The sequence below is a fragment of the Cornus florida genome, unplaced genomic scaffold (assembly GCF_030987335.1).
Source record: "Cornus florida cultivar Cherokee Brave unplaced genomic scaffold, ASM3098733v1 CherokeeBrave_3.0.0_Hap2_Chr08, whole genome shotgun sequence".
NCBI lineage: Eukaryota > Viridiplantae > Streptophyta > Magnoliopsida > Cornales > Cornaceae > Cornus > Cornus florida.
Window position 1 is genome coordinate 4243401 of NW_026775578.1, and position 126431 is coordinate 4369831.

The following is a 126431-nucleotide window of genomic DNA, read 5'->3' on the forward strand; positions in this document are numbered from 1 at the left end:
ATTTTTATCCAAGTAGTATTGTAATGAATTGAGACAATCAAGACTTGACAAGAAGCGATAGCAATAAGAAAGGGTAAAAACTGACAAGTCTAAAAAAGTACCTTCCATAGCATCTAAGAATGAACAGTAATAAAAACTCTCAATTTGCTTTAATATATTAAAAATGAACCATGACTGTGCATTGAATCTCAAAATAATTGTTTTGACCATATTTCATTTCTAATATTATACCAATTGAATTACATATGTATAGATAATGATGAGTAATGAGCAGGGAATGGTTACGGTTTAGTTTGAGGAAAGGGAAGATGTGACAAGTATTGAAGTATCTAGCAAGAAGCGAGACCCCTAGCTTTTTTACCTTAAAGGTGAATCAATGAAGCATATATAAATCTCACCTTATCATAAAAGAAAAAGAACCATGAATCTCTCTAAAAAGCTAGCCACCCCAGCTGATCAATTCAAAAGATTAATAACATCTAAAGACACATAGGATTCCGATATTTTTAATATGAGCAAAATTATTTATATTTTGGATTTGGAATTAGAAATTTGGATTTGGAATTGGATTAGTTCAAATTGAACTAAATTCACTAAATATAGCTAGCTTAAATATAGATGCATCCTGTTTTTATTTTTATTTTATTTATTTTTAGATTAATTTTGCATGTTATGATTTAAAAGGGCTTGCTAAGTGCCATGTTAAAGGTCACGCATGCCCTCAAAAGAAAGGGAATTTCTTGCTCATAGTGACACTTTTTATTCATTATTTTATAAAAAAAAATATTCAGTAAATGTTATTTTCATTTTTGATAAATGAAAGGGATGAATGTTCAACATATATATATCTTTGATCCCTATGGCTTTGCATTTGGGTTTGGAATAAGAAAAGTTAAAGGTGAAAAAGAAACCTTCTAAATTCCCTTGGTGGGGTGGCTTGAGAACTTTCACTGCACACTAGGCTATGAGAATAATTACAGAAAAAAGAGAGACAGAAAGGGTTGGAAATCCTCATGAAAATATGGAATTCATTGATTTCTGTTTGAATACATGAATATCAAATGTAGGGATTTCGAATTCTTTAACTATTCTAATACCCATTTACTCACACATAAACCTATCATAATATCAATTTATTTAATTTTTAGTTGAAATTAGTCAAAATCCTATTTATTCAATTTCGTCCATCTAAATAGAGTCTAATAAGATGAACAACATAAAAAAGAAAGTGGAAGGCTTGATGAATAATTTAAAAAGAAAAAAAATCTTTTTAAAAATTAAGTAAAATAAATTCAAAAGGCACCCTTTAGAAATTAATTGGCCAATATTTTTTTTTCTTCCTTTTTCCCTTTTTCATTGAGAGGGATACAAAGTGATGGGATTAGAAACTAGTAAAGATTACATTATTCACGAATCAATTATGTTGTATGAGAGATTTAGAAAAGGTGGGAAGACCTCATCTCTAGGCTTTATCACCTCCCAAACTTTTTAAGCATCTCATTCTCTAAGCCTTCTTATTACAATCACTCCTTTTAATATCATTCCATTCCATTCAAATGAAGGTACTTTTAGGATTTGGGTGTTTTATAACAGGAGCAAAGGAAAAGACAGAAAGTGCCAACGTCATATTCAAAGAAAATATTAAAAAATTAAAGAGAAAAAAATGATGAATCATGAGAAGAGTTGGGCTGCGATTCTTCCTGGTCTTTGCTTGCCTTGGCCTCATCCACCTATCTCTCTCTCTCTCTCACACACACACACAATTAATCTTAGCTTTTCCTGGGGTTTCTTGCCTTTTCCGAACCTGAATTTCTTTTACTTTTATTATTCACATATATACTGTAATTTGCCACCCCGTTCCTCTTTGGTCTGCCACTATAATCATCACCTTCTGTACTATCATCTCCACCTACTGATATTTTTTCTTTGTATCCACTGTCTCTCTTTTTTTTAATCACATATATAGATATATTGATAGCTACAAAAGGAGAGGGTTATTGGGTAGTGGGAAGGTTTGAAGAGAAAACAAAACCATCTTATTATTGTCTGTCTGTTCTTTCCATATATATATATATATATATATATTGAAATATTGCATGGTGTGTTTGATGGATTCAAGAGAGATTGGAAAGATATATATGAATTGTGTTACAGAGTTGCTCAGACAAGCAAAGCAACATTTTCATGGTTAGATAGCGACTTTGTGATGATTAATCACCCATCGTATATATATATATATATATATATATATATATATATGATTCCTAGCCAGCCTTCACGAGATTAATTTGCTTTTACCACTCATTGAATTATGCCTTATCTGTGTCTACATGTCACTGCCACATGTTCATCAACTTAGGACTGGCTTTAGTCTGGCTTAGTTGTATGATTCTCCCTTAATTAATTTCCGTGTTTTTTTCTTCAGAGGATCCAAAGTGGGTTGTTACAAGTCTAGTAGGGCTTGACTTGGCTTGCTTATCCAAGAAATCAAACCAAATTAATATATATAAAAAAGAGAGAGAGATCAGAGTAGTAGTGGGTTGGGTTTTGTTTTGTTTTGTATTTGTTTTGTTGGAGTCTTCTTTACAGACAATGTTTTCTGCTACTGTTATGTCTAACTCAACAACTTCTTTGTCAACTGAGGAAGCAGCTAGTACTGTTTCTTCTGGTACCAGAGTTCAAGACTTTGGTACCAGTTTAAATCCAATGCTTTCAACCATTTCTTCTACACAGGAGCAGCCACAGAAGATCAAGAAGAAGAGAAACCTCCCCGGAAACCCAGGTCAGATTCATCTATATATCTTCAAATTTCCTTTAGATTTTAATTTCATGTTTATTTTTCTTTCTGGTAATTAACGAAGAATCAACCCACCAGTTGGTCACTTTGCAAACTCCGGTCCCAGATACAGATTAATTTTTATTTAATAATGATCGATATGCAGATCCAGATGCTGAAGTAATTGCGCTGTCCCCTAAGACCCTCTTGGCAACCAACAGATTTGTGTGTGAGATCTGCAACAAGGGGTTTCAGAGAGATCAGAACCTTCAGCTTCACAGGAGAGGCCACAATCTTCCATGGAAGCTGAAGCAAAGAAACAGCAAAGAGAACAGAAAGAGAGTCTATGTTTGCCCTGAGCCCACTTGCATTCACCACCACCCTTCAAGGGCTCTTGGTGATCTTACAGGAATCAAGAAACACTTCTGCAGAAAACATGGGGAAAAGAAATGGAAGTGTGAGAAATGTTCTAAGATCTATGCTGTTCAATCAGATTGGAAGGCTCACTCTAAAACCTGTGGAACAAGAGAGTATAGATGTGACTGTGGAACCCTTTTCTCCAGGTATGTATGTAACTACTAGCTACATATATCTTTAAATTTTCTTTTCTTAAAAATTAATTACTACTAGTATATATTTTTCTTGGGGTCTGTATATCTGTCTTTTTGTCTCAAATGTCCTCTAATTATATTTTCTTTTATTAGTTCTGGTTTTGTTATTTATCACTTTGGACTCTAATTTTGGTCTTTTGTTTAAAATGGGAAGTCTTGTGTCCTTATGAGGAGTCAGGAGGGTCTTTGTTTTGTTTGAGTAAGCTTTGTTTTGTGGTTGTTCTTACATCACTGTAGTATATAAGCTTCGGATGGAATATATCTGTAGCTTAAATGCATTGCATGGAAACGAACACCATTAATAGAAGTGTCTGTTACAGATGACATTGTTAATAATGAAACTGAAAGCAAAAGCTCTGAACTTAATTTGAATCTGCAAATTTCGATTCATATTTTCAGAATAAAGCAAAAATAAATAAAAATAAAAAATAAAAGTAGGATAGTATATTTTTCCGTTTGTCTCATTCGATTACTATACCTGCCCTTTATCACATCCTTACTCTAAATGCAATTTTTTTTTTTATTTTTTTTTTCTCTCTCTCTCTCTTTAACTCTCAACCTTTTCGCTGAGAGTAACTCATACACTCACTTTGCAACTTAAATCCTCAAAATTTCACTTTAAAAGATAGATTAGATACTACTTTAACACAGGTAACTGTTCCGATATAATTAAAATTATAGATTAGGAGAACTTGAAAAGTATTTAATTGAATTAGCTAGGATTCAAAGAAGAAAAAAGGATTAAATAATCATTCTATTATGAAAATAGAATAACCATCTATATATTTTGTGTTGTGTGTTCTCTAAATGAAAAAACGAATGGGTTGGATTTCAATGGAATGTTAGGAGGTCTGGAGGGATAGGGATAGCAATGGAAAAAGAAAATGTCACTTTTGAGAATGTAACACTTGAAATAATGGGTGTCACGTTAGTAGCATTATTATTAATTACATTCTAGATGTACCGAGTAATATTGCATTATCAACTTAATGCGTTTTTTAATTTTTTTTTTTTTTTAAAATTTAAAATTGAATTGAAAGTAATGTCACATATTTTGAAAGTAATATGTTACATTCGTATCAAGATAGTAACTAGTTTTGATGAAAAAAATAAATAAATAAAAAAAAACCTTAAAATTAAGAGGATCAGGAGTTGTCCATGTCCATGAGAACTGAGAAGCATGATAAGTATCATCAGTTCCAATGGTATATCGATCAGCATCGAAATAGGCAAACATAATTTGCTGCAAGGGTTCTCTTCTTTTTTCACTTTAAGTACTTGCATGATTGTAATGGACTTATTGCAGTCTAAAAACAATGATGAATTTCTGGTCTTGTGTCTAAGGAAAAGGTAAGAGAGAAGCTTAATTACTACTCTTTTTGGGTGTCCATGGTTGAGTGATATATATATATATATATATATATATATCCGTGATATATGGTTCTTTGATCACCGAGCATGCATGCCATTATTTACTTGCAGACTTGTCTGAAACTCTGAACAATTCATCATGATGAATACTGATAATATCTGCAAAAATATCTGATACGGTAATGAGTCGTTTCTTTTTATTGGGTTTCAATTGCATATACATATATGTTTACTTCACTCTAATTTCAAAGAATTGTTGGGGAATCATCTATCTAGGTTTCCAATATCTTGAATTTTGAATTTTGAGGCAAGTATATATGTGTATGAATATGTGTATGTATCTGTATATGTATATTCTTCTATGCCCACTTTTGCATGCATAAACATCAATCGACCGTCATGCATATCCCCCACTTCCCTTTATCATTATACTTTAATTTTGACCCAAAAAAGGGAATTCCTGCTTTGTGTAATACTATCGTAATGTGCAGCTTTATCACTTCACTGTCTCTATCCATTACGCAAGCCTCGGCTCTTTTCTTTTAATCACACAAGGGAAAATAACAAACACATTTATACACGATATATATACCATTTTGAGTTTATATAGAGTACAATAATATATTAAAATTGATTATTATATAGCTTGTTTTATAATTGCATTTTGCTTTGCTCAGATCATCTTATAGCGTATGAATCCTCTGTCGTAATTATGTTTTTCAACACATTTATTTCAGTTTTCAACATATTAAATTTAGTTGAAATAGATAGATTTAATGTGTTCAAAAATATATTTAATCAAAGGATTCAGGGTCCATGTTACATGTTGATCTAAATCACATAATTTCAAACTATCTAATAATTTCTCCTTGTCCGCAGACAAACAGTAAATAAAACATTTTTTGTAGTATCCCAAAAACACTCCCATGCTTAAGTCATTCCCTCATCGATTAGTCATCGCACATATATATATTTGCTTATTATTATTATTATTTGGACGTAACTGATTACTACTATTTCTGTATTGGCATGTAAAAATATTATTATAATCAGGAAGGATAGCTTTATCACCCACAGAGCATTCTGTGATGCTCTAGCTGAAGAAAGTGCAAGACATGTACTAGTCTCATCAGCTGCAAACCCAACTGCCCAACCCTTCAATCTACAGCTACAAAACCCACCTCTCTTTCCTTTCTCAACCCAACAACACTTCCCAAACCCACAAATGCACATCTCCCTCACCTCTTGGGACCACCCACCTCAAAACCCTAACCCTAACCCTAACCCTAATCCTAATCCACTTCATATCAAGCCTGAATTCATCCACCTCTCTATCCCACCACCACCAATACCCATGTCTTCACCATTTCTCCAACAATCTACTAAGCCCCTTCAGATATCCTTCCAAAACCTCAATGCCACTACACAACCACCCACCTCAAACGCTGCCACCTCAGCTCACCTCTCAGCCACTGCACTCCTCCAAAAGGCTGCCACAGTTGGCCACGTGGCATCCACAATGACTCATCCGTTGGGCCACATGGGCGGCACCGGAATGGCGCCGGAGTACCTGGGCTACACGTCTGGAGATCTTGCCACGTGGCAAAAGACTGATCGCCTGACCAGGGACTTTCTGGGTTTGACAGCTGAGAGTGGTGGAAGTGGTGGAGTTGGTAATGGAAATACTATTGATGCCAATGCTAATGCTAACCTGAACCTGAGGAATATGCTATCATTCACAGGAGGCGTAGAGTTCCCAGCATATGACCCTGACAATGACCACTCACTGTTGAAGCCGCAAGGCTTTGGTTTTGCTGAGGCTGCCTCGGAGACCTGGGGGAATTGTTAAGTGTGTAATCCGTGCAGACAGAGACAACCCAAATCCAGAGAGAGAGAGAGAGAGAGAGACTTTTGCCATAGCATTTCTGTTTTTCCTTCTTGTTTCTTAAATTAAAATGCTTATTAACTAGAAGGGTTTTATTGGGATTTGCAGCATTATATGTTTCTTTTTGTTTAAAAATTCGTATTTACATGTTTCTCTAGTTAATTTTGACAAACCATGCAATCAGTTGATCGAGGAGGATGGTGGCAGTTCTTTTAGTGGGAAAAATGTCATGCAAAACATGGATTATGTTTTCCTCCCTTTGCCCCTCCCCCTCTCTCTCCATGAGTCCATACATACATATATATACACACACACACACACATATATATATATATATACATGTTCGTGTATGTAACTGTGTATTAGTGATTTGTTTATATATATGTATATATATGTATGTATGTTCGTGTATGTAACTGTGTATTAGTGATTTGTTTGGTGACCTTGTCTTATTTTTTAAAAAATTGCTTAAATAATTAGATAGTATATAACTGACTTTGTACTATTCACGCTAGTGATAGTGTGACGCTGTGCATGGTGGCCCTTAGGGTTTCCTTGTTAGTTTGGAATAGACGTGCATAATTCACTTATTGGTCAGAATACTAATGATATCAAAGCCATTGTTTTCCTTTCCTGTCTTTTTTTACCCTCACTTTTCTTTGACATTATTAATTGAGTGATGCTTGTATTTTTTGAGTTTATTAATAAAACAAAACTAATAAGGAATTGGATTAGAAACAATTCTTGAATGAGGTAGTCTATCTTCAGGAATGAATTGAAAAGAAAATATATATATATTCTTTATTGATTTTAGCACATAATTTTTTAAGAAAAGAGTTATTTTTGTTATAAAAAAAAAATTATTTATCAAATGATCAACCAGGAACAAGAATTTAGATTCTCTGATTGTGGGCGGATCAACGGTCCACAAGCATCACTTGTGGGCCATTCAATGTAATACAATGCCTGTATTGCACAGGATCCACTCCAAAAGCGCAGCATTTGAAGGACAAATAAGAAAAAATAGTAGACCATTATATTACTTGAATGATACTTTATTTTTAGCATGAACTTCATGGGATTATTAAGAGTTTTGAATCTTTATTTACCATTTTATGATTTTCTGAAAAAGTAGAGTTATGAAAAAAAAATAAAAAATAAAACATAGAGTTGATCAACATAAACATGAAAAATACTGTTCATTTGCCAAAACTATCTTACCGTTTACAAGTACAAGTGCACAAAAATACTACTTTAGTACATGTAAAAATCGCTCAAAGTAGGCAAAGGTATCAATGCACAAAAAAAATGTAAATTTAAAGTTATTTTTTATGAAATGTGCCTTGTACCCCAGGTGTGGGCAAGATTGCGAGTGTTGGAGCCATCCATGCCATTAACTCCTAACTCCTCCCCTTCCCCATTTAACTCCTAACCCAATTAATCATTGTCAGGTGAAAAAAACAAAAAAGAAAAGAGTATTTTTTTTATTTATGTTCATATCACTATTTTAGTCAATTTTATATTTTTAAAATATAATGACTTTGACTCCTGAATAAGGATTCAAAATGATTTCAAATCCGTTAACGTGTCTGCTTCATTTGTGAGCTGTCTACACACTTGGAGGAAATGACAAAATGAAAAGAAAAGTATATTCGAGGAGTGACAACGAAGCAAAAGCTATAATGAGGTGACCAATGTCGGTGGAGAGGCATACCTTTGTACTTTTCAAGATTGACAAACGTGCCCTTCAATCCAACCTAGTCGACCAAATTTAGACCCTTCGGAAACAAAATACTAATCCAAATTTGCATGTGTTTGTTCTGAACAATACCAATAAGCTTCAAATTCTGGATCTTACACGGGGTATTAATTATTCAATTCACGCTTCAACCTTTTTTTTCACTTGCACTCTTTTTCAGTACTTGAAATTACAGAACTAGCCTTCAAAGGTGCTGTTTATAAATACTTTTTCAAATAATTGCATGACAATATGTCATTTCATTTTCATTTTTCACAGGTAAAGAACACGGGAAAAAATAAAAAATAAAAATTACCTATTAAACTTTAAGATGATATCATGTGCAATCCAAAATGAAAACATATATATTGCTTTTTCTTTTCTTTTCTTTTTTTCTTTTTTTGTTAAGTAAATACTCGGCCAACTCAAAAACACCCCTAAATTGTATTTAAATAGGACATCATTAATATTCATTTGTTAAGTAGGCTAATTATATTGAATTTTCCACTAGCTTTTTATATCCCAATTTAAGATTAAAGTGTAATCAGTCCCAATAAATTATTTTTCTCATCACTCTTTTGGGACACTAAGGAAATGTATTTTTTTTAGAGGAATTCAAAGACGTAACCTTTTCCGAAGAGTAGAGATGCTGTAAAACCTGTTGTAAGCGTGAGGATAAAGGTGACTAAGGGGTGTTTATGTGTGTGTGTGAGTTTGTGCAAGTGTAGTGGTGGTCCTGGACTTGGTGATACTAGATCAAAAAGAAAAAAGAAAAGAAAAACAAAGAGAAAGAGGAGAGGATAAGAAAATAAACAAGGGAAAATGTCAACGGTAATGCAAAAGATGCTCAATGAAAGTTTGAAGGATAATAAATCCTAGTCCTAGGTCTTCTTTTCTTGATTACTTCTCAAATTTTGTGCATTCTACAGCCTTTGGTTAGAATGGAGCTCAAGTGCAAAACTATCACAACCTTCTCATACCTGACATGGCCCACCTAATTTAATCCACCAAATAATCGTCAAGGTTCACCATTAAAATGACATGGATTAAGGAATTTAATACTCAGCATTAATGTGATAAGAATGCTCATCCCAATGATACATATTCTCCTTGAATATAGAAAATTTTCAAATAAATATGGAAGTTCAAATTTTTTTTTTTTGAAAATGTTGAACAAATTTACACATCCATAATTTCACTGAGACTTGAAAAGGTGGGTTTATACCAAATGCTTGGCTATTGCCCATTTGGCGAAGTTCATTTTCTAACCAGAGCAATTTCAACAAAAAAAAAAAAATTAAACAAATTTCTAAAAAGTAGCCTATTTTCATATTCCCTAAGAGAAAATAAAACCAAACAAAATTTTTATTTCCTCTTCTGCTTAATTAAAATGAAAAACTAAATAAGAAAAATAAAATTATCTCCTACTTTTTCTCAAATTTTTTTTTTTTGACCCTATTTTTCATGACGACTTAATAAAAGGGGGAGAAATGACTTTCCTTGCACCAACCCCTCCGCTATATTTTCTTGACAAATACGGCCTTGATTTCTACTACTACTGTACATAATAAGATAAGTAATACTCCATTCCATACACTATACTATATTTCAACTATGCAGTCTTGGAAAAAGTATACTCAACATCAGAGTGTGAGACACAGAACCTAGGGATTAATGAAAGGAGGGAATGGTGTGTGTTATGGTATATCCAATCTTTTACAGAACCTAGGGATTAATGAAAGGAGGGAATGGTGTGTGTTATGGTATATCCAATCTTTTAGAAAGAAGTATAAGTGGCAGGGTTGTGGTGGTACTCTTACATATCATTTGCCTCCTAAAAGAGACTGCTGCTTTTTATTTACACAACCAGACAAACAAAAAGCCCCTCTTCCATTCCTTTCCCTTCCTCTCTCTAACAGACTTGGAATCTTGGATATGTAATCTTTAATCAGGGAATCTCATCTCCCCAAATCTACCTTTTCTTCTTTCCATATTCCTTCCAGTACCAATAATTACTGAACCCTTCTTTACAATGTTTCTTTCTCTTTTCCCTTCTGCTGCAAGCAAATCCCCAAGCAACCCATAAACCTATTTTGAGTACCATGCCCATCGATAGATAGCTAGCTTGTGAGACGAGATATTATATTACATGGCTTGGTACGGGATAACATGGTCTCGGCCAGTCACAACTCGACAAGTAAATAAAAATCTGAATATATATTATTCACATCCAAAAGACGTAAACCTCTCCCTCTTACCATGCAAGTAGAAAATACAGCCTGATTTACGTAAATTCTTGTTCTGTGGATCAGCAAGTTGTACAGCACACAACTTATACAAGCATGAACAAATTGACAAATACTACTAATTTTAAACCATACATTAACGGCATACAAAAATCATGATGACGTAGCCTGAACAAATAAAAGCAATTTTAAAAGTTAACAAGACAGTGAAAGACACATGTATGAATACCAATCAGGAAAAAGGGTCTGCTGTGAATCTGAACTGATTCGCACTCTGAAGCTACTGGGGGACCAACAACTTTGGAGAAGTCTATGTCAATCAATGTCTCATCTAAGTGACGGTCTAGGCCCATCAATATTAATTCCCAAATACTGATCCAACACATTTTTGAACGCCTGTAACAGGTATACTGCAAATCAAAATCTGTTCCTATGTAACAAAAGGATGTGTAACAGTTCACATAAATTTTTCTTTATCCTGGGCAACAAAATGAGTTCTCTTAAATTGGCAACTTAATGAAGATATTCATTCATGGACAAGCTTTGGAAAACTTGCATACATTTTCACTGGTGCTGAACTATGTAAACAGGCGTCGACATATGGACGCAAGTCTGGATAACAACATATGTGCATCCAATGCCAAAGGAATTGCCATAATAGGATTAAAAAGTCAAAAAGCAAAAAAAAAGAAAAGATAAAGGACATATGAAAGGGAAGTTAGAAGAGAGTGCTTATCTGAGAACAAAAAGTAAAACATAATAATATTATTTTGGAAGTCGAACAGGATCATAAATTTATGCAGAAGATCCGATTAAATCAGAATTTGTGTAAGCCAATAAGTGGGGGGGGGGGGGGGGGGGGGAAGAAGGTACAATTTACATGTTTATGGAAGCATCTGTCATAAGAACAAGGTATTGAGCCCTTTCCTTTGTCCATTGTTCCTTACACAGCTCTTATCACTTCAAACAACCTAAACTAACCGACCGCCCATTCCCTGCCCTAAGGTGTTCCTTGCACTGGGTAATCTATGTGAACCATTGTCTGCCATCATGTTCTAATTTATCACCTTATGTTGACTCTAATATGCCGTGTTGAACTAATATTATGTTCCTTAAGGCAAGCCTGTCATGTGGTGTGAGATCTCGAAGGAAATCAAATGATGACATCATCAAATGAGATACCACTGAGACAAAAGATTTTGATAGCACCATATTCAAAACTGAATACGACCATAAAGTTTGCAATGAGGGGCCAATCATGGTTGAGAAAACCTAGGGAAGAACATGATCAATGAATAAGACCATGTCTTTATTGGTTTTTGCAGTTCTGATAGGCTCATCATTGCTGAGTGTACACTACAATATAAAATGCCATGTTGAGGAGTTTAAGAAAAATATTATTGAAAAGCAATGGGTTGCTCATATGTGTCATGCACCTTAGTGATAATCAGATATGTGGTTTCTTAAGTCTCAGAAGCATTTTTAACACGAGTGAACCATTACCTGAAGCGCAAATGACTCTTTCCGATTCAAAATTGCATCCATTGCAGTAAATTGGTCATCAAACACACCATAAAAGGCCTGGTAAAATTCATTCCTGAAACCAAGATAACAAAGAGGATCCAAATATAACATCCTGCATTCTCTTCTGAACACAAAATCAAACGACTACTCTGCTTGAAATTAACATATACCTATCTTGTTCATCAGTAAGTTGATCCATCTCCTCAAATTTCCGCGTAAGAACTTCTGCCCCCACTGGTGAAAGCAAGTGCGATATTAAAGCCTCCAAAGTTCTCGGGAAGTTGTGCTGAAAAAGAGAATAATAATTCAACATACTTGAAGAAGAAAAGGAAAGATTATCATCATCAAGTGGCTGACAATAGGACGAGTTTATCAACAAGAATATATGAATGACTAGAACAGCTTCGGCACCTACGGTTCATAATTGCAAACCTTCTAAATGATCCAGCATTTAAAAGTAAATAAAGAGTTCTCCAATGAAAAATGGGAGCAAAAGGACAAACAAAAGCAAAAACAATAAAAAAACTGGCTTATAACTGACAGACAGAGACAAAAATTTATCTGGGGTCTTCTATTTTTTTCAAACAATGGATATTTACAAAAATGAGAGGCAAATTAGATAAATGGTCTGAATGGAATTTTTATCAGGGCAATTATGTCTATTCACAAGAGGCATTTTTTTTTTTCAATAAAAAAGCATTTAGGTCCTTGAGAACCGATTTATAATATGAAAAATATTATCACAGAAACACGCTTTGAAGTCTATAAAAAAATCAACCTAGTGATCGAAAAAAAAATCAAAGGTAGTCTTTCAAGGGAGAGTACAAACTCACCACCATGGCAAGAAAAACATTCTGAAGGGTAAGTGGCCTGAGGGTCCAAAGGATGTTAGCAACCGGATCATCTTCCAAGTGCAATAAATTCTCTTTTATATTTTGCCTGTTCTGACCTGCACCTCCAACTACTAATTCATTAGAATCGACCGCTCGACTTTGATCAGCAATATCAACATGTTCATGGACTGCAGCAACAAGTTGATGGAGAGCCTGAAGTGCAAGAGGTTCCATTTCATTTAACATGATTCTCTGCTTTAGCTTACACCCATCTGGACCATCACTACTACAGTTCTGATCAAAATTATGCCCATGATCTGGGAAAAAACAAATCATTGGAGTAAACCCAAAAAAAAAAAAAAAAAAAAAAGCATCTATTAAGATGACAAGCAACATGTTTTCTTTCGTCCCCACTGTAACTGTAAAAGATAAGATGATGCATATATATATATACTCTCAGATCCCCCACCACACAAATAAATTAGTAAATAGAAACATGTGATGAGAAAAAGATGGACCTGTTTTTCCATTGCTGGGCTGCTCTAATGCATGCTTTTCCAATTTCCCAAAACGAATAGTAGTCTCAGGCAGCATGTGGTTCTGTCCTGATTCATAAATAAAATTATGCCTCATAGTGCTTAAATTCAAACTTCAGGATAGGAAAAAAGAAATATATAGAACATTTACTCCATATTTTTAAGTGGATAACAAATCAATATTAAGTATGAATTCTGACATTAATTCATCACTGGCTCATGTTTAAATGTATTAAGTCTTAACTATTTTACTCCAGTGTGCAAGTTTGCAAATGCAAAAAGTCAGTAGTCAGGATAAAATGTCATATCACCAAAAAAAAGTTCAAAACTATTTTTAGTACACACAGATTTATGAAATGACATCTGGAAATTGCCCAGTTTCCTCAAGTTTTGGAACACTATCCATCTAAAACGACTTCTCAACCATTCAACCAATATAATCAGTGAAAACTTGGTATTTTTCCACAGCCATCAGAGTGCCACACAGGAGCAGAAGTGTTTGCAAATCCAATTAAGAAACCTCAAAAGGCAGTAAATCGGAATTCTAGGAAATTCATGATAATATGTCAGGAAATTTTGACAATGATTTATGAAATGACATCTGGAAATTGCCCAGTTTCCTCAAGTTTTGGAACACTATCCATCTAAAACGACTTCTCAACCATTCAACCAATATAATCAGTGAAAACTTGGTATTTTTCCACGGCCATCAGAGTGCCACACAGGAGCAGAAGAGTTTGCAAATCCAATTAAGAAACCTCAAAAGGCAGTAAATCGGAATTCTAGGAAATTCATGATAATATGTCAGGAAATTTTGACAATGATTTGACAAATATTCCCCCCCCCCCCCCCCCACCTCTTCCTTCTTTTAAAGTGAGGCTGCACACCAATGTTGCAATCTTAAAAGGGTACAACGTGCAAAATGTATTGACAAAAATCATGAATGAAAGAGCGGTTGAGGTGAGCTGAAGTTTTCCATACACAAAAAAAATATTATGTTAATATTTGTTAAAATACTAAAATGTATCCATTTCTACCCAACATTATCAGCTTTATTTGTAATAAATGAAAGACTAAGAGCGAAATGACGTACCATCTCTTTATCGATCAATCTTTGTTTTTAAACAATTTGATGAACGAACAGAACATGGAGAGGAAGTAGAAAAGGAAACAATTAGTTTGTTTAATAATGCTTGCACAAACAGAAAGAAGAACAGAATATTTTGAAAGATAATGAACCATGAATACCTTCTCAATATTCTGCGCAAATAATAAGCATCCATGTGTTCTGACATTCCAGACATCATGTTAGACCGCCACCAGAAGTTAACAGCAATGGTCAAATCATCACTATCCACTTGGTGGAACCTGTAGTAACAATTAAGAACAATAATATTTACAAAAATTTACTAAGCCTGGTGATATAGCAGGAACAACTAGAAAAGTGAAGGTCGTGATGAAGAAGTATTATCACATGTTACTATATTATAACCTTAAGGCATAAAAGATAATAATGAAAGAAATTGCCAGGCTACAACACTAAGATTCCAACCAATGGTGATAGATGAAATTATAAACCATGTATGTTTAGAAGACAAATGATGCAGCAATTGTCACTGGACTACCTTCATTCATTACAACACCAAACAAGCACATAAGAGACATTTGCAATCTAAGTGGTCTATCTCAAGTGTTCTAATATTCTTAAGGCTGCATCCTGTGCTTGCCCTGGAACAAATTCATGGTTTTCGGTGAAAGCATTCAGTGGACAAATCAAATATCAGACAAAATGAATATTTTAGCTATATAGTCTCAACCAAATAACTTCATCACAATATGTTTTGTTCTTCATGAATAAACTATGGAAGTACAGATCTACTGACTAAAAAAATTAAAAAATAATTCTCAGTTTGAAAAGATGCAACACTAGATAAAGGCCTTTCCTTGTGGACAAGACATTTGTCAACACAGCACACATGTTGTATACCCGACTAGGAATGCTACTGTTGTTCACAATAAATTCAATAATAGATCATGCACAAGCCCACTACATCACAGAGTTGTACAAGAATTTCTATTATTGCACCGTATTATGATCAAGGAAAATTTACTTTGAGCGATGACGTGACAGATTCCCAGAAACTATTTTCTCCTAAAAAACAACAGTATAAACTGAAATGCTGTGGATACCAATAAGAAATAAAAATTACAGTCACATTCTTTGAGTTTTGGAGCTCCCCCTCTCTCCTGAGATTCATAAAAGACTACTAACCAGTTCGCTGTCAATGTTATCAAGAACATATTTGTTTATTTAGCCTGGTTGATATATTATTATTTAAATGAACTACAGAACTATTTAAATGATTTTCAAGATTAATTTCAACTCAAGCATATTGACGATGAGACGATTATATTTAAATCCTTACACTAACAATAGATATTTCATTTTCTACTTTATTTATTTATTTATTTGTATTAGAAGTCCATGTCTGCTTTGTAATCAATATTTTTTCACCAGAAGTACGCAAGATGCAAAAGATATCCTCAACTATAACAAAGAAGATGAAAAAAAAAAAAAAAAAAAGATTATCTCATTAACTTATGTACACAGGTGAAAATTGAAATAGCAATTAATATAAGAGCAGGTGATGAACAGTCAAAATAAAACTTTAAGTTAGGTGTGTTATTTCAAAATGAGTGGCATTATGTTATAAACCTAATGAGACCTTAAAAGATGAAATGAAAAATAATAATAATAATATACTCTCCAAGTCATTTGGAACACAATTTTTTTAGTCTTACCAGCCTTCAGGAATGAAGAGTGCATCACCTGCACAAAGAATAACCTTCTGGGAGTACTCCATTGATCGTTCTGCTCTTGGATGGATAGAAAAATCAGGGTTTTCTAAAGCGACAGAACTGCAGAAGAATAAACAAGAATCTAAGAAACAGAACTTGATGATATTAGCACACTGAAAATCTCCCTGAACCTCATATAACGCTATCTTCTCCAGTGGTAGAAAAGAAACCAGATTTTACTTTGTACAACAAATATAAAAATTAGCATACCTATGGTTTGAAGCCTCCCCATATAAAGGCATTGGATACAAGAAGGAACTTGCAGAAGGTGGCCATAAAACAACTGAAAATCACAGTGAAAGAGAAAGATGGGGAGGGGATTAGTTTGATACAATGGTTTGAAAACACATTATAGTCCTGGCAACTGACAACAATGATATAGAACACTTAATCATTAACATGTGATACAATGGCTTGAAAAATCTATCGCTTTTTTAATTATTGGAATGGAAATGTTCATATTGATATAAACATTCACATGAAAGAAAACGTCATAGTTTTTTTTTTCCTCCCTGTGTCGAACAACTAACCCTTTAACCAACCAAATACATAGATTAATTTGTCAATCTCACCAACTTGTATTCTCAATAATTTAGTTTAATGAATATTATATATCTATATATATTAAGTAAAGCTACTGGGCATAAGACACATAATTCTCTCAAAAACATATGTGGCATTTTCTTTTTAGCATGTGTGATGTTAAAAAATAACTTACTATTGTTGAAAATAACATACTCAACAATGCTATTAGTTATTAATGTTACCCACGATTGTTAATTAGCAGAAAGTTGACCATAGATGTCTAGATAACATATATTTCAATTACAAAATTGTAATACATGATAACATTCAGGGGTCATTTGCTTGGTCCAAGCCTCCAAGGGTAAAATGTTGGGGTTCACAAGCATAAGAACGCAGTTAAAAACCTGAGCGCAGCTGCTTTGGGCAAAACCTTAGATCGATATCCAGTCCACTCCTCCCAACACTCGATATTAATAAGGACCATACTAGGTAATGACCCTTTATGAGCATGAAATACAAAAGTAGTTGAGCACTTGAGGCAGTCTCTAATTACAATGAGAATAAATGACATATTAGATCGACCAAGTAAAGAAGTTCAGCTTTCATGTTTTTGTGAGAGATAAAGATGAAATAGATCCTAAAACACAATTAAAACAAATTAGACTTATAGCCATTTGACCAGCTGCGAAGGCACTTATAAGCCTTATTTCCAACATCTGACCATAAATCTGAAAACCATCTAGATATATTCCAGATTCTGACTTGCCTCCTCTGCATTGAAAAGGCCCCCAAAGAAGAACACCACCCCCCCCCCCCCCCCCCCCCCCCTGTTTCTCTTCTCAGTGATCCTAAGCATTTGCAACACACACACACACTTTATGTTCAATCAATTGATCAGAGAGTTCTAACAACGATATCAGTGTAGTAATTTTTATTTTTTTTAGTGACATCAGTGTAGTAATTCAATGTCATAAAAATGCTAATAAACATATTTAAATTCTTGTTGATATTAACATAGTTGCGCTTAATGAAATTTGTGGCTGCTTGAGCATGTACACTGAGTATTCTAATGCCATCTAAAAGCAAACAGAGAACCATTGTATTTTATTTTAATGTAGTTATTTATTTTGCAGGTAACAAATTAGACTAATGCCCAGAGATCAAATCTGTTTTGTTAACAAATCCCTCTTTGCACTCGTATAATGTCAAATCCTAATTTCCAAAATAAACTACACAAGCAAGATGAAATTATCACCAGGCCATATGAACCAATTATTAATCCATTCCATTTTTATATAAGGAAATATAAGAGCACAGCCCAGTGAAAGGGAAGAAGGGCTAAGCAAAACAAAAAGAAACATAGACATGTCTAATCAATAACAATCATGTATAGGGTACTTTAATAATGCAGGGGGAAGATCTAAACCCAAATGGTGACAAACCTTGTTTGCGGCCAGAAACTATACATAAAATGTTATGGTGTGGATCATAGTGGGTGCTTGATCTAGTCTGACCATTGTTCATCCACAAATTAATAGAAGCCAGATCTTTTGCCTCCAAAAATGCAGGCTGCGCAACTTAATCCAAGATAATTGGAGAATTGAACTTTTGTCAGATAAAAACTCATTGTGGATGAAAATAAGAAACAAAAACACTAAACACTAAACACTACATAAATATACAGACCGTTTGGGTATCTTCTCTCAGAGTTCCCAATTGAACCATTTCTTCATTCTCAATACTCATAATTGGTACCTGAATTACAAATAATCAAAACTTAACCCAAATTTGTAGTAAGGCACCCCTAAAAGTAATTAACTAGATAGAGTGCATCCGTACTGACACAATGTTACTTCAATACAGAAGGCAAAACAATTTAATGCATCTACTTGCATGATCAAACAAAATCAAAGAAATCATTTTCATAAATCAACCAAATTACCACCTGTGCTAGATAAATTTGTTGAGGACCATCTCCAATGTGCAGATGACCTTGATTTGTTTCACACCCTGCCAGTGCATCGCTTTCGGATTCAAAAGGAAGGCCATGACCCCCTTCTGTGTTTTGGAAGTGTTCCTTACAATGACCAATAAACGTAGAAAATGGCAATGGAACCTATACAAAGAATTAGACATAGAATTATTAGGGTAGATGCCAAACATGGTAAGAAGCAATTCGGAACTCTATCAATAGAACAAAGTGTATATATAAAAGTACCCTCTCATGGCTTCTAATATCACCATAGAAGACAGGTGCAGATCTGGACAGCATAGCTTCCACGATTGATGAACCTACTCGTTCCTAAATGTCCACTCGTAAAATATGTGAAATACTGAAATCAATATTTCATCGAGCAATAATTGTAGAAATAATTATTCACTCTCCCAGAATTTTCAAAAGGAAGCATTTACAAAGTGGCAAGCTATCAAATCATTTGAGCATTCAAGGCAGGCACACATTGATCTCAGTATTAAGTAACTAGTTAAAAACTTCAAAAATGAAAGCTTCTGTTTGAGGCTCACCTGGCATGAAAAACATATCATACATTTCTTGTAGAAGTACACATGTAAGGGAACAATGCCCTTACAGGAAATAAAAATAAAAACAGAAAACATAAAATTATACTGTCCAAAATATTTGGCATGATTAAGGGCGTGTTTTCTTGTCATTGAACTTTAAACATTTATCTAAACATGAACTGGTAAGTAAAGTGATTTCTGTTTCAACATGAACTGGGTATAATCCTAGATAATGCCGCCTCTCTCAAACCTATCTTCTGCTTTGATCAGGTAATATCAACAATATGTGTACACATATATATCACAATACTAAATGCATCCATAAAGTTTTATGCATGAATTTAGTTTAACCATCCATTACTTATTCAAATAATTCTCTAGATTTTCTCGGCTTATTTCTTTCAATCATAGAAATTAGAAACAACAAAACTTTAACCACACACCTTATATGAGTCATAATTTAATTATTCGAGATATAAAAGATATGCAAACACAATTTAGGCCAAGAAACATGGATGAATTCCAAACTTAGAATATTTCACCTATGCTATGAAGTAATTATCTGTGTAATCCTCTGCAGCTTAATGTCAAATAATATCAGGCAGACAACCAAAATGCACCACCAATTTTATTTTCTTACTTTTCCTTTTTCTTTCTTGAACTACACACCAAAGCAGTTGCCACCATATGAAATCACATGAAATAGGAAATGAATTAAGAAGGATAAAGCAAAAGATAAACTAAAATAAAATGATACTTACTGCAACATCACTAAAATTAAATTTCTACCTTCAATTAACAAAATCACTTTTACAGTTTATCTCCTATATTATTTTGTTCTGATTCCTTTTCTTGAAAAAAGATATATGTGTGTGTGTGTGATACATGTATACATAGAGAGGATATTATTTTGTTCTGATAACGAGAATATATATGTATATAAAGAGAGAGTAAGATAGTTTTGCGTTCTAGAGCGATTATATATATAAGACCAGAATAGACCTGCAGATAGTCGAGGCCGCCATTAGAAGGATTCCAATTGGAGAAAGCTTTCCAGTTCTTGATGCATCCAGTAAAGACCTTCCCCAAAGAAAACACAAACGATAAATAAGAAACAAGAAACAAATAAATTTTGATTAAAAATATCAAGAGTAATCAAGAAAAGGAAAACAACAAAACGATTTGGGAATTTCGTTGAATTGATTACAGCGGGGACGTTTTGAGATTCAATCCGTGCAAACTCTTCGATTGATGGAAGCTTTTCGTATCTACGATTTCGCAGAGACTCTTCCATTTTGGCGTTTCGAAATGAATCTTCAAGCAACGAATCGAAATGAATCTCGCGTGTTTGAATGAGCCTGAGAGCAGAGATACTGAAACTGTGTTTTGTACTTACACTTGGGAGGCAGTGACACCCAAACAGCTTTCAAACGGGACGAGTGATCGGCCTGTATCCCACAAGGCTTTCAGAAGGCCATCAACCGACTTTAAGAGCGTAAAAATTAAGCCACAAACCGACTTAATAGCGTGAAAGTCACAAACCGACTTAACAGCCTACACCTTAAGCAACAAACCGACTTAAATTTCTTGAGAAATTTTATCTTCTTTATTAGAATAGAGTGTTGCTATTCTGCCTGACTAGAAAACAACCCACAAAAACCGACTCATAAAATTTACTCATTTTTTTTTTTTCAACAGATCCTACTCCCAAAAGAGTCATTGAAAGCGCCGAGACAGAGGACGGGCTTATATCCCACCCCTCCCTATAGTATTAGTTTCTGGTATTTTATGTCAAGCTAATTGCGCGATGGGATTGAAAAAAGGAGACTCGGCTGAGAATTGCTTATATTAAATATAAGTCAGAAAGTTTCTCCAGAGCAGGTGCATTGACTATGCCCCAACCTTAATAGTGAAGACTCTACTCGGAAGCGGGTGACGGAGATTCACCGGGAGCGAAAGAGATTGAGGGAATGTCAGTCACGGATCCGAGCTAGTTTCTGGTTGGAATCCGATGATATCACAGGAGTTTAGTTCGTCGCCGGCCTCGTCATAGTTTAGTTGCGCCGTTTCAACCGTTTCAATCGGTGACGGAGATTCACCGGGAGCAGAAGAGATTGACGGAATGTCAGCCACGAATCCGGTTTCTAGTTGGAATCCGGTTACGAATCCGGCGATATCGAAGTTCAGTTCGTCCTCGGCCTCGTCATAGTTTAGTAGTGCCGTTTCAGTCCACTGCCGTCGCCGGTAAATACGTGAAGAAAGAGAGGAAAGGGTTTTGCAGAGGGGTTGTGCGCAGAGGAAGAGAGAGTATTGTGCGCAAATAATTTGTTGCCACGTGGAAGTCAATTTTTTGTCGATATATACTTGTAGTCAAAAATAACATTATCCAAATAAATACTTATAATTACAAATTTTAATGTCATGATTTTTTAATATAATAACTATAACTCTATTCATTTTAGATGACCTTCAACCAAACAATTAAATAATTAATTTACACTTTTTCACCAAAAAAATAAAAAAATTATTATTCCTACCTATTTGATCAAATTTACCCTTTTAATTTGACAAATTTTGATTGTAAAGACACATGGCAACATTTCACGCATCTAAATCTAAAACAGTTTAAATTTAATGTTGATTTTTTTTTAAATTCACTTGGTCGACTTAAATATTCACTACAACTTTATTTTAATTTTTTCAATGAAGTATATCCATTGTCTCTTTTTTGTTTCATGATTCCAACTAAACAACTTCTCAATCGATTTTATTTTTCCACTAGTTTTGGTTGTGATTTGGGATACTCTTGTCTTGTGGCCTTGGTTTTCTTGTCAATGTATTAGTGCATTCAATTATCCAGACTAAACATAATGGCAGGGGAGAAAAGGCGAAAAACAAAATTCCGTTGCCGGGAATCGAACCCGGGTCTCCTGGGTGAAAGCCAGATATCCTAACCGCTGGACGACAACGGATTAGTTGTGAAATGATGCTTTGGCAACATAATGAAACAAAGATAACGACGACAGGAAATGGAAGAACTAGTATTATGGACGACAACGGATTAGTTGTATCTGTGTCATTTAATGGGCATGCAAGTAATATTATGGTGTCAAAAAAAAAAACAGAACTAATATTATGTTAATTGAGTCTGACCTTAATTTGCTGTGTTGAACTAATATTATGTTACTAAAGGCAAGAGAATGTTATGTGATGTGAAATCTCTAAGGAAATCAAATGATAGATATCATCAAAACTGAATATGACGAGCTTACCCTTTTAACCAAAAAAAAGAAAATTGAATATGACGAGGATAAAGATTTTTAAAGAAATTATAAGCACGATCTGATCAAGTCGTGAATTGTTTGATCGATGAACCTAGAGTATCGATCCGACCAAGTTACGAATTATCGATCGATGAACTTAGAGCATTGATCCGATCAAGTCACGAATTATTGATCGATAAACTTAGGGTCTCGATCTGAACAAGTCATGAAATGTCGATTAATGAACCTAAAGCCTCGATCTGACCAAGTTACGAATTGTCGATCAATGGACCTAGAGCATCAATCCGACCAAGCCATTGTCGATCGATGGACCTAGAGTCTCGATCGAACCAAGTCATGAACTGTCGATCGATGGACCTAGAGCTTCAATCGGACCAAGCCATGAACCATCGATCGATGGACCTAAAGCTTCAATCGGACCAAGTCATGAACCATCGATCGGTGTACCTAGAGCCTCAATCCGACTCAAGCCACGATTGTAATTAATGACTCTTTATGAGCATGAAGTACAAAACTAGTTGAGCACTCAAAGCAGTCTCCAAATCAACCAAGTAAAGAAGTTCAGCTTCTAGGAAGATCGAGATCTTAAAACACAATACGAACAAATTAGTGTTATTGTCAGCACCGTTTGTGTATCTTCTCTCAGAGTTCCAAATTGAACCATTTCTTCATTCTCTATACTCATAATTGGTACCTGAATTACAAATAATCCAAACTTATAAACAAAAAAGAAAACAATATACACAATTATAACATCCAAAATATTTCGCACCATTAAGGGTGTGTCTTAATTACTTGTCATTGAACTTTAAACATTTAGCTCTGAACATGAACTAGTAAGTAATAAGTTATTTTTCTGTTCCAATATGCTCAGCATGCAGGTATAATCTGAAATAATGTTGCTCAAACTTATATTCTGTTGTGATCAGGTAATACCCACAATCTTTGTACACATGGAAGGATGTATATATAGTATATACTTAATGCATCATAAAGTTTTATGTATGAATTTACATTAAACTTCCACTGCTTCCTCAAGTAATATATTCTCTAGTTTTTCGATCTCGGTATATTTCTTTTAAGGGTAACGTGTAAAAAACTCCTTTCTATTATTGATATAATGCAAAATAATCCATGTGTAGTGTAAAACATCCCTATACTATTGATTGGGTGCAAATAGCTCCCTAGAAACTTAAAATGACGATAATATCCTCATTTCAGTAAAATAAATTAGTAAGTATAAATACAAGTCAGGTAAAACGACCATTTTATCCAATTTGTGTTGGATTTTGTTTGTTTGAGACAAAAATAAAATAATGCTTGATTTTGGTAAAAATTTCAATTAAATTTTAGTAAAATTCTCGTTGTAAAAGGCATGATAAGAAAAACATTAAACATATATGAAATCTAATATATGTATTATAACAAAGTGTGGCTTAAAAAATTATTATAACAAAAGAATAGAGTCCACCCATACTTGGTGGAAAAAGTACTTATTTTTATATTTCTTAACAAATATTATTAGTAGTATAATTTTTCTTTTGTCGTTGTAAAGTTCGATCATATATACCATTATTATATCATCATAAATGTCAAGTATGAGTTAATCAGATTTTATCTTTGTAATTATCAGAACAAAACACCAAGTCAAAATGTGATATTGATTGATGAGATAGTTATAAATTTCCAATTTTCTTAATCTTTGACATACATAATATTATGTGAAGGGCAATTTTTTTTTTTGCTTTTTTGAATGGTTAGAAGGGCCTGTTGTTATCCAATTGCATGCATAAATTTCCTAATTATCTTTTTAAAAAAATTTGAGCAATTTAAATTTTTGGTAAGTACTAAAAAGAGAATTTTGAGATAAAATTATTTTCCATAACCATCTAACTTTTTAGAAAAAATAATATTCGACAAAAAATACGGAAAAAAAAAAAATGAATTTCTTTTCATGTACATCACTTTCTTTCACTCTTACTTTTCACAATTAATTTTTGTCTAACCAAACGAACCTAATATTTTGGAGTTAATTTGATTAGGTAATCGAACATGTTTTACTAAATCAATATTTAAGGTAAAATGAAGTAGAAAACAAATATATGGATATGAATATAGTGAATACTATGAATGAGAATGCTTATAGCTCTGAAACATATATTATTTGTGTAACATATGTAATGACAAGCAACTCATGCATAGAACTACGGTGACAGTTAGCAAATTTGATAATTAATCACATAGCCTATCAATGAAACATTAATAAACTTTCTTGAGGTGGCCATGGTGGGGGAAGAGTGAGAGAAGCAATGAGTCTTCTTTAGGGGCAAAATGGGAACAATAAGGGTAAAATCGAGTTTTCATGTTTACTTTTAGGTAAAGTACAGTCACATCCCCTGAGGTTTGGCAAAATGACACTCAGAAGAAACTTACCTTATTTTTGGACAAAAACACTCCCTGAAGGTTCAAAAATGAACAAAAATACCCCTTTACATGAAAAATTGACCAAATTACCCTTTGACCATTTAGGAGACTTTTTTAACTTTACAATTTAATAAATTGGACCAATCTACCTTCATGAATAATTTATGCATAAAAAAAAGTTTAAAAAAAAAAAAAAATTATACTGTTCACTTCTTTTTTTTATATAAATGTCCCAACTTCTTAAAATGTGGACGTCTAAAATGATTTTTTTGATTCAATACATATATTTCAAATAAATTATATTTTGTTATTACTCCTTTTCTTTTTATTTTTTATTTTTAAATTAAGATGCTTCATTCTTTCATCTAAAAAAATTAAACCAATCTCTTTTCCTTAGAAATAAAAAATATGGTACCGGTATAACTTTATGTATCTTAAATTATATATCAAATATTATGCATTTCCCAACATAAAAGAAAATAGGTATCTTAAATTATATATCAAATATTGTATAACTTTATGTATCTTAACTTTATGCATGCCTTCGTGTTTTTTTTTTTCCCCTTTGTTTTATTATTATTTTTTTTCCCTTTTATGTTGGGAAATGCATAATATTTAATATATAATTTAAGATACATAAAGTTATACTGGTACCATATTTTTTATTTTTAAGGAAAAGTGATTAGTTTAATTTTTTTTGATGAAAAATTAAGCATCTTAATTTAAAAATAAAAAAAGAAAAAGAAAAGAAGTAATAACAAAATATAATTTCTTTGAAATATATGTATTGGATTAAAAAATCATTTTAGACTTCTACATTTTTAGAAGTAGGGACATTAATAAAGTAAAAAAAAAAAAAAAAAAAAAAAAAAAAAGAAAAAAGTGAACAATATAATTTTTTTTTTTTTTACTTTTTACTTCTTTTTTTTTTTTATGCATAAATTGTTCGTGAGGGTAAACTGGTACAATTTATTAAATTGTAAAGTTAAAAAAGTCTCATAAACGGTCAAAGGGTAATTTGGTCATTTTTTCATGTAAAGAGGTGTCTTTGTCTATTTTTGAACCTTTAGTGGGTGTCTTTGTCCAAAAAACAGATAAGTTTTCTATTAGTATCCTTTTGCCAAACCTCAGGGGGTGTAACTGTACTTTACCCTTTACTTTTTGTCAAAAAGTAGTTAGAAGGACTTATTTGCACTTTTTTTAATTTTATAGACTGAAATGCACATTTTCAAAAAAGAGACTATTTGTGCACAAAATTTATATTACAGGGAGTTTGCATCACTTAACCTTTCTATAAATTTGAAACAACAAAACTTAATTCTTTGAAATTGAGAAATTTTGATTCTAAGACACATGTAATATGGTGTAATACCCCTAGTTTTCAAAAGGATAAAATTGAAATTTAAATTTGGTGCTATGTGCATTTATAAATTGATTTTTGTGGATATGTGCTTATGTGTCAAATTGTTTATTTGAGTTGTGGTATTTTAATTAATTGTTTTGTTTAAATGAATTATTTTCTTTAATTGTGTTTATTTGAATTAAATTGTTATTCGGGACATTTGCATTAATTGAATTTTTCTTACTTGAATAATTAAACCTATTTGTAATTTTTGGGTCTAAATTATTGTCATTAAGTTTAGTGAGTTTTTAGACGTCACCTAAGTGTAGCCGACATAGATTTTAAACGTAGGCTTTGTTTATGGGCCGACTAGGATTTAGATTAAGGCTCTGTTTTAATCTTACAAGGAGTAGGGTTTCAGTTAAGTATATATATATACTAGGAAAAGGCACGTGCGATGCACGTGATGAATATTTTGTAATTTATAAAAAAAATTTCTTCATATTGATTAATAAAAATTTAATTTATATTAATAAATAAATACTGAAAAATTTTGAAATTGGTGATAAAGTTTAAGTTTCGTAAATTAATAAATTCTTTTATGTTTTTATATTAATATTGAAATATGTATATTTTATTTTTTATTAAATAATAATTTTTTATTTTAATAGTGAAATATTTGAGTTTTGCAAAGTAACAAATTATTTTAGGTAATTTGAATTTTATTATGTAATTTGTAATTTGAATTTTATTAGATAATTTGAAATTTAGTATAATTTTTAATTTACAATAGAAATTCAATTATATTAATTTTTAATTAAATTTTAAAATAGAAATTCAATTATACTAATTATACATTAGATTGAAATTGATATAAAAATTTATTATGTGGAGTTTGTGGTTTTTGGAAGACCCTAGGTTATATTTTATTTTCTTTAAATATGTAATTTGTGGTAGAATTTTATAAAAATTATTTTATTTTATTAAGATATATCTTTGTAAAATTAGATTTTCTTTTATTAAAAAACTCATAAAAAATAGATAAATACAAGGGTTATATACTTATATGTGATAGAGTTCTCTTTTTGTGTTAATTAATAAATATTTTTTATATTAAAAAATAAATACTAAAATGTTCAAATTCTTTAACATTTATATTTTATTTATATGTATTATTATATTATTTTATATTTTCTTTAAATATATCCTTATCTAATGTGATACAGTTATAGAAATTGTTTTATTTTCTTTAAATATATCCTTATTTAATTAGATTTTATTTTATTAAAAAATTTATAATAAATAGATAAATACATGTTATATGTGATAGAGTTTTAAAGAAAATAAAATACTTAAATTGTGGTAAAGTTTTGGTAATTTGTGTTAGAGTTTTATAAAAACTATTTAAATATATCCTTATCTAATATGATAGAGTTTCATTGCAAATAAAATAGGTAATTTGTAGTAGAATTTTATATAAATTATTTATTTTCTTTAAATATATATATCCTGTTTAATTATATTTTTTTTATTAAAAAACTCAAAATAAAAGATAATTTGTGATGGAGTTTTAGAAAAATTATTTTATTTTTTATACCAATTATTAAATATATTTTATATTAATAATTCTTGTCTAGTTATATTATATTTTATTAAAAAATTCATAATAAATACATAAATAGGTAATTTTTATTAGAATTTTATATAAACCCTTTTAAAAAAATATTTTATTTTCTTTAAATATATCATTGTCTAATTAGATTTCCTTCATCAAAACACGCACAATAAATAGATAAAAACAAGTTATATCTGATAGAGTTTTAAAGAAAATAAAATAAATAATTTGTGGTAGAATTTATAGAAATTATTATATTTTCTGGAAATCTATTTATAATAAATAAATAAATAGATAATTTGTGTTACAGTTTAATAGAAATTCTTTAAAAAACACTTTTTATATTAATTAATAAATATTTTTTTATATTAATAACTCTTATCTAATTAGATTTCCTTTTATTAAAAAGCTCATAATAAATAGATAAATAAGTAATTTGTGTTAGATTTTTATAGAAACTATTTTCAAACCACTTTTTATATTAATTAATAAATATTTTTTTATCTTGATAATGCTTGTCTAATTAGATTTTATTTTATTAAAAAAACACATAATAAATAGATAAATAGGTAATTTGTGATATAGTTTTATAGAAACTCTTTTTAAAACTCTTTTTAGATCAATTAATAAATAATTATTTATATTAATAATACTTGTCATATTAGATCTCCTTTTATTAAAAAAAAAACTTAATAAATATATAAATAGAAAATTTGAGATAAAATTTTATAGAAACTCTTTAAATATCTGAAAATTAGATTTTCTTTTATTAAAAAATTGTAATTTGTAATACGTGTTAGAGTATTATAGAAAATATTTTTAAACACTTTTTACAAGAATTAATAAATATTTTTATATTTTAATAATTCCTATCTAATTAGATTAACTTTTATTAAAAAAAAAAAAAACTCATAATAAAAGGTAATTTGTGGTAGAATTTTAGAAAAATTATTTTATTGTTTATATCAATTAAAAATATTTTTATATTAATAATTCTTGTCTACTTAGATTTTCTTTTATTAAAAAAACTTATAATAATTAAATAGGTAATTTGTATTAGAGTTTAATATAAACTCTTTTTATATCAATTAATAAATATTTTTTATTTTAATAATTATTGTCTAATTACATTTAGTTTCATTAAAAAACTAATAATAAATTGATAAATAGGTAATTTGTCTTAGAGTTTTTTAAAAACTCTTTTAAAACCTCTTTTTGTATCAGTTAATAAATAATTTTTTATATTAATAATACTTGTTTAATTAGGTTTCTTTTTATTAAAAAAAACTCATAATAAATAGATAAACAGGTAATTTGTGTTAGAGTTTTATAGAAACTCTGTTGATAGAATTTTATGGAAAATAAAATAGGTAATTTGTAATAGAGTTTTATAGAAATTATTTTATTTTCTTTAAATATATACTTGTCTAATTAGATTTAATTTATTAAGAAACTCATATCAGACTTATATAAAAATTATTTTCTTTTACATATCAATTAATAAATATTTTTTATATTAATAATTCTGTCCAATTAGATTTATTTTATTAAAAAAATGATAATAATAAATAGATAAATAGGTTAATTTAAATTTTATTATATAGATTTTAGTGTTTTATCATATTATTTAATAAATATTTTTTTACATAAATAAATAAATACTGAAACTCTTTACACATCTAATAATAGTATAAATAAAAACTCTTTTTAAATTAATTAATAAATATTTTTTTATATAAATAAATAAATATTGAAATACTTAAACTCTTTGACAGAGCTTCTGTATTTTACTCTGGAATTCTAAATTTTTAGAATTCTCAATTTCGGTACCCCTTCCTCCTTCCTCCATGCCTCTATTTATAGGCTTCTTAGATGAGTATGATAATGACATGTGTCCTTTCTGATAATGACATAATCATAACTGGGTCGGGCCGGTTATATTGTGATAATTATTCATAAAAAATAACTAAAAATAAGAGTTTTATATAGATTATGATTGATTTTATTAGGTAAGTTTTAGATTTTCATAAAAACTATAATTATCCATAAAACAAAAAAAACTAAAAATAAGAGTTTTATATATAATGTGATTAGTTTTATTAGGTAAATTAGATTTTCTTTTATTAAAAAACTTGTAATAAATAAATAAATAGGTAATTTGTGTTAGAGTTTAATATAAACTCTTTTAAAAACTCTTTTTATATCAATTAATAAATATTTTTTGTTTTAATAATTCTTGTCTAATTAGATTTACTTTTAGTAAAAAAAAACTCAAAATAAATAGATAAATAGGTAATTTGTGTTTAAAACTCTTTAAAAACCTCCTTTTATTATCGGTTAATAAATATTTTTTTATATTAATAATATTTGTCTAATTTGGTTTCCTTTTATTAAAAAACTCATGATAAATTAATAAATTGGTAATTTGTGTTAGAGTTTTATACAATCTCTTTAAATATATCTTTGTTGGTAGAATTTTATTGATAATAAAATAGGTAATTTGTAATAGAGTTTTATTGAAATTATTTTATTTTCTTTAAATATATACTTGTCTAATTAGTTTTAATTTTATTAAGATACTTATAATAAAAGCTAATTTGTGGTAGAGTTTTATAAAAATTATTTTATTTTATATATCAATTATTAAATATTTTTTATATTAATAAATCTTGTCTAATTATATTTTTTTATTAAAAATGGATACTAATAAATAAATAAATAGGTTAATTTAAATTTTATTACGTAGATTTTACTGTTTTATAGTTTTTTTTTTTTTAGTAAAAACTTTTTTTATATCATTTAATAAATATTTTTTTATATACTGAAAACTCTTGATAGAGCTTTTATATTTTACTCTGAAATTCAACTCAATTAATAAATATTTTTTATATAAATAAATAAATACTGAAATACTGAAACTCTTTGGCAGAGCTTCTGTATTTTATTTTGGAATTCTGGATTTTTATAATTCTCAATTTTTGTACCCCTTCCTCCTTCCTCCATGCCTCTATTTATAGGCTTCTTGAATGAATAGGATGATGACATGTGTTTTTTTTCTGATAATGACATAATCATAATTGGACCGGGCCGGTTATATTGTGATAATTATCTATAAAAAATAACTAAAAATAAGAGTTTTATATAGAATGTGATTGATTTTATTAGGTAATTTTTAAAGTTTTATAGAAACTATTTTTACAAAAACTATTTTGAGTTTGATATAAAATGTGATTGGTTTTATTAGGTAAATTAGATTTTCTTTTATTAAAAAACTTGTAATAAATAAATAAATAGATAATTTGTGTTAGAGTTTAATATAAACTCTTTTAAAAACTCTTTTTATATCAATTAATAAATATTTTTTATTTTAATAATTCTTGTCTAATTAAATTTACTTTTAGTAAAAAAAAACTCAAAATAAATAGATAAATAGGTAATTTGTGTTTTAAAAACTCTTTAAAAACCTCATTTTATATCAGTTAATAAATAATTTTTTAAATTAATAATATTTGTCTAATTAGGTTTCCTTTTATTAAAAAACTCATGATAAATTAATAAATTGGTAATTTATGTTTGAGTTTTATACAGGCTATTTAAATATATTTTATTGATAATAAAATAGGTAATTTGTAATAGAGTTTTATTGAAATTATTTTATTTTCTTTAAATATATATACTTGTCTAATTAGTTTTAATTTTATTAAGATACTCATAATAAAGGCTAATTTGTGGTAGAGTTTTATAAAAATTATTTTATTTTATATATCAATTAATAAATATTTTTTATATTAATAAATCTTGTCTAATTAGATTTTCTTTTATTAAAAATGGATAATAATAAATAGATAAATAGGTTAATTTAAATTTTATTATGTAGATTTTACTGTTTTATAGTTTTTTTTTTTTTTTTTTTTTTAGTAAAAACTCTTTTCATATCATTTAATAAATATTTTTTTATATAATAAATAATGAAACTCTTTACACATCTAATAATAATATAGATAAAAAATCTTTTTATATCAATTAATAAATATTTTTTATATAAATAAATAAATACTGAAAACTCTTGACGGAACATTTGTATTTTACTCTGAAATTCAACTCAATTAATAAATATTTTTTATATAAATAAATAAATTCTGAAATACTGAAACTCTTTGGCAGAGCTTCTGTATTTTATTCTGGAATTCTGGATTTCTAGAATTCTCAATTTATGTACCCCTTCCTCCTTCCTCCTTCCTCCATGCCTCTATTTATAGGCTTTTTGGATGAATAGGATGATGACATGTGTCTTTTTCTGATAATGACATAATCATAATTGGGTCGGGCCGGTTATATTGTGATAATTATCTATAAAAAATAACTAAAAATAAGAGTTTTATATAGAATATGATTGATTTTATTAGGTAATTTTTAAAGTTTTATAGAAATTATTTTTACAAAAATTATTTTTATATCAATTAATAAATATTTTTTTTTTATAAATAAATAAATAATAAAATACTGAAACACTGAAACACTTTGCACATTTAATAATAGTATAGATATAGAGCAGTATGTCACCTTAGGGTTTTAGCAAACACAGACCCTACTTACGTTCAGAATTATAGAGAGAAAACGGAGAGGAACAGAGAGAGATTTTAAGAAACAAACAAAGCCACTTTGGTGAGGACTTGGCCGTGGCTTGAAGAACAGACATAGGAGAAGGGAAGATTGAGCCATAGGAGATTGAACAGTAAATTGGACGTCGTCGGAAAGCTTTGGCAGACAGCGACATGGTTTTGAATCCAAAACTGTAAAGGCAAGTTCTTTCCTTTCTCTCTCCCGTTGCCTGTGTTCTGTGCATCCTTAGAGAGTCTCTAGGGTTTTAATTGGTTATTAAATTGAATCTTAGATTCTTATTATATGCTATATCAATTTTCTGTATGCATGAATTTACTTTGTTACAGTCCATGCAAGTTTGGTTTGGTTTGATTACAATGTTTGTTCTTCCTAAGCATGTTTGATCGGGGAATGTTCTAAGGTTTTATTTAATGAAAACTGAATTAAGTAAGAGTATGGGATGGTTTTGGACTCACGTAGGACTCCTAGTAACAGTTTTAAAAATAAATAGAGGGAGTGGAAGTGGCCAGTGTTGAAGCAGATGGTCGGAAAACGGGGCTAGAGGAGAACAAAGGCTCAGAGGAATAAAGAGCCGGCTCTTGGAATTGAAGAGCCGGCTCCCATCATTCAAGAGACGGCTCCAAGAAGGCATGGAGCCGGCTCCATGCTTGCAAGAGCCTGCTCTTGTATTCTAAGAGCAGGCTCTCTCCTATTTTCTCCTATTTTGACGTATACTGGGTTTTTTGGGTGCACTATGTGGACGATTCTTGAATCTGGAACTGTGTAGGAAGTAAACTAAAATGATTAACATGCAACCTAGGTATTATTATAAGCTCTCAGTGCATAAGAGATGCAATTATGCAAGTGGAATAGGAAGCAAAGGAGAATGCTAAAAGGAAGAAAGAGAAGGCTCTAGAATGTAGGAGCCTGCTCTAGGTGTATATGTCACTATCTAGTGATCCAAATAAATAAGCTGTAACCACATCCATCAGACGCATATCCAGTGCTTCTGAGACTGTCAAATTGATCAAAAAGTGAAATGTGATTGCATCCATCACAGGAAAGTATGTCTCTTCAGAATCAATACCAGGTCTCTGTGAGAAACCTTGGGCTACAAGTCGGGCTTTATATCTCACAATTTCATTTTTCTCATTAAATTTCCTTACAAATACCCATTTGTACCCTACAGGTATGACATTTTCAGGTGTCTGGACTACAGGTCCAAATACTTTATGTTTTGCTAATGAGTTTAGCTCTGCCTGTATTGCTTCTTTCCATTTTGGCCAATCATTTCTACATCGACACTATTCGATGTTTTGAGGTTCAGGGTCCTCATTAGCACTTGCAATATCAAGAGCAACTGCAAAGGAGAATATATCGTTAATAATAATTGTATTTCTATCCCAAAATTCTCTATAATTTATTGAGATCTCATTATTTTCATGTACCAGTGCCTCTTCAAGGGCTTGTGCCACTTTCGGGGCATGTATATCTTTCGGGGCTACTTGCTTATAAAATTTAGATTGATCAATCATTTTCGTTGTTCCTTTTGCAAGTGTGTGACAGCCCTGCTTTTAAGCCAGTGCGTTAGTGATGAACCGAAAGGATGATCCGATAATTGATTCGAAATGCGAAACCGATAACGGATCCGAAATGCGAAAGCGAAAACGGAAAACAAGACTCTAAGGGCCCGTTTACTAACGCTTTCACTTTCTTACTTTTACTTTCTCTAAAAGTAAAATCATGCTTTTGATTTCTTGAACTAAAATAGAAAGTAAAATATTGTTCAATAATTTCTTTTACTTTCAATATTTTGAAAGCAAAAAATAGAAAGTAAGTTTAATAACTTTAATTTTAATTTTAATTTAATTTTTTTTTTTTCAGAAAATAAAGTTATTGTTGACAAGAGGGCTTCTTGACATCGTCGGCGGGGTAGAACTTCGGCGGCTTCTCGGCGGGCTTAGCCTCAACGGGCTTCTTGTCGTGGCGAAGGAAAGTGCCGCCGTTTTTGGCCTTGATGGCCCAGAGACCTCTCTTGTGGTACATTTGGGAGCGAGAGTACTTGCCGATGCCCCGAATCAAATCTGGGTTTCAGCTCACCTTAGGAGTCTTCTACTTCGTCGGCGCCATTGATGCTCTCACCCTTTTCTCGCTCTAGAAATGGTAGTAGTATCGAAATTATTTTAATTTTAATTTTGCTTTCCTAATCTTGTGTGTAAGAGATGGGTCATAAATGATTACAAACATATATATATATATATATATATATATGTATGTATATATGTATACAAGCTCTGTATATAGGTGTGATTCTAGTTGAATTCACATTTGTATCTCTCTCTTCCGATGCCGGAATCGTGGACCTCAGCCTCGTCAAAGAAATTGAAGATTCCACTGTGGGTGTTATAGAAGTGGCTTGCTTTGATCTGGGTTCGATTATGGTGATTAGTAATAGAGACGCAAAGGCTTAAATTTGATGGGTAGAAGAGTTTGGTCAAATGGAGTTATGGTGGATTCAGGGATAATATATGGTTGGAAGAGAGTGTAGTGAAGATAAAAGTGGCGAGCATAGAGAGAAGAGAGAAGATGTTATAAACGAGACGGCAAATCACGCACAACTTATTTGGGATGAACAGTGGCCCATGTGGTAACAGTGCAGGAATCAATTTCCCACTACAGTGCAAAAAGTATAGAAAGCATCAAAAAGTCACTTTTCACTTTCTTCATTAAAATTGATTTTAGTTTCTCTTTTTAGAAATCAGAAACAATTTTATTAAACATAATTTTACTTTTATTTCTGCTTTTTCAGAATTGACAGTAGAAAACAGAAATTACTTCCTGTTAGTAAATAGGCCCTAAGAAGTCAAAGTAACCTTCCATGAGGTCGTGGAACTCAATGAGAACGGATGCGGAATCAAAAGGTCAAAAATATGACAAATAAGCCCTTGGGGGCAAAATAGTCATTTTACATAGAAATGACGTCCCTAGAATGTAAATTATTCTCGAGACACATCCATAACTTCCCGTGAAGTCACAGAACTCAAAAGAAAATAGCGGAAGCGAATTACAAGAAAATCGGACAAAAATAGCCCTAAGGGCAAAATGGTCATTTTTGAAAAAATATAAAATCGGGTGCTACTGAACACACCACTGGGAAGACAGCGAACAATTAATCAAGTTAGACTCAAGAATCACTTGATTCAGAGTCCGGATGGAAAAGAAAAGTCAAAACAAAGTTTTGACGTCACCACGACCATGAATAGTAACCTGGGCAAAATGCTAAAATCGTGTGCCGTTTTGAGGAACTAAACGATATTTTCTAGAAAAACACGAAGAAGAAACCCCCCTTAAAATAATTTTTCCAAGCTGATCATGTCGAAAGAAAATTTTATTTTTGACGTGAAATCCCCGAAATGCCCTTACAACAGACTTTTTTAAATAGTGCAAACGCACACAGGAAATTAGATTTGACGCGGGATTTTTCGGGTCCGAGATGACATTTTCTGGAAAAATGTTGTGAAGAAACCCTTCTTAAAATCACGTTTTCTATGTGACCATGTCAAGAACGGAATTTATTTCTCAAAGAAAATTCCCGAAATGCCCCTAGATCAGTCTAGACCAAGAGGGTAAAAAGCTGCTACAGGATCTGAGATCGGAAACGGGCTACCAAACGAATTTTTCTGGAAAAACACAAAGAAGAAACCCCTCCCAAAATCAAATTTTCTACCCCGCATCATGCACGGAAATAAATAAAATGCACTGTGAAGTGGCCAAAATGCCCCTCTAAGAAATCTGAACAAAAGGTCCCAAAAGCTGCTAAATAAAAATCAGAAAGCTGAACTTTGCGATGGATTTCCGGCACCAAGACGACATTTTCTGGAAAAACACGAAAAAGATACCCCCCCCCCCCTAAAATCACGTTTTCTAAGTGACAATGTCGAGACCGGAATTTAATTCCCAAACGAAAACCCCAGAATGCCCTAAAATCAGATTATGCAAGAAAATTAAAAAATGATTCCATATGAGGCTCAAATCACAAAGGAAAAGGTTTTTCCCGGAAATGATCTTGCACATAAGTATAACTTACCTAATTGGATGTGCTACAATGTTCTACGACTTAAAAATACCACCGATGTAAAATTTGACCCCCCAACGGCCAAAAGGGCAAAAATGCACATGAAATGGAAAATTTAAAATTTAAAATTGACAAATGATTTCAAATTACCGTTTGACCCTTGGCCACACTTCATGCATGATTAATGAGACCTAGTGGAGGTGCCAGAACACACTTTGCACCACCTGATTTGAAAATGAACCCTTAAAGGCTCGGTTTCTACTATTTTAGCCCAAAAATACAATATGTGAACTAAAATGCAAAAATAAAAACTAAATGGTATTTGGCCCTTGGCCACACCTCACATATGGCAAATGAATGCGAAAGGATGAATTTCACACAAAATACACACACTGGTGCGAGAATGACATATCAAAACCCTAATTTTCATACTTTTCTCAATAAAGGCAAAATTCAACATTCGTGAATATTCATGGATTTCAAATAAAGTTTGGCCCTTGGCCACAAATTATATACATGGAATGAGAATCAAAAAGTATGCTTAGGCACACATTACAAGTTTAGAATCAAATATACACATTTGTCAAATAAGGCTACAAATGGCATTTCAAGCCAACCTTTATAAGAATGGAACCTTCAAGTCCACAAATCATCCAAGCATGATGAGAATCTCAACCTTGATTCCTGTACCTGAAATATACCCCTGTAATTTTGGGGTGAGTAACATAAAGCTACTCGTAGGAAATGAGCATGCATCGACCTAACATTTTACATATTTGCATGATTTAAACATCGTGGTTCATTCCACCTAACATCTATGTCAAAGTTGAGACTCAGGGAGCATCCTAAGCTGCCTAAGATCATTTATAGCATAAAACACATCATTCATGCAATTCAAACAACATAGGAGCATGCTATACAAAACGACAAAATATAGATTCTCAAAGTCATCAACTTGAAATCTAAAATGTGTAAACAACTAAATATAACCATTTAGCATAAATTGGAGTTTCTAGTACCACACGTTAAGAAATAGATCCTCAAAGTAATCAACTTGAAATCTAAAAATGTGTAAACGACTAAAGTGGGTCATGCCACTTAACGTTTATGTTCCAAATGAATCTATATGATCATTCCTAAATCACATTTGAACAATATAGCATAGATATGTTTAACAACATCAAAATTTATAATGATTCATTAAAAATTGTGAAACATGATAAGTGCTTAAATGTTGTACATTTCAACACCTAAACTAGGGTATTTCAATCTTTACATTTATCTTAATTTCATGTTTTAGTCCTAATTTATGTTTATGTGTATTTCAGGGCAATAAAGTTAAAATGAGCTAAGAACGGTCCATTAAAGCCTTTTTGGAGTCAAGCAAAGACAATTGGATATAGCTTAAAAATGTCAAAAAGAGGCCGCAACGCATTGTTCTATAGTGCGCTCATCCTTTAAAAGCGGTCAATTCTACCTTTTTCCGGGCCTTTGATGATGTTCCTAACGATCAAGAAGCAAACCGATTAACCCGGGGGCCAAATGGAGTTCAACGAGGCTTAAAAGAGATTTCTAGCACTGGGAGATCGATCCCCCACTCTGGGGGCCCCTACTACTGGCAGAAAGGTGCAAAAAAATACCCCCTGGGGATCGATCCCCAAGCCTCTGGCAGCATTACGGGATTTATCTTTTACTTGGCTACCGGATTTTATTGTTTGGGTTTATTTTTTGTAACTTATGGGCTTTAATAGAGTTTATTACTTAAGGGAAACAAAACCATTATTTTTAGGGTTAGTTTTTCATTAGTTTGGAGAGAGTTTTATTTTTATCATTATTAAGTTTTATTTTCTGTACCGTGATATGACGTTCTCTCTGGAAAAAGGAGAAAGTTAGGGTTGGAAGAACATTTTACGGAGACTCTATCTACAATTGAAGGAAGAAGAAGAAGGAGCCAAAAGATGGGGATTGGGCTTGTTAACACCATGATCATCTCCTCCATGAGCTAGTTCTTCACTTAGGGCTTGGATGAGCCCTAAGTTCAAGTAACCTAAACATTTGCATTTCTTTTCTTGGGGAATTAATATGTTGTAATTAATTGTATGGCCTTGTGATTTCTTTATATATACATGCTTGATTTGACAAATTAAGGCTTGTATTGATAAATTCTTCCATTAAAGTCTTTAGTTGATTGTATGTCTATATATGATTAATTAGGTATGTTAGTCTTCATTAGATGATTGAAAATTAATTCTTCCATTGATTCTATATGAAAATTGCATGTCTATGTGTGCTTGATTTAGAATTATACTCTACACTAGATACTTCTTTTAGTTGTGTTTAGTGATGGCCATAGCATGATACTTAGTTGATACAATTGTCAATTAATTTGATGGATAAAGGCTTAATCTTGATAAGTTGTTCTACAAATTAGCTTATTGTCATTAGTTAACTGTAGTAAAGTAGGCAATTTGTGCTTAATTATGTTAATCCATACTTCTAATTACAATTAGTATTATCTTCTTGAATGATGTGTGCTCTTATCGGATACATTTGTGAATGTGTATGGTGGGTTGTGACGTAGTTTTGAATGTATTCTACACTTTAGTTTAATTGTCATTAGGTAGACAATTCATTCTTGATGTTGATAATCTATGCTTACAATTGTGATTTGTGATGATAATGTGACCACATCTATAATTACACTAATGAATTCCCCATTAATTGAAAGCATATAGTTAATTGCATAAGCTTAGTGGTGAATCCTAACCCTAAGACTCTCTTCCTATCTCTTTAATTCTTAGTTTAATTTAATTTAATTTACTTGCAATGTCATTTTCATTTCCATGCTTTCAATTGAACTCTAGTTTAATTATTCACCAAAATCTTTTTCTCTCAAACTCTCTCTCTATTTCTCTCTTTCACAATCTAATTAACTTTAAAACCAAGTTTAATCCCAACACGTGTTCAATCCCTTGGGACGATCCTTACTCGCTTCATATTACATAGTATAAGTGTCTTGCGGTTTATAAATGTAAACTATGATGCCCGCTTGAAACCATTTACAAAACCAAAGTGTTGTGCATTATTTTGTGCACACGCTAAGGTCGTATCAAAACATGAATGTACTTAACCACATCAAAACTTGCAATGATTCATTAGAAATAATAATGCTTGAATGTACTTAACAACATTAAATCGCCAATAACTAAAACCACAAGTCACAATTAAACATTGGTTGTCAACTTGGAATTGAATACGAAAACAAATAGTGGAAGACTTGGACATCACATCTCGGACTAAACCAAGAACAAATTAGTTATTCCGGGCATTAACCAGCTGGGAAGACCACCTTAGTGCGCACTATCTCAATGGGGAGAACTCATACCTCCTGCACTAGAGCCAAACTCTAACCATATCACAGTAACAATGTCCCAAGACTCCAAAATAAATAAGTTAACAACTTATATACGAAATATATATATATCAGCACGAAACTACATTCCATGCACAAGTAGGTTGAAACCACACAATACATGCCCTAAATCCACAACTACTATAGGATAACAATGTTGAATCTTCAGAGCGCGATTCGTTACGCGCTATAATAACATCACATGTCGAATCTTCAGTGTGCGATTCGTTACACGCTATAACAATATAATTCAATATTGAAACATAATCGCATAAGTCCATTACAAGTCTAAAATCATGCTTCAAACATAATATCAATGTTAAATACATGATTTAATCAATAATGCAATAGAAACGGAAATTAATTATATAACCTAATTAATTTCTCTAAGTTTCATATCTCAATCAAATGAACCATAATTCACACATATTAAACAACATAACTTATTCATTACATGAATCAAATCAAAAGTTACTTAGGTCATTGGATCAACAGGATAGAATTTAATTAAAACATGATAATTAAATCCCTAAATTCTAAAACAATATCAAATGGTCCCAAATTAACATATGCTATTATACAAGCCCTAGTCATCACAAATATCAAGTTAAAAATTTAATTAGGCCAATGGAACCATTAAATGGATTTTAATTAAAATCTCTAAATTTTTATACTTATCCAAATACTCTCAAATTAAAGTATGTTAAGGAACATGCCAAGATTTAATTTAAAAGCATATTACAAGTTCATTTCATGTAAGGTATGACCATGTGAATTAATCTTTCACAAAAGAAAAATATTAAATAAAAAGTGCAATTCTTATTCAAATAATTTCAATGTAATATATGTTAACAAACATATCAAATCCAAACTTTCTAGCATGCCACAATTTAATTCTGAGTTATACGTTATCATGAGAATTAAATTCTAACCATAGAAATTAATTAAATTAAATTCTAAGACTTAAACAAAAGCATGCATTCAAGTTTTATAATCATGAAAATCTCAAAAGCCACCAAAATGAAACGATTCCAAATCCAACAATACTTCGGGGTTTTGTTAGGGATAACGCCGTGAACATTAAACTCCAAAGAGGACCTACCAAAATCCTAACTTGACCTCAAACCCGAACTCAAAATTTGGCCGAAAACGGGTTCTAATAAGGGTGAAAGAAGCGCGTAGTCAAGATAAACACAAAACACGAAGGCACTATGACTTTATAACAAAGGGAAAGAGGTTTAAATGAGAGGAGAAGGGTGGCAGTCCCCCCTTGGGCAGCCATGGAAGCTTCAGGTCGTGTATGAAGAGAGAAGAAAGTGACTTTTCAATTTTATAACCCCCTATTTATAGTAAAACCCTAAAAGTGCCCCGAAAGGGCCCCTCCGGGTCCGAAAAAGTGGAATTTGAGCAGACGCGCTTAAACGGCAAAACTCTGTGAACAAAAAAGTTTCAAAATAAGAAAACATGAATAACGGAAGAAACGGCGTCAAAAACCGAGTCCCGACCAGAAAGACATACACCGAACAAGTTCGGCAGCAATTGGAGTCAGAAACTCTGAAACTGGAGAAAAATGACCAGAACGGAATTCTAAGAGTACACAATTCAACGAAATGTGAAAATGAATCCCGTATAAGACTTCAAGCTCCAAACGAGGTATTTTTGCAATAACTTTGGCTAATTGCACAATGGCCTCTCAAAAAAGTAAAAACTGCACTAATGGCCCAGAATGAAAATATCTTCAAAAAATATTTTCTTAAAAACCCCTGAAATAAAAATCTTCAAAAGATATTTACGAAAAATACCCCAAGAAAAGAAAAAGATTCTGAAAAATTATGCATCCATGCCCCTATGGACACCGGGAGCAACTAGAATACTTTCTTACAAAAGTAAAGATACGTATTTCGTGGAAACCACTTAGGATGAAGGTACGTGAAGTCAAAAATCAACTCCGAGCACGAAAAGTGAGGTTGTGCCAAAAAGTGACAAACGGGGAAAAGACAAAATATGGAAAAAGACGAAATAGGGAAAAGGACGAAAAGTGAATAGTGTCGAAAAACGAAAAATATGAAAATGACTCGGTCCTTAAAGGAAGTTGTCAATTCAAAGAAAAGAGCCTCGAAAATCATTCTAGAGCACTCGAGACGACACTAAGTGATGAAAAACTGAACCCAGAAAGGAAAAGAACAACGAAAAAATAAAAAATAAAAATAAAAATAAAAATAAATATCCGTGAAAATCTCAGAAAAGGAAAGGAAGGAAAATGACCGGGTCATTACAAAGTGTGACCTTTTCAGGAGCGCCAATTTCTTTATTTGATTTCTCTTGTGCTTTCCTCTTCCGGGGAACAGTGTCTTTTGCACCGACTGGTCTACCACGCTTCTGGCATGTCTTGGATGCATTTGCAATAACACTGACAGACTGTCCTACAGGGATATCAATTCTTGCAGCTGGTATATGTGATTTCATCATTTTCTTTGTATCAGTGAATGCATCGGGTAATTGATTTGCAATACTTTGCAAATAAATGATCCTTTGAACTTCTAGTTCACATTGATTTGTGCGAGAACCTAAATGAGCTAGTCGAGACATTCCAATTAATAACTCGTTGCCCTTCTGACTTTTTCTTTTCTCCCCCTAATGGAGGGAAAACAGACTCATCGAAATGACAGTTAGCAAACCGCGCCTTAAACACATCACCTGTCATAGGTTCAAAATATCTAATAATAGATGGAGAATCAAAACCTATATAAATACCAAGTCATCGTTGAGGACCCATTTTGGTGCTTTGTAGGGGTACAATGGGAACATATATAGCGCAACTAAAGACTCGTAAATGAGAGATACTTGGTTGTTGACCCATCACAAGTTGTAGTAGTGAAAAACTATGATATGCAGTTGGTCTAATGTGAACTAATGATGTTGCATGTAATATCGCATGTCCCCAAGCAGAAACAGGTAGTTTAGTTCTCATAAGTAATGGTTTAGCTATTAACTGAAGATGTTTGATAAGAGATTATGCAAGACCATTTTGGGTGTGAGCGTGTGCAACAGGGTGTTCAATAAGAATGCCAATTGACATGCAATAGTCATCAACTGATTGAGATGTAAATTCTCCGGCATTATCAAGACGGATAGTCTGGATTGGATAATCTAAAAATTGTGCTCGTAATCGGATTATTTGAGCAAGGAGTCGAGCAAATGCAACATTACAAGTAGAAAGTAAACTTACGTGTGACCACCGTGTTAATGCATCAATTAAGACCATAAAATACCGAAATGGTCCACACGCTGGATGAATTAGTCCACATATATCTCTTTGAATTCGTTGTAAAAATGGTGGGCATTCAACGACGACCTTGGAAGGTGATGGTCTGACTATTGATTTACCCTGTGAACAAGCGGTACAGGGATAATCATTTGCTAAAAGAATCTTCTGGTTCTTTAGTGGATGACCATGTGAATTTTCAATGATTCGGTGCATCATTGTTGACCCAGAATGACCAAGGCGATCATGCCAAAGTATAAAAATATTTGGGTCAGAGCACTTCTGGTGCGTCACTGCATGTGACTCAAGTACTCTTATATTTGTATAATATAATCCAGAAGATAAAGTAGGGAGTTTTTCTAATACATGCTTCTGGCATGTAATATAGAGATATTCAACGCCCCCTTCATTTATAGTCTCAATATGATAACCGTTGAAACGTATATCTTTAAAACTTGATAAATTTCTTTTGGATTTAGTAGAGTATAGAGCATCATCAATATTCAATTGTGTTCCACATGGTAACACAATGATAGCTCTTCCTGAGCCTTCAATTAGATCTGCTGGACCTGATATTGTATTGACACGAGCTTCAACTAATGTTATACTCGAAAAATATTTTCTATTTCGGAGTATAGTGTGCATTGTTGCACTGTCTACCAGACATATATCTTCATCATTTATCTTGGGTACGGTCAATGCCTTAGTCAGATCCATGCTTCTTCATATACACAAAATATATATTTCATTACTTCAAACTTGAAACACAAACTAGATTTACATGCAAGATAACCAAAATAAAAACATACTAGCACAACCTAGATAGAGACATATTGATACAGATAAGCTAAAACACACAAGGGATAACATACTAGAGAAGGACACATTAATTGGTATGGACATTTCTATCACCAATCAAATGATTAATATTATCACTAGGATCAGCAAAGAAGTCAGAAACATCAAGGTGAGTAATATCAACAGGCAAGTCGTCATCCATAAAATTCATTTCAATTTCCTTTCCATTTCTTTTATCATTCATTGAGGCACAGTAAAGATCAACTCGATGTTTGGGCGTACGACAGGTACGCGACCAATGACCTTTCATTCCACATCTATAGCAAGGCTTGTCATCATATATCTCAGGGGTTTTGTTTTGTAAAGTTTTTTCTTTTGCCTGCTTGGTCGCATTTGAATTCCACTTCTAGTGGGACGGTGTGGAATTCCTTCTGGGAACCAATGAGGAATTATGACCATCACGATTATTATAATTATTTCTATTGTGACCATATCCACGACCACCACGACGTCTGCGTTCACGTTCACGTCCATGGTGGTGAAATGATGACATATTCGCTTCTGGGAATGGTACAGATCCAATGGGACGGGACTGGTAGTTTTGTATCAAAAGCTCATTATTCTGTTCAACCACCAACAAACAAGAAATCAGCTCAGAATATTTGGTAAATCTGCGTTCTCTATATTGCTGCTGTAGGAGCACATTTGAGGCATGAAATGTGGAGTATGTTTTTTCCAACATATCATCATCAGTGATTTTTTCTCCACATAATTTCAATTTTAAGCTGATTTTAAATAAGACTGAATTGTATTCACTTGCACTTTTAAAATCCTGTAATCGCAGGTGGATCCAGTCATAGCGAGCTTTTGGAAAGATCACAGTTTTCTGATGCTCATATCGTTCTTTTAGATTTTTCCACAGTGTAAGTGGATCCTTAACTGTGAGGTACTCTGTTTTTAATTCCTCATGGAGGTGATGATGAAGAAAGATCATGGTTTTTGCGCGGTCCTGCAGGGACGCATTATTGTTTTTCTTAATTGTTTCTCCGAGATTCATGGCATCCAAGCGGATCTCGGCATCAAGGATCCATGACAAGTAGTTTTTGCCCGAGATATCAAGTGCCACAAATTCAAGCTTGGTAAGGTTTGACATTATGAACCTTTGAAGTGAGAAAGAAAAATAGAATTTTCTTCTCAGTTGACAGAGCCTCGTGCTGATAACGTGAAATGAATATGTATGTATGTGTATATAGAGTAATATTGATGAAAGAAAGTTTAACATACACACAAAGATAGAGGAGAGAACGAGAAAGAGTGAGAGAGAGAGCTGCCTTTTTATTGCATACCATCAGTTCATACATATAATGCCTATTTATAGGCATTCAATTCATGGTTTCCCATACAAGCTTCTTTCATACACCACAACATAAATGTCGTCATTGATGACATTATTAAGTCGTGGACCCCACACATATATAACATAATTCAATTATTTCTCTTTTTTAGTGATTTTTTTTTTTCCCAAGGAAGTCGGAGAAAATAGTTAATCTTGGATAGAAAAGAAATAATAAAGGGAAAAAGCAAGTAGGAGAAAAAACAAAATAAAATATTCCGTTGCAGGAAATCGAACCTGGGTCACCCGGTGAAAGCCAGATATCCTAACCGCTGGACTACAACGGAGTGAGTTCTATCAGTGAAAACAAAATCTAAATATTTGTAGATTCGTGCCCTTAACGTTTATCTTGTCCATCGCCTTCGGGTTCCAAGCACCAAGATGGCTACGTCCACCCGATACTCTTTCTTCAATCCCTCGTCAACCTTAACTGGACCACCCAATTTAAAGAAATTCCAGAAAAATTGTTCTTTCAAAATCTCCAAATTCCCTAAAAAATCAATCAAAACCCCTTCTTTGAAAGAGATTTGTCATCTAGGAAACCTTGAAGAAGCTTTCATATCTCTTAGCAATTTCTTCGCTCCACAAAACCCACCTGAGTCTTCCTTAGACGAAGCTTATTCATTAGTTCTTGAACTTTGTGCAAGCAAGAATGCCTTATCACAAGGCCAACAAATCCATGCCCATGTCATAAAATCTAATGATAATTTTGATTCAGGATTTTTGAGAACTAAGCTTGTGTTCATGTATGGGAAATGTGGGTCTCTTATAAATGCTGAGAAGGTGTTTGACAGAATGTCTGAGAGGACTATTTTCACATGGAATGCCATGATTGGTGCTTATATTACCAATGGGGAACCTTTCGGAGCACTTGAATTGTATTTGGAAATGCGGGCTCGTGATGTTCCTCTTGATGCTTGTACTTTTCCTTGTATACTTAAAGCATGTAGTGGCCTTAAAGATCTTCGTTGTGGGACTGAAGTTCATGGTCTAGCAATCAAAATGGGGTTTGTTTCTAATGTATTTGTTGTCAATTCGCTTGTGGGTATGTATGCGAAATGCAATGATCTCGGTGGGACAATGCTGTTGTTCACCAGCACGAGTGCATGTCACGACGTTGTATCATGGAATTCAATTATTTCGACTAATGCTGCAAACGGACAATCCATTGAAGCTTTGAGGCTATTTACAGAAATGCTGGAAGCTGGTCTTGCCCCCAGCACGTATACCTTTGTCGCTGTTCTTCAAGCCTGTGATGAGTCCTCATTTGTAAAATTTGGCATGGAAATACATGCTATTATATTGAAATATGGTCACCATCTTGATTTATATGTGTCCAATGCTTTGGTTGTGATGTACACAAAATGTGGAAAAATTGGTGATGCTGCAAGAATTTTCATGAGAATGGATGAGAAGGACAATATATCATGGAATTCAATGCTCTCAGGTTTTGTCCAAAATGGCTTATACAATGACTCTCTGCTATTCTTTCGTGAGATGCAAGAAGTAGGTCAAAAACCTGACCAGGTTTCAATCACAAGCGTCCTCACTACCTCTGCTAGATTGGGAAATCTGTTGAATGGGATGGAAATTCATGCATATGCTATAAAAAATGGATTACATTCTGATTTGCAGGTTGGGAACACACTTATGGATATGTATGCAAAATGTTATAGGATGAACTATATGGGCTCTGTTTTTGACAGGATGCCCAATAAAGACTTCATTTCCTGGACAACAGTCATTGCTGGCTATGCTCAGAATAATTGTCATTTTAGGGCTTTACAATTGTTCCGGGAAGTACAGAGGGAAGGAATGGATGCTGATGCAATGATGATTGGAAGCGTCCTACTGGCTTGTAGTGGTTTGAAGTGCATTACCCTTGTAAAAGAAATTCATGGTTACATGTTGAGAAGAGGATTATCTGATATTGTGCTACAGAATTCAGTTATGGACGTCTATGGAGAGTGCGGGGACATAGATAAGGCATCTCGTGTTTTTGAATCAATTGAAGTTAAAGATATTGTGTCGTGGACGAGCATTATATCTTGTTATGTCCATAATGGGCTTGCAAATGAGGCTCTTGACCTTTTCCTTTCCCTCAAAGAAACGGGCATTGAACCTGATTGTATAGCCTTAGTGAGCGCACTCACTGCAGCTGCAAGTTTATCTGCCTTGAGGAAAGGAAAAGAGATACATGGGTTCTTGTTCAGGAAGGGTTTTTTCCTAGAGGGTTCCGCTGCAAGCTCTCTTGTCGATATGTATGCTTGCTGTGGGACTTTAGAGAACTCGTGCAAGGTATTTAAATTTATCAGATACAAAGATTTAGTTCTATGGACTAGTATGATCAATGCATACGGAATGTATGGGCGTGGTAAGGAAGCCATTGAATTATTTAGAAGGATGGAGGATGAAGATTTAGTTCCTGATCATATTACCTTCTTGGCACTTCTTTATGCTTGTAGCCACTCAGGACTGGTAGATGAAGGTATAATGATTTTTGAAATAATGGAACGTGAATATCAATTAGAGCTATGGCCAGAACACTGTGCTTGCCTGGTTGATTTGCTTGGCCGTGCAAACCACTTAAAAGAGGCATTCCAATTTGTGAAAAGCATGCGCATGGAACCTACTGCTGCAGTGTGGTGTGCTCTCCTTCGCGCTTGCTGGGTTCACTCCAACAAAGAATTAGGAGAATTTGCAGCACATAAGCTTCTAGAATTGGATCCAGAGAATCCGGGAAATTATATACTTGTATCTAATGTTTTTGCCGCAACTGGTAGATGGGAAGATGTGGAGGAAGTAAGAATGAGAATGAAGGGAAAAGGGTTGAGGAAAGATCCAGGGTGTAGTTGGATTGAGGTTGGGAATAGAGTTCACACATTCATGGCGAGAGACCGATCTCATCCACAATCAGATGAGATTTACCATAAGTTAGGTCAAATTACTGAGATATTGGAGAGTGAAGGAGACTATGTGGCTCAAACCAAGTTTGTTCTGCACAATGTAGATGAAGAAACGAAAGTCAAGATGCTTCAAGGGCACAGTGAAAGGCTGGCCATTGCATATGGCTTGCTTACAGCACCGGAGGGAAGCCCAATTCGAATAACGAAGAACCTTCGGGTTTGTGGAGATTGTCATAGTTTCATTAAGCTAGTCACGAAGTTCTTTGGAAGAGAAATTATTATGAGGGATGCCAATAGATTCCATCATTTTGTAGGTGGAGTATGCTCTTGTGGAGATTTTTGGTAACCATTTCAGATCATCAATTTTATTTATGGTCATTTTTGTTTGATATATAAAAGTTAGACATGACATATGTGAGGGCATATGTTTGATTATATGCGACTCACTTTGTACAAAATAATGGTAGTGTTATGTTTCCTTCCAATGTATATCTGTGACACAGATACTTGGGGTGATGACTTCTTTAGTGTCGAAGCATCCATTGCTGAGGACTACTTGTAATGACTCTCCACCTGATGAGCTATGGTTCCAGTATGTTACTTTGCAAATGGTCCAGCTCTAGCCCCCAATCTGTATATCTCCAGAGATAGAGGATAAGGATCTAAATGAAGGCTTCATTTATTTATTTATTTATGGGGTTAAGGATCTCAATGAAGGCTTGATGGTTAGAGTTTTGAATGAAAGTAGCTCTTCCTCATAGAGTTGATGCATTATTTATGCAAAGCCTTAATTACATGACAGCTTTTTAAGATAGTTATGTTACTGGACTGTACATGTTTTATCTGATGTACTTATTCCTCAAAAAATAAAAATAAAAATAAAAAGTTATTGCAAGACAAATTATTGAAGTAAATTAAAAAGTAAACTAAGCACCTGACCTTAGAAACAATTTTTCTTTGAGAGAGAGAGACGATCTATCCACAGCTAAACTTTACTTTTGGGATATTCCGTGTGTTAATTAAGAGTCTAAACTGGCAAATCCAAATGCATGACATGTGAAGGGAAGATGACAATAAATATAAATGGCGGGTGCAGGTGAATAGGTCTGGTTCTGTTTCGTTAGGTAATTACTTCTGGTGGCTGATGATGCTAATTGGCTTGTTTTGTGCGGCCTGGTGAACTGTAATGTTAGCATACCAAGACAAACAATAAACACAGAGAGAGGGTAGGAAACTTATCTTCTTCATACGCGGTCAGCGGTCTGTACTCTGTAGTACACCGGACTAGGCAAATCAATATATATATATATATATAGGAAAATGATACGTGAACCGAACCAAACATCCGAATCAGAGGTCGAATTTAACGGGACTTATTTACGTCCGGTTATTTTCTAATATCGTACAATTTCGTTTCTCTTTCCTCTATTACTCTTCGTTTCTTTCTCCTCTTTTCTAGCCTCCTTCTCGGCTATTCTCTCTCTATTCTGGTTCTATTACGTTTTGATTTCTTCAATTTTTCGTTTTGATATCTCAAAATTGAAAGTAACCATATAAAACCATTAAAATTTCTTCCAAAACAATATGCACAAAACCAAAAAAAGAAATTTTTAAGAATATTCATCATTTTCTCTTCTCTTGGTTATTTTTTTTTTTTTTTTTTCTAAATAAACAAATTTGTTTTCTTTTCACGTCTCTTATAATGGAAACTCTTGTGCATGACCACCAGATTTTGAGAGAGAGGAAAGGTGAGAAAAATTGATGAAGGAAAAGAGAGGAAAGGTGAGAAGAATTAATGAAGGACGAACAATCAGTTAATCCAGATTGAGAGAGGAGAGAGAAAAAAAAAAAAAAAGATAGAGAGAGAAAGGGAAAGTGGGGAGAGAAAGTGAAAGAAATGATAAAAAATTATTTCACGTGTAATCAGTCTGATGTGTCAAGTTGGACATTTTTTTTCGATAAAAAACTTCAATTTCTCTATCACTGCTCATATATATACACAAACGCACACACAGATACGTAGTATATAGGACCACCCTAGTCCCCAAAGTCAAAAGTTGTACTCCTGCAGCACCATTCACGTTTCATATATGCATTTACATACACCTCTGCTGCAAGTTGCAACCAGCTAGAAAAAAATTAACAAGAGCAAAAACCCAAGTTTAAAAAGTTGAATGCATGGTGAAGGAGGTTTCTGCAGCCACCTGTGACACATCTTTATTTGCCTTTCTAGGGTTCATTGGCCAACTGCTTGCTTTGCTTTGCTTTGCTTTCAATTTATATTTGCCAACAATACTCAGGCTCTCAGAGTCCATACAATGTTTTTCATTAAATTACATGTATAATTATGCTATCAAGATAGCTAAAAAAAAATTTCCACATATAATCATTTAATTAAAATATATAGATATTAAAAAAATTGTCTCAATCCAATAATTAAATATGAATACCGTTACTACTCTTTTTACATGAGTATCATGCATTTAACAGATAATTGTGAGCACACCAGCTTATCTCGAAGGTCGGATACACACACACAATGAAATCAATACCTTTTGTAGATTTGACAACTGAGTTTGAAGTTGAAACATTAAGGTAGGATCTTCATCGAATTTCGAGTGTTCAAAATGTAAACCTTTTTAAATTTGTTTGAAAATATATATATGTACCTCACCTTTTAGATATTCTTTAATTTCATTTGTACAAATAATTATGTTTGGTTTAATTAATGATAAACTTTCATGCAATTAGCATAATTGATAAGAATAGTTTGCCGTAAAATAAATATTTAAAAATATTACTTGTAAAACAATAAAAAGATTTTGTTAATTAGTTTAAAAGTTATAATTTTTTTGTAATTCTTTTATAAAATTGAAGCAAACCTTGTACCTATGATGGTCAAGTTTTATTTTTTATTTTATTATTTTGGGTAAGTACCTATGACGATCAAGTTGAACAACATCATCATCATCTCGTTTGAGTATCATAACTTTAACCTGCATTTGTTTTTTACTTCGACGATATATACTAAAATTAAATTGATCGGTACTTTAATCTGAATTAAATAAAATACTCCTGGTTTGAGTTGATCGTATTTTCTTATTTGACATAAGTTACATCCCTGTAAAAATCTACCGCACATGTCCCGAACAAATTTATATTTTCTCTACCAAGTTATTTTGTTTTATTAAGTGAATAAATACGTTCATTTATACTTATATTTTGTTTGGAATAAATTGCATATTTTTTTATTTTTGTTCGGTTGGATAAAAAAATAATAATAAACTACTATGTTTGTTAGGAGAGAAAGAAAGAAAAAGTTTTAATTATTTTTACCATTATATCCAATATTATTTAAAATATTGTAATTTATACCGGATATTGCTGTAAATTAAATCTAGGATAATATTTAATTTAAAATTTTTAAAATAGTTCACATGTCCCTCATTTCTTATTTGTAAAAAATGAATGATATGTCATTCTTCTTATTCTCCTTTCTTTTCTCGTATATCTCTACGAAGAAAAAAAATTTATTTTTTCAACAGCCTCATTACATTCAGTAATTATATCTAATTCTTTTTTCTTTCTTTCTTTTTCTAAAATAATGCTACTCGGTATTGAGAAAGTCGTCCTAATAAGTTTTAAATTATTCATATTTATGGCATGAACAAAACAGTCCTTAATTTTGCTAAGTAGGAGGCCCCCCCATGCTATGATGAGCTCCATCCCACCAACCTGCCATTAATTTGCTCCTATCAAACTATGCATGCCTACTAGTACTGTCGTACAGCTACAGCACCTACCAATATTCCGAGGAGCATATACATATATATACACACATATACATATATACCAGTATAATTACTGTATTAGCCTGGCTGTTATTTCTCTGCTGCCCACATCAGGCTTCTTTATTTCACTGTTTTGCATTCAGCCTCGTGTCTTTAGGCATCTCTCTTTACCAACATCTGTCTCACTCAAATCTCCTATAAATTTACACAATCCCTAATGTTTTGTACAAGTCAACTTCTAGGGTTTCGATCGTCTTTCTCTATTTACATACTTTTTGTTCTTTCATTCTTTTATTTCCTTTCCTTCTTCCATTGGATTTGATTTCATTTCCTAGTTCAAAAAATTTGTTTGTCAAACACCCCAAGTGTAATTATTTTAATATCTTCTCTCTTCTCTTGATGATGCTCTTGCATCTCTTTCTTATTCTTATTAATTATCATTAGATGAATCTTTGTCCACTTTGCTTTACCTTTCTCTTTCTTTTTGTTACCTATATATATATATATATACATGTTTCACTCTCCTTGTCAGTTTGTTGAACTAATCCAAAGAAGAAAACTCTTGCAGACTTTTTATGGTTATTTCTTCTTAATCTTTAGAGTAAAGGTTGATTTTAGAAGTTTCTTATACATATTTATTATTTTTATTTTATTCTCTGAGAAAAAATATCAAAACCAGACCTGTTTCAGTATTCATATTTGTTTATCAGATAATTCAAATTTGTTTATCAGATAATCTAGGGTCTAGTTGTTTGACTTTCCAGGGAAAAAGAGAGATGATATAGCTAGGGTGGACCGGCTTTGTTCAAGTTGATGGAATCAAGTCCACAAGGGAATAAGTGAAGCTGCCAGCATGATCTAGCCTTGGTTGGTTAGAGTTGGAGATGGAGAAATAACAAACCCTAGCTAGGTCATGCTCTGTCAGCCTCATTCCTTCCCCTTTTGGGGGCCAAACAGACTACAAAACCTTCTTCTATATCTTCTGATGAAAAGAAAAAGAAAATACTCCGTAACAAAATGAAGCAGAGAAATTGATCACTGGTGAGTATCTAGTTCCTTTCCCTACCTATGAGATACTCTTCTTCTTGTTAGCCTGCTTTATACCAAACTTTTTCTAATACTTTGTCCTGTGTTTTTCTTTTCTATTCATGCTTTTCATCTAACGATACTCGTCTATATATATTTATTTATATACACACTTGATTTGACTCTTCTCTTCTGGCAAAGTTGTTAGCAGGGGATAATCATTCCGCAGGTTAAAATAGCTTTTCAGATGATTGTTGGAACAAATGAGGCAGAGGTTCTGTTTTCATATGTCTTGTATAAAAATAATTGATGCACTGCATGTGAAAATTTTGTAATGTACATGGTTTGAATGAGGAAGCAGACTGGGAATGTTAGAAATTGCTCTCTGCGTTAGGAAAGTGAATTTTTTACGCTTCAATTCAATATTTGTTCTTTTTTCTGTTTATAGAAGTCTATCTTTACCTCTAATAACCCTGAGATAATATGGTCTTGATCCTTTCCAAACGGGCTTGATATCCTCTTGGGCCTCACTCTCAATCAGAACAGGCCTTAAGTGAGAGTGGATGAGTTGGGGGGCCAATGGGATCCTTCCTTAACTGGCGGGCTGGGCTGAAGTTGGTCCAGTGGGATTTATGCCCCTTCAGTTAATTAGGCAATTGTTTTGTTCTTTTGATAGATATTTTAATCATCAAATGAACAATAAAGCCTACTGAAATAGTAGGGCACGATTTCAGTCTCAGCCCAACCAAACAGGGGCGTAAGCCCAACTGTATGTTTCCGTGTCAATTGGGGCTATAAAACGTATGGTTTTAGACATAGTAAGATTATTCATTGTATGGCTTGCAGTCCCAAAAATGTAACAGCCACATCACAAAACCCAATCTCTGCCCGGTTATAAAACCTGAGAGAATCACAGCCTAAATGTCCCTTAAGAATTTTCAAAGGCAAATTTTCCAAACGAACACAAGTTTATTAAAGTTTGCAATTGAAGGGTGCTCTATTATGGCTTTGGGCCTATCATGTGTGTCTCATCTCCCTTCTCTCAGTTACAAAGACACAGGAAAGGAAAAGACTCTTAAGATAGATAGGCTTTTCTATCCAATGCTTTCTTTGTTGGTCCTTTGGGCCTTCTTTCTTAGTTGATGTTATGGCTTTGCCTATGTTTTGTTCTCTCCTATACTAAAAAAACCAAACAGCTGTAAGGGTTTAAGTTAGATGCAGAGGGTTAAAGAAGTCTGGCACTCTAAAATTTACTGGAGATACTATTTCATTGGACTATTGAGGCAATTGTCCAAAATCAGACGAAAAAAAAGAAAGAAAAAAAAAAGGGGGAATTAAGTGTGAAGTTTTGATGAAATGAATTAGTAGTGGTATGATTGCACACGAAAAAGAAAAGTAATTTATTAGTAATATGTCCTATCGAAGATAAGCATGACATAGATATTTATATATATATATATATATCGACCAATTTGTTTGGGAGCTTTTCAGTATATTAGAATATATTTTTACTTTTGTGACACTTGCATTTGGTGGTTACTTTGCATGAATCTATTGGTTCCATCTTCCCAAACCTACCAAAGAGATCAAAACAAGTTGGAAAGAGTGTCGATGTACGATGTACGTCAGACTCACTAAAACTTGTATCAGAATATCTATATATATATTATCATTAATTTTATTAATTGCCTGTAAGGAATTGGGTCACTTTCAGGAATAGATTCCCAACATGTTTGTTATTTAATCCATAGAAATGTCTGTTTAATATATGTATAACCGACACCACCAATTAATTAGATGCAGGGGTCAAGCACCCAACAAATGACATGCCCCACACGCGCACACACACACACATATATATATATAAAAGCAATCTTGATTGAACTAGTGAAATATACTTATAAGGAATGAAGAGGGTACGTTTGACACATTAACCCAAACAACATTAGCATGTTAATTAGGTGGAGATGCTTTCCTTTTCTCCTACATGTAAGAAGCCATGTAAATGGTCCCCAATTTAGTCCCACGTGTTCTACTCTGGTTTATTTGAGGTTCATGGCTGATGTTTACATTGAGAGAGAGAGAGAGAGAGAGAGCGGGAAAAGAGAAGCTAAAGATAAAGAATAAAATGATTAGGAAGTTTATAGAAAGTCTCGCTAACTTGTCTGTTTAATATAGGCGTGGGTGTGACAACAATATTCAACTTGTCTCACTTTGGACCACCGCATGCCATCTGTTTGATTTACACATAAATTATTAACAACCAACGAAATCACTATAAAACTAGTACATAGGCAAGGGATCTTTTCATCTCTGGCTAGCATCCCTGACACAAATGAATCTCTCCCTCTATCTCTCACACACACACACTACTACAAGCATCCCTGACACAAATGAATCTCTCTCTCTCACACACACACTACTACTACACAACAGTGCAAGATGGAGCGTTTACCAAGTTATCGACCGTGAACCACTGACAGTTGAAGCTGCCAGCTTGATCTAAACTTCCTTCTCGATCTGCCAAGGAAAGATGAGATCATGTGGCAGTTTCACCTGTTGATGGGATCATGAAAAACACTATTACTTCTTCCTTTTTGTTCATAATTTACCAGCTCGCCTAGTATTCACAGGCAAGTGATCTAACGGTATCGGCCTCTTACCTTCCAAAGAAAGTTCAAGATTCAAGACGTGTGTGTGAGTATCAACTAGAGACATATACATGTGAGTACCAATTAAAAAAAAATAAAATAAAATAAAGAAGAAGATGTTTGTCTTAGTCCTGTTGATCTCGCGCGCGTGTATATTTTACATGGACAATTAATTAATATGAATACTAAAGTAAGTAATTCAGATCAATTGTTTATTGATCAAATGTGGAGTAGTAGTTTAGTAGATACAAGTGAAGGTAATGGAGTTCAAGCGGTTTGAACTTCCCTTGTAGTTTCGGGTGCGAATGGCGCGGCAGGACAATCGTCGATCCCAAAAACAGAATTGTGCTTAGAGTTGTCATACCTCTCCCCATCACCCCACAGTGCATAGGCCTCCTCCCCATGAATGGCGTCGTCCCCGTGCTTCAACTCATCATCTGTCACTCTAAGCGGAATCACAACCCTAATCAGCAAACATATCAGGCTAGTTGTTACCACGTTCAAGCAAATAACAAATGCAATTCCCAACACTTGAATCCCCATTTGCTTGAAACCTGCCCTGATTTGACCATTGTGAAAGCCATAGACGAGTCCTATGAAGTGTTCCCAATCCTCGACCAAGAAGAAAATGCGGCACAGTCTGGGATCCGAGAAGAAGCCGGCCAGAAGGCCGCCCAAGGTTCCGGCCACAGCGTGGGTGTGGAAGACTGCCATGGTGTCATCAACTTGTTTGAGTAGCCATATTTTCTTGTGGAGGATCATCATAGTGTACCATGGAATGCTTCCAGATAATAGTCCCATTATGATGGCTGCCCAACCTTGCACCACTCCTGATCAAGGTTAATTTTTCGATAATTTCAGCTAGCTATAAAAAGAAAATTCAATGCCAAAAATAATTTTTAGAATTAGGCATATTTTTCCTAATTGATTTCAGATACTGGATATTATTATGATTTGTTGGACGTATATATATCAAAATTCAGACCATGCATATTGGAATACTAATTTATGTTTGAAAAATACTAATGATGAACAATCACTAATAAAAATAAATTAGAAGAAATTGCACATATAAGTACTCGTTTTGTTTACTAATTCAATGAAGGAAACAAAAAGGAACTCCTTTTTGTGCTATAAAGGAGTGAAGTCGGTGAAGTTCACCACTATATATTGATCAAATTTCATCTATTTGTATTCGTTTATTTGTGAAATTTCACCGTTAAAGTGGTGAAGCTTCATCAATTGCAAGGAACATACAAAATGGTTACCGGTAAGGTAGATCTCTACTCAAAATAGAGATTTAGGCTTCAAGTTTCGAGGGGCTGGTGGGTGTATGCATTTGCTTTAACTTATATATATATAAATTAAGATTATCAAACCTGCAGCAGGAGTGATGCAAACTAATCCGGTGATCATGCCCTGTGTGGCACCAATGACCGACGGCTTTACGAAGAAAAGAATGTCTAGGAACAGCCAGGTGAGCAAGCTTGTGGCTGCACACAAGTGTGTGTTAAGGACGGCCAGAGATGCATCTATGCTGGCAGCATAAGGATCTCCACCGTTGAAGCCTGACCACCCCATCCAAAGTAGGCCTGCCCCTGCAAGCATCAAGATGATATTGTTTGGCGGGAACCTCTCTCGATCGTTGCTTGCCCTCGGTCCCACCTTTTACCATTTTAATGTCCAACAGTTAGTTCTGAAAAATGTTTGAAATGTGGTTGAATATAAAATTATTGTTATGGGTATTTACCGAAACGAAAAATAAAAATAAAAATATTAAATTATTGTTATTGCTGGTAAGGATATATATGAGATTGTCTCGCCTTCGTCAATTTGTGTCAATTTAATAAGGTATTGAATTAAAGCATCACATATATATATATATATATATATATATATATAGTGGGTATAATTACCCAGTAAGCTGCAGTGAAACCAGCAACACCTGAAGAGAGGTGAATGACAAAGCCGCCGGAATAATCGATAATTCCAAGCTTGAATAGCCAGCCATGGGGACTCCACATGCTATATGCCCCAATTGTGTAAGAAAAGGTGAGCCAAAGAGGCACAAAAATCATCCACGCATAGAAATTCATCCTTCCAAGCAACGCCCCAGCAATCAAGATCAAGGTGATCGCTGCAAACACAAACTGAAAGTATATCATGGTTGCGTTGGGGAAGCGGCCCAGAAAGGCCTGTTGGAAAAGGTACTTGTCGCCCAATGCCAAGCCCACTTTTCCATCGAATGGAAGGAACTTGCCACCGAAGGCCATGTTGTATCCCCACCCGACCCAGCAAACCAAGCATGCCGCGAAGGCATAAAGGGCCATGAAGGCCGAGTTCACCGCCCATTTCTTCTTCACGATGCTACCATAGAGGACGATGAGGCCCGGGACGCTCTGGAGCCCTACAAATGTCGCCGCCGTCAGTTGCCATGCATTGTCACCTTTGTTCATCCACCCTGGGCTTGCATCGATGGGAAGGAGGTTCACCGGAATCTCCATTTAGAGACTTTGTCAGGCAGGAGTGAGGTGAGGTTTGGAACTTTGAAGTGAATCGGGGTGGGTGAGGTTTGAAACTTGAAGACAAGGGTGGTGAGTGTATATACTGCATTCATATACGTGCACCTATTTTTGACAAAATAAGTAGGACCCATGTAAGCTCAACTTCCCTAACTGCCCTTTAATTTTTTTTTTTTTTTTTCCTTATTATTGTTTTCATCATTGAGTTTTTTATAACTCTCAGGTCAAAAGTATAACCTCGGGGCTGATGTGGATTCTGCGTCTGCATCTTGGGGGGTAGAATCCAACGGCTCTAAGTTGGATCCATGGAATCTCCGCCAAGAATTGGTGATATTTCCCATGGGAATATTTAAATAGGGGACAACTAATCTCCAGTTGCTTATTTTAGATTGTGTAAATTTCAGAACTTCACAACCATAAGATACTAAAACTCTTGGGAGTCACTTTCAAAAAATTTCTGCCTCACAACCATAGGCTGCAAGTGAAACAAAAGGATTACACATGCAACTTCATGCTTGGGCCAACTTTAAATGGTCTCACCAGCTGACACCAAATAAATGTATCAAACTTCATTAAAAAAAAAAAAATTCTACAAGTGATTAGTTTGGTCCAATGGTGGTGCCAACAAGTGATTAGTTTGGTCCAATGGTGGTGCCAACAAGTGATTAGTTTGGTCCAATGGTGGTGCCAACTAGTGATTTGTCTGGTCCAATGGTAGTCCCGGCACCATGTAAACTAGCAGCATGAAAATAAAGTATAACAAAAGGCTTCTATATATTCTTTAACAAAAACTAAAATCAGATCAATATAACAGCATCATATATAAGATAAAATCCTTTGTTTCGCCAGCATGCATCTGCTAGTTTGATACCTGTAAAATTTGCCGTCAAATTCGAAAAAAACTGGTTGCACCCATCCATTCATTACCGCGTGTCTTACACAGACGGTCTGGATGGGCATGCACGATGCAACGGGCCCAACAGAGTTTTTCTCCTTCCATGGGGTAGGTTTCCAACGCATTCACCCATTAGTCCAGATTTTGAATTTGGTCTAGGCAATGTGGATTTACTCATGGCACATAAAATGTTTGATAATACCATCCACCAATATAACAATAAATATAATGATAAGTTTCGTAAATAAATAAATAAAAGTAAATGTGTTCAACTAAAACCCAAAAAGAAAAAAGTTGATAAAGCAAGAGACAATGCAAGTCAAAGTAGGGTGGAAATTTCTACTCAGCCAAGGAAGAGCAGGATTTAGCCATGATCTTCAAACCCTCCAAATTGAAATGATTTAGTATCCACAAGACGTCTAATACCCCACTAAGAGAATAAAACATAATAAGACAATAATAGAAACCACATTAATAACATATATAATGTTTAACCTAGAGACACACTGGCAACCTGACCAAGATCATCTGGGTTCATTGACAATTTGGAATGCCAACAAGACCACCAGTCCAAGCAAGGTTCCATAACAATCAGATTAGCAGCACAAACAAAATGAATAGGCGGTAATACCAAGGAAGTAGCCAGATTATTAGTTGACTTTTGCAGGATCAAACCGGATGGATAAGCTTTTCTTTATGTGTCCTTACCAGTCACCTCGTAAACCATTAGGAGACGGGAAATATAAGCTGTCCTTACCAGTGCCCACAACCAGGAAGCCACTTTAGACTACTTTGTCCCACTATCAGGACTAATATCTCCATAGGAAACCAAGCCCCTTTTTCCAGCTGGGGAACTGGATCTGGACCTACTAGGAGAAGCAGATGCCACTTTATCAGCATGCTTTTGTGGAACAGCTTCAGGAGATCTAGAATGAGATGAGCCTCGGCTTCTAGAACTTGAGCTCATTCTTCTTCTGTTCGAAGTGTGCCGATCATCAACTCGAGGCCCAAGACGTAACATTAACCTCTCACTCAGTGGAGGTCGCCTATCTATGGGACTAGGACTACGTATTGGGCTCCGGCTTCGGTCCCTTCCACGACCACGGACTCCTGGGCTGTGAGAGATACTCCTACTTCGACTTCTCCTGCTTCGGTATCTAAGAAAGAAGAAATTTATTTTAATTCTTTTTGTATGATAGTGCTACTCTCACTGACATGGTAATGATACAATTTGTAATAAACCCCAAATTCATCCCCTTTTTGAATTCCATGCCTACACCACCATGCAAGCTACAATATCTTCACTGGTATTTATGATGGGGAATTCAATCAGTAGCAGCGACTGACTTTTATTGCTCGACGAATTTATTGTAAAGATTATAAAAAGAATACAATTGGTAGAACCTTTAAAGCATACACACAAAAAACGAAGATTACGTAGAAAATGAAGAGTGAGATTGACTTCTGGCATATAACATTAAGCCCCTACATAAAAACAGAACAAACCATATAATATAACAAAGGAGGCTGCAAAAAGTGCACAAGAAGACCGAAATTGAATGGCAACAAGGAACAAAAAGAAAAATGGACAATCGAATCAGAAGATAATAGAAGTTTTAAAAAGGATGAACTGTTTTGTAGCTACATCCATACATATGCTGACCGGAAAATCATTAATTAAATTTTTTATTTCCTCAATTGGTCATTACTGCAAAAGAAAAGGGGGAAGAAGGGAAATTAAGTCAGAACTTCTAGTCATCTCCAGATTGGTTGTTTTTGTTGTTGGCTTTTCACTATTCTTTATCATGATGCAGTAGTAATACAACGCCATGTTATAGTAGCATACATTGGAGAAACAATAAGGCAAAATTATTACTAAATAAAATTCGCAGAAACATGAACAGATATCCAGATCAACTGAAGGAGAATAGGGAGAGGGAGAACCTGGGGGGACTCCTGCCTCTAGGTGGGCTTCTATAACGTCTTTGTGGTGAGCGCTCAGAGTAGTTTCGGTAGCTTGAATATCTACAACAAAAAGAATAAGTTCAGAATTGCATGGGAGCCTCACCCTCAATTCAGGAAAAAAGAAGAAATAAAATACTTTTGAGATAACCTACCTATCACGATTCCTATCAGGAACATTTCTTCCGGCATAGTGATAGGACCTACGAGGTGAATGCTCTGGAGGGGGGGTACGGTACCGTCGTGCGAATTTATAACGTTCAGTGAAGCCCCGCCCTTTTCTAATACGCTTTGGGGTGCCATTGGGAGAACGGCTTCTTGACAAACTTCGACCATGATTAGAAGCAGAAGGTCCAGGGGCCTTGCGAGTGGGACCACCTAAAGGACTCCTTGAAGAATTTCTCCGGTTTTCCTGACCAGATTTCCCAGTTCCATTATCATTTTGAGACCTCATAGTTCCTTTAGGACTCCTGCTGTGATCAGTCCTAGATGTGGACTTCGATATTCTTTTGGGACAAGGAGTTGGGCTTCTGTTTATTATTAATAGAAGAGATTTTGCTTCAGTATAGTTGCAAAAATATACATGTTATGCCATTAACAGTGGAACTGACATCAAAATGTTATGCAAGTGTGAGTGAAGTAAGTCAATAGCAAAAACCTGGAAATGTTTGAGTTATCTGAATAATGATGCTGCTTAGCAGTTTTGTCATATTTAGTTTCTGTCCCATGCCCATTGTTCAGGTGTTCATCCTCCTGGGAAAATTCACCTTCTTCATGCGATGAGTTGTCCTCGGCCATCTTCAGGTCGCCATCCTTTTGCTGCTCTATTACAGCCTCTTTACCTATGAGTGTACCAAGGGATTTTTTCTCCGCATCTGTAGCATCAGTAAATATGAGCCAGAGCGACGTTGTCAAAAGAGTGGTTCAAATTCATTTGATAGCCTTTGCTATCTCACATAATAATGAATGTCTAAATTAGGACACCATGAAGTAATGAAGAAAAGAGGGCATAGTGAAAATATATCAGATTGGATACCAAGATTTATGGGTTGCTTTTTTTTAGGAATTGATGAGTTACTGGTTTTACGGGCAGAAACACGAGGACTGTCTTCTCCATTATCAGAGCCACTTCTGCTACAACTGGTACTCTCACTTTCTGTACTGCTTGAACTCTCCGTGCTCCTGAAAGTTATGCAAAATATTTCAAAAATAAAATAAAAGTAAAAGAATGGGCTGCATAACAGAAACATATACAACAGCTGCACAAAATATGGGAGAAAAGCAGACCATTTAGACCTGCGCCTTGATCTTGTACTACGACGGCCCCTTCTCTGCCTTTGCCTATCCCTCCTCTTTTTCCCACGTTGTTTGTCTCTTTTTGACGACCTCCTCTTCTTCCTATGTCTTTCATCACTGGATGAACTCAAAGAATACGAATCATATTCAGAATCGTTAGAGCCCGAGTTGGAATCAGTTTCTGAAGAATACGAATCAGAATCCGTATCAGAGCTCAATGAATCGGATGAAGAATGTCTCCTTTTTCTCTTCTTTCTTCTGTCCTTGAGAGATATCTTGCGTCTTCCTTTCGCTTGCTCATCATCAGAACCATCATCGGAAGGAAAAGCTTTCTCTGATTTTTTATTTTTTCCTGAGAGAGATGGCACACCAAAACGCATTAAATACCATAGAGAAATATACACTGTCATCAAGCCACCAAGGAGTAGGTAATATTTCAACAGAACCTAAATTATACCTTTCTCTGCTTTAACTGAATCATGAATTTTGCCTCCAGAAATTTCACCACAATCTACAATTTTTACAATCCGGGATGGTTTCCCTTCAGATGTTCCCACTTGTTCAATTTTCCTCAAAATGTCCATCCCCTTCACAACCTTCCCGAAAACTACATGTTTCCTGTAACATAACTAATAAATGAAAAATAATACCGTGCACTAAATTACGAAGTAATTTCTTAATCTAAATTTGAGCCTTTCAGGAGGGTGGTTACAAATAAAGGCAAAATACAGGAATAACAAACACAAGATGAAATACCCGTCAAGGTAAGGTTGAGGTTTGAATGTTATAAAGAACTGGGACCCATTTGTATTTGGACCACCATTTGCCATAGAAAGAAGACCAGGCACATTATGATTCAGTTTAAAGTTCTCATCTGCAAAAAAAGACATACAATGAAATCACAAAACCAACAGTAACCAATTATATGCCCAGATGAGCACAAATAAACAAATAAAACCTACCAGCAAACTTCCCTCCATAAATGCTTTCTCCACCGGTGCCTGCAAACCATTAAAAGGTCGTGCCTTACAAGTCTGGGCATGAAGATGGAAGTTAAACAGCACATCTGTACTCACTAGAACAACAAACAAAAAAAAAAAAAAAAGAGAAAAAAGCATACCATTTCCCTTTGAAAAGTCACCACCCTGTAGGAACAAAATAAGATTCATTAGATAAATATATTGCATATATCTGTTTAAAAAGACAAGTGAATTATATAATGTATCTTCTTGTGCATAAATTGTAAGCGCAGAAGACCTAATTCTTCCAGTTAAAACAGATACGTATATACCTCCAGTACAATTCTAACCACAGAATTATTGTACAATTGTTATGAAAGTGTAATAATATTTTCAAAACTTGGACTTCAATATAGAAGAAGCATTGAGATATGGTGTCAAAATATTCGCCATGCAATATAACTCCTACTTTTGATGTATTCCTCAGTACTATAAGCAACAAAAACAGATTATTTTGATAAACTGACTAAAGATACTTGTTGCCATAAAACCCGAGTATGTAACATGAAAATTATCACTTTAAATATGCACATAGATATAGATATATGTATATAAATATTAAGAAATATTTATACATATGAATATGCATATTGTTAACTACCATCGACTCCAAAAGCTTAAGCTGTTAAAGAGGTGTAACGTTAATATGTAAATCCTTCAACAAGTCCCCTCACGTGTGGCCGCCTTTTTTGGTTCCACACGTGTTCAATTTTAATTATCAGGGTAGGTCTGAAGACAGGACCTTGTCTGCTCTGATACCATGCTAACTACCATCTACTCCAATGCTCTGTTTGGTTGGAGGGATGGAAAATGAAGGGAAGGGAGAGGAAGAGGGATGGAAGAGACATCCCTAAGGAAGGGAAGGTGTCTCACACACTTTTTGTTTAATTGAATGGAATGTATAGTAGAAAGGATGAATGGGGTGACATTTTTTTTTTTTTTTTTTGTTTGGTTGGAAGGAAGGGAATGAGAGTTTTTATGTTTCTTTTACATATATACCCTCATTATATAAAATAAGAACACGGTGGGGTTCAACAATAAATTTTTAGAAATGTTAAAAATGTAAATTACATATTTGTGGGTAGTTAGCCTGCTTTCTATCTCCTCTTCCCCCTAATATTGGGCGGATAGACATAAAGAAAGAAGGATGCTTCATCCCTCCTTGCTTCCTCCCTCTCTTCCCTTCCCTTCCCCTCCCTTCCCTTCAACCAAATACGAAAACGTTTTTTTATCCCCCTTCTCATCCATCCCAACTCAATCCTTCCCTCCAACCAAACATACCACAAAACTTTAAGCTATTAGAGAGGGTGCAACTTTAATATTTAAATCCTTAACACATATAATATATAGATTGCCATGTTATTAGCATATCAATATCTTCTTTTTTAAGAAATTGTTATTTCTCCATCTTTGTACAAAGCATACTGTTTCATATCCATGTCCATTCCTCATAGCTGGGAGACCATACTACATAACGTTCAATATATTATATCTTTTGAATTTCTCATAATGAAAACAAATGAAATGTTAAAATATTTCAACCAAAAAATAATCAACATGTCAATGCATCTGTTCATAGTTACCACTATTAAAAAACTTGTCTTTGTTTTAATGTATGAGCTGGTTTTCAATTCCTCCTCCATTATTGTAATAAAATCATTATTAATAACTGACTTGCATCTAAAATATCTTAAAGAAACGAAATTGTAAATAGAACCATTATCATAAAAGCATTTTGTGAATACATACAAGTGGACCTGATATCATGCATGCATGACGTAGTTGTTACTTGTCACTTCCGGCACGATAAGCATCAAAATGCTAATCGTTCAAATATGTAAAACAGATGGATAGTTGCAACATTTGTACCATATTAATTTAGAAACAAGAGACCTCCCATGGGGTCTATGAAAATGAGGCAAAACCCATTGTAATTTACATTTTGCTCATCCACAGAAGATTGATTATCCTCTTCTAACGCAGACATAAAAACTCTTCAGGCAATGTGTGGGCTGGATTATCATCATTGATTTAACAGGTACATGTTACATTCTCACAGACAAGCTGAATCTGGAACGACTGTAGCACTAAAATGGTGGGGGTAAACATTGTTGCATATATCCTGTCCAACGTACCCTTACAAAAAGAAAAAGAGGAGAGGAAGAAGAAAGAGAGAGAGAGAGAGAGAGAGAGAGAGAGAGAGAGTACACCTGAGCCATGAAACCTGTAATTATCCGATGGAAAATAGATCCCTTGTAGTGCAAAGGTTTCCCTGTGTTGGCTCCAATTCCCTTCTCGCCTAAAAAGGACCAGACACGAGCATCAAGTCAGCCAAGAACATCGGTCGAAACAGGAAAAGATGTTTTAAGTCCAACAGAATTTAATGAATATTTCATAAAAACCATTATGAATAATTGGGCATCTAACTATATTGACTTATAAGAAATATCTCCTAAAGCCGGTATGAGGCTGGAACACATTTATAATAAGAACAACACTTCCAACTTTGTATTTGTTTTCTCATTTCCAAGTTCAAAGTAGATCCACATTTTCTACTTTTACAAAAAAAATAACTTATAATAAATTTACATCAAGTGCACAGAAGGTAAAGATATGCCGCTCATTCTTAAAATCCTACATGTTAATAAGGGTAGTGTCTCAATATACACCTCACTGATAAACTCTCTAGGAACTTGTGTCCATTTGCCAATGCATCAATTAAGGTCGGAAGATCCATAGGAATAGGGAGGGCTGCCCCAATTGCATAGCCCATCATTTCCCTGGGATAATAATAATAACCATACTAACAATATTAGTAGTATGAGACGTGTCGAAACTAACATGCAACTGAGGTCCTTTAATTTTTAGGCCAGTTTTCTAAAATTAAACGGATCATTACTTCTTTATCTAATAGAAATAAAAATAACAATTATTAGAAGATAATACAGGAAGCGATGTTGCTTGAGTACAATTTTGAAGCAAATTGGAGTTAGAGACATGTTTCCTTCCATAGTGAAAAACGAAATAAAAAACCATTAGTATCGAAGTGGAGATAGCTGTAAATGTCATACATTTATGGGTGTTCATCAGTACTTGGTGCAAGACAACATTGTAGGATTCAATTCCTTTTCTAGGCTATATGCTGTCAAGCATATGAAGCAGATCAGTCACTGGTAAAAATTGGTGTTTTGTTTCCTTTATTTTTTGTTAGATCAGCCAAGGAGGAGTCATTGATTGGTGCCGGTATAAACTCAAATGGTAGAAAATATCACCAAAAGTTAGGTTATTTAGGTCTGTTTCCAATGCTACCGTTCCCAGCCCTTGAAAAAAAAATTGAAAAAAAGGCACCCCCATAGTAGCACTCACTAATGGACATTTGTTAGATCAACTAAAGAATGACCCTCGGCCAATTGTGACCTTGATTTTCATTATTTCTTAGCTTCAGTCAGATAGTAGATAAAAGCCTTATGATTAACCATATCATCAATGCAATCTCAATAGATGATGGATCTTTCAAAGGAAAACCGTGTTCTAAAAATAATTATTTTTTTCACATAACTTGGATAAGATTCATAGTAAGATACCCGTGCAGAGTGCCCGAAAATTTTCTGCCGTCCTAGGTACAACATCAGCAAAAAGCTGCAACCATTCAGAAAAGCATATTCATCAATATCTCAATTCATAAACTTCCTGTTAAAAATAAAAAGTGGACTAAAGACCTAATAAAGGACATATACATAGAGAGTGTTTATAATTAGAACATTACCTCCATGACAATTTTTTGTGCAGGATCCCCATCAATTGATACGTCTAAGAATACTAGTGGATTCTTTTTCTTATTCATTTGTCTTTACTCCTAGATGCTGAAATTCTACTTCAATGTTAGCACATAGTACACAAAGATATACAACACGATAAACAAAGTATTATTTTCACTAATCTATACCCATTTGTCAAACACCGACTTTGCTGTGCGAAAAATCTCTACCTACCATGCCTATGTATGATGCATTTAGAACCTGTTTACAATTGCTTTTCAACTGCTTAAAAGTGCTTTTATCTTAAAAATTACGCTTAGATGTGTTTGGTAACCCTTAAAAACACTTTTAATAGTTATCAACTTTAGGTTGGTAGAGCTTTTGAATGAAACTAAAAGTTCTAGTTTCTAAAATTGTGTTCTGGGTAGAGAATCTATATTTTCAGTAACTGTCTTTACTTAGACAATTTTATCCCTTTTTTTCTTTTTTATAAAGAGAATTTCACCCCCTTCTTTTATAAACCCATTATTAAAAAATATAGTAACATTCCATTAAAGAACATTTTTGAAAAATTAGCAATAGAAGTGATTTGAAAAATGTTGTTACCAAATAGATTAAAAAGTACTTTAATTATAAAAAGTAATTTAGATAGTGAATCACAAAACATCTAACACGCTTTTTTATAACAACTATTTTTGTGACAGCTCTACTGACAAAGGCGCTTTCTTCATTCTAACAGCAACACCAAACAAGCACTTAATCATTCTTGGCCATAGACAGGTCCATGTATGCCCAAAGGAAATAAGAATTGCTCAGTTTTTAGTTACGTTTGTAAAGTTCGTACAACATCCTAGAAGTTAAGTTCATACACCAAACTTTGCCCTTGTGATAAAATGCCATTTCAATCCATTGGCCTACAAAATTCCTCTCCACAGTTATTTGCAATAACATAAACAAGTGCACTTCCAAACACAACATATTTTTCAATATACAAGGGCATATAACTGTCTATTTTAATTGCAACAATTATTGGCACTCATGAATAGCTTATTTCAAATAGCTTCCAATATATTTAGTCTCCCTAATCTTGCATTGTTTCAAATTTCTAAGGCCTCTAGACCAAAAAACAAATTGGATATTCCATGAGATAAGTATCCAGCATCCACTTAATGTTAAATATATTATTCCATGTATTCACTCACTACCTCAAATGTTCAAACAAGAAGAGATATAGTCAAAATTGTGAAACTCCGTGTTAAAATCTAGATGGCGAGTGAGACACCTGCACACAAAGAAAATGGTATAAGAAAACATCTTAGAATAATACGAGTTAGGTCTTGAGATAACATAATTTTGAACCTTTTGAAAGAAGAACATCCACAGGGCAGAGCAACACTTTTATGAAAAATTAAACAAAAGTACTTCATCCCACTAAAATAATTACCAAATTACAGGCATTCAAAAGGTTGTATTATAATCTATGCTACATCATACATGGACTCAGGTCCTTGTGTCAGGTACAGGTATGTATCCAAGGCCTCCAGGCGTAGGTCAAACCTCCAAATATTCATTTTATTCTTTAGAGTAGAGTAAAGTAAAGTTTTTATGTAATACAGTGACTATAATAGACATTTAAAATGGGGAGGTCAGAATAATACAATAAAATGGAATTAGTGGATTTTTTTTTAAGGCATGTCCAACCAAAACTGTCAGACACATATCCCAAACCCAAGTCCAAATAACATGTCCCAATCCACAAAAGTTGAACACTACACAAAAGGTCTTAGGGTCTGTTAAATTTACAAGGGGTTAGCTTTCATTATTATATATGTTCAAAAACCAAGCAATGAAAAAAAATTAAAAAATAAAAATAACTCTTGGAGCAAATAGGGTTATTATGGATATTAGGCAAAGAAACACATTAATCAAAGGGTAAGTACACTGGCCTCCCATGAGGTTTGTCATAATTACACAGACCTCCTCTGTCGTTTTAAAAATTACTCTGACCTCCCCAAAAAACGAAATATTGTTACAGACACCTCCCTTACATCAAATTGACCAACGGATTTATGTGTTTTACTTAAATGCCCTCAAATAATGATTGAAAATTACTATATTATCCATCTCTTACGGGATGAGACTTAAGAACCAAATAATGTTTATCTGACATTTTGTGTCTTCCCTAAACATTAGTCAAAGAAGTACAGCAGCATTACAATGATTTATTGGTCGATGTAGCAGCCATTGAAGCAGGACTGATCGATTTGCCACCTTACATGGACAGTTTCTCTCAAGACACCAAGCCTGAGAGTTCATCTAGTTTGAAAAGAAGCCAAAAAAGGTCCAAAGTAAGATAAAGAAATAAAAGACCGAGGAGGGTAGGTAGGGTATATAGATATAACTTTAAATGAAATATATATATATATGCACGAAAATCTAGATTCACGCATGGACAAATTTTAAATAAACTTGATAGTGAGTTTAATCAAATCATTTTTGTTTGGTGTTTAATTAAATTTTCAAGTGTAATGGCCTAACTATGTATTTTTCTTATTTCTTTTTCTTTTTCTTTTCTAGGTAGGTAAATCACACCAACCCATTTATCTCACTGTGGAGTTTTAAAAAATATATAAAAAAATCTCTTATTCTTGTCAAAATTCTCTCATTATATATTCTCTAGTTGGTCTTCAACTAATGCCAAAATTCATTTTTTATTCTACTCTAACAGAAAAGTATATGATCCATGCAGGTTAATTCCACTTTGATATACCATAAGCAGACACATGACAAATTTGCATATTTGTAAGTAGGCTCAGTTTCAATTCGGAATTTCAACACCCAAATTCCAGTTTGTTCATTTACTATCCAGAGCAGTTCCTGTTTGGTGACCATGGCTCGTCGGGATCATTTGTCTCTATCTATAATATATGCATGTCTTGTGTATGTCGGAATGTATTGCTATTTCGAGTTCCACAATCTAGTTTTCCTTCTTAATTGAAGGCAGTCCGCGTAGTTCGGCAATGGTATAAGCTTTGATAATTATTAAGATTTAAAATAAATTACCAAGAAGTTTTCCTTTTTACTCTCGGATTAAACTTGGAACAAAATCACTTTTTACATACTAATGGTAGGTGTAAAAATTGTTCAAAATAAAATGTCCATAATACTCTCCAACATACAGATCTTTTTTGGTAAAATAACCACACTAGTATACAAATGTCGGCTCATACAAGAAAATTATAGCTTCCATCAATAACCCTTTTTGCCCCTGAAGTTTTTCTTCTTTTTTTCATTGTTTGGTTTATGAAATATATAAAAATGAAATCTAACACAATAAAATTAACAGACCCTAAGACCTTTCATGGAGTGGGGCAGATCTAAAGAACACGGGAGTAAGGGACGTGTGGAATATCATATAAAAGGCTCAAAAAGGAAGGGAGGTAAGGATGAAGCATCTGATAGAATGAAATAAGGCTATGGGTGTAAAGGCACATGTGGCACCTTCTGAATTCTGACTGATAAAGATGATTTTTTTTTCATGAGGCTCCTGGTGCAAACTTATATGTTTTAAACTAGAAGTTTCAAGGATATGCAAATTATCTCAAGAATGTCCATAATTTTGTGGAAACTTCTTAGGGTATGAAAGACAGTGAGATACATGTTCAAGATTTGCATTGGTAATAGGTAGATGGCATTCATTTGGATTCATAAGCGGCATCCCTGTAGTCCAATTGCACATAAAAAGGTAAGAAGATAATAGAGGATGATAATCACGCTAAGAATGCTAAAGTTGCAGCTATATATCTGGAGATCAATAGGCATGAAAAATCGATATGCCTGCTAGTGTTTTCCCATGTTCCACATAAAATATGTGGGGGCGTGGCTCCCAACTGCATTTGGTAAATTTAAAATTGTCAAAACCTGGGAAAATATTAGGAAAAGAAATGCCCTGTGGTGCAATGATACCAGCTGGTGTTGTGCCTAAGTGAAGTTTTATATTGTAACTCGCAATTCTAGGAAGGTTTAAGTATCCGAGATGAAATTCAGAGTTTTCTTTAAATCCTTCCCTACATGCATCTTCTGCAGTTTATTTGTGGATTCCTTGGGAAAACCTTCAATGATCAGATTTGGTTGATTTGGCAACTAATTACTGAAAGGGGACATCAGCTCAGCGCGTAGTTAATGAACTCTACCTTGACGAAGCAACATACTGAATGTGGAAGGAAAATGTTTGTTATGGGGAGCAAGATATGATTAGCGGACATGGGTTGCACATGCTTCAGCATTACTTTTGGAGAAGAGGAAAGGGGATATAAAATTAGGGATTTTAGTAGTAAATTACGGTTTTTTATGTATGCTTACTGCTGTTTTTGGTGATCTTTGAAATTTAAGGTTATTTTGGTATTTTTATGTGTCAGGGTTTTTAGAGTCTACTTAATAATTTGCCTACATAAAGCCTCCTATGTAAACACTAAACAGACAATTTAGCTTATGATTATTGAATATTATTGTGAGTCTCATAACTCTTTCTCGGGAATTCTTCCCCATTTTTGTTCTTGCTTTTCTCAACCCCTCCGTCTATCTATAACCTATCTATTCACTGTTTTCTCAACCCCTTTGTCCAGCCTCGCCTCATCTTCTCATTCTCATCCCCTTATTTCTTTCTAGTTCTATATCAATTTAGTATCGGAACATTCTTTGTCCGATCATAGGATTAATTACAGAAGCACTCTTTATAAGAAAGCAACAGACTCAAAATGCCCCAACAGAGTGTTTACACCACGAAGGAGCACTTCCACATATTTATTAAATTGAACACATCATAAGGGATTTTGATATAAAGAAATAATTTCTTCCCTCTATAAATCAGATCAAATATTCATAAACTTCAAATTGTTCAGCTATTCCTTACAAAGATGTTAAGTTATTCAGTGACCATAATCAAATCATATTATTCTTCTCCACTTTAAGATCGTCTTAAATTGCAACAATCTATTATTACAATCTGTGCAAGCCAAAAAAAAAAAGTAAAGGTGCTTTGAGCCTAATCAGTGACACAAAGACCTCTAAACAATCATACAGATTGATTCTCCAAAACCTGATAAACTTCCCATATGGTTCTGACCATACCACTGTGATTTTCTGAAATTGTGATTTCAACTCCATTCGCTTGTCTTGACTCTAGCTTTAATGCAATCAGAAGACCTATTCATCTTCGGACTGAACATTGTCTCAAGTATAAACACCATATTTGAGAAATGATAGTTCAACGTGATGGATTATAGATTATATAATATGGATATTGTACATACTTCATGTGGTAAGATGAGTTAGTATTTTCCTTTTACATGCTGCTCCAGGTGTGAATCAGCACCGAGAATACATTTAATTATCTTCGACTTCAATACCAGCGCAACTATTGGAACCAACCCATGTGTGAACGCATGTCAATGACGTAGTAAAACAAAAGATCAGGGATTTGAAATTTATTCAGACATTGATCTGAGAAGACAGAAATTCTCTTGTGAAATATGATATGAACTCCAAAAGTGACAACAACTATACCATCTTGGGCTAGACATTTATGCCATGATTTCACAAAACCCTAAAACCCTAATTTTTGGTTCAAGCTTTATTTTAACGCACTAATATTTGACTACTTAAAATCACATATTTTACACAATTTCGACCAGAAAATGATAGATTTCAAGAAACATTAATAATTATCAGAAACCCAGAAGACCATGTCCAAAAAGATTGAAGAGAGACCATATAAATTTGAGGAACGATGAGTTTCGACCAATACCTTTAGTGAGTGAACTCCGACTTGTCAGTTGAAATCACAAACCAAAATCGGCGGCGAACACCATTGGTTTCTAAGATTGAAAGCCGCCGTCGGGCCCTCGCATGTATGTGTGTATAGAAAGGAGACGAGCACTCCTCTTTTCTTTTTCTTGGAGAGAGAGAGTAACAATTTCTCTTCTTGAATCAGCTACGTTATGACCGTCCATCACCTTGGTTCGTGGGCACGTGCATTTGTTATTATTGTTATTCGGATTGCTGTAATCTGCACCATTCGATTAAGATCATATATACTTGATCACAAATTAAGGGACGGCATAAGCTCGGATGGTACCATGTAGATGGCTAAACAAATAAGGACTTCCCATCAATTAATTATTAATGGGTGGTAAAAATATTAAAATTTTGTCTTACAATTAAAAATAAGTAAAAAAAATTCAGTAAATGTAAAATCACCATTATATCATTTATTTTTTAGATTTATACAAAAAGAAAATGATGTTTTGAGAATCAATAAAGGATAATTTTGATTTTTATTAAATTTAGTCGGTCATGTGCCAAACACATTTTTTTTAACGGTGCATTTTTAACGCTAACAACCGAAAAATTCTTCTTTACAACATTTTTAAAAATTTTAAGGAAGTTATATATCCAAAGTAAAATAATGGAGTGTTATTTGCTCAAAAAGTAAACCATACCAAACATTTGCTTTGGTTAGATTATTTTATGGTTCAGTTCAAGTTTCGATTCCTAAACGAGGAGTAGCTCGTTTAAGGTTTCGATTCCAGAAAATCGAATTGAACCGTGCATAAACTATCTATATGTATACACACACATATACAATGAGGCTCTTAGGCAATCAAAAAAAAGGGACGTTTGAACGGTCCTGAATGAGGCCTTTTTTTTAAGCCTTAAAAATCATATTGGTGGGACCACCCTTAAAAGCCCTTTTGCGAACCAATGGCACTTAAAAACCAAAACACGTTGGTGCTGCAATTTAAAGAACAAAATGTTCAGGTGAGACCACTCTTTTATAAAAAAAATAAAAAATAAAAGAAACTTGGACTTTATCACTTTAAACCTGACAAATTAAAATTTTGAAAAAAAAAAATTAGTATAGGAAAATATATATATATATATATATATATATATATATATATATATATATATATATATTAGTACAGGTAAAAAATCCCCTCCCCCCCTCCCAAAAAAAAAAAAATTCATGTATCGATCCCACAACAAATGTACCATTCAAGTCAAGAGTGCGGTTCGAAAGCGAGAACTCAATGACTTACTTCCCGGATCCCTGCTGTGATGTCCATCACTTTTTTAATTTTTCCTGGGCATTTCTCGTTTTGGCATAAGTGATTATTTCATTATCTCGGGTTGTATGCCATGTTTAGGATTGCACGTCACGAAGGTTTTATAGTGATTTAGAGTGTTTCATGGAGTTTGGGAAGCATGGATATGCTAGTTGAACCGTTTGGACATTTTATGAATTTTCGGGCCGAACGACTCGTGTGGGTCCTACGCCTGAATTTTTTGGATTTTAAATTATTTTCTTAATTAAAAAATAATTATCTTAGATGTCATTTACATAATTAATGAGGGTGGAATGGTCATTTGATGATGTGATGGCATGGTTGTAGTTTAATGAAGAGGTGGGGGCATTTTGGCTATTTCCTTGGTCCACCTTTTGACCCTTTGTGAGTTTGACACTTAAGCATGCACTTAGCAAGTTTCTAGCCACAATCTGTATGACTCCTCATGTAGAAGAGAGCTTCAGCTGATGGCCTCATGTTAATTCCATTTTCTTCTTCCTTTAACCAATTTCGTCCTCCATTAGAGGGGTTTTTGAAGCACCATTTAGAGAGACTTATAATAAGAGTTTGATGTTGAGGTGTGAATGAAAAATGACCTAGAGGGAATGAGGTTTCCATTGATATAGTATATGTGGTCATTCCTTAATCCATGGGTTTCAGAAAGTGTCTTAAAAAGAGGAGGATCTTAGTTGTACTTCAATTGAGAGTTCTTCATCTTCACCATCTTGTTGGTGGGTTCGATCTATCCTTGGAATAGCTTGGAGGTGTTTGTTCCTAGGGTTTGAATTCTCTTGAGGTAGGATTGTCTAACCCTCAATTACTTTGCCTTTAGTGAGTTAATCTATTTCAATTTAAGTTGTAAAGTGTATAAAAGTGGAACTGAAGCATGTTGAAACTGTTTGGCTGAAATTACATGCTACTGTTTTGCTCAAATTCATGTAAATTCGTAATTTATATTTTAGAGATGATTTGATATTATGATAATATAGTTAATTAGTTTTCATTGAAAATTGGTTTCATTTAAATTGATTGAGAAATGAATGTATTACGAATTTTTGAAGTTATAGTGTTCTTGTTGGAAATTCTGTGTTGGGACAGATTTTTTTTCGAATTTTCTCATCAAACCTGATTTTAATGGCAATGGATTTTGGTGAAGTTTTTATCTTGAAAATATAGTCTTTAAACTTTCATTAGGCTTTGGATTCACTCAATTTGAATGAGAATTGAATTTTTTATGATTTTTCAAAGTTGGAAGCAACAGGCTGAAAATCAGTTTTCTGGGCAGCATTTATTTCGAATTTATGGGTCAAAACTGTTCTAATTTGGAAGAGATTTTGTTAAAATAAATTGACACATTCAAAGTACATTGTTTAAGCTTTCATTAGGCTTTGGATTCACTCAATTTGGATGAGAATTGAATTTTTTATGATTTTTCAAAGTTGGAAGCAATAGGCTGAAAATCAGTTTTCTGGGCAGCATTTATTTCGAATATATGGGTCAAAACTGTTGGGAAGGGATTTTGTTAAACTAAATTGATACATTCAAAGTACATTGTTTAAGCTTTCATTAGGCTTTGTAATCACTCAATTTGATTTAGGATTGAAATTGTTATGAATTTTCAAAGATGGATGTAACAAGCTGCGTATGAATTGTTAACAACTAGTAGGAGTTGTTTTAACCCTCACACCCTTTGTTTCCTTGTGAACTAAATCTTTTAAATTGAACCACTATATGACTTGAATTAGGCTTTCTTTACAAGCATGTTGTGTAATAAAAATCTGAAATTTTGTAACTTAGACAGAAATGATGTGTTATGTGTTTTAAATATGGAATTTAAGCTCTTAAAATGTTGTTGATGTTTATGTGCCTAAAACTGAAATTTTAGTAATCACAATGGTTGTATTGTTATTATTTGACAAGTTGGAAATTATATATTTAGTTCACTTCAATTATGAACTGTTTTGTTATAAGTTTAGTATTGTATTAGTGTTCAAAAACTGAATGATATATTGTCCTTGAAACATGCTGCCATGATAAATTTGCTGCCAAAGTGTGTCCATAGAATATGATTTTGATGTGAGTAATGATGTGGTATTATAATATTGTGAAGCATGTGACATTCATGCACTCATTGGGAAAGAAATGAGAAAAATTGATTTGAAAGAAATGAAATGGATTTTTTGGAAAGAATTTTGTGAAAAACCCGGCCGCCTAGGAGTTGCCTACGGACCGAGGCGTTAATGAGGCCTAGAGGGGATCAGGGAAATCGCCCTAGTGTGGTTGTGTTACCTGGGCCCCAAATGACACCATGGAGTTGCCATGGGTCAGGGACAGTGGCCAATCCTCCTCTCGTGCCGCTATGGAGTTGCCATGGGACAGGTTCACTAACGGTTTGGAAATGATGATGGTAATGGTTTTGGAAAAATAGGGAGTGACATCGCATTACATTACAACCATTGCATGGCATATCCATTCATGACTTAATTTATAAATGTGATATTGTGGTTATTTTTCTCCCGGCATAGCATAGTACCAGCTAAGATATTGATTGGAAAAAATGTGGTAATTATAGAGTAATAGAGATGGGTATTCTGAGTTTATATTTATAATTAGACATGAGTGGTTATCCTTTTGTCTAGATGCAGTAAATCATTAATACTAAAAGGTACCTTAGGTATTAATAAAGGGATAGTTTTTTCACGGTACAGGGACATACATTTAGACTGATGGTTGTGATAATGAGAAATGTGATTCATTGTATAGAAAGTTGTAATAAGGGAAATGGTTTAGACTCTGTGTATATAGTACTTCATATTCTTCTGTGTTGACTATTTTGTAATACAGCATGATGATGTGATAATAATTTTTTTTTTTTCCCCGGATTTGCATGACTCATTTTTTTATTCCCATTCTTTGTTTGGATTCATGAGGATATTAAGGAGTGGTAGTTAGGCATTTCCTGCTGAGTTGTGGTTGCTCATTCCTATTATACATATATTTTTTCAGATTATGGACAAGAGGTCGTAGAGGGCATTCCTCCACAGCCATGGACGGATGTTGGGTTTTATTTTGTTGTATATCTTTGTGTAAATAGAGAATGTATATTTTGAAACCAACATGTATATTAATAAATATTCTTCCGAACAAATTTTGTTTAATTATTGTAATTAAAGGATTATGGGGTTTTACGTATCAAATCTACTTTTATATTTTCAGATAATGTGTGGACAGGGAAATGGACTTTGTGTGTGTGTGTTGGGACAGGGTACTTTATTTAGCATGACTTTTGAAACCAGGGAATTTTTTTTATTATCAGCCTTGAGTATTAAAGTTTTATCTAAATTTTTTGGACAGTGTTCCAGGGCTCGGTCAGATGTTTCTGAATATGAGTATTTATTTGTTATATTTTATGTTCACAACTTGGATTACGGTATAAGGTCGTAACACCTGCCAACGCCAATATGCCCATGAGGATGATTGTGTATAAAATATACTCAGCTTTGCATAATTATTGTATATGCTAAGGAGTCTAATAAGTTAGTTGTTTATTAGTTGTTTGAAACTAATGCCTAAATAATAATTTTAACTTTACATTTTATAATAAGGCAAAAACGATGTGGTTATGTAAGTTTCCTTTCTTTCTCCTTTTATCTTCTGTTTTGCTTTTCAGTTTGAAACTTCTGCTCTTATTCTTTTTTTCAAACTCTTCTGTACATTATTCTATATCAGTGGATTATGAATATATATATATATATATATATATATATATAACTTATGTAACATTTTCAATCAATTAAACAAAAATCTCATTTTGTCAATATATATTTTTCCCCAAGTTTTATTAATTGATTCAGAGATTCGGTTCCAACTTGCAATATAAAAAAAATCTCTCACTTTTGAGCTGAGATCAAAAGTGAGTAATGAATAGGTCAGATTCTCAAATACCATATAAATTACTCCATCTATCCAAAAATAGTTGTTGAATATCATATGATATATGTATATTTTTTATTTTATTTTTCAACATTTACTTTTTAAATGTTGCAATTCATACTTTTTTTTTTTATGTAACTGAAAGTATGAGACTTATAACTGGTTAAAACAGAATCTTACTCATATTTGGTGAAAATTGGTGTAAAGGACCTCTGAATTAGAGGTATCACTTTTGAATTATTCTCTTTGTACAATTGTACTATTATTTGATTATTAAAAATAATAAAGATGGATAATTTATTATGTATTACACATTATGCATTTCAGTTTTTGCTTGATTATTGATTTGTATTATTAGTACATCAAATTTGTATATGTTTATAAATTAAAGTATAATCGTTTAATTCAAATTTCTGTAAATATTGGCTTAAATCTTATTTGTGTTAGGGAAGTTTGATAATAAAAAATAAAATATAAAATATTATTTGTTATTTATTTATTTTTATATATATATATATTTTTACAAATTGGCAAAAATTTGGCTAGATATATATATTTGTATGAATATAATAAATAGTGAAAAAAATATACTTTGGCTTAAAGTAGTCTCATCATGTCACAACTATAAAATTGCAGACATGATAAGTGTCATTTTGCCCGATTGGTTGATTGCTCCCAGGCGTGCCTGAGATTCCCAAAATTTTACACACGCAAAAATTGTATAAGAGTGCAAAATTTTCATTAAAATAAGACATAAACACATAAAATGTATTAATATTGAAACCACACAAAACAAAGTTACCTCTTTATAAAATCCAATATTTCAAAGAAGGAATATTCGCACTCCACTTTACTCCAATTGCACTCACTTATCTTTTTCTTTTAAAGGAAATAAAGAAATGTCATTGAATTCATTAATGCACCATCCATTATTTGAATTCATTAATGCACCATCCATTATTTTATAATGTCATAACCACCATTTATGCACAATAACTTTTTTTACCTTTTTTTCTTCCTTTACTATATATATATATATATATATATTTTTTTTTTTCGAGGTCCTCTCAAATAAAATAATTTATTCTATACTGATAATTTTATTTTTGGCAGTCAAAATGGATAATTTATTCAAAATTTTTTTTTTTTTTACAATAAAAATAAATAATTTATTCAACAAAGTTAAAAAAAAAAAAATTCAGTCCTATCAAAAAGGTTACTTTTTTTTTTTAGTAATTTTTAATGGGTCCCATAAAAGAAATAATTCATTCAATAGAAATAACTCTTTTTTTTTTTTGGTCTTATCAAAAGAGATAACTTTTTTTTAATCCACTTTTTTCGTACTTTTTTTTTTTTTTTTTTTTATCTTGACAAAAAGAGATAATTTCTTCAATAAATAATTATTTTTTGGAAATTTTTTTCTTTCAAAAGAGATAATTTTTTTAATGATTACTTTTTATTTTTTTGGTTGGGTCAGCAGAGGCAATTATTTATTCAACATATATATATATTTTTTGCTCCTCGAATTTTTATTTTATTTTTTTATCTTGTCAATAAAGACCTAAAATATTAAAGATTTGAGATAAGGAGAGGAAGTTTGAAAGAACACTTGTGTCATTTAAAAAGTAATAATTATTTACTTCTAAAGTTAAAGTTAAAATTGTCATTTCATTTTAAGACTGTAGTATAAACGTAAAAAAGTGGAGTACAAATATCGTCTTCCTACTTCAATTGGCTTATTTGTTCCTCTTCTTTTAAGACTTGTAACTCTAAAAATAATTATAGTTCATCAATGTTTGAAGCCATGTCATGTTTTAAGAGATCTTAAAGGTTATTTCGGATAATGTAACAGTTAATTGCACCACGAGTTAAACATTTACTTGTTTGGATTGGGCTTAACAGAGCATGTCATGCATGCACATAAGCCCAAAAATAATGTAATAATATAATAATAAAAATAAACCAGTTTATTAGTTTAAATATAAAAAAATAAAATTCTTTTAAAGGGAACAGATAAAAACAAATTATTGTTGCCATGTAAATTATTGTATTACATATATAAATTAATATTACAAGGAGTAATGCTACGGTGGGAGTGCTCTCGTAGCAGTGCCCACGAGCTTCAACCATGGGATAAGGTTTTAACTTTTTATATCGATTCGAAAAAGGCAAACAAACGCCATATACACCGTTTGCCCACAACTCTCTTCTCCGCTCAACTTGTCCTCTCTTCCTCTGCTCACAGGCCATATCCAATTTCACCATCATTTATTCCTTCTCCACCTTATTTGTCTTCTCATCTTGACAGAACAGTTTCATCCCGATTCTGTTATCGCTTTCGCCTTCGTCCTCTCCAACTCCACCGCACCCTTCGCATTCTCTCCTACTAGTACTTTAGCATCTCCTCCAGCATCACTGCCCCCATTAAAATCCGGCAAGAGCACCAAGTTTCACACCATGAACGCCGGCGAGAATAACGTATCACTAGTGAAAAAAGAAAAGAAAACAGATTAACCTAAAAAAAATCCCAAACGCATCTCCTCTCTTCACCACTCAATCTCTAAAAAAATCACCCTACATTCTCACAAACAACAGTCTTGTATGACTTACAAATTTGTGATTTTTGCAACATCAGTTTGTCACGTTGCTTGTGAAGAATATGTGGGGAATAGCTTTGAATCATTGTGAAAAATGGTATTATTATTATTATTATTATTTGTTAAAAATAAATAAATTTGCCAGAAAACTCAGCAACTTCGCTGTAACTTTATTCTCTAATTAGACTAATTTTCGAAGCCTAAAACTCATGTCTTTTCTATTTGAATTTAAGCACAATCAATATGCCGAATTGAAGAGAGGCATGTCGAACTGGAACGGTCAGAACATAAGTGAAGCTATTGGGTTTGTCTCTACCGAAAACCGAACTGCAGTTATTGAGTCTGTCTTAGACCAGAAATCGAACTGCAATTATTGGGGTTGTCTTAGGCTGGAAATCAAAATGAAGTACTAGTCGCCGACGATGGTATTAAACAGGAATTTGTATGTTCTAAGCAATCCTCGGACTGAATCTTATCGTGATGAGTAATGATGTGTTGAAGAAACTTACTGTATGGTGGTTGGGTCGCTAATGATAAGTTCTCCTCGGCATTCATGAAGTTGAAACTGTTGGAAACTAGTTACAAAAACTAGTGTTTCCAGTGTGAATGAAACTTGTCAACAACTGATTTATAGCTGGGTGCCTATATGTATATAACGTGAATATTTTAATGTAAAGGTTTGTAATGTAAAGTTTGCTTACAAAGTCCAAAATTTAGGTTATTTAACCTAACCTCTACCGGTTCTTTAAAGTATTCTTAATATTTAATGTGGTTGAGGATTGGTTAAAAACAATTAATAAACTTAAACGATGCATTGGATTACAATATATGCGTGAATGTGTTAGTTGAAAAGGTACAATTATAACCTATTTAATATGAACTATTGCAATCTATTGAAGTAGGTGTGTCTAGTGGTGAATAGACACTATGTAAACCATTGCAATCTATTGGAGTGGATGCGTCTACTGATGAGTAGACACATATAAATGGTTGTGTCCAGTGATAAATAAACACACCCAGTAACCAAGAGGCACCATTTTATCTATAAATATCCCCTTGGCTGCATATTTCGTTGGTTTAATTCATTTTCTTCTTTTTCCCTCTCTAGACTTGAACCCAACCCAAGTGGGTTCAAACCATAGGTTAAGTGTTCCGAGCCACTTAGACCCTAATCTAATTTCATCGAGCAATATTAAGAATGGTTGAAACTATTTAGTTCGGATTGCACTCAATTTAGCATTTATATAGTATAGATGCATTTTTTAGTCAGAGTATTACACAGAGAAGGTTCATTGAATCCATGAGTTTATAGTACTAATACTGGTGGATGTAGACCGTTGTATCATAGAAGACAAGTGCCGCAGAGTTCGTTAATACCATGCGGGGCGTAAATTGTCTTAAGGATATAGTATCAAATACCAACCTCGGTCCAGGTTCTTTATATATTATTATTATTTTATTGTTTTAATTTGCATATTTAATTAAATATCGAGTTACATATTTAATTAATTATTTTTTAACATATTATTAATTATCTCATGGCATATTAGTATAATATTAGTTATATCTTAAATGTCATTTGAAATATATATTTTCTTACAGGAACTTGATGCTCTCACCAGACTTGAATGGGGACGGTTGAGTGCAGAGGAAGAGTGGGAAGGTTGAGTGCATAGGGAGAGAGAGAGTGTTATGCGCAAATGGTGTACACAACGTTTGTTTGCTTTTGCGAATCTCTAGAAAAATTTTATCCTACGACTGCAAAATGAGAGCTCATGGGTACTGCCATAATTTTACATGATATGCAATTACATGTATTGTCTTTTTGTTATGAAAATTATGTCTTTTTGTTATGAAAATTATGGCCCGAAATGTACATGTGTTTGACTTTTAATTGGTTATTGTTGTTACGTGGGACTATGGAAAGCAGTGACATTTTAATATACAATGAATTTACATAATGATCTCTTAAATTTGAGGCCCTTCTAAATTAGAAGTGTGATACCCCTCGATTTTAGAGCCACGGGTGATCAAGTCCGAGCACAGATCCGAGAGATACCAAACAATTAATATGTAAACAAGCAGGAATAAAAACTGAATTAAGAATAAATTAATAATACGCTGAAAGAAATCTAAAATAAAAATCCTCAAACTTTAAATAATAAATTAATATCATATAAATCCTTCAAATCCGTACAACTCAGGAATCCATCTAGTGGACCCCTAATAATTCCAACTGATAAAATGTTTACAAAATTAAAATCCAAAACTAAAGTAAGAAAGAAAATCCTATGTAATCGAAAGAGTGAGAGTTTGTATCTGCATCAACGCGATCAAGCTCTAAGCCTGGTACTGACGAACACTTGAAAAATAAGAGTGGGTCAGGCCCACATGCAAGTTCCAATCTATTACAATCCGTACATAAATCCGATACGCAAATACATCATAGATAGCTCAACAATAACTAAAGTAGTCCATATAAATATAAGTACGTACTATAGGATGTTCACTAGCCCACATAATCCGTCTCAACCCGAGTAGAACAACCAGGGAAACATCATTAGGCCTAGAAATCCATCCTAGGCGATATACGCACCCTAACCGTGATCAGGAGACTCAAGCTCGTATCATGGCATCATAAGTATATATTTAAATCCTTCCTAATATAGAAAAGTAAAACAACCATCCATTATGTCGTTTAACTATTTTAGTTGACAGGATATGCATCCATGTAGGAGTTAACTATTTTAGTTAATCAATTCCATATGTATGAAGGGGTATGACTTAGTTTTTTGATCTAATCCATTCCTGATATGTCACCGTCCCATACCGGTACATATAATGCAAATGCTCCAATAAATGATGAACACACATTTGGACATCAAATCCATCCAGAAATAAATATAATAGAAATCTGATATATGTAAGGTTATATTACACATCCAGTATAATCATAAGTCTTCTTTTTAAATTGTTAAAGTAATAATGAATAATTTAAACCATCCGTATCCATATAATTGACAAATCAGAAATTATAATCATTTATCAATAAAAATGCATATAAAATAAATAAATAAATTTCAGTTATATTATTTTAAGAATTAGGGGTATTAGAAGAAGCCCTAGGCGATCGCGTGGTTCACCTATGCCTAGGGTTGGCCCTGGTTGCTCTGTGTGTTTAGGAGAGCGCGTTCGAGCTTTGCACCATTCTCCATCCCCTCTAACCACTAACCCTTAACATTGACATTCTTGCCATGAATAAATAAATAATAACAATAATAAAACTACCCGCATGTACACAACACTACAATTTTTAGCCTACACACAAAAATAAGGCTATTGCCAAATATTTTTTTATTTCCAAATTTTATATTTGTTTCACAAATACAAGATAAAAGCTCGTATGCTTTTATAGTATAAATATATTATATTTCTTTGGTTAAGAGGTTTATTATTATCCATTTGCGGTATAAATTTATATTTGCTTTCATAAGCCAAATCTATGTGGTTTTAAAAAAGAATAATCATGTTAGGAACCAAATCGAATCAGTCTTTCATGGTTCGGTTTAGTTCGGTTCCAAGGTAGAACGGTTGTGGTTCAAAATTTGTAGGAATTATTGGAATCAATTTGTTTCCTATTTAGCTTGGAATCCGACCGAAGTACGGTGTACAATGCAATTTGGGTGAACAACTTCAATTCGGCCCAAACCCCGTCTAATTTATTCCTTAAGATTTTGGAGAATTAACAAGTAGAATTATTGTTTAAAATTTAGTAATTAAATTGCATTAAATAATTAATTACTATTATTTTTATTAAAGTTATTTTACTTTTTATTACTTGGAGAAATTTGAATCAACTGAAATTTTTTTTTTTTTTCAATCCCCCTCCCCACTTTCATATAACTATGTATTTGTCATTCAGCAGCAACGTGTTTTTCTCCTTTTACCTTGCTTTCACATAATTATTCATTTCAATTTCTATTCAAGACTCAAATTTTAATTTCATTCAAAAATTGTAGTGAGTTAAATTTTTTCTCATTTAAAAGACCTTTTAAATTATCAAACACATTTAAAAATAATTTTTTAAATAAAAACACTTTAATTTTTAATATTTTTTTCAATATTATTATTATTATTATTTGTTTTAGCCAAAAAATAATAATAATAAAAAATTAATAACTGAAAGACAATATACGACGAGAGAATCCAAGCTCTCCAAAACCCTAAATTATGGATACTCAACCAACCGATCTCAACGACTATTCACCTTCATCGACCATCGTTAACTTCGACTGTCCAGTCCCTCTTCTCCGAGGACCCCTCGCCGCCGGTTCACCGGACGACCCATCTACCGGACCTTTCGTCCTGGCATTCAAGAACGCCCAATCTTGGTTCTCCGCATACAAAGCTTGCGAGTCCCAGATCACCACACAGTGCGAGGCCGGTGCCCGAATCGGCTGCGCCATCAGCGCATCGAGCAAGTGTAAGCCCCCATGGTGGAAAACTGTATTGGGTAGATCGAAAATGGACTTTATGGAGAGAGCAAAATGCGAAGAGCGTGAAATGGCGATCTGTGTCCAGGCTTCTAAAGAGAAATGTCGTGAATTTGCGAAGGAGAAGTGTTTGCCGGCATTTAGAGATGCTCGAATTGCGTTTAGTGATAGGAAGGTGGATTGGAAGGAGGCTTCAAAGTTGATTTATTCGGCATCGTTGTCGTCGTCTATGTTGCATACGAGTTTAGGGTTTGATTCGATTGGGTTGGACCAATTAGGGTCTTGGATTGAATCCAAGTGTGTGTTTGAAGTGACAAATTGCAGAGGGAGTGACTTATTAGGCACCAATTTGAGTGATAAGTAAAAGTGTACTGCATTGTGAAGTTGATTTATGAAGTTAATGGTGCTTGAATGAATGTAACACTTGGGATTCTTCTGACCTGGACAACTTTACAAGAACAAATCACAAGCTGGTTTTGGGTCTCAAAAATTGGTGAATTGGAATTTCCAGTCACATGCTATTTTTTGGCGGTGGAATCGAGTATGCTAACAACATTGTCCAGAGAATTTCAGGAGAGCGTTTATGAGTTAAGTTCTACTTCCTTGAACCTCCCGGAGGAGTTTCCTGTTTTCTTCTAATTTTCGATATTTTATTTTTTAATTTTAATTTTAATTTTTTGTCATCTGATAGAAAAATGCAAATTGATAGAAAATGATGATGAATGTTTTGATGTTGGATGAGAGTTATGTGCTGTTCTTATCTATTTTGTTCAGTTTCCTTTATCTCATACACTATATATTGTTTATGAAATTTGATGATGCCCTATGGATTCGAAAAAGAAGTGTATTATCTTTTAAAAGCGTATTGTTGCTGCATTTGAACTGATACTCCATGTTCTATCTCAAAAAATTGCTAGTACATAGTAACAGTTTTCTTGCAACACACAAATTTAGGCCACTTGTGTTAAATGTTGTGTCATGCCCTGATCCAGCGAGCCCAGAGGCCCATCCTAGCAACAAGATATAGGCCCAAGGGAAATCCAAAGCACAGGGTGTGATAATAATATTAATTACTAACACCATTCTTTTAGACTATAAAACTACTATTGTTACACTTTTTAAAGATTCAAGAATGAAGATCTCCAAAGCCCGCCCGAGGCAGTCCAAATATGGTGTTCAATAGCTGAGACGTAGCATCATTGAGAAGGTAGGATAAAAGTCCTAAAGCATTAAAAATTTGAAAATCCTCATGCCAAATAAATTACATCTTTCATTTCGGTTTCTTCAGCATCATAATATGTAAGTGGAGAAAGAGTAAACGCTATAGGTAAATCCAATAAGTTTTTATAACTGAATTCTCAATTGCAAAGATGGTGTCAAGTTTGTTAAGATGTCAAATATTAAGATATTTCCCAAATATCTAAGTTTCAAAATCCACAGCATTTACCGGAAAACCAATAATTGATAGATCATGTATCATAATGTTGTACAACACATTTTGAGTGTTTAACCTGGGAAGGCTGGGATTATGTCACCTCACACCCCTCACAAGGATGCTACAGTGGCTTTAGAGGTGGTAAGCATTGCACCTGCTTGACATCATGCTCCACTTGGCATTTTACAATCCAAAACAAATAGGTTTCACATTTTCGTCAAATATATAGACATAATCATGCCTGCATCCATATGGGATAAAGACAACGATGATGATGATATTAACATAATCTTGAGTACAGAATAGCAAATTTTCTATCTCAAATGCGACAGACCAAGACCTGACACAAGTTTTCTTCTTCTTTTTTCCTCTTTACTTCTTTCCCTCATTATTGGCATAGATGACCTTTTGCATAATTTATTATTGTTACTTTTTTTCTTTCTATATATAAATGATTGTACAGAAGATCTCCTAAGTCCTGGATATAAGTCACTGCTATTAAACTTGAGTTTAATTTTTTTTAAGACTAGTATATGAACACTTCAACACTTCCATTTTGCTTACACATAACATATTCATTATTATAATAAAATAGTTCAATAGATTTATATAACATTTTTTTTTTGTGTGTGTGTGTGTGTATATCAGATTCAGGTTGGAAGTACTTGAGACCTCATTTCCAGCAATCTTTCCCTCATTATATTTCAGTCTTTGGGTAGTTGAATACATTATCTATGTCTATTCAACAAATCTACCAGATCTAACCTTAGATCTTGGCTCTTGTTTGAAATTAAATTTTAAAAATTATCCATGAATCCAATTCTGATTTTCTCCTCTTTTTTTTTATTTTTATTTTTTTAAAATCAAATTTCTCTTGTAGATTTTGATAAATCTACACCATTCATCATGTACCTCGTCATCGAGACAATAATGCTTATAAACATGCTTTGCAGAGTAGCAGAAAAAGAGTTTAAACTCCCCATGTCCTCATTGAGATGGCAGCCACAATTGGGGTTTAAAACCTCATTAGCAATACAAAGAGTGAAAGAAAGATAAAGGAAAAGAGCCCTTCGAAATTCCACATAGTTGAGTAAATTTAAGTCGTAGGTATATGTGAAAGGGCCAAGGTTGTTTTGCACCCCTTTTTTAGCTGCCACTTTTCATAAATAATTGTACTCAACTGTAAGCAACATGCTAGAACCTTATTTTCATGGTTTTATTTTTAGTCTAGATTTATATGTTACAGAGTATTTATTATTATTATTTTTTAATTGAAGTCTCTATTCAATTTTAGGAAAAATTAGATCTGGGGTAGGGTTTTGTAACACAAACGCTATCATGGTATTCACATAGCAATTAATGCTTTGTTGATAAAGAACCAGTGTTCTCTAAAATGGATTAAATCACCTTTTCGTACTCATTTTTGGAGGCTGCTTTGAAGCTGACTGATGGCTACTGCCTCTGTTTCATCTAATGTTTAGCATATCTTCAGATGGTTGCATTGAATTGACAGGCATGCATGCAAAATGCTCGTTAAATTAAAAGAACAAATTTTCTTGGCACTTTTGTCTGGCTAAAGCTGATACTTCATTTTTATGTACCATTAAGATCCAAACACGGTCTTCATTTAAAATTAAAATTCCTTCCTTCGGTTGAAGTATGCCTACTCCTCCACTGAGCATGCTTCCCCAGATTTGAACTCGTAAAAAAGTTCAAGGAAGTATCATAAAAGAAATCCAGACGCAAATAATTTTCTAATTGATTAAAGTGAGTTGGGTTAGCCAATCACTTTCTCAATGAGAGAGAAAAGACAGCACAAGAATCTTGGCTTGGTCATTTTATAGCAAAAAGATAGTGGGAGACATTCTAGGTCCACTTTTGCTGACCTTAAACCCTACAAGGAATCTTCAGTCAAAACAATTCTCAAAATAGGGGTGCTACTTGGCCTGGCCATTAGTATAAACACGGATTGTGGTTGTCATCTTAGTGCAGAACTCATTGAATATTGCAAAGAAATATCAAGGGTATCCATGCTGATTCATCCTCATGAATATCATTCTTTTGGATCTTCCAGCATTTTGAAATTTCATCCGAGGTTGCCATCATGATCAATCAGTCCCATCGTGAACCAAGTATCTTTTCGAGTTAACACCATAGCCTCTCTTAGTTTTGTACGATCTCCAAATTTCATTTAGGATCTGGTCATTTATTATGGAACACTGCTAATAAAATTTATTTGACTCAGGCTATAGTGTAAGGTAGACCGGAATGGAAACATAGGATACATGTAGCCGACCCCAAGTAGTTGGGAAAAAGGCTTTTTGTTGTTGTTGTTGTTTTTGTTTGCTGCTGCTAATAAAATTTATCATTCTATAGCCTCTGATAAAAAGAAACAATCCCCGTTCGCACTTCCTCATCAGAAGTCAATAGCGAACCATCCACCCGAATTTGACCAATGTGATTGCCCCTCCTATGAGCATTAGCCGTTCGGTGAAAAAACTTAGTGTTGCGGTCACCTTCTTTGAGCCACAAAGCCTGAGATTTTTGCCGCCATGAGATCTCCTTCATCACTGCAATCTCAGTACATTCAGCCTGACAAGCTGCTCTTCTAGACCGTTGAGTCTCCTCAAGACCTCCCACCGCATCCAATCAATCAAACTCTGCAATATCAGTGAAAGCCCTATTTTTCCTCCACTCCATGCTAATGCTAAGCTTTCTTGCAAGGATAAAACTCGAAGTACCCACCACCATGTCCTCCTCCCACCAAGTCCGCACCAGACCCTGAAAACCCGCCGCTCTAAGCTACATGTTTTCAAATCTGAACGGAGTGCGACGAGGACTCAAACCTCCACAATCCAAAACCAAAGGAATGTGATCCGACGTCACCCTAGCCAACACAGCCTGAACTGCATTTGGAAACTGCTCATCCTACTCTCCAGATATCAAGAATCTATCCGGGTGTGAAAAAGTAGGCATCTCCCTACCACAAGACCAAGTGAAAGCAGCTCCCTCCAAAGGAAGATCAATGAGCTGATGATCATTGATAAACTCCGAGAAAAGTCTCACAGCCGGAGTCTAAGACCCACCTGTAGACCTCTCCAACGGGGATCTAATCACATTAAAGTCACCTGCCACACACCAAGGAAGAGACCACATCTCCTGAACCGCACAAAGCTCCTCCCACAACGCAGGCCTCTCACAGTCATCCACCGGCCCATAAACACCAGAAAAAGCGCAAGGGAAACCATCATCTTCCAACACAAAGGCACAAGATAAAGAAAACAGCCCCCTACACACATCCATCTTATCCATCCATCTCCTATCCCACATCAGAAGAATGCCCCCTGAATTCCAACTGAATCAAGTGCCTCCCACTCAACGAACCTACTAGCCCAACGGCTCTTAACAACTCTATCAGTCATAGAATCGATTTTCGTTTCTTGGAGACACACCAAATGAACCCCCCATTTCCTCACAGCCATCTTCACCACCTTCCTTTTGCCCGGGTCATTGAGGCCACGGACATTCCAGGATAAAAGTCGATAAAGCTCCAGGCCCGGATGGCTTCACTATGAGTTTTCTCCTGGAAAGCTGGGAGGTGGTTAGACAGGAGATTATGGGCACTTTTCATGAGTTTCATCCCACTGGAAAGTTCGAAAAGTCGCTGAATGCTTCTTTTATTGCTTTGATTCCTAAGAAGGGGGGAGCTTATGATATTAAGGACTTTCGACCTATCAGCTTGATTGAGTGTTGTATAAGCTCATTGCCAAGGTCCTGGCCTCAAGATTGAGGGGGGTTTTGGACGGAGTCATTTCAGAGGCTTAAAATGCGTTTATTGGGGGCAGACAAATTCTGGATTCCGTTCTCATTGCTAGTGAATGTGTGGATTTTAGGCTTCGTAGCGGCGCTCCTGGAGTTCTGTGTAAGCTGGACATCGAGAAAGCCTATGATCATGTTTGCTGGAACTTTTTGTTCTATTTGCTTGAGAGGATGGGTTTCTGTGAGAGATGGAGGAATTGGATTGTTACTTATGTTTCGTCTGTCAGATTTTCGGTGCTGGTTAATGGCTCCCCTTTCTGGTTTTTTGGCAGCTCTCGTGGTTTGAGGCGAGGGGACCCCTTCTCCCCCTTCTTGTTTATTATTGTTATGGAGGCTCTTAGCAGGCTGATGAGGAGGGCTGTTTCCTTGGGGCTTATTCGGGGCTTCAAGATTGGTCTTGAGACAGTTCATCAATTGGAGATTTCTCACTTGCTGTTTGCGGATGATACGTTGGTTTTTTGTGAGGCAGATGAGTCACAATTGCGTTACCTGAGATGTGTCCTGGTTTGTTTTCAGGCTGTTTCTGGTTTGAGAACTAACGTGGGAAAAAGTGTGCTTGTTCCTGTGGGGGAGGTTCAAGAGGTGAACTCCCTGGTAGCTGTCCTTGGATGTAAGACGAGTTCCTTCCCTATTTCTTATCTGGGTTTGCCCTTGGGGGTCTCCTCAAGAAGGGTGGGTTGTTGGTACCCGGTTGTTGAGCGCTTCGAGAGAAGGTTGGCTGGATGGAAAAAATAATATCTTTCGAAGGGAGGAAAAGTTACGCTGGTGAAGAGTGTCCTATCCAGCCTCCCAAGTTATTTCCTTTCTCTGTTCCAGATTCCTTCCTCTGTTGTCAGGAGACTTGAGATGATTCAACGTAATTTCCTTTGGGGCGGTAGGGGGGAGGAGTTTAAGTATCGTCTTGTTCGGTGGGAGCAGGTCTGTAAGCCTCTCAAGTCAGGAGGCCTTGGGATTCGGAGGTTGGCCGCCTTCAACAGGGCCCTTCTTGGCAAATGGCTTTGGAGGTTTGGCAGTGAAAGACATAGACTTTGGAGGAAGATCGTTGCTTGTCGGTTTGGGGAGGATATAGGGGGTTGGTCTGCTCAACAGGCTAGATCTGCTATTGGTGTGGGTGTGGGTGTGGGTGTGTGGCAGTCCATTGGGAAGGGTTGGGATGAGTTTTCTAAGCATATTATATTCAGAGTCCGGGAAGGTCGGAGTGTCCGGTTTTGGGAGGATCCGTGGTATGAGGAGCGTCCATTATGTCATCAGTTTCCAAGGTTGTTCAGGATTGCTGTGGATTGCTATGCTTTGGTTGCCGACTGCTATTGCCTTGATAGCGGTAGGTTTTCATGGGATGTTCGGTTTCGGCGAGCTTTTTAGGATTGGGAGTTGGATGATGTCACTGCCTTTTTGGACCTTTTGTATCGACAGGAGGTGGCTGGTACTGGGGTGGACCTTTTGAGTTGGGTGCCTTCTTTGCAGCGGACTTTTCAGGTCCGGTCTTTCTTCTTTTGTTTGTCCGGTTTTCAAACCCCTTCTTATCCATGGAAGACGGTTTGGCATTCGAAGGCTCCTCTTATGGTGGCTTTTTTTGCTTGGACTGCTGCTTGGGGCAAGATCCTAACTCTGGACAATTTGAGGAAGATGAGACATGTCATTGTTTATCGGTGTTGTCTGTGTAAGACCGATGAAGAGTCTGTGGATCACCTTCTCTTGCACTGCCCAGTGGCCCATGACTGTTGGAGTCTTATGTTGGGTCTTTTTGGTATTCAGTGGGTTATGCCTCGGACTTCACAGGGTCTTATTGATATCTGGAGGGGACAAAGGGTGGGGGCTCGAGTTCGCGATTTCTGGAGGGCGACTCCCCTTTGTTGGGGAGGAGTTATCCATTGGGGCTCTTAAGTATTCTATTATTTGTTCTCTTTTTTGTTCGGGTATGGGGAGAGATTTTTCCTCTGTTGAGGAGCTTATGGACTTTTTGGGATCTTTGGATCCTTAGGCTTTCTTTATTTTGTTTTTGGTTTTTGTACAGCTCTTGGGATGCGTTCCCCTATTGAACGCTTTCTAATACATTTTACTTATCAAAAAATAAAATAAAATAAAATAAAATAAAATAAAAAAACAATTATCATTCTTTTGAATTATCTGTATGAAGCATTCAGATGTTTGGGGTCATTGCTTGACACGACGGTAAAAAGTTGCGGATGACAAGTATGAGGATGTGGGTGAGGGCAAAATATGCCAGAAGTGTTTGTTCTTTCCTTCATAGTGCACTCCCCACTGGAAGGATCAGAACTGGGCATTGACCTTTTCTATATGTGAATTACAACATACAAAATCATGACTTGACACTAAGGTTCTCAATTGGGTTTATGGGCTGCAAAATAAGTCCACGATCTTGTCATTTATCACACATACCCACTTTGAAATATAAATTCCCAGACTTCAGCAATCTGTTCTCGAACTTAGTCATCAAATCCTGCCTGATGTGCATCTTTAAACGTGGCTTTCACGATATACTGCATATTTCTTTCAAACACGTCATTCTCTGGATCCTAGTTTTGATCCCACAGAAAATTAAGAATATTCTTGTCACCTTTATGGCTCTTTATTTTTGGATGGTGATACAAGTGCTTCAACAATAGATTATTAAAATTGTTCTTACATACTGAAAAAACAAAACATTTAAAATTTTATTTAAAGCAATTAGCATTGCTTAGGCACTCATTACCATTAAGATTATGAACGACAATAAAAACATCTGATTATTTATGCTTGAATTCCTTTATACTTGCATCAGTTTGATGGGTAACAGGTCATCCTGAATCTCAAAAAACTCATCTGAAAGAGTGCCTGAACAGATAAAAAGAAAATTCTGAAATGCATCTTGTACAATTGATAATCAAGATATATTAACAAGTTATTTATAGATAATTTAAAATGATATATCTGACAAATGGTAATCAGGGATGAGGATTTTTTTGAAAATGTCCTTCCTTGTGCTTCTGCTTTAGCTGGAGCAGTTTGTGCTGTGCTTTTGCTTTGCTTTACCTGCATGAATTATTTGGAGAAATGTGAGATGTAGAATATCATTATTAATATTCAAGTTTGTTATCAAAGCATCAGTTCTCCCTTTGGTACGTATGAAAGCTCGTACAATCTACCTATACAGCAGTCAATCATCTGGCTGGTGGGATGATCTATTATGAAGTTTCATCCCATGCCAAGAAGTGAACTAGGGAAGACCTGTTTGAGGAAATGTAAATATGCAAGCGAAAGGGTTCTTGAAACTTTACATAGTTTATAGCATGGTTGCCCAAGTGCTGGATCATTCTCTGGCGCGGGAGGACACTGACCGAATATCATCTCACAACTCATATCATCAAAATCTGCATATGAAATATTGCAGTATAATTATATAAATTGTGTATATCAATTGATGGATTAATTTTGATGCATCACAACATTGTTATGTTACAGACCGTAGATTGTTAATTCAAGTGCTCCTGCACATCGCACCAATTGATTGTCACAGAGGAACATGATTGCTAATGTTAAGCTTGGGTGCTTTCAGTAAGTGGACTTGGACATGTGGTAGGCCACACGAAGATGATTTTCTTCAAGGTAGACAAAGGAGCTTGATGTTCTCCTCTAACATCATGGTGGGGTACACGGTATTACTCATGAGACTTCTGCTTAATATGGTAGGATCGTAAACATAGAATAAACGACCCGTTCAGGTATTAATATCGTCGATGTGTATTATGTCAATTAATAACTATATTTGAATTACATCCTGGAATTCTTAACTGTGTTTTGATGGACCTACTTGCAGTGATGCTCCCTAAGTGGTTTATTCATGGGGCCCTCCACTGAGATGATTGGCAAGACCTCCATTTTCTAGTGCAGGTTCTGTTACCCTTTGATTCCTTTTTCTTTTCTGCTCTTTAGTTCATTTGAGTACAGTATATTTACTTTAAGTTGAAATTTCGGGAGTGTGTAGTTGCATTGATAAATATATATTTGAAAGGTGTTGCATTGATAAATATTCATTTAATAGTTTTATCGTGTAGACATTTTTTGCCTTTTCAGATTCATAAAACGTGCAATCTTATAATTGTGTTCTTTGAAATGCAAATTTGTGAATGTTTATTTGGCGACCTTCAACTGAAATGCAATCTATGTTGATTATCCCCTAAATGAGAAAGTGTATTTGATGATGTTTTCACAAGTCTAAGCCATGCATTGCAGGATCAAAGATTTGGTGAATGAGAAAGGGGCTTGCAATTGCTGTCATTACATACTTACTAGGGACCATGTTTACTGGCATTCCCAAGGAGTCGTTAATGAACTTTTGAGACGGGATCTTGCAAAGGTTGATGCACATTCCGACACAATTGGACTCCTCTAAAAATCTGCAAAATTTTAGAAACGATCTGAGCTGATGATAATGATGATGTTCATGATGATAGAAATGCTAAATGATTTGCAATATATATGTAGATGATGATATAATTGCTTGACATTTTAATATTAAGCTGATGTGATGATGGCAATAGGGAAAAAAAAAAAAGAAGCCCAAGGACTAGCACAATGACTGGAGCAGATTGTTGTCGGGCATTTGAAGTTGTCTTTAGTTAGGTTAATTAGGTCCCATTGTAGTCATTATGTCTATTAAATTGAATGAGACTGCAAAAAAGTACCTGCATTTCTTTATGTGGACTACATTCTTCTCTCTGCTTCCGTCGAATTCCATCTCCCTTACCTTGTATAAAAAAAATAATAATAAATTACTCCCAGGAGATTTAATTTTCAGCTTCAGTGAACCATCCATTTGTGTGTGTGCAGTGTTGGATTTTGTTTTGTTCATCTATTGATGCTTCAATATTCGTATGTAAATGAAGCTGGTATTCCAAATCTCAATTGATTTATCAGGTATACATAAGCATTATAAGTAAATAAGTTGGGCTACCATGTGGGTCCAAGGACCCGAGAAGATCCAGTGAAATGGTGACATCATAAACTATTTAGAATGTTCCCCCACCATAGCTATATGTCCGTATGTGCGTTGATTATATTCTCCCGAACAAAGGATACTGAAAGCCATTCAAGTAGGCCCAAATAGGGATGGCAAATTCTCCATCCCCGTCGGGTTCTCGTCCCGCCTCACCCTGTCTCGCGTGGTTTATAACAGGGATGGGGATCCTTTTATGTAAACGGGGATGAAAATGGAGGTAAATTTTGAAAACTCGCCGGACTGGGGGCGAGGATGGGGTAAACTCGTCCCGTTCCGATTAAGTATTAAATTACTAATATACCTTTATATTTAATAATTTATTACTAAATTAGATTTATTATATATATGAAAATAAGAAAAATTATGTGCTTTTAAAAAAATAATCTGTGTTAATCGGGGCCGGGGGTGGGGAAAGAGGTCGGGGGTGGGGGCGAAATTTTAAGCGGGATTGGGATTGAAAAATTCAGTGGTGATGGGAATGGGGAATGAGATACCCGTCTTGCCCCATTGCCATCCCTAGTCCCAAACGAGTCCTATGTAAATGCATATAACATTAGGGAGAGTCTTGTTTGGTTTTATTTTTATACACGGGAGGATTGTTAATTCCGCCAATACATGGACATGGTCTGATTGTTCCAAGGAAGCGATCATGTATATATAATATTTTGAGCAAAACGGTATTGAGGCAATAAAATGCTTGGTAGCAGTCGTATATGTTTTGTCGCTCTTACCTCGCATGGACCGACAAGCCAAGCAAAAAATATGGTAGTGAAGGTGGCAAAAAATTCCCTTGTGAATTTAGATTGCGATAGCATTGTTCTCATCTGCCAATATAATAAAATACAAGCATAAACAGTTAGATCTCTAGTTGTGTTTGGGCATTTCAAAAAATAATAATAATGCACGAGAGAGAACCCTCTACAATCCCAAACCCATTCTAAAACTTGCCAAAAAAAGGTATTACAAATAGTAGTTTCACCAATTATATAAGGTCGTTTTATATGTAGATTAAGGATACTTTTCACACGCAAAGCCCGCCCGAGAGCCAATAGATTCATATAATTGACAACTTAACTCATCAACTCAAAAAAATTAAAAGCCTTTCCTACCATTTTTGGTTGAGTCACATCTAAGGTCAAAATATCAAATAAGCTGACGCAAGCCAAAATTTATTAACATATCATTTTCCGCTAATATATATACGTATATGTGTATATCTATCTATCTATATTTCCTATTTAGATAGTGATGAATTGATGATCGCCCCACTATCTCGATTCCATGGCAAAGCGTAATTAGTTTCCTAGTCCTCGTAATTACCGGAAAGGCAATTAAATTAAGGCTCCCTGAATACAGAAATGAAATTAAAATTTTGATAATATTTATCTATTAGTTCGTGAGTAAATGTTTTTTTTCTTATTATTGATGTGGTCCAATCATAAATGTGCATTTACTGTTTCTAATTAGGCACTTTTATACAATTTTACTTATAAAAAAAAAAAAAAAAATTGTCTCTAATTATAAAATTAAAATTGTAATAAATAAAAAAATACTTTTGGGGTATGTCACAATTTGTATTCAATATATCGTCCTTCGTGTTTTCCTTATTAATTATTTTGTAATAAAAAACTTTGTGTAAATTTGTGGGTGGACCAGAACCTGCAAGTAATTGCCCTACATATATGTCTTTGCATCCAATTAAGTAAACAAAGCGGATTAATTTAAGTATATTATATGTATATTATAATAATGATGATGATGACAAGAAAATCGGAGAGTGACCGATATTAAGAAACTTGCCAGGGAGAGGATAGGCCTTGGAAAGGCTTTGTCAAGAGCTTGAATCACAAGTTCACTTTGTTGGGTTGGATTAAAGTTTTTCGATACCACCCTTACTGCCTCCACCAATCCCTCGTATCCATCCTTATTGTTTCTCAACCCTGTGCATACACAAATATTATATATATATATATATATATATATATATATATATATATTATATAGTAGTAATCTTGAGAGTGATTAGCAGAAATAAATAAGCAACGTCAACATATGTAGAAGGAATGAATGAAAAGAACCTGTCGTATCTTGGACACTACGGGAGAGATGGCGAGTGGCAAGACGGTCGAACCAGTTATCGTTGTAAACAGTAGTAGTACTATTCTTTGAGCTCGTAACTCTCCTCCGATCATCAACGTTTTCGGTGATCGTTGTCGCCGGCCTTGTCGCTACAGCCACAATAGAAGGTGAGTGTTTCTGCTTCTGCATGTCACGTCTCCTTCCATACCCAGTTGAGAAAATAAGGGTCTTGTTTTCTACAATTAGCTTTGCTTCCATGAAAGAAAGAGAGATGATCAAACCCAAGGACTTTGATTAATAATTTGGTGATGGAGAGATGGAGATGGCCGGGTATTTAAAATAAACAGTGAGAGAAAGAGTGAGAGAGAGGAGGAACTTTGAATTTGTAGAGAGAGGGATATGTGGTAGTAGAAAATTACAAAAGAGCATGTTGAGCATATGTATGAAATTAACCGCCCTCAGATACTGAAAAAATCTGTATCTATCAATAAATAAAAATGAAGCATAAAATTCCTGGTTGGCCCAAAAGATGCTTTTTGTTTGTTTGTTACAACTTACAACACCTAGCCCCCTCTTACCCAATCCATAAATCTTACCCTCACAATTAACGCCGCCCTCACTAATAATTAATTAATTACTATAAACACCTAGCCGCTCTTAAATCCAAAACTGTTACATAAACACTAACGTTATTTTTTCTATATATATATATTTAAAACACATTGTATTATCCTAATAGGGGTGTTACAATGTTATATTTTAATATAATATGTTATAAAAATGTTTAAGTCGATATTGTTTGAATGTTACACTATAACGTTTCGATTTGTTGTTTGACTTGTGCACTAAATAACAAATGACAGTATGATGTACCAAAAATGATGCTAATTCTATTAAACCAGTTTGAAAAGCATCATGCCCAATTCATATCATAGATCTACAACTTGGGTTAGGCATTTGCATTTTTTTGATAATAAAAACTGATATTGACTAAAACCAAATCACGCGAGAAGGTGACATCAACCCAATTTAGGAAAATATCATGTCCAATTCATATGATAGAGTTATAACTTGGAAAGATTGGGTTAGACATTTGCATTTGCGCGCTTGATAATGATCAACCAAAATCAGTTGATGTGAAGAAGTGACATAAACCCATTTAGGTTTATCTAGTAGAGTTACAACTCGAACAAGTTGGGTTAGGCATTTACGTTTACATTTTGTTGATAAACAAATATTGATTTATCAAAATCAATTGATATGGAATGGTGAATCTAAAAGACTAAAATCATTAATTCTTTTGTATACTTTGACGGACTTGGATCCTCTAAATTAAATATTAAGTTGAAAACCTTATACAATGATAGGTAACTTTAAAACTTATATACTGTTGGTGTTAAATCACGTCAACTAATTTAAAGAAATTTTAAAAACTGTACCGTGTTTCTTTTCCAAAAAAAGATCATCCCTCTCTCTCCTCTTTTGTATTTATATCTGAAACAAGTCGCGTCTTTGTTTCTCTTTTAAATAGTAACAAATTTTAGATTTTTTTTTCCTAATTGGTACTCACATAACCCAGTTCCAAAGGATTGTTTCAAAAGTAATGGATCCATTAAAACATAATTCAACTCAACCATAGGCATAGTTAATATCACTACAAAGAGCATTTTGGAGCAGTGCCATAGATCAAGATATCATGCATTTGTATTGTCATTTTGTATGGTTTTTATATACTCTCTCTTTGTCCTAAAATGCATTTGTATGGTTTTTTGTTTAGAGATTGTGTCCTTGTTCTTTGTAATTAAATTATTAAATTAGAGAGATACTTATGGAATGAAATAAATTAGACAAGAAAAACAAAAATAAGAATAACAAAAGAAGCCATCGATCCGATAATTGTAGTCTGGAAATTTTTTCCAAATCGACATCATATTTTCCGAATCGTTTATCCTCACATCGATGGCTCCAAAAATTATTCCAGATAGAATTAAACTAAAAACAAAACTTAAAAAACCATACAAATGCATTTTACACTTAACCTTTTCTAGTCTTCTTCTTTACTCACGCAGTTTAAAATCTGTTTTGTTGAACAAGAAATTAAGGAGAACAATGGATCGCTTTTGGACTTTGATGACTTATCTTCACTCACTAGCTGGGTTAATATTTCTTACATTACATGTTTTTCATTTTGTTCAAAATTCAATTTTCGTTTTCAATTTTGTGCAGTGGGTGGGTAATCTTTCTGATTTTGTTTCTCTGTTATCAATACATGCAGGCCTTTGATTATGCTACTCTACCCAAGTGAAAACACATTATATATACTTATAAACACTTAGCCCCTCTTAAATCCAAAATTGTTACATAAACACAATGTTATTTTTTAAAACACATTGTATTATCGTAATAGGGGTGTTACAATGTTATATTTTGATATAATATGTTATATGTTATAAAAATGTTTAGTTCGATATTGTATGAATGTTACACTATAGCATTTCGATTTATTATTTGACTTGTGCACTAAATAACAACTGACAGTATGGTGTACCAAAAATGATGCTAATTCTATTAAACCAGTTTGAAAAGCTTCATGCTTAATTCATATCATAGATCTACAACTTGGGTTAGACATTTGCATTTTTTTTATAACAAAAATTGATACTGACTAAAACCAAATCACGTGAGAAGGTGACATCAAACTTATTTAGGAAAACATCATGTCCAATTCATATGATAGAGTTATAACTCGGAAAAATTGGGTTAGACAGTTGCATTTGCGCGCCTTGATAATGATCGACCAAAATCAGTTGATGTGAAGAGGTGACATAAATCCATTTAGGTTTATATAATAGAGTTACAACTCGGACAAGTTGGGTTGGCATTTGCATTTACATTTTGTTGATAAATAAAAGTTGATTTATCAAAATCAATTGATATGGAATGGTGAATCTAAAAGACTAACTATTAATTCTTTGGTATGGTTGGAAACCGTGAAGTCAATGAGTTGTCTAAAATTTTTAGACCTATTTTTTTTTAAAAAAAAAAAAAAAAATTAATCAATACATACGCAGCAAATATAAAAAAATGAAATTATCCGTTTTCTTATCCCATTCATTAATAACCAATCAAATATATTTGGTTAAAGAATTTTGCATAACTCGTTAATCCAAATACCACTATTCATTAATATGTGATCCACTTTGTCTCATTTATCTGATAATTAATCTCAAATGAACAAAAATTATGATAATCTTGAGCAAATTGGAATAATTTGATTCATGCCATGGGCCATGGCCATTTGTAGACAATTTTGAATTTTTTGAAAGATGATAGAGTTAGGACTAAAATATCAAATCAATTTATTTATTTATTTAATTTTTTTTTTTATGTAGTTGATTTTATAAGTTCAGTCAACACAACTACTCTTTTATAAGTTCAGTATTTGTTGGCTTAAGCATTGGAGTCCATGAGAATCACGTGTTAAAATTAGACGTGGAAGTTCTGTTTTCCTGTTCTACAGGAAGCTTCTTCATTGGGTTAATGGAACAGGAGAATCATGTGACAGTAAAGGTGAGATTTTAATTCTTAAAAAAAAAGGAATTAAAAAACATTTTATTCTCCACATTTTTCATCCTACTTCATTTTTATAAAAATGTGGTAAATATATAATAAACTTGAGATTTCTCCCTCACACCGATCCTACATTTTTGCATCAATTCCAATATTTGTAACCAAGCAATGAAATAAATATAACTTTCTATTAAAAAAAATGTAATAATAAAATGTATACAGACCAAATTCCATCAAACTAAAGATTTTTTATTTTTTTTGATAAGTAAAAAATCAAACTAAAGTTCCAACTTTAAGTAGCTCATAATTTTAATTTAAGATACGTAAACATGATTTTTTTTTTTCTTTTATAAGAAGACCATTTTAATACGTACGTCACAATGTAATAATCCATGCGTGTTTTTTTTGTAAGTAAGATAATACTGTATTACACAAAAAAAGTTACATACAAAAGACATGGGGCAAATACCCCAAGGCCCAAATGGGCATTAAAAATGAAAACAAAAGCCCAAATAGTTACAACACTTACAAAAAAAAGCCCAGGCCCAAAGGCCCCAATCCCCTGTAACTACCAACTACCATACTACAAGTGGGAACATCAACATTCACATATTGAAAGTGTTGATCAGAGCTGTGTATGGCATTTAGGAGGAGTGGAATGGCCGGGTTGGTCGTGTTTGGTTCAAAGAAGGATGGTGGAAGATTCCAGCTGCTTGCGATGTTCGACATTCATGTTTTTTGATGGAGAACAGTCGTCGTCTCACCGAATCGATGGTCAAGTTTTAACATCTTCAATGGAGGATCGGAATTGATTTGTTTCTGAAGATGCCGTTATTCCTCTCCTTCAATACACGGTAGACAAAGCTTGCCAAGTAAGTTTTCGGGTGAAAATTCTCCGCTTTTTCAATTTCTGCTTCCAATTTGATTGGATGATAGCCCAAATTAAGAATTCTTTTGGAGTTGCGTTCTCAACTTTTTCTAATCAACAAATTAAATATTAAAACATAATTTTACAAATTAATTCAAATCACATATTTATGTTGAGGAGTTCATTTATTTACATGACTCCAAAACAAGGATTTTATTTCGTTGATCATGTTATGTTGTAATTTTTTTCATCAGATTAGATGCGTTGATTTTATCAACGATTGTATGACGGAGAGAATATATGTCATTTGGAATATGAAAATTTTGTTTTACAGAACTAATTGTGTGGTTCTTTCTTAATTTGACTATCTGCCTATGTCACGATTAATATATTGTCTACTTGTATGCATGGTTTTCTGCCTGCCTTTGTGTTTTAAAACTCTTGTTGGCTTTACTGCCTGGCCTTGTTTAACTCGTCAAGGTTCAAGGAAGTGTGTGTGTCAATTAATTACCTACCAATATATATATATATATATATATATATATATAACTATTAATTTTATTATTTAAACTAACAAATGGCAGCTGAAAACTTCTTGAACTTATTCATAAAAAAAAAGTGTTTTCACAAGCGGTTTTTTTTTTTTTTTTTTATAATTTTTTTTATTTATTATGCTCTACTATTGTTTCTGAACATTGTTTGGAAGAGAAAAAAAAAAGGAAAAAGGGAAAAAGAAAAAAAGAAGAAGGTTTTCATAGCTATTTAATATGCTCTACTGTTTCAAAATAGTTTACAAGAAAAAAGTTTACAATCATGTATGCTTCCACAAAATAAAGGGAAATAATCAAATAAAAATAAAATAAACTAAATAACCATGGTTTAGTAGAAGCAAATTAAGATGTTTATTTTGCTTTGTTAGGCAAAAGTAGGTGTGCTGCCTCTTTCCTAAATGACCTCCACCTAGCTACTTGTAACCAACCTAATATATTTGTTTGTATATTTTCCTCACAGTGCATAATGGTGGGATTTTGGCAAAAATAACTGAACAAGCCTCCATCTTTTGAAGATTATATATAACACACACACATATCGTATGTGTGTGTGAGCTATGTGTGTTATATATATGTGTGTGTGTATGTGTGTGTGGAGAGAGAGACAACCCGACTAAGAAAGGGTGCACGTATCTTAAGGTTTAAATCAAAAAAAAAAAAAAAAAACTACTAGGCAGAGATTTCTCTCAGGGCTAGCCATTCCAATGTTATATACCGGCTAATGTCTGGTCCTTACTCGAACCAGTGGTTTCTATGTTTGTTCTATTATTGAATTTTCTCACCCCTTTTCTGGTCAACTTTCCTTTAATTTCCATTTTCTCAGATGCCAAATAAAGTATATTTCATCATTTCTATGATGTATTTGTGCCAGCTGATATGATTATGGACAAATCAATCTCCTTCAAATAATAAGGATTGGTTGATCAAAGTGCAAACCTTTCGTTAGAATTTGAATACTTTATCAACTGCTAGTCCAGATCAAACCGACCAAACACAGAGATTGAATTGGACACTTGACAAACGAGCAACATTTTAGCTAGTCTTTAATTCAGTTATCCATCCATCTAACCTAACATAAAAAAATGCAATTTGCTGAGTAAGTATTGACTGGTTAGTTAATTAATGACTTAATTAATAGGATTAAATGAAGTTGGAAACCTCCTTTACGTCCGCATAAAACTTCCAATCAACTGAAAACCATTTATTAACTTTTCAAAGATTGACTCAACCCTCTAAAGTCTTTTTCTATTGAGAAATAAAAGTTCATGCGCGCACACACATATCGCACGCATTTTATATACATTTACAGCCTCATCTTTTGCTTCAACAATTTCACATCTCTGATATTTTGGTGGACTAAATTGGGTGCCACAATGTCATCACAATCTGCAATCCAATTCATTGATGCAGCGCTTTCCTGCACTAGCCCTTTCATGCTATCCTACACAGACCCTGACCAAAAATGGCTAATCCGAGAACATCTCATTTCACTGCTTCAAGACTTCCCTTCTCTCAACCCTTCAATAGATACCTTCACTCACAATGATGGCACTAGAGTCAACCTCTTGATTGCAACTGGTGAGCTCCATATTCCTCATTCCACAATTGCCATCCCCGTAGCCATTTGGCTACATGAGGACTACCCTAACATGCCCCCTATTGTCTTTGTCTCATCAAATTCCAATTACCCAATTCGTCGTGACCATTCCTTTGTTGATACTTCCGGTGCCATCACCACCCCTTACCTCGAAACTTGGCTCTATCCCCGCTGCAATCTCTCCAACCTTGTCCGTAACCTCCTCAAACTTTTCTCCCACAGCCATCCTTTCTATTATTCACCATCCTCTAGTTTTGTTCATCCCTCCCGCTTTTCAAAGAGGGAGGCTCTTGACCGCGTTGCCTGTTCCCTTCACTATGACACGGTGGCCTTAAGGGCCAAAACCGAGGAGGAAATAGAAGAGCTATCTGTCCTGCAGGTTGAAATGGTGAAGCGAGTTGATGTCACGACAAGCATGATCATTGGGCTTGAGCACGAAAGAACAAGCTTAAAGAAGAGAACGAAAGATTTGATGGAAGAAGCTGATGTGCTATTGAATTGGGTGAAAGTTCATGATCATAATAAGAACTCTGTTGCTGCCATAGAAATTGATGATGTATTTGAAACTGTGGATGACGAATCAAAAAGGTTGATGGATTGCTTGGCTGCAGATTGGGCCATGGATGATCTAATTTACGCATTGGACAAGGCAGTTGAGCAAGGGGTAGTGACTTTTGAAATGTACATTAAGCAAGTGAGAATCTTGGCTAGAAAGCAGTTCTACTACAGGTATATGCAAATGAAAAAGGGTTCCTATGGCCAGATTGACCTACTATTATGATTATTTCGAATGTTTAGCCATGTAAATATTGGTATACTTCTTTAGATTTCTATGCAATTTTCGAACTTCTTATGGCTTTAGTTCTAATCTTTACTGCAGATAACCCATCAATTAAAGTAATATTGATGTCACTGTTTTTTTTTTTGGAAAAAAAATCTTGTTTGATGAGGACATTTGATCTGCCACAGTGAACACCGATTATGGAACACAAGATCAAATAAAATTAGGATTGGATCCACCGCATAGAATTGTTAAAATAGAAGGAAACAGGTTATATGACTCTTTCCTTGTGTAAAGAAGTCAGTGAAGTCCCTTATAAAATAAGAGGTGGAAAGGGAAATGCTGATCCATGGGCAGACAATTCCCTGATCTTAGAACAGGGTGAGGATTTATATTCCCATTAGATTGGGGTCGAATCTATGGAATGTTATGGTGTTGGGCTGGAAGATTGGGCCCTAATTTAGGATCCTAGACACTAACTTCTTATTTTTGGCCCAGGCTTCAGTTATGAGTCATAACCGAAAATGCTAGCCCTTTCAAGTACTGAAACAGTGTAATGATATTAAGGTTCTTGTTAACCTATTTGTCCAAGTGAAATCGTTAAAAATCATTGATGACTTGAAGTAGGGATCATTCATTAAGACAATTAATTGTTTCATTCTGAAAAGCAAATCTAAATATCATCTTACTTTAAATTAGATCTCATGAAAAAAGAATAAAAAAAAAAAACTCAGCTTTACCATTAGTTTTTAATTAATGCGAAAGAATCTTATGTGAATTAAGTTAATAATAAAAGCCAAACATAATAGGTGACACAATTATGATTGTTAGACAAAAACATAAAGATGGTTGTATATAAACTAAAGAGAAATATTCGAAAAACAATCCAATTCTAAGAATGTCCCATAATTTAAGTTCGTCCAAAATTTTATTTTTTTTTACATTATTTATTTAATTTTCCTCAATCTTTCTTTTCGGTATCAACATAAATATGATTTTATAAAAAAAAATTTTTGACACAAATTTGTTTAATTCATAGTTTTTTTGGTTAATTTTTTTAAAAATTTAATCGAAGTATCATATAAGATATTGGAAATTTAATACATTGAATTATTTAATATTTTTTACCAAGGGTCTTGTGTTTTTGTGTAAGGGTGGCAAAATTTGACACGACCTCCAATATGACTCGAATACTATACGAGTTAAACGGGTTTGAGTTGACTTTAAACAGTTTTGGATTATAAACGAATTAATACGATTAACTCGTTTCGTATTTGGATTGAGGGGTTTAACCCGTTTATACACGTTTAACTATAGGTGTCATCAATAAATTTTTATTCAAGTTCCAAAATTACTATCTAAACTTATATTTTATAATTTACTTTTTTGTAAACTATAAACTATTTAGTAATTTGATTGAAATTTATATATATATTTTAGTATTTACTGTTTAATTGAGGATTATTAATAATTTAAATAATAGGATATTTTGTTCTTGTAAATAGATTATTAAATGAATCACACGTGTAACCTGCTTAACAAATACGTTGATTTATTTAATAAATATGTTAACTTAGTGTTAAGAGTTTTTTGATATTATTATTAAATAAGTCGTATTCGAATTTAATTACTTAATATAATATTCTTAATATCCTTAAATTAACACGATATAATTATAACATATGAACAGGTTTTGCCATTGTTTATTAACATCTTCTTTGCATCACGGTAAAGTTTGAGTCCTCAAAATGACATATGGGAGTAAAACTTACTTACAACATTAGTAACCTATCCATTTCAGGCCTGTTCAAAACGGTCGGGACATGGTCGTTGGTCTCTTTTCTTGTTCATATTTACCAATTTCGTAATTTTTCCCAAACACATTGACAAATAAAAAAATAATTATAGAAAAAAAAATTCTGTTACTCGGACAATGATAGCAGTAGCCACCACAATTGGTAATAGTATATACGAACCAGATGACCCAATCTTTCAAAATCTTCATAACCGTTAGGACTAAATCCAAGAAATGAAACCCCAACCTTAGGATCAAACCTAATTCTTGAAAATTTCAATTCCTGGAGAAACCCTAGAAATCTAACCGTAATCTCTTGGAGAAAACCTAGAAAAGAAACTTATTTTCTTCAAAATCTATATATTTATAGTAGAAACCCTAGAAATCAAAAGCAATGGACACTCATTCATCTCACTTAGCAGCACCAGTTCGTTCTCGGAGCTCACAGTCACCGTCACCGTCCCACTCCGCCTCGGCCTCCGCCACCTCCTCTATCCACAAGCGCAAGCTTGCGGCGGACGACCAAGCACCGCCCTTCCCCTCCTTCTCCGACACCCGCGACGGTGCCCTAACCTCCAACGACGAACTTGAGAGCATCAGCGCCCGTGGCGCCGAATCGGATTCGGACGACGAGTCCGAGGAGGTCGTCGATGACGACGAGTCCGAATATGACGACTCCATGCGGACCTTCACGGCGTCTCGGTTGGAGAATGCGGCTGTGCCTGCGAGAAACACGAAGCTCAAGACTGAGAACTCGGTGAAGATTGAGCCTACGGAGGTTGGGAAAGAAGGCGGCAGTGCAGGTTTGGGCGCTTCTGTCGCACCAGCAGTTGCAGGTTTGGTTCCGGGGATTGTGGCCAAGGAAGATACTGTGAAGAATATATTTACAGATAATATACAGACTAGTGGGGCTTACAGTGCTAGGGAAGAGAGTTTGAAGAGAGAGGTCAGTGTTTTTGTTTCAAATTTCTAATACTGTTCTATTAAAATATTGTTAACTTAGGGTCTGTTGGCAATTTTTTTGTTTCGTGTTTCGTTTTGGGATGGTGTATTGTAGGCCTTGTTGGGAAACAAAACACGGTTGGAGTAGCTTATTAAATGATAACTGTGGTGATATGGCTATTACTTGTCACATTATGTCTACTATGGAACTTTTGAAAGTAGTCAGTAATTATTGAACTTTTGAAAGTAGTCAGTAATTATTGTCTAACTGAAACCTAAATTTATAACAGGCTCTCTATGTTGATTTCCTTCAAATCATTGCTAATGTTTATGTTGTTGTGATCCTAGAATCTCCCAACGTGCTGTATTACAAACAACTTTTTAATTTTAGGTTCCCAGATTTAATTCACAAAATATCGTGAATCTCGGAAATACAATGGAGTTTGTCAGAGGAAGGCTATTTAGAGCCAGGGATGATTTAATTCATGTGGAGTAGTGCAGGATATACTGAGATTTTGCTGATCAATTGAGATGTCACAGATGAGCTATTAATTAATGTACAAGGAACGTGGGTTAGCTCTATTGCTGACTATTTGGTATTAATCTGTTGTTTTGGTTTTCTCTACTCACTCCTTGATTCCTTTAAAGACATGTTTCATATATTATTCAAACAAAGGGAGGAAAAGTCGGACTTATCTTAAATAGTTGGGAATGGGAATCTTGCAGAGAGTTCATTTACAATTCTTGATCTTGAGGATATTCTTGCAAAATTTGTGGAATATTGTGGTATCACTGTGGTCAGTCAGTTATTCTTTATCGACCTTGTGGTTTTTATGCTCATTTTTTCTTTGTTAGAAGCATCCAAATCTCAATGGTGTTCGTGTGTAGTGAATGCATGGATGTGAGACAATGTGTGGGTGTATCTATATGACCATGTCAGTGGTAAATTCCTATGTTAATTGAGCAGAAACAGTATCAATTTTGTCCTTTGGCTTCTACCACTACTATTTGCACGTGTTTGTCATACAGTTTCTTAGTTTATAACCTATTTGACTAAATCAGGGTGTTGCTTTTAACTACCCAAAGGATGTTTTAAAGTCTTGGCATGTAAACGACATCTTAAAACATTCTCTAGTAAGCAAGTGATGAAGCTTTTTCACTTACTTTTCCTATTTCAGAAAAATTATCATCAAGTTCTATATAATTTTCTTCATGGAGTTGTTCATTGATTAAAGTCATTTTTTGGAATTTGTCAGGAGGAAGCAGGTAGACTCAAGTTTGTATGCGTTTCAAATGATGGTATTAATGACCATATGGTTTGGTATCTTTTTCTCTTTTCTTGAATATCCACGCTTCATCTACTTTTGTTTTAGAATTTTAAGTTATATTTGTGCATTCCTGCCTTCTTGTTCAGCCTATAACAATATCTGGAATGGCTTCAAGTTTTGGTCATTCATCAGGATATAGTACATTGAGATGAAGTTCAATTTGTTTTTTGGTTTTGGTTTCTCAGGTTGATAGGATTGAAGAATATATTTGCCAAGCAGCTACCTAACATGCCTAAGGAATACATTGTTCGTCTTGTCATGGACAGGTATGTTTCATGAAAATGTTTTAAACTATTGTCACATAAATAATGTTTTTAAACCATGTTTAGATTGATAATCTAAGGAAAAGGGGCAACTGTCTTATTAACTGGTGTTGCCTTTGCAAACAAGATGGTGAGTCAGTTGCTCATAGTCTCATGCATTGTCCTATGGCGAGGGATTGTTGGAATCTTATCTTTTGTCTGTTTGGTATGCGTTGGGTTATGCCTCGTTATCCTGAGGATTTGATTCGTATTTGGAGAGGATGCCGAGTGAGTAGTGCTATTCGCGATTATTGGAGAGTTGCACCACATTGTGTGTGGTGGTACATTTGGAAGGAGAGGAATAGTAGAATGTTCGAAGGAAAAGAATCGTCTACGGCGATTCTGAAACTTCACATCATACGCTCTCTTTTCAGTTATGTGAAGAGGAAATCCTGTTCCTCTCCCGAAGATTTAATTATTTTTTTGGCTTCTTTGGGGCCTTTAACCCTGGTTCCACTTTTGTATAAGGGATGCGTTCTCCTCTTGAACGCCTTTTTAATTCAATTATTACTAAAAAAAAAAAAAAAAAAAACCCATGTTTAGATTGAATGGAATGCTTTTTGGTTCAGGAATCAAATGATCAAACTCTTTTACTTGACCAAACAGTGCCACTATAGAAAAAGAAAGAAAATATAATGTGATTTGTAGCTCAAATGTTTGAAAAGAAATAAAAATCAACAACACTAAACTATTTAAGAACTTCTATACAGACACTTCAATTTTTATTGTTTATTTGTTTTTTGATAGATAAAGGTACTCAGACATCCATTATTACTCTGATGGTGACTTGAACCCTCAAACTCCTGTGTGGGAGGAATAGGAGACACCACTTGTGCGAATTGTTGGATTGACACCTGAGATATACATTTTTAATTATTATTTAAAAAAAATGGAAACTCAGTTGCACAAATTTGTGGAATTGTCATGTGCTGCCACTCCTTGTTCATTTATATAGCAGAAACACATTCCATGTCCCCAGATCAATTACCTGTGGGGATTTTTCTTGTGAGGATGCAGAATCGAAAAGGCCCCTTTGCCTACATAGGAACTTGTGGCCTGGGGTTATTTAAATATGTATTTTGCATGTTATTTGCAGAGCTTCTGTTCAACTTTCATGATTTATACTCCCAGCAAATATTCATTTTGCTTCTGAAGTGATAATAGATTAGGTACTAAAAACTGCATAAATTTAATAGATATTTTGGTTTTAAGCACATTCCGCAACATATTAAATCCAATATCTTAATTCTCAAAGCATTGCCTGAAGTTGAAGTTAACTTCCTTTCTGATTTATCATATTGGGGCTGGTAGCTAGGCATTTGATGCTTTCTGTAACGATATATATAAACTTTCTGTGTAGTCTCAAGGCATTTTAAATGCTGTCTTCTCATCTGCTTTTCACTTTGTATTTGACACAGGACCCATAAATCTGTAATGGTTATAAGGCGTAATCAGGTTGTCGGTGGAATAACATACCGCCCTTATGTTACGTAAGATCTAGAACCCTTCTGTGTCATACTGTACTTTTTTACTGCTCTCGTTTAAAGCAAGGATTAAGTTTCTAATAAAGCTGCCTTTTTACTTTGTTATTTTTCTATTCCCATCAATTATATTTTTCAATCCATATTTTTTTACCTCTCCACTGACCCTGTCTTTCAAATGATGTAGCCAAAAGTTTGGGGAGATAGCTTTTTGTGCAATCACAGCAGATGAACAAGTAAAAGGTTATGGTACCAGATTGATGAATCACTTAAAGCAGCATGCACGTGATGTTGATGGGCTAACTCATTTTTTAACTTATGCTGACAATAACGCTGTTGGTTATTTTATAAAGCAGGTCCAGTCTTTTTCTTCCTCTCTGTGGTGTGGTTGCTATTGTATAGGGTGATTATGCCTATTCAATTAAGCATAATTTTTTTGAGGGGTAAACTTAGTGTTTTATGTGATCTTTGTTTTATCCCTCTGGGATGAAGATGATAAGAGTTATTTGCTGTAAAAATTATTCTCCAAAATATCTTGCGACTAAAAAGTAAAGTTGCAATTCAACTCAGTTTTTTCCTTTTTCTTTTTTCTTTTTTGTTGGGGGTGGATGGGGGTATTAAAACATTTATATAGACCAAAGAAGATTGATAATTAGCCCTTTAATAAGAAAATTTTAGCCATCTTCTCATTTGTTGGTATATATAGAGTAACCATATAGGTAAAGTTAGCCGTCTTCTCTTTTGTTGGTATGCATAGAGTAGTTCCCCATAATTTTATGCAATACCTTGGTCACTCTAGGTAAAGTATACATCTTACTGAACTGCCTGAAGGTCAATTAGTTTTAAATTTGTTGTCATTTTCTGGGGCATTTCGGAGTAGAAAACCTGAATGATATTCCATCCAGGATTACAGTGGATAAAAGATTCTTACAACCATCATTTCCTCCCATGATCCCATCAATTATAATAATCCATGTCGGCATCCCTCCTTTGAGTCCCAACAGGTGAATAAAAGTTGTCCAAGTAAAACTATTCTTCGGGCATGCCTATCTTTTTATCTGATGCACTTTACAATATAATAAATAAAGGAAGCTTATACTGATGAGCCCAAAATCTCTCCATGATTCCGTCATCTGTGAATTTCTAACCTAGCTGTTAATAAAATAATATTGTTGTCCCACTGTATGTCCAGTCAACTACTGAGAAATGTATGATACTCTTCTTAGTTTTTTAAATCTGGCATTATTTGTTGCTATATTTTTTTTTTCCCTAAAGAAATTTCTAATATATTGCTTTTCCTGAATGGATGATATCACGATTTTGACTAAATACCAGAACTAATTTTGTATATCAATTTGTAGGGTTTTACAAAAGAAATAAACTTGGAGAAAGAACGGTGGCATGGGTATGTGTATTTTAGCCTCTGTATTTTCTTAATCATTTAGTTCTTTTTCTTTTATTTTTATATTTATTATTATTTTAATTTGAAGTCAGATTACAGTTCTTCATAGCATAAGTCTTTTATAAATTTGTTAGGAGTCTCATTTTGGCGTACTTCTGGGATATTTTTCTTTTTCTTTTTTTAAAAAGGCATTACCCAGTGTTTATTCCGCCTAAGCGGGATGGTGGGAGAGAAGATTGAGATCAATCTAATCTTTGGCAGCATTTTGTAAACAACAGATACTCTCAAATTTGAGCCCCTGTCCTCACGTTTACAGTCACACTAAGCTATCCTGTCTAGGAGTACCTTTGGACTGATAAGTAAATATTTATTTCTCTTTCAGATATATTAAAGATTATGATGGAGGGATCCTTATGGAATGCAAAATTGATCCAAAGCTTCCATACACTGATTTGTCAACTATGATTCGGAGACAGAGGCAGGTGAGATGAAAATTTGTTCATTCATATGATTGTGTATCATATGAGCTGGCTAAGTTGAATGAGAAGTTGACCGTATGGATTTGTTTTAAATGGTTGAAGTATCACGAGCGAAACCAAAGAATAATAGAACCATTATACATGATTGAAATTGAAAGTGTAGTTTATTCAGTGCAAGGTAGTTTACTTTTGCTTTCTAGTTTCAGTTTTAGATTAATTACTATAGTCTGCGATTCACTTCTATTCTAACTATTTTGGTAATGGTAGGCAATTGATGAAAAGATCAGGGAGCTCTCAAATTGTCATATTATCTACTCTGGAATTGATTTTCAGAAGGTATGCATAATCTTTGATTCACAATCTGAAATCTCTCTTGCTCTTCTAATGATTCATTCTATGCATATCAAATATGTTCATTTGGAGTAATTATTTACTTCTTCATAAATGGTTGATTTACTATGAAAGAGAAAGGGAGTAAGGGGTGAGTCACACCCAGAACCCTGACTGCATGTCTAAAATCGAATAACATATCGTGCTTGTTCTGTATGATAAAGAATTTTGCTGTTTTTCTGACAGTTTGCTCAAATGACATCAACATTTATTATAGTAACCTTGCGATTGTGTTTCTGTTTAACTTGAAGGAATGTGAGGAAAAGGCTACTGGCTCTCCTATTTTGTTATCCTTTCCTGTTCAGACCATCTTCAGCCAACTAATTATGAGTCTGTTTGGCACCATTAAGAATATTGATTGCATGGTTAACTTAAATTAGATTACTTCTATTTCATTGCAGTTCTGAATTTCAAGTGTGTAATGTTCAATGTGCAGCATCCTTTTATAAAAAATTTGTTTGAAACATTTCTTACTTTCTTTTGAGTTATGTATTAACCTTTTCTCCGGAAATATATGAACAGTTCCGGAAGGTGTTGAATTGTGTTTAAGTAAGATACCTGAATTAGATTAAGCCTGAATCCTAAACCACAACTTTCAATCAATATATTGGGTTCTTTAGGGAACTTTAATATTCAGCTAAGGGCTTAATTACATTTAGCAGAGAAAAAGAAGAAGGCCAACCTCATTCTTTTGGGAGGAAGGCAAGGATGATGATGATGATGATGATGATCAGAGAAAGTGAAAAAGAATCCCAGTTGTAGAGATTAAACCTGAATCCTAAATCACAATTTTCAGTTGGGTTCTTTAGGGAACTTTAATATTCGGCTAAGGGCTTAATTACATTTAGCAGAGAAAAAGAAAAAAGGCCGACCTCATTCTTTTGGGAGAAAGGCAAGGATGATGATGACGATGATCAGAGAAAGTGAAAAAGAATCCCAGTTGTAGAGCTTCAAATCCATAGCTACAAGTCACTATTTAACAAGTTCAAATTTTTTGCCGGTTGTGTTCCGGGGGTTGCTTTAGTACGCGTTTGTTGGAGAAATGGTAAAAAGAATCCTTGGATTGATATTAATTGTTATCAACAAATTTTATGTGTTTGAAGATTTTGAGCGTTAAACAACCAACTTACAAATATATCATGTTGATTGGATGGCTTGTGAAGTATACAGATCAGAAATCTCTCACATTATATGATTAATATTATTTTTATTTTATTTTTTAATTTTTTTTTAAAGGTAGCTGTAAGAAATTGCTGTTATTGGTCATAGAAAATATATGTTGGAAATCACACTGCTTTTTATAAAATTGATATGATACAGTTTTATGCAAATGATGTTTGTTTCAAACCTGGGCCTGATCAAGGGCTTCTTTGTTCAGAAAGAAGCTGGTATTCCCAAAAAAATCATCAAAGTTGAAGATATTCCCGGATTGAGTAAGTTCTCTCTACTCTCTTTTATGTTATTACTGAATTTCAAAAGAAGAACTGAATGATTTGCCCATTGTCCTTGATTGTGTGGGCTAAGGGAATATGGTATGCCTTATGTTTGGATCTTGCCTCCGAAAAAGTTAATATTTGTTGTCTAGAATTTATGTCGTTACTGTGTTCCCATATTCTAATTGCATTTACCGTTTACTGAGCACAAGTTTATTGATTCTCCAGTTGAATTTCTTTTTAGTTTCTTAAGTACACCTTGTAACTTTGGGGAAAATGAGCTATTACCATTATTATGTCCGTGGTATATGTTAGCGTGCTTATATAGTAGAGTCTTAATTCTGTTACTTGTAACATTGTTATTTCTGTTTAACTGGAAGCACCATAAGTGGGTTGTGTTATATCAAAATTTACAATATGCATAAAATTATTTGAGTCTCTATGTTCTTGCTTGTTTGTTTATTTATTCTTAATTAAGTTGATGCAACTTGATTATGTGTTTCCATATAGTCTTTTAGAATGCCAAGTGAATTAATGGTGACGTTGATAATAGGGGAGGCTGGGTGGACGCCTGATCAATATGGCCATTCACGGTTTAAGACAGCAAGTGCTTCTGTGGACATTTTCTCAAATCAAAAATCGTTGACTGCATTCATGCGCTCTCTTTTAAAGGCAAGCTTAAAATTCCTTTCTTCGCTCTTCTAATCTTGCATTCAAGCACTCTGTTGGAGTCTTTTCATGCAGACATGTGGCTCAATGATGAGAACCACATTCTCACAGAAGTCTGGCAATCCATAGCGACACTGTAAAGGCTTTATTTATTTATTTATTTTGTTCTACTTTAATTTGTTTTGTTACTCTCTTCTCCTCTAGAGTCACAATTATATTGCTTTTGCTCTGGATTCATATAATTTGTGATTTCTAGGCCTCAATTGATAGTTTTCTTTTCGCAGGTAATGCATGACCATCCTGATGCTTGGCCATTCAAGGAACCAGTGGATGCACGAGATGTGCCCGACTACTATGACATCATTAAAGATCCCATGGGTAAGAAATATTACCGTTTTCCATTCCAGCTACTTACTGGTTTTTCTGCAATTTAAATTATTTAATGTACTGCTGGAAGAGTAGAATTTATAGATATATCAGTTGAATTATAGATTTATCTCATTGGAATTTACCTTCTATTCAGCCATCATTAGTCCTCATAATCCATTTGTGCAGACATAATTGCCCAACTATTTTCAGAGTTGCTATGATTTTCAGTTACTAGGTTACATTATTTTTTTTAAAATTAATTTTGCTGGGCAACATGTACTATTTGTTGGGATTTATGTATTTAAGTTACACCCTCTCTAACAGCTTAAGCTTTTGGAGTAGATGGTAGTTAACATGGTATCAGAGCCAAAGGTCTCGAGTTCAAACCTTGCCGTCACCCTAATTAAAAAAAAATTGAAAAACATGTGTTGGACCAAAAAAAGGCCACACGCTTAAACTTTTGGAGTAGATGGTAGTTAACACTGTTAGCATGAAATAAATTTTGTAGTGATATTAATTTGAAGTTATCAATCTTTCAAATGCTCTCCTAATGGCAAAAAATTTAAAATCAAGGTTTTGAGATTCAATTTTATGTTAAAAATTCAGTCACTCAAGCAGTGTATTCATGAATATGGATATCCCAAATAATAACATGAATGAGTTGGTGGACGCTCGAAGCTATAAAGTATTTCCGACGGTGTTCCAAGTATGTTCCATGAGGAAAATAATCTGAATGGTAGAATTTCAACCACATAAATTGGATATAAGCTCAACCATGTTCGAAAATTCTTGCCATCTATCTGCCTTCGACAACGTAATATGAAGTTGAAAGTGGGTTAGCGTTCAAGCTGAAAATGCAGGTCTCAGAATTTGCCGGAAAAATTCACCTGATGTCTGTATGATCTGGTCAAGTATAGGCTTTATATTTGGCGAATCCAATATCTTATCATTAAAATAGGATTTGGTTAGATTGAGTCCTCGATTGGAATTTTGAGAAAGAACATATGATTCAGAACCACAATTGCTTGTGCCTTCATAGTTGCCATTTAAGTCTGCCTCATCTGTAGATATTGAATCTCTGATACTTCTTAATTTTTGGGTGTACTGCAGATTTGAAAACAATGTCGAAGCGAGTAGAGTCAGAGCAATATTACGTGACCTTTGATATGTTCGTTGCAGATGTCCGGAGGATGTTTGCTAATGCACGAACTTACAACTCCCCTGAAACCATATATTATAAATGTGCAACCAGGTCTGATTTCCTGTCCCTCGGATTCATCATTTCTATTCTTATTTGTCTTCAATAATTCTAAATGGAAATTTCACTTTAGTCCCTTTTTATTGCAAAGACCAATAAGTCCTATTATTATGACAACAAGGTCCTACTTTGATAAATATTTCCACTCAAGTTCAGAAGTAGTGAATTTTATTCCAACATTGCCCTTTATTACCTTTAATGTCCCTTATTGTTAAACTACTAATTATACCCTTTAGCTCTAAATTTTTAATTAGTATCAATTTACAATAACAATGAAAAACAAATGGCGTTTTAACTAGCAATTTTCTAAAATATTTGATAAACTGATTAAATTTCGCTATTTGTAGTGATTTTATGTAACATGTATAATAATTTCTATAAATTTTCTATTCATGAATGAGTAATGCTACCTGAGCCGATTCAGCCTAAGTCGAATCACTCTCATGGAGGTATATCTCACCACCACTTTTGTGTGAGTGGTCGGCCTGGGCCGAATCGGTCCATGTGACATTTTTCTTCATGAATAATAGATGTCTAATTTGTATTGTTGTCAAATTTTTACCTACTTTACCAGAGGCTGCAACATGGTGGTACTTCCTCACCTTCCAAAGTGGAAGGTCGAGGGTTCAAAGTGGAAGTGCAACATGGTATGTGGGTGCGCGTATCATTTGCTAAGTTTAAAAAAAATTACCTACTTCACATTTTCTCTTAACAAGAGAATAACAGATAGGCTAAAAGGAAAATTCTATAGGACTATCATTAGACAACTATGTTGTATAGCCCTAAAAAAGATTCAAGAACAATGTCTTCATATTGCGGAAATGAGAATGTTAAGTTGGATACTTGGATTGACTAGAAGAAATAGGATCACTAATGAAAGTGTGAGAAAATCCGAGAGAGTAGACTTAGATGGTTTGGACACGTACATCGGAAGCCTAGTGTAACGGGTGGGCGCTTGCCTGCTAACCCAAAAGGTTAAGCTATTAGGTAGTGTTGTATACTCACCCATTTATACCCATTTCACTTCCCATTCGGATTCGATGTGGGACTCCTCTAAAATTCTCCCTCACCTGAACTCGCAATGCCTTTGTTGCGGTTGGGGCACCCTACCTACCCGAAGTGGCAACCTGGACACTTCCGGGTCAGGCGCTTGGCGTGACGCCAGATCAAAAATTGGGTTTAACTCTGATACCAATTGTAATAGGTGGGCGCTTGCCCGCTAACCCAAAAGCTTAAGTTATTGGGTAGTGCTGCGTATTGACGCATTTAATACCCATTTCACTTCCCACTCGGATCTGATGTGGGACACCTCTGAACATTTAGATACCCGCCTGTCAAACGATGAAGACAAGTTGTAATAGATGGTAAGAGATGGAGAGGACGACCTAAAATAACATGGGAAGAGGTTATTAAAAATGATTTTAAAAAATTAAATATTGTAGGTGAAATGACATGTAATAGAAAAGCATGGAGAGGGAGAATTCATGAAGCCGACCATTCATATGGGATTAAGGCAAGTTAAGAAGCACAGAAACAAATACAAGAAATAGATACGACATGGCCACGGCGACATGACAAATCCTAAAAAATTAAGACATGGTGGATAATGAATATATTATACATATATAATGTTGTATTTTATTATTTATTTATTTATTGTTTTGCTAGGAAAAATAAAGAAAGAAAGTGGGTTAAGAAGGAGAGAAAAAAACAAAGAAACAAAGAGGATTAGGGTTTTGTTAGAAAAAGAATTAGGTCTTAGTTAAGAGAAAAAGTTCATGGATATAAGAGGGAAAAGGAAAAAGAGATATACAAAAAGAAGTTTGTTGAGGAAGAAAAATATAAGTATCTGGGGGTTGTGAAGAAAGAAAAGAAGAGGAGGAAGAAGAAAGTGAAGAGGAGAGAGATAGACCATCCACTGGTAGCAGAGCTTGGTCAGTGGGAGAACGAGAGAGTCAAAGTTGATCATGTAGGAGTTTGAACCTTTGAACTAAAATGTTAGCCTACATATTTGATTGTTTTAATATAAAATTGTTTTATAAAGTAACATCTTTTAAAGTAATTATGTACTGAACACCATATTATTGAAGGTTGTTAAAAACTCCTCATATTTACATTTCAACCCAGCTTTCTTTCTAAAATTTCTTTAAAATCTCCAAAAATGCGACACGCATGTCGGACACAAGTCCGTGGTGTGTCGGACGCATGTCCATGGCATGTCTGTCCGTGTCCGAATATTAAAAATAAATAAAAACAATGTACACGTTTTTTGGCGTGTCTGACACGTTTCGGGGCGTGTCCAGTGTGTGTTGGTGTCCGATACGGATTCTTTGGCCTTTTAGATGTGTTTGTGCTTCTTAGAAGGCAAAGATGATGATGATGATGATGATGGCGACATTTTCTCGTAACAAATTATTCAAAATGTAACAGTAAATTTAATAAATTTGAGATTCTGTGTTATAAAAATAATTTCGTTATGAATTTTATTTTAATCAGAAAAGGATGTTGTAAGTATTTTAGTATGAAAATGTGTTACTGGAAAATTGTTATTGTTATTGGACTTGTGAACTTAATAAGAAATGTTTATTGAACGGACTTTGTTGGCTTAATAAAATTTCATAGGACTTAATAATACTTTCAAGTGGAAAGTAGGACTAACATGTAATTTCCCTAATTCTAATGGAGTGGTTAATGTGCAGGCTGGAAACCCATTTCTCTGGTAAAGTTCAATCAGGTCTCCAATCTGGTACCAAAATTCAACACTGATGAACTCGTACATTTATTGAAGAGCATAGCACATTTAGGGATCACTACTCTCTTAATTTAACTTATGACTGTTACCCTTTCAAAGTAAATTTGGCTGGGCGGTTCACATTGTTGCATGAGTTGTGGTGGTTATATTTTCAACCGTGATGTCTTTAGTGGTAATCGAGCATCTGCATATTTTCAATCTTGTATTAATAAATTCAATGCATAATTATGGCAAAGTCTCAAGGGAGATTGACACATTTTATCCTATTTCCTTTCGAATTACAATGGGAGGTATTTTCAGAACTTTCCTTGTAGACCAACAGTACAGGACTCATCCAAGCAGTGGATAACATCTATGACACCAGAACCTCCGTTCCCCTGTGAACCAACAAGATACGTAAGTAACTTCTACCAAGTGGTAAATGTCCTCTTTGTCAAAAAAAATGTAGTGCTCCTCTGTAATATTAAATAATGTTTCTTCTTGGGGGGGGGGGCTTTGGATTTGGATTAACTAAATTTTTTTTAATTCCAAATCGGATTTGGTGGTCCTAAAGAGTATTCGAATTTCAATGCAACTCGGCAATGGTCTAAACTCTCAACAAATGCTATGCATAACCATGGAACTTGTGACCTCATTGTGCGCTGGTTGGATGGACTAGATAAATTGAATGATGCCGTCTTCGTACTTGCATTCTTAAGCATGTCATCACCTAGCTTGTCATGTAATATATTGATCTCAGAAACTAGGGGGAAACGAAATTCAGTGGTAATCTTAATTTTCGGCATTATTTCATAGAAAGATGAGTGTTTTCTCACTCATTTCGGTTTAACATCGCTTGAAGCAATAGTTCTGAATTGTTGGATGTTGCATAAATATAGAGTATGAATTTAACATCAACTATATATGAATATAGAAGTCAATCATATGAGTAAACATTCGACTCATCATGTGTTCACTATTTAAATCCAATTTGAAGATGAAATTTAATTGGACTGAACCATCAAATGACATTTAATTTAAAACTGCCTAATCATGTTTGGTCAACATTTGGGGAACGTTTCAATCTTTTCGATTAGCTACTCATGCGAATCAAGCTTGTGATGCTTGAAATGTTTGTTCAATCTCTTCAATTCATTTGAAATGGGTGTGGATGGCATGACCATGGACAATGATCATACGCTACATGGCACAAAGTTGTTTCAAATGTTTAAGTTACTAGTATAATAGACTAATAGTCATTAAGAATATTGACGGAATTCACATTGAAAATGAGAACAGGCAATGGAGAACTTCAAAATTAATTTGGATTGAAATAGTTACAAAACTACAGGTAACAAAATTTAATTGAGCTAATTATTACCCAATTAAAAATGTTGAAAAAAAAATTAGAAGGAAAAAAAAAAAATTTGTTATATATATCTAAATGTGTGGGGTCCTCAAATATGATCACATTTTGAAGCTTACCGGGAAAGACACCCTTGGTGGCATACAGAGGAAGCTAAAATTTGAGCCTATAAAAGGCTATGCCTATGTAATGCTTGTTAACAACACTTGAATGAAACAAAATTCTCTCTCTCTCCTCTCTCAAAGCTTTTCCATTTTCTCTCATTGATATTATTCTCTCTCTCTATATATATAAACATTTATTACACGTTATCAACATGACCTTGATCCATCTGATATTTTGAAGAAAAACTTTCTTTCCCTCTTTCTATCTCAACAATATATTTATTTTGTGATATTAGTTTTGATAGATTGTTGGGTTGGTTTGCTTTATCGAAAAAAATAGTATTTTTGACTGTTCACACTATGATCGGTCTTATCACCTTTATTGTTTAATGATTCATGACCGATTTTACTGCTTTTATTATTTAATAATTTATTCAGGTTTTACCACCTTTATTATTTAAATAATTTATATTATATTATTGTTTCACTTAATGCCATTTGATTTATTTTATATACTATGCTAAATTATATTTTTATCTTGTTGTCACATCTAGTTATTCTGAAAATGTCAAATTTGACAAAGTTAGAATTCGTGGCCTTAGACATATCTGGCAAAAATTATTTATCTTGGATTCTGGATGCTCAGATCCATTTAGATGCCATGGGTCTCGGAAACACAATAAAAAATGAGAATGATGCATCATTACAAGATAAAGCGAATGCCATGATTTTTTTGCGGTGCCATATTAGTGAGGAGCTAAAAAACTGAATACCTCACTGAAAGAGATCCACTGTGTTTGTGGAAAAATTTGAAAGAAAGATATGATCATCAAAAAACAGTTATCCTCCCAAAGGCCAGGGCTGATTGACAGTAACTGCGGTTGCAAGACTTTAAAATTGTGGTTGAATATAACTCTGCCCTATTTAAAATCAGTTCTTCATTAAAATTGTGTGGTGATATCATCACTGATGAACTTTTGTGGAAAAAACATTCACCACATTTCACGCCTCGAATGTACTTTTGCAACAACAATATTGAGAGCGTAGATTTAAAAAATATTCAGAGCTCATATCATGTTTACTTGTGGCAGAGCAAAATAACGAGCTTTTGTTAAGAAACCACCAGTCTCGTCCAACTGGATCGACACCGATCCCTGAAACATATGTTGCCTCATCCCGTGGTCGTGGACATGGACGTGGACGTAGACGTGGTTGTGGTGGTAGAAATGGCTATAATAATGAATATGATCGTGGTAAAAATAACTACCACAATAATGAATATGGTCGTGGCAGAAATCATTCTTATTATCGTGAAGGGTATCAATCCTCACATTTTCGCAATCAGAGATCCACACCATATCCCCAAAGGAGATATTATAATGAAATGAAACAAGTAAAAGGGAAGGATGTGGCTCAACCTCCCAAGGCACATGATAATATTTATTATCGGTGTGGCATGACAAGGTATTGGCAAAGCATTTGTTGTAAACATAAGCATCTGGCTTAACTTTACCAAGCCTCAATGAAAGAAAAGGGGAAACAAAAGGAAATGAATTTCATTGATCATGATGAGCCAGTTGACATCACAAATCTAGAAATGAATTTCATTGATCATGATAAGCCAGTTGACATCACAAATCTGGATGTATCAGATTTTTTTGCGGACTGTGATGGAAAGATAGACTTCCTGATTGGTGATGGAAATGTACACACCAATTAATCCTATTTTATTTTCATGTTTAGTCTACTATGTTTTTTATTTTCCTTGTATTAAAGTTTCTATTTTCTAGTTTGTATTAAAGTTTCTTTTGTTATAAATGTTTATTTTCTGATAAAGAAATTTGCATAAATATGAATGAATCTGACTAGTTCCAAAATAAATGGTGAAGTACAATATCAGGTCCCATCGACTTGATTGAAGGCTCCAGACGAGCCAACATCATTTTACCACATGGAATAGGATTACAAATCAATGATGCCTTATATTCTACAAGATCTTGAAGAAATTTGTTGAGTTTTAAAGACTTGCGTCATAATGGGTATCATATTAAGATTGCAAATGAAAGAAATGTAGAATATCTCTACATTACTTCCATTACCTCATTCAAGAAACAGATATTAGAAAAACTCTCTGTTTTCTCTTCTGGGTTATACTATACAACCGTTAGGACAATTGAGTCCAATGCTATGATACATAAAAAATCTTGTGACCCAAAACTTTTTATACTTTGGTAGAATCGACTTGGTCACCCGGGGAGTACAATGATGCGTCGAATTATTGAAAATTCACATGGACACCCACTAAAGGATCAAAAAATCAGCTTACCAAATAATCATCTATGCATTGCCTGCTCACAAGGTAAGTTGATTATTAGACAATCCCTTTCAAAAGTCATTGTTGAGTCTCCCCCATTTTTACAACGAATTCACGGGTATATATGTGGGCCAATTCATCCACCTTGTGGAACATTTCACTATTTTATGGTCTTAATTGATGCCTTAACACGATAGCCACATGTTTGTTTGCTTTCTACTCGTAATGTTGCATTTGCTAGATTTCTTGCTCAAATCATAAAATTACATGCACACTTTCTTGATTACCCAATTAAGATAATCCGTCTTGATAATGCCGCTGAATTTTATTCTCAAGCTTTTGATGATTATTGCATGTCAGTTGGAATTAATGTTGAACATCCTGTTACATACACTCATACACAAAATGGTATAGCTGAATCTTTTATTAAAAAACTTCAGTTAATTGGTCGTCCTTTACTTATGTGAACAAAATTAACTGTTTCTGCTTGGGGACATGCCATATTACATGCTGCATCATTAGTCCGTATACGACCAACTGCTTATCATAAGTACTCACTATTGCAACTTATTTTTGGTCAACAACCAAATATCTCTCACATACGAGTTTTTGGTTGTGTTGTATATGTTTCAATTGCACCACCCCAACGTACTAAAATGGGTCCTCAACGTAGACTTGGAATTTATGTTGGCTTTGATTCTCCATTTATTATTAGATATCTTGAACCCCTGACAAGTGATGTTTTTAAAGCACGATTTGTTGACTGTCATTTTGATGAGGTTGTTTTCCCACCATTAGGGGGAGAAAAGGCATAGCAGCAACATGATATTACTTGGAATGCCTTGTAATTGTCTCATTTTGATCCTCGCACAAATCAATGTGAACGAGAAGTTCAGAGGATCATTCACTTGCAAAATGTTGCAAACCAATTACCTGATGCATTTACTGATACAAATAAAATAATAAAATCACATATACCAGTTGCAAATGTTCCAGCACGAATTGCTGTCCCTGAGGGACCTTCTGTCAGTAATGCAGCAAATGCATCTAAAATACGCTTGAAGCGTGGTAGACCAGTCAGTGCAAAAGGTACTGTTCCTCGTAAAAGGAAATCACAAAGAAAAACTGGCACTCTTGAAGAGGCCACAAAAGGAGCAATAGATATTATTTGATCAATCTGAGATAATAGCCTTTGATAAGGTAGAGGCCCTTGATGAGTCTCATGTACTTAAAAATGATGAAATAATAAATTTGATGAGGCAAAGGTAACAGATGATGATATGGCCCTTGATGAGGTACATGCCCTTGATGAGGCAAAGGTACCTGAAAATGATGAGATCTTACTAAATTATGAAACGAGATGGAATAAAAATGAAATTATTGTCAATAACATATTCTCATATGTCGTTACTCTTGATATTGATAATGAGGATCCGGAACCTCAAAACGTCGAAGAATGTTAACGAAGAAATGATTGACCAAAATGGAAAGAAGCGATACAAACAGAGTTAAATTCATTAACTAAACGTGAAGTATTTGGACCAATAGTCCAGACACCTGAGGGTGTTAATCCTGTTGGGTATAAATGGGTATTTGTACGAAAGCGTAATGAGAAAAATGAAATCGTGAGATACAAAGCCCGACTGGTAGCTCAAGGTTTCTCACAGAGACTTGGTATTAATTATGAGGAAACATACTCCCTTGTGATAAATGCACCCACATATAGATTCATAATACATTTGGCAATCACAGAAAGATTGCATATGCATCGAATGGACGTGATTACAACATATTTATATGGATCACTAGATAGTGATATTTATATGAAAATCCCAAAAGGATTTAAAATGCCTGAAATAAAATCACGTAATATGTACTTGATAAAATTACAGCGATCCTTATATGGATTGAAGCAATTTGGACGAATGTGGTACAATCACCTTAGCGATTACTTACTCAAAGAAGGATATGTGAACAATCATATTTGTCTATGCATTTTTATTAACAAATCAGAATCTGGTTTTGTTATTGTTGCAGTAGATGTTGATGATCTGAATCTTGTGGGAACATTGGACGAGATCAAAAAGACGACCACTTATTTAAAGAAAGAATTCGAAATGAAAGATCTCGGAAAGACAAAATTCTGCCTTGGGCTACAAGTAGCACATTTTTCGAGCAGTATTCTCATTTATCAATCAACATATACAGAAAAGATTCTGAAACGTTTTCATATGGATAAAGCCTATCCTTTGAGCTCTCCAATGGTTGTCCGATCACTTGACATCAAGAAAATCATTTTCGTCCTCGAGAGGATGATAAAGAACTCCATGATCCTGAAGTGCCCTATCTTAGTGCGATTGGTGCTCTTTTGTATCTTGCAAATTGCACAAGACCTGACATAATTTTTTCAATCAATTTATTAGCAAGGTACAGTTCTGCTCCAACCTGCAGACGTTGGAATGGAATCAAACACATATTGGGATATCTTCGTGGCACAACTGATATGGGATTGTTCTATTCAAATGCGCCAAATTCTCAATTAATTGGATATGCAGATGCCGGCTATCTCTCTGACCCACATAAAGTTTATTCACAAACAGGATATGTGTTTACCTGTGGCGGCACTGCTATATCATGGCGATCTATGAAACAGACAATGATTGCCATTTCTTCAAAACATTTTGAGATACTCGCAATTCATGAGGCAAGCAGGGAATGCTTTTGGTTGAGATCAATGATCCAACATATTCGAACAACAT

The 126431-nt window shown here is 34.0% G+C and overlaps 11 protein-coding genes and 2 non-coding genes across 26 annotated transcripts; 6 read left to right on the plus strand and 7 right to left on the minus strand.

Moving 5' to 3' along the window:
• Nucleotides 1–1663: 1663 nt before the first annotated feature.
• LOC132268982 (protein indeterminate-domain 12-like) lies at nucleotides 1664–6778 on the plus strand. Its single transcript, XM_059769939.1, has 3 exons — nucleotides 1664–2782; nucleotides 2943–3339; nucleotides 5812–6778. Exons 1-3 carry the CDS (start codon nucleotides 2593–2595, stop codon nucleotides 6605–6607), a joined length of 1383 nt encoding a protein of 460 aa, XP_059625922.1. The 5' UTR covers nucleotides 1664–2592; the 3' UTR covers nucleotides 6608–6778.
• A 3801-nt stretch (nucleotides 6779–10579) lies between these two features.
• On the minus strand, nucleotides 10580–21716 carry LOC132268983 (lysine-specific demethylase JMJ31). The gene is made up of 15 exons (XM_059769940.1): nucleotides 20632–21716; nucleotides 20427–20504; nucleotides 19123–19206; nucleotides 18850–19020; nucleotides 18591–18659; nucleotides 18347–18473; nucleotides 16590–16662; nucleotides 16323–16439; nucleotides 14769–14888; nucleotides 14614–14632; nucleotides 13503–13584; nucleotides 12985–13301; nucleotides 12322–12437; nucleotides 12131–12224; nucleotides 10580–11023 (listed from the first exon to the last, which is right to left on the minus strand). The coding sequence occupies exons 1-15, from the start codon at nucleotides 20716–20718 to the stop codon at nucleotides 10955–10957; spliced, it is 1623 nt and encodes a 540-aa protein (XP_059625923.1). The 5' UTR covers nucleotides 20719–21716; the 3' UTR covers nucleotides 10580–10954.
• A 608-nt stretch (nucleotides 21717–22324) lies between these two features.
• On the minus strand, nucleotides 22325–22396 carry TRNAE-UUC (transfer RNA glutamic acid (anticodon UUC)). Its single transcript has one exon. It is a non-coding gene; the product is annotated as a tRNA-Glu (tRNA).
• A 22251-nt stretch (nucleotides 22397–44647) lies between these two features.
• Nucleotides 44648–45394, minus strand: LOC132268593 (uncharacterized). The gene has a single exon (XM_059769422.1). It carries the CDS (start codon nucleotides 45392–45394, stop codon nucleotides 44648–44650), a length of 747 nt encoding a protein of 248 aa, XP_059625405.1.
• A 575-nt stretch (nucleotides 45395–45969) lies between these two features.
• On the plus strand, nucleotides 45970–49234 carry LOC132268984 (pentatricopeptide repeat-containing protein At3g63370, chloroplastic). Its single transcript, XM_059769941.1, has one exon. The coding sequence runs from the start codon at nucleotides 46016–46018 to the stop codon at nucleotides 48884–48886; it is 2871 nt and encodes a 956-aa protein (XP_059625924.1). The 5' UTR covers nucleotides 45970–46015; the 3' UTR covers nucleotides 48887–49234.
• A 6399-nt stretch (nucleotides 49235–55633) lies between these two features.
• On the minus strand, nucleotides 55634–59550 carry LOC132268988 (ammonium transporter 2 member 5-like). The gene is made up of 3 exons (XM_059769952.1): nucleotides 57925–59550; nucleotides 57388–57673; nucleotides 55634–56838 (listed from the first exon to the last, which is right to left on the minus strand). Exons 1-3 carry the CDS (start codon nucleotides 58510–58512, stop codon nucleotides 56276–56278), a joined length of 1437 nt encoding a protein of 478 aa, XP_059625935.1. The 5' UTR covers nucleotides 58513–59550; the 3' UTR covers nucleotides 55634–56275.
• A 101-nt stretch (nucleotides 59551–59651) lies between these two features.
• On the minus strand, nucleotides 59652–73464 carry LOC132268985 (peptidyl-prolyl cis-trans isomerase CYP63). 10 transcript variants are annotated; one of them, XM_059769945.1, is made up of 16 exons: nucleotides 73267–73464; nucleotides 69677–69776; nucleotides 68666–68742; nucleotides 67469–67565; nucleotides 67287–67341; nucleotides 65913–66001; nucleotides 63804–63828; nucleotides 63646–63684; nucleotides 63440–63557; nucleotides 63141–63301; nucleotides 62675–63035; nucleotides 62424–62569; nucleotides 62046–62262; nucleotides 61543–61917; nucleotides 61370–61450; nucleotides 59652–60582 (listed from the first exon to the last, which is right to left on the minus strand). In XM_059769945.1, the coding sequence occupies exons 4-16, from the start codon at nucleotides 67544–67546 to the stop codon at nucleotides 60213–60215; spliced, it is 2115 nt and encodes a 704-aa protein (XP_059625928.1). In that variant the 5' UTR covers nucleotides 67547–67565; nucleotides 68666–68742; nucleotides 69677–69776; nucleotides 73267–73464; the 3' UTR covers nucleotides 59652–60212. The 10 variants fall into 10 exon arrangements, with proteins under 10 accessions (XP_059625928.1, XP_059625930.1, XP_059625925.1 ...); XM_059769947.1 differs by lacking the exon at nucleotides 69677–69776 and having other exon boundaries at nucleotides 62684–63035; XM_059769942.1 differs by lacking the exon at nucleotides 69677–69776.
• An 11838-nt stretch (nucleotides 73465–85302) lies between these two features.
• On the plus strand, nucleotides 85303–95667 carry LOC132268990 (uncharacterized). 2 transcript variants are annotated; one of them, XM_059769956.1, is made up of 4 exons: nucleotides 85303–86197; nucleotides 94327–94586; nucleotides 94682–94755; nucleotides 95098–95667. In XM_059769956.1, exon 1 carries the CDS (start codon nucleotides 85348–85350, stop codon nucleotides 85972–85974), a length of 627 nt encoding a protein of 208 aa, XP_059625939.1. In that variant the 5' UTR covers nucleotides 85303–85347; the 3' UTR covers nucleotides 85975–86197; nucleotides 94327–94586; nucleotides 94682–94755; nucleotides 95098–95667. The 2 variants fall into 2 exon arrangements, with proteins under 2 accessions (XP_059625939.1, XP_059625937.1); XM_059769954.1 differs by having other exon boundaries at nucleotides 85303–94586.
• On the plus strand, nucleotides 90617–92845 carry LOC132268594 (uncharacterized). Its single transcript, XM_059769424.1, has 5 exons — nucleotides 90617–90816; nucleotides 90939–91577; nucleotides 91701–92185; nucleotides 92278–92524; nucleotides 92620–92845. The coding sequence occupies exons 1-5, from the start codon at nucleotides 90617–90619 to the stop codon at nucleotides 92843–92845; spliced, it is 1797 nt and encodes a 598-aa protein (XP_059625407.1).
• On the minus strand, nucleotides 93857–98254 carry LOC132268989 (beta-carotene isomerase D27, chloroplastic). The gene is made up of 7 exons (XM_059769953.1): nucleotides 97942–98254; nucleotides 97664–97803; nucleotides 96595–96687; nucleotides 95550–95611; nucleotides 95155–95261; nucleotides 94143–94235; nucleotides 93857–93897 (listed from the first exon to the last, which is right to left on the minus strand). The coding sequence occupies exons 1-7, from the start codon at nucleotides 98198–98200 to the stop codon at nucleotides 93857–93859; spliced, it is 795 nt and encodes a 264-aa protein (XP_059625936.1). The 5' UTR covers nucleotides 98201–98254.
• A 1570-nt stretch (nucleotides 98255–99824) lies between these two features.
• Nucleotides 99825–99904, minus strand: LOC132272277 (small nucleolar RNA Z155). Its single transcript, XR_009470020.1, has one exon. It is a non-coding gene; the product is annotated as a small nucleolar RNA Z155 (small nucleolar RNA).
• Nucleotides 99905–102126: 2222 nt separating this feature from the next.
• On the plus strand, nucleotides 102127–106224 carry LOC132268991 (protein ELC). Of its 2 annotated transcripts, none has more exons than XM_059769957.1 (2): nucleotides 102127–102384; nucleotides 103392–106224. In XM_059769957.1, the coding sequence occupies exon 2, from the start codon at nucleotides 104197–104199 to the stop codon at nucleotides 105307–105309; it is 1113 nt and encodes a 370-aa protein (XP_059625940.1). In that variant the 5' UTR covers nucleotides 102127–102384; nucleotides 103392–104196; the 3' UTR covers nucleotides 105310–106224. The 2 variants fall into 2 exon arrangements, with proteins under 2 accessions (XP_059625940.1, XP_059625941.1); XM_059769958.1 differs by having other exon boundaries at nucleotides 104342–106224.
• A 1007-nt stretch (nucleotides 106225–107231) lies between these two features.
• Nucleotides 107232–120175, plus strand: LOC132268992 (histone acetyltransferase GCN5). Of its 3 annotated transcripts, XM_059769959.1 has the most exons (14): nucleotides 107240–108050; nucleotides 109109–109180; nucleotides 109303–109367; nucleotides 109560–109640; nucleotides 111095–111166; nucleotides 111345–111513; nucleotides 112519–112562; nucleotides 112942–113041; nucleotides 113306–113374; nucleotides 114807–114861; nucleotides 115415–115533; nucleotides 115815–115908; nucleotides 117010–117151; nucleotides 119857–120175. In XM_059769959.1, the coding sequence occupies exons 1-14, from the start codon at nucleotides 107499–107501 to the stop codon at nucleotides 119921–119923; spliced, it is 1701 nt and encodes a 566-aa protein (XP_059625942.1). In that variant the 5' UTR covers nucleotides 107240–107498; the 3' UTR covers nucleotides 119924–120175. The 3 variants fall into 3 exon arrangements, with proteins under 3 accessions (XP_059625944.1, XP_059625942.1, XP_059625943.1); XM_059769960.1 differs by lacking the exon at nucleotides 109109–109180 and having other exon boundaries at nucleotides 107241–108050; XM_059769961.1 differs by lacking the exons at nucleotides 115815–115908; nucleotides 117010–117151; nucleotides 119857–120175 and having other exon boundaries at nucleotides 107232–108050; nucleotides 114749–114861; nucleotides 115415–115537.
• Nucleotides 120176–126431: the final 6256 nt, after the last annotated feature.

Coding starts and splice junctions, on each gene's coding strand:
- LOC132268982 (XM_059769939.1), top strand. CDS start 2,593: ATGTTTTCTGCTACTGTTATGTCTAACTCAACAACTTCTTTGTCAACT. Junction 2,783..2,942: donor AAACCTCCCCGGAAACCCAG/GTCAGATTCATC, acceptor ATCGATATGCAG/ATCCAGATGCTGAAGTAATT. Junction 3,340..5,811: donor TGTGGAACCCTTTTCTCCAG/GTATGTATGTAA, acceptor TATTATAATCAG/GAAGGATAGCTTTATCACCC.
- LOC132268983 (XM_059769940.1), bottom strand. CDS start 20,718: ATGGAAGAGTCTCTGCGAAATCGTAGATACGAAAAGCTTCCATCAATC. Junction 14,889..16,322: donor CTCTTCATTCCTGAAGGCTG/GTAAGACTAAAA, acceptor TTGTTACTACAG/GTTCCACCAAGTGGATAGTG. Junction 12,438..12,984: donor ATGTTTTTCTTGCCATGGTG/GTGAGTTTGTAC, acceptor TCTCTTTTTCAG/CACAACTTCCCGAGAACTTT.
- LOC132268593 (XM_059769422.1), bottom strand. CDS start 45,394: ATGTCAAACCTTACCAAGCTTGAATTTGTGGCACTTGATATCTCGGGC.
- LOC132268984 (XM_059769941.1), top strand. CDS start 46,016: ATGGCTACGTCCACCCGATACTCTTTCTTCAATCCCTCGTCAACCTTA.
- LOC132268988 (XM_059769952.1), bottom strand. CDS start 58,512: ATGGAGATTCCGGTGAACCTCCTTCCCATCGATGCAAGCCCAGGGTGG. Junction 57,674..57,924: donor GTTTCACTGCAGCTTACTGG/GTAATTATACCC, acceptor AAATGGTAAAAG/GTGGGACCGAGGGCAAGCAA. Junction 56,839..57,387: donor TTGCATCACTCCTGCTGCAG/GTTTGATAATCT, acceptor AACCTTGATCAG/GAGTGGTGCAAGGTTGGGCA.
- LOC132268985 (XM_059769946.1), bottom strand. CDS start 67,546: ATGAATAAGAAAAAGAATCCACTAGTATTCTTAGACGTATCAATTGAT. Junction 63,302..63,439: donor CCTCAACCTTACCTTGACGG/GTATTTCATCTT, acceptor GTTATGTTACAG/GAAACATGTAGTTTTCGGGA. Junction 62,263..62,423: donor AAAGCAACCCATAAATCTTG/GTATCCAATCTG, acceptor CTGATGCTACAG/ATGCGGAGAAAAAATCCCTT.
- LOC132268990 (XM_059769954.1), top strand. CDS start 85,348: ATGGATACTCAACCAACCGATCTCAACGACTATTCACCTTCATCGACC.
- LOC132268594 (XM_059769424.1), top strand. CDS start 90,617: ATGAGTTTTCTCCTGGAAAGCTGGGAGGTGGTTAGACAGGAGATTATG. Junction 90,817..90,938: donor TGTATAAGCTCATTGCCAAG/GTCCTGGCCTCA, acceptor TGTGGATTTTAG/GCTTCGTAGCGGCGCTCCTG. Junction 92,525..92,619: donor TGTTTATCGGTGTTGTCTGT/GTAAGACCGATG, acceptor TTTGGTATTCAG/TGGGTTATGCCTCGGACTTC.
- LOC132268989 (XM_059769953.1), bottom strand. CDS start 98,200: ATGGAAGCAAAGCTAATTGTAGAAAACAAGACCCTTATTTTCTCAACT. Junction 97,804..97,941: donor TAGTGTCCAAGATACGACAG/GTTCTTTTCATT, acceptor GTGTATGCACAG/GGTTGAGAAACAATAAGGAT. Junction 95,612..96,594: donor GGCTTGTCGGTCCATGCGAG/GTAAGAGCGACA, acceptor TTTTTATACAAG/GTAAGGGAGATGGAATTCGA.
- LOC132268991 (XM_059769957.1), top strand. CDS start 104,197: ATGCGCGCACACACATATCGCACGCATTTTATATACATTTACAGCCTC.
- LOC132268992 (XM_059769959.1), top strand. CDS start 107,499: ATGGACACTCATTCATCTCACTTAGCAGCACCAGTTCGTTCTCGGAGC. Junction 113,375..114,806: donor CTGGAATTGATTTTCAGAAG/GTATGCATAATC, acceptor TTCTTTGTTCAG/AAAGAAGCTGGTATTCCCAA. Junction 115,909..117,009: donor CATCATTAAAGATCCCATGG/GTAAGAAATATT, acceptor GGTGTACTGCAG/ATTTGAAAACAATGTCGAAG.